This window comes from Bubalus kerabau, chromosome 3, assembly GCF_029407905.1.
Source record: "Bubalus kerabau isolate K-KA32 ecotype Philippines breed swamp buffalo chromosome 3, PCC_UOA_SB_1v2, whole genome shotgun sequence".
Lineage (NCBI taxonomy): Eukaryota > Metazoa > Chordata > Mammalia > Artiodactyla > Bovidae > Bubalus > Bubalus kerabau.
The window spans coordinates 132,407,029-132,551,207 of NC_073626.1; the positions used below are offsets into that span (position 1 = coordinate 132,407,029).

Here is a 144,179-nt window from a genome sequence, read left to right on the forward strand (position 1 = left end):
TATCAGGTAGAGAGTGATGAAAAAAATAATTTGGAATGTGTGTTAGTTACATTTAAGACAGCAAAATGCATGTGACTCTAGGTGTTTCAAACAAGGAATTTAATACAGAAAATTACCTACTGAGGGATGGTAGAATTGTAAAGATAAATAGAAAACACTGAGGCAACCTTGGATTTAGAAATAGGAAGTACCTTCTACCTAACATTCTAGGGCTGGAGGGACTTAGGGAAAAAAATAGCATTGGCAGGATTAAAAAGCCAAGATTGCTCACAGGAGTTAAAATCATAATAGGGGATTATAAGTGGAGTTGGAACCCTCCTGTAAACATACTTCTGGGGCTGCTGGTGGAAGGAAAGAAAAATTTACAAAGAAATACCCTCCCTTGGTCTGTCTCAAAGTGAATTGGGTGAGAAAACGTATGGTCCAATATAAACTTGGTTATCTCTTAAAGTCAGTTCTATTTTAGCTATTGGGAAATCTTGCCTTTGTTTATTTTTCCAGTACCAGTGTTTCCTGCTAATGCTTTGCTTTGTTGGCATCTGAGTTTCCTTACTTGTATGCCATATGTGGTTTATTTCTTCCTTAAACACATCTTCCTTAAATTCTAATTATTATACTTGACTTCTAGCTAGGAGGGTCCATCTCTTCTCACCTCTTTCCTAGTCAGTATATACAGTAAACATTTACTGAGCTCTTAGTATGCCCAAAAAGGTGTATTGGGTAATTGGGGAGAAAAATAAATAAACCTCACTTATTCAATAAATATCTACTGACCACAATCTAGTGAATCATTACAGTGTGGCTTCATTGTCCTGTTTGAGGTATATTATAACAATAGTTTACACCATTTATATCCTATGTAATTATAAAATCCAATATACTATCAAAGACAAGCAATTTTATAGTTATTTGCCACTTAAAAATATCCAGCATTTGTTTGTATCCCATTAATACAAATAATGAAAAAATGATTTGTTTTAATCTGTAATAAACTGATTTATTGTGCATAACTGTAATATACTAGCTGCTGCTGCTGCTGCTAAGTCGCTCCAGTCGTGTCCGACTCTGTGCGACCCCATAGACGGCAGCCCACAAAGGCCCCGCCATCCCTGGGATTCTCCAGGCAAGAACATTGGAGTGGGTTGCCATTTCCTTCTCCAATGCATGAAAGTGAAAAGTGAAAGTGAAAGTGAAGTCGCTCAGTCGTGTCTGACTCTTAGCAACCCCATGGACTGCAGCCTACCAGGCTCCTCCGTCCATGGGATTTTCCAGGCAAGAGTACTGGAGTGGGGTGCCATTGCCTTTAGAGTTACATTTAATTGTTAACTCTGCCTACTCAAACACATATTAGGCAACAATCCCCAAAATGAGTATTTAACTTTGCATCAGATGTAAAGGAGACCCTGGGCATTATAATTAAAATTATTTTGAGGCAGACAGAGAGCTGTTAATTCCCAACAGATTTAGCATGTTTTATAATTGAGAAAATGTACTTTTTATTGATTTACATGTACATTTTATAGGACACATGTTCTGTGTATAGTGAATAAATAACTTCTGTAGTATCAAAATTAAAAAAAAAAATATATAGAAATGCCCCCTCTTCACTTCCTCTGTTTTCAAACCTTCTGTTAGGGTCTTCTATTGAATGAATGTAGCAGAAAGCGGGAGGGCAAGCAATTCTAGAAAATGAAAGTTACAGTAATAGAAGGATGAGGAAATAACATGAGAGAAAACAGGCAAATGATGGTATCAGCAAGCAAGGGCTGTGAAAAGAAGGCCCAGAGGAAAGTCTTAGATATGGAAAATGGTAACGATAACCTTGTATGCGAGACAGAAAAAGAGACACAGATGTATAGAACAGTCTTTTGGACTCTGTGGGAGAGGGCGAGGGTGGGATGATTTGGGAGAATGGCATTGAAACATTTGTATTATCATATGTGAAATGAATCGCCAGTCCAGGTTCGATGCATGATACAGGGTGCTCGGGTCTGGTATACTGGGATGACCCAGAGGGATGGGATGGGAGGGAAGAGGGAGGGGGATTCAGGATGGGGAACACATGTACACCCATGGCTGATCCATGTCAATGGATGGCAAAACCACTACAATATTGTAAAGTAATTAGCCTCCAATTAAAATAAATAAATTTGTTTAAAAAAAAAAGAAGAAGACTGTGGTCTTGCCTCACTTGTCTTCTCTGCTGCCTACTATTCTGTTTGCATTTCGCAGCTGCTAAGGCTACAAATGGCCAAAGACAAGCTATAATATGATTTTTAAAAAATGGATTCAAAGATCCATATTATTATATACCTAGATATTGATATATAATATATTCAAAATATAAATGATTTTTAATAAATAAAATGAAGTTTCAATTACAATGTCAATGCTATGTAGAGACTGAGACGGAATAAAAGTACTTAAAAGATTATATGAAAGTATCAAGTCTTGAGAATAAATGAGGTCATCTTGAATTTTTTTAAATTTTGAATTGCTGGGACTACATAGCCTGGAATTATGGAGCTGAGGATTAGCCTCAGAATACACAAATAGATCAAAATGTAGGAAAGAATAAGGTAGCAGACCACCTTGTATGTAAGAACGTGATAAATGGCCATGATGGCATTTTAACTCAGCGGTAAAAGGATGGATTGTTTAGTAAATGGTACAGACACAGCTGGCTATCCATCTGGAGGAATATAAAACTGGACTCCTTTTTTACATCATATTAAAAATAAATTCCAAAAGGATTAAAAACTTAAATGTGAAAAATGCAAGAAAATCTGGGAAAGTCTATGGACACCCTCAGGGCAAAGTGGGTATGAACCTACTTGATTTATTAAAAAGTTAAAATCATCTATAATGAGATAAATCAAAACACAAAAGAAAACAGAAATTCTTGGACAGGTATTTGCAATGAGGAAAAAATATGGATGACCATTATGAATAAAATACAAAGATCTTTTTCAAATTTATTAGAAGAAAGCAAATAATGTCAGTGGGGAAAAAATGGTCAAAGGATTAGAAGAGGCAATTCACACAGAAGCAATCCCAATGGCCTGAATATATGAGAAAAGATGCTCAACACAGTAACTATGAGTGAAATGCAAATTAAAGTGACAATGAAATTTCTTTACATTTATCAATCTAGCATTTTTTTTTCTTTTTACAAAGAATGATTATACCTTCTGAAGGTAGACATGTGAAAAATAGGGAACCCTCACATTGCTAGAGTGATATTAACCTCTTTTAAGAAATGGTTCATAACACTAAAAATTGAAAGCACATATTCAAAGGAAGCCCCTGGTTGTCTAGTGGTTAGAACTCAGAACTTTCATTGCCATGGCCCAGGTGCAGTCTCTGGTTGGGGAAGTAAGATCCCCCAAGCCATGTGGACTGGGCAAAAAAATAAAAACAAAATTAAAAATGTGTATTCCTTCTGACCCAGAAAATATGGCTCTGGGAATCTTTCCTATGAAAATCAAAGCTAGAGTTCATAAAAGGACTACCTATAAGTAGAGAATGTTTGAATAAAATACTATTCATCTATAGCAAGGAGTATTAAGGAACCATCTTGGAATAATACCAATTGACTTGGAAGGGTTTTTATAAGATTAAGAATAATAGTATACATGAGATGTCACTTGTAGAAGAAATGATATTGAGCAGCAAAAAATCATGTATACAGCTATAGAAGCTTATACAAGTTACATGGAAAACATGAAAGAACTATAAATTTGATTATATACAAGCTATGAATTTGGTTTTCTGGTAAAGATGGGCTTTTGGTAGAGACAGCAAGGCGGTAAGCATAAAGTATGAGGAAGACAAACTTATGCAAATCCCATCTCTATGTATGATTATGCTAATATAGTTACATGAAATTATCTGTGTATATGTACATGTGAATGCACATATATGTATGTGTACATACATATATGATTGTTCATAAAAACAAAAAATGATGAATAACCAGTTCAGTTCAAGGGCTTTCTTTCCTGCTGAGTATCTGAAGGTCTGAACATAACCCTTGCCTTGTGGCTGGTGCCAACAGTGGCTTTTTTGCTGTGCATGTGGCAAGAGTTTTGCTGGAGAGCCTATTTCTGCAGTTCACATGGCTTTTTCTAAACAAGCTATGGGATTAATTAGGATATATGACACTATTTATATTTATCATTTATTTTAGTATGTGGTTTTCTTACGTGATTACTCTAAGGCTTAGTCAATTACTTTTCTCTTTCCTGTGGGTTTCCCTGGTGGTAGAATTTTTATTTGTGTCCATTTCAGAAGCATCAAGAAAGTAGAAATCGTTTCACCTGCCTCAGCCTTAGTTTTTTCACGTGTGAAATGAGGATAATGATAGCTTCTCTGTCCCTGTCTCAAAGGATTTTGGTGAAAATTAAGAAGATAATTAACTATGTATTAGCTCCTAGTAAAGATGTACAGTGTAACTACAGCTTCTTAGTGTTCAGTTTTTTACCTCTGCTATTTCATATGATTTTCACTTTTGTATGAACTGCTTGGAAGGAAACATAGAGCAGCAGGTCTGCTATAATTAAGCAGAAGGTGAAACACTGGAAAATTAGGCAAAATCAAAGTAAAATCACTTATTTACAGACAATCAGCCATTTTGCAACAGGGTATTTAGGACTTGGAAAAAGTGACCCAAACCCCAAGACTGATTTTAGTAGTCTTCCAAAAACAAAAACAAAATCCCTTCTCAAAACCAACTCTTCCCCATCCTTACAGCTGTAAGTTGTAATTCCAGGACCTTACTTTCTGTCTCATGAACTGCTGACCTAAGTCTCTACCCTCTGCCTCTCCTGAATACAGCCTGATCTCTGAGCTGTCATTAAAGCAAGGTTTATTATTTATTTTTTATTTATTTTATTGAAGTATAACTTATTTACAATATTGTATTTGTTTATGGTGTACAGCAAAGTGATTTTATACATACTTTCACATACATGTATATATTATTTTTCATATTCCTTTACATTATGATTTATTATAGGATATTGAACATAGCTCCCTGTGTTATACAGTAGGACCTTGTGGTTAGAAAGATCACTCAGAATTTTTAAAAGGTTTGCTTTGTTGCTTTTCCATTCTATATATAATAGTTGTTTACACATGATCTTTCTAAAACACACATCTAGTCCCTTATAGTCTAGGCTGAACATTGTTAATTGGCACTTCTTTACTTTGCAGACACAATCCATTTGCTTTCCACACAGTATCAGGTTGCCCTGTGGGACTGGACTCTTCCCCATATCGCCAACCTCATTTTCATGTCATATTGACCACTCCTTTTGTTTAAGGCCAACTCCAGAAAGGCTGTGGAAATGTAGCCTGTTACCAGCAGCGCCCAGCTAGTACCAGCCTGGTCCTGTAGGAGGTACCCTTCCCCCAACATTACTTAATCACTCATCAGTGATAATGGCTTGGGGCCCTGGTCAGCCTCAGGAGCTAGGATTTGGACTCTAGGGCTGTGGGCTGTACTGCCACAAGCCCATTGAAAAAGGCAGGAAGGTGTACCCACATGGGTGGAAGTTATAAACCGTGGCTAAACTAAGAGCCTAAAGCACTGGTGTGCTGGCAAAGGTAAACAATAGCTATCAGAGAGTGGGAACTCTGATGTTGTAGCATCAGAAGATTTCTGTGGTGTAAATATTCCTATTATGCAAATTTCAAGATTTAATTTTTTTTCATGGCTCTAAGAATTCCTGACAATTTAAAACTCAGGTCTTTCAAGTAGGAACCGGCAACAAAATAACCATACTGCAAAACAAGCCGCTCCTGGAACACATACAACAGTCTTCTGATAATCTTACCTGGGAACTGTGTGATTAAATGGAGAAGGCAATGGCACCCCACTCCAGTACTCTTGCCTGGAAAGTCCCATAGATGGAGGAGTCTGGTGGGCTGCAGTCCATGGGGTCGCTAGGAGTCGGACACGACTGAGCGACTTCACTTTCATTCCTCACGTTCATGCATTGGAGAAGGCAATGGCAACCCACTCCAGTGTTCTTTCCTGGAGAATCCCAGGGACGGAGGAGCCTGGTGGGCTACCGTCTATGGGGCCGCACAGAGTCGGACACGACTGAAGCGACTTAGCGGCAGCAGTGCGATTAAATAAGCAAAGAAATTAGCACAGACCAACCAAGACTAGAGCCCAAACCAACCCAATATGTGAGAAGCATGGGAGGAGTGTACCTGAGAGGAGGGGTGAGAGGAGATCTTTTATGAGACAAAGTCCAGGCATATGAAGCCATTCCCTGCAGATGCCTTACATGTAGCTGGGAGGTGCCATGAGCTCTCCCCGGGCACTCTCAGGCCACAGGCTACAGGTGGTGCCTCTCTGGCGGGTTTCTAATATGGGTGTATTGAATATTTCATCTCTGCAAATTCCCATGAAAACACTGGAATATAGGAATTATTCTTCCCACTTCATAGGTAATGGAACTGAGGCTCAGGGAATTTGAGTAACTTTCTGTAGCCCCCATAGTTACCAACTCCTTATGTTAGGGTGTCTGGATCCCTGTGCATCTTTCATGGGACTGTTTTGATCTACATGTTATATGCAATTTGATTAACACTCAGATCTTGAAATCAGAGACTGTTGTTGATTGTATGCTAACCTATATTCAACCTAAAGTTTCCAAATGGATTGTTTGATAATAGTTTCAATAGCATAATAAAAAATACCATCTGACAACAAAAATCAACCCCCACTTTCCTCCTGAGTAGTCAACTGAGGGAGGCAAGATGACCATCACTCTTCCTTTTTTAAATCTTTTTATTAAAATATGGTTTATTGAAAATGTGTTCTTTTCAGGAGTAAAGCAAAGTGATATATATATGCATATTCTTTTTAGAGTCTTTTCCATTGTAGATTATTACACAATACTGAATACAGTTCCTTGTGTTATATGGTAGATCCTTGTTGTTTATCTATTCTATATATAGTGGTGTGTACATGTTAATCCCAAACTTCTAATTTATACCTCTATATCCCCTACCTTTCCACTTTGGTAACCATAAGTTTATTTTCTATATCTGAGAGTCTATTACTGTTTTATAAATAGTAAGTAAACTTGTGTCATTTTTTTTTAATCCCACATGTAAGTGATACCATATGATATTTGTCTTGCTCTGTCTGACTTCACTTAGTATGATGATCTCTAAGCTCATTCATGTTGCTGCAAAAGTTGTTGCAAAAGACATTATTTAATTATTTTTTATGACTGAGTAATATTCCATTGTATATATGTATCACATCCTCTTTCCAGGGTTTCCCAGATGGCACAGTAGTAAAGAATCCACTTGCTGATGCAAGTGGAGATACAGGAGATGGAGGTTTGTTCCTGAGTCTCCCACAGGAGATGAGGGAAGATTCCCTGGAAAAGAAAATGGCAACCCACTCAGTATTCTTGCCTGGAAAATCCCACGGACAGAAGAGCATGGCGGACTACAGTTCATGGGGTCGCAAAGAGCTGGACATGACAGCATGCACACATACACACCACATTTTCATTATTCATTCATCCATAGATGAAGGTTGCTTCCATGTCTTGGCTAATCACTGTCCCTTTTAATGCTGAAAGTATAAATTCCTATGTCTGTGGGTTATTAAGCCCCTTCCATGTACAAGTTATTTTACATATGTCATCTCATTTCATCTGCAGGAGAATATAAAAGAAACCTATTCTCATGCTCACCACATGGCTGAGAAAGAGAAGCTCAAACATGTGAAATGACTTGCCCAAATCTATACAACTCATAGGTGACAGAGTCAATATTCATACCTGGGTCTGCCCAATGTCCGACTCTATGTTCACCCTTTTTGATGACATAGCCTCTTCTGTCACCGCCACCCAGGAGACAAACAGCACTGTGAGCAAAGCCATTTCTTCCACATGAACTTGCTGCTTTCAACTCATTTAAATCCAAAGCCGCAAATCTAAATGTGTGCTATTCAGCACACAGTCACCTCTGTTCAATAAAGGCTGATTAGAAACTTCAGGGAGTTATGATATGTCAAGACCCACCGGACCCCTTGCTGCAGCTTTAATCATAATTGGAGCTTGTCTAAGATCCCTCTGTTCATCTGTACTAACATATAGGATTTTAATCACAAATTTGCAGCTCTATGTCATTATGAAGGAGAAAAAGTCCCTTGCAATGTTGCTAATTGACCTTAATCCAATGTGATGTGTAATACACTCAGCTGGATCCTCAGGCACTCTAGAAACAGGACAGTAAAACACCTCTTAAATCCAAATTATATTTGAAATAGCGGATCAGATTATTTCTAGCATCCTCAAATAAACCATGGCCTATTGAAATTTATCTTATGCTTTCCAAACAAGGCAGACTCCAGCCTGACATGCCAGTTGTGTTATGAGTTCATCTACCTTGAAAGTCACACAAGCATCTTCTTAATGGGCTGCATGGCTGATGCCTTTGAGAAGATGAGTGGTCTGGCATAAGGGCGCTGATTCCACATCTGTGCTGGCTCTGAGGTCAGGCTGAGCTGGGAGGATCAGATGATACATCTCAGAGTCAGACACACCAGTGCTCATTATCAAACTGTGACCTTGGGTAAGTAACTCAGTGCTGCTGAGGCATGGACCCTTCATTTATACAGAGCTAATAATTATATGAGCCTTGCAGACTTGTGATATTTAGTGACAATGTGTGGAAATAGCCTTGTAAAAGTGAACTGAGCATTTTAGTAAAGCCTGCTCACAGCCATGTGAAATGACAACATGGCCATGTGAAGTGAACTCTATTCCTTTTCTGGTTTTAATTAACATTTTATTTTTAGATAGTATAGATAAACAGGTGTGAGAAATGATACAGAGACATCGCATTTTTTTCTTATCCAGATTTCCTCCAATAGTAATGTCTTGCAAAACCATATTCCAATACCACAACCACATTCCCTGCATTGTGACAGTCACGGTGAAGAATAATTAGGTTACCACAAGGTCTCTGTACTATTCTCATTATTTTTTCAAACTTTTTTCACTTCAGTTAAGTTCAGTTCAGTTCAGTAGCTCAGTCATGTCTGATTCTTTGCGACCCCATGAATTGCAGCACGTCAGGCCTCCCTGTCCATCACCAACTCCCAGAGTTCACTCAAACTCACATCCATCGAGTCCGTGATGCCATCCAGCCATCTCATCCTCTGTCATCACCTTTTCCTCCTGCCCCCTGTGCTGGATCTCTGTTGCTTTGTACAGGCTTCCCCTAGTTGCAGAGAGTGGAAGTCTCTTTTCATCGCAGTGTTTGGGCTTCTCTTTGACGTGGTTTCTCTCATTGCCAAACACAGGCACTAAGCACGTGGGCTTCAGTAGTTTTGGTATGCTTGCTAGTAATTGCAGCTTGCAGGCTGGAACCAAGGATTGAACTCGTGTTCCTTGCATTGGCAGGCAGATTCCTATCCACTGAGTCACCAGGGAAGTCCTGTACTATTCTTCTTTAGACACCGCTACCTACATCCTGAACTTTTTATGGTGTCCTTAACCTCTGGGAACCACTAATCTGTTCTCCATTTCTAAAATTTCATCATCCAAACATTTTATACAAATGGAACCACACAGTATGGAAGCTTTCAGGATTGGGTTTTCTCACTCATCATAATTCCCCAGAGATTCATCCAGGTTACTACATGCATCATAGTTCATTCTAACTCATTGTTGAGTGGTATTCCATGGCAAGGATGGACTACAATTTGTTTAACCATTTTCTTGTTAAAGGACAGCTGGTGGGAACTGCCTTCCAGTCCAGTGGTTAGGATTCCATGTTTCCACTGCAGTGGCATAGATTTGATCCCTGGTCAGGGGATTAAGACCCCACATGACACACAAAGTGGCCAAATGATAATAATAGTGATAATAATAAAATAAAGGCCAGCTGGGTTGTTTCCAGGTTTTTATTATTTTAAAGCTACTATTTATTTTGAAGCTACTATTAAGTAAAGTAATGCTCAAAATTCTCCAAGCCAGGCTTTAGCAATATGTGAACTGTGAACTTCCTGATGTTCAAGCTGGTTTTAGAAAAGGCAGAGGAACCAGAGATCAAATTGCCAACATCTGCTGGATCATTGAAAAAGCAAGAGAGTTCCAGAAAAACATCTATTTCTGCTTTATTGATTATGCCAAAGCCTTGGACTGTGTGGATCACAGTAAACTGTGGAAAATTCTGATGGAGATGGGAATACCAGACCACCTGACCTGCCTCTTGAGAAACCTGTATGCAGGTCAGGAAGCAATAGTTAGAACAGGACATGGAACAACAGACTGGTTCCAAATAGGAAAAGGAGTACGTCAAGGCTGTATATTGTCACCCTGCTTATTTAACTTATATGCAGAGTACATCATGAGAAATGCTGGGCTGGAAGAAGCACAAGCTGGAATCAAAATTGCTGGGAGAAATATCAATAACCTCAGATATGCAGATGACACCACCCTTATGGCAGAAAGTGAAGAGGAACTCAAAAGCCTCTTGATGAAAGTGAAAGAGGAGAGTGAAGAAGTTGGCTTAAAGCTCAACATTCAGAAAACTAATATCATGGCATCTGATCCCATCACTTCATGGCAAATAGATGGGGAAACAGTGGAAACAGTGGCTGACTTTATTTTGGGGGGCTTCATAATCACTGCAGACTATGATTGCAGCCATGAAATTAAAAAACTCTTACTCCTTGGAAGGAAAGTTATGACCAATCTAGACAGCATATTAAAAAGCAGAGACATTACTTTGTCAACAAAGGTCCGTCTAGTCAAGGTTATGGTTTTTCCAATAGTCATGTATGGATGTGAGAGTTGGACTATAAAGAAAGCTGAATACCGAAGAATTGATGCTTTTGAACTGTAGTGGTGGAGAAGACTCTTGAGAGTCCCTTGGAGTGCAAGAAGATCCAACCAGTCCATCCTGAAGGAGATCAGTCTTGGGAGTTCATTGGAAGGCCTGATGTTGAAGCTGAAACTCCAGTACTTTGGCCACCTGGTGCGAAGAGCTGACTCATTTGAAAAGATCCTGATGCTGGAAAAGATTGAGGGCAGGAGGAGAAGGGGACAACAGAGGATGAGATGGCTGGATGGCATCACTGACTCAATGGACATGGGTTTGGGTAGACTCAGGTAGTTGGTGATGGATAGGGAGTCCTGGTGTGCTGCGGTTCATGAGGTCACAAAGAGTCAGACATGAATGAGCAACTGAACTGAACTGAACTATGAACCTTTGTTTATATTTATGTATGGAAATAGTTGAATTTCTCCTGGGTAAGTCCTCTAGAGTGCAGTTGTTGGGCCATATGGCAGTTGGGGGTTCAGTTGCATAGGAAACTATCAACTTTTCCAGAGAGGCTATGCCATTTTCATTTCCATCCATATGAGTAATCTAGTTTCTCTGCATCCTCTAGGGCATTTGGTGCCATCACTATTCTTTACTGTATCCATTCTGATAAGGGCATAATGACATCTCATTTTGGCTTTATTATTCTTTTTTTTTTTTTCTAATGACTAAAATGGCTGAAAACTTTTTTATTTACTTATTTGTCATATTTATTATCTCTTTGGTGAAATGTCTGCTTATGTCTTTCATCTATTTTCTAAGTGTATTTTTACTGTTTAGTTTGAGATTTATATTCTAAAATTTGTATCAGCCCTTAGTTAGTTGTGTGACTGATAAAAATATCCCTCTAGTCTGTAACTTTTCCTTCCATCCTCATATCAGAGTTTTCACAGAGCAAAACTTTTAGCTTCATATTTACTAGTTTATTAATTTTATTTTTATGTATTATTGTTCTGTTGGTGTCAAGTCTAAGAACTCTTTGCTTTAGCCTAGATACTGAATATTTTCCCTTATGTTTTGTGTAAAAGTTACATTCTATTTCATATTATGTTTAAGTCCATATGTTTAATTTTTGAATAAAGTATGACATTTAATTTAAGGTTTACTTTTAAGTTAAGGTTACATTTAAGTTCAAGTGTACCTACAGATATCCAGTTGTTTCAGTAACCACTGAGTTACTGTGGCACCTTTTCCAAAAATTAGTTAACTCTATTTATGTGGGCCTATTTCTGCTTCTTTACTCTCTTCCATTGATCTATGTCTCTCTCTCCATCAATACCACACTATTGATCAGTGTAACTATAGGGTGAGCCTTATTATAGGATGGAGTGTTTTCTCCCACTTTATTATTGTTCTACAAACTTTTTTAGCTGTCTACTGTTCTTGTGTTTCCATATATATTTTAGGATACGCGTCTCTGTGTCTACTAAACCCTTCCTTGAATTTTGATAGGAATTGGAACATACATACATATTAATTTAGAAAGACTTGGCATCTTTACTATGTTGTCTCCCAACCAATAAACATGTATGCCTCTCCATTTAGTTAAGTCTTCCTTGATTTTTTAAAATCATTTTGTTTTCAGTATATTGATTATGCTTATGTTTTGTTAAGTGTATACCCAAGTGGTTCATCTTCACTGGAGCAATTGAAATGCTACAGTATATTTTTAATTTCAGCTTCCCCATGTTCAGTGTTAATCTCATTTAGGAGTAAAAATTTTTAATTTCCCTTTGTATTGTATCCTGTGACTTGATGAATTTACTTACTGGTTCTAGGAGCTTTTCCTAGATTCTTTAGGATTTTCTACATAGAAAATCATATCAGCTACAAATGGGGTGATACTGCAAATAAGGTGATTACTGAGAAAAATATGTTTTCTGTCTCTTTCTCACAAACAGGTCTATTTTTCATATTCTAGATTTTACTCTCTGCTATTTTCTCTAGGCTGACACATAAGCAGCAGGCAGGAACTAGCAGAAGCTTTCAAAACTCAATCTCATTAATTCCTGTACATGGAGGGGAGTAGCTCATATTTATTTTCCCACTGATATGCATTACACCACATAGAACATTTCCATCTCACGTAGGCAGAGTTATCTACAGTCAATTTGACAGCTGTTAGAGATTGTGGCCAGCCGTGAATTTGCAAATTCCCAAGCCCTTACGTTCTCCACCACAGGACACAGGAAAGTGGGGGACTTTCTTGCATGACTGGAGACAAAGGATGTTTCTCATTATCTAATCAAAGAGCATTTCTTAATATATAAGAATCTCCAAGAAGGTTTCATCATATTCCAGTTTACTTGCATATGTAGTAGTGTTTGAGGAGAGGATAAATCAACATATCAACAACAAAAACAAAGCCTGCATTGAATCAAATAAGCTTAATCTATCCCACTTTTTAGGGGCCTTTTAAGTAGATATTAAACTGGACTGAGATACTATAATGCTTATCAAAGAAGACTTGGCAAAGGTAAGTTTATTTATTGACCTTTTAAAATCTAATCGACCTACCCAAACCTTGAAATACAGAGGCAGATTCTTTTATAATCAATGGGATGTTTTCAAAAAGCAATTTCTGAAACCCCATTTGGCGCTTTTTTCTTCCCTGCTTCTATGAGACTCTGATTTGTTAGATACTGAATGTTGTCATGAGATTTTATTTAAAACTAATTCCCAGGCAACTCTGCTTCACAGGCACACCTTGGAGTGACTGACCAAGCAACTTTAGGTTTCTGAGAATCTTACAAAATAATTCAAGTATGCTTGGGGGTGGGTATCACCCTCAGGAATTTGAAGATTTGGAGATAAGTAGATGGAGGACACTGTGGTTTTGTTGGACCTTCTCAGACAGAATATGGAAGGGACTAAGAACATCCTCTCCTGCCATGTAGAACTGAGGCAGGAGGTATGTGGTCCCCATACCCAGGGCGAGCAATTAGTTTGTTCTCTGGACAGAAACTCCAAAATATCAAAAGCAGGACTGGAGAGAGAGGGCTGGGCCCTGCCCAGATAAGAGACCACCTATTTCTCATTCTTAGAGTCAAGGAGACATTCTTGACTAGAAAATTCCTTGGAGATCAAAAGGGGAGTGATGCCAAGTTAGTGATGTTCATCACTAAAGGAAGAGTCACAGGCCTCTTCACTGGAATCCACTTTGACTGAGCGATGAGTGCGCACACATGGGAGGATCATGAGATATACCAAATACAGAGTCAGAACCAGGCAAATCAAAGTGATTGGCCAGAGAAAACCCTGAAGAAATATCCCATAAAAGTGAATCAAACTACTATGAGGGCAGAACTGTCTCTCTGAGTCAACCCATGTCTATCCACACGTACCGTACTCTTTTTCCTCTTAATAAAGACTTTACTTTTTTCACTACTTTCCATTTTTATGGAAATTCTTTTCTGCAAAGCCAAATGGCCAGGGCCTTGTCACTGACCACTGGTCTATGGCTAAAATTCAGTGCTCTCATTGCAGCTACCTGACCTCAGACTCTGACTGGGACCCGAAACCCTGTTTCAAGCCACTCCAGGCTGAGACCACCCACCCAAGATCAGAATGTAATGCTCAACATCTCCTGGTCTGTCCATCACTAAAGGAAGAGCCTGTCTGTGTAGTAATTTTGGCTTTTCCATTTCCAAAATAACCTCTAAAGATGAAGCTGTAAAATGAGGGGTTTGAGGTTTGCCCCTCTGCTGAAATTAATTTTCTTGGGCAAATATTCCCTATAATAAATCACAAATAATTTATTAAGCTCAGAGGAAAATAGCTTAAGAAGATGAAGACAAAAGTTGAATGTATTATTTTGTCTATCAAAAACCTCATCTTTTTGTGAACACCATATTTTCTGTGTAAGGAAAAGACATATCACATATGCATGAAAATCAATGCATCTATATTGTATCCAAACTGTACTGATGGAACTAACAAATGCATTATCAGTCTAGTCCATTCCTTTGAAAATAAATTGATTTTTCAGCACTTTTCTCCAAACTCAGTTACTTTGAAAATAAAATAATTTTCTTTCTTTCTGACACCAGTACATTTTAAATGTGAGCATTTTCTCATCTCATGATTGTTTTCTGTGATTTTTTCCCACTGATTGGACATATCTAATTATCAAAATAGCTATTTAAATAGAATGCATTTTCAGTAATGTCTTTAAAGTGCCGCTTATGGAGATAAAGCTTTCCATGACCTTTAAACCACAGCCACCTTTCTTGGCTCAGCACTGAATGAAATATGGCATCACAGATAATCTTGACACCACTACTTACATATGGGTATCAGAATCTACATGTTTTTATTTTTTAATTGCCTAACACGGCAGCTCCACGGCCATAAAAGGTGATTGAAAGTCTTTGTACAATATGTGAAACTGGCTGTTTCCCACTTATAATAGGATATGAACAGAGTTTTATCACCAATGCTTATTTTCTGTTGACATTTTTATGAAAATAAATGTAGATTGAGTTGCCCCACTCTGTTCAGGCTTGAAGACCATACTATAGTATGTGAATCAATATTCTCTCCACTTTGAAGATCAACCTAAATGCAAGTACAATAGCTTTTCTAGAGTCATCTAGTATAACTTTGGTGTGAAGGTCTGAATCAGTTGGCTACTAAGGTACATTATATTAATTATTTTTATTTGTATATGTGTGTTTGCCTGGTGTTTTCTTGAGCACTTAAACTGCAATTATTCTTCTCATCTCTCATGTGTAATTGATTTAGCTATGCTTTTATAAGGATTGTCTTTAACATATTATCCACATAAATGTCAGAGTATGGAAATACATTACATATATGTCTATGTATAACTGGAGAAGGAAATGCAAACCACTACAGTATTCTTGCCTGGAGAATCATATGGACAGAGGATCCTGGCAGCTACAGTCATTGGGGTTGCAAGAGTTGGAAACAGCTTAGCAACTAAACCATGACCACCATATATGTATAACAATTGAGATATTATTGCACTGTTCTCAGTTTGAATCAGAAGAACTAGATTGAATTCCAATGTTTGTGTTCAGTTCAGTTAGTTCAGTCGGTCACTTGTGTCCAACGCTTTGTGAAACCATGGACTGCAGCACCCCAGGCTTCCCTGTCCATCACCAACCCCGAAAGGTTACTCAAACTCATGTCCATTAAGTTGGTGACGCCAACCAACCATCTCATCCTCTGTTGTCCCCTTCTCTTCCCACCTTTAATCTTTCCCAGCATCAAGGTCTTTTCCAATGAGTCAATTCTTCACATGACCTGGCCAAAGTATTGGAGTTTCAGCTTCAGCATCAGTCCTTCCAATGAATATTCAGGACTGATTTCCTTTAGGATTGACTGGTTGGAGCTTCTTACAGTCCAAAGGACTCTTAAGAGTCTTCTCCGACACTACAGTTGAAAAGCATCAATTCTTGGGTGTGCAGCTTTCTTTACAGTCCAACTATCACATCCATACATGACTACTGGAAAAACTATAGCTTTGACTAGAGGGACTTTTGTTGGCAAAGTAATGTCTCTGCTTTTTAAAATGTTATCTAGGTTGGTCATAGCTTTTCTTCCAAGAAGCAAGTGTCTTTTAATTTCACAGCTGCAGTCACCATCTGCAGTGACTTTGGAGCCCCCAAAATAAAAAGACTGTCCCTATTCCCATTGTTTCCCCATCTATTTGACATGAAGTGATGGGAACAGATGCCATGATCTTAGTTTTCTGGATGCTGAGTTTTAAGCCAACTTCTTCCCTCTCCTCTTTCACTTTCATCAAGAGGCTCTTTAGTTCTTTGCTTTCTGCCATATGGGAGGTGTCATCTCCATATCTGAGGTTATTGATGTTTCTCCCAGCATTCTTAATTCCAACTTGTGCTTCATCCAGCCCAGCATTTCTCATGATGTACTCTGCATATAAGTTAAATAAGCAGAGTGACAATATTCAGCCTTGAGATACTCCTTTCAAATTTGGAACCAGTCGGTTGTTCCGTGTTCAGTTCTGACTGTTGCTTCTTGGCCTGCATATAGATTTCTTGGGAGGCAGGTAAGATGGTCTGGTATTCCCATCTATTTATGAATTTTACACAGTTTGTTGTGATCCTCACAGAAAAAGGCTTTGGCATAGTCAATAAAGTAGATGTTTTTCTGGTATTCTCTCATGTTTTCGATGATCCAGCAGATGTTGGCAATTTGATCTCTGGTTCCTCTGCCTTTTCTAAATCCAGCTTGAACATCTGGAAGTTCATGGTTCACATACTGTTGAAACCTGGCTTGGAGAATTTTGAGCATTACTTTGCTAACATGTAAGATGAGGCCAATTGTGCAGTAGTTTGAGCCTTCTTTTGTATGGCTTTTCTTCAGGATTGGAATGAAAACTGACATTTTCCAGTCCTGTGGCCACTGCTGAGTTTTCCAAATTTGCTGGTATATTCAGTGCAGGATTTTCACAGCATTGCCTTTTAGGATTTGAACAGCTCAACTGGAATTCCATCACCTCTACCTGCTTTGTTTGTAGTGATGCTTCCTAAGGCCCACTTGACTTCGCATTCCAGGATGTCTGGCTCTAGGTGAGTGATCACACCATCAAGGTTACCTGGGTCATGAAGATCTTGTTTGCACACTCCTGTGTATTGTTACCACCTCTTCTTAATATCTTCTGTTTCTGTTAGATCCATACTATTTCTGTCCTTTATTGTGCCCATCTCTGCATGAAATGTTCCCTTGGTAGCTCTAATTTTCTTAAGAGATCTCTAGTCTTTTCCATTCTGTTGTTTTCCTCTATTTCTTTGCATTGATCACTGAGGAAGGCTTTCTTATTTCTCCTTGCTATTCTTTGGAACTCTGCATTCAAATGGGTTTATCTTTCCTTCTATTGTTTACCTTTAGCTTCTCTTCTTTTCTCAGCTATTTGTAAGGCCTCCTCAGACAACTATTTTGCTTTTTTGAATTTCTTTTTCTTGGGGATGGTCTTGATCACTGCCTCCTGAACAATGTTGCAAACCTCTATCCATAGTTCTTCAGGTGCTCTACCAGATCTAATTCCTTGAATCTATTTGTCACTTCCACTGTATAATCATAAGGGATTTGATTTAGGTCATACCTGATTGGTCTAGTGGTTTCCCCTACTTATTCTTCAATTTAAGTCTGACTCTGGCAATAAAGAGTAAATGATCTGAGCCACAGTCACCTTCAGTCTTGTTTTTGCTGACTATATAGAGCTTCTCCATCTTTGGCTGCAAAGAATATAATCAATCTGATTTCAGTATTGACCATCTGGTGATGTCCATGTGTAGAGTCTTCTCTTGTGTTGTTGGAAAAGGGTGTTAGCTATGACCAGTGTGTTCTCTTGGCAAAACTCTGTTAGCCTTTGACCTGTTTAATTTTGTACTCCAAGGTCAAATGTGCCTGTTGCTCCAGGTATCTCTTGACTTCCTACTTTTGCATTCCATTCCCCTATAATGAAAAAGATATTTTGGGGGGGGTGTTAGTTCTAAAAAGCCTTGTAGGTCTTCATAGAACCGTTCAACTTCAGCTTCTTCAGCGTTACTGGTTGGGGCATAGACTTGGATTATTGTGATATTGAATGGTTTGCCTTGGAAACAAACAAAAATCATTCTGTTGTTTTTGAGATTGCATCCAAGTACTGCATTTTGGACTCTTCTGTTGACTATGATGACTACTCCATTTATTCTAAAGGAATCTTGCCCACAGTAGTAGATATAATGGTCTTCTGAGTTAAATTCACCCCTTTCAGTCTATTTTAGTTCACTGATTCCCAAAATGTCGATGTTCACTCTTGCCATCTCCTGTTTGACCACTTCCAACTTGCCTTGATTCATGGACCTAACATTCCAGGTTCCTATTCAATATTGCTCTTTACAGCATCAGATTTTACTTCCATCCACCCAGTCACATCCACAGCTGGGTGTTTCTTTTGCTTTGGCTCCATCTCTTCATTCTTTCTTGAGTGATTTCTCCACTGATCTCAGTAGCATATTGGGCACCTACTGACCTGGGGAGTTCATCTTTCAGTGTCCTATCTTTTTGCCTGTTCATGAGGTTCTCAAGGTAAGAATACTGAAGTGGTTTGCCATTCCCTTCTCCAGTGGACCATGTTTTGTCAGAACTCTCCACCATGACCTGTCCATTTTGGGCTGCCTTACATGACATGGCTCATAGTTTCATTGAATTAGACAAGACTGTGGTCCATGTGATCAGATTGGTTAGTTTTCTGTGATTGTGGTTTTCATTCTGTCTGCCCTCTGATGGAGAAAGATAAGAGGCTTATGGAAACTTCCTGATGGGAGAGACTGACTGAGGGGGAAACGGGGTCTTGTTCTGATGAGTGGGGTTATGCTCAGTAAATCTTTAATCCAATTTTCTGTTGATGGGTGGGGCTGTGTTCCCTCCCTATTGTTTGATCTGAGGCCAAACTATGGTGGAGGTAATGACGATAATGGCAACCTCCTTCAAAAGGTCCCAGGCATATACTGTTGCACTTAGTGCTCCCAGTCTGCAGCAGGCCACTGCCAACCTGCGCCTCCTCCGGAGACTCCTGGACACTCACGGGCAAGTCTGGGTCAGTCTCTTCTGTGGCCATTGCTCCTTTCTCTTGGGTCCTGGTACACACAAAGTTTTGCTTGTGCCCTCCAAGAGTCTGTTTCCTGAGTCCTGTGTAAGTTCTGGCGGTTCTCTGGTGGGGTAATGGTGACCTCCTCCAAGAGGGCTTGTGCCATACCCAGGTCTACTGCACCCAGAGCCCCTGCCCCTGCAGCAGTCCACTGCTGATCCATACCTCCACAGGAGACACTCAAACACAGTTCTGGCTCAGTCTCTGTGGGGTCTCTGGGTCCTGGTGTGCACAGGGTTTTTTTGAGCCCTCCTAGAGCCTCTGGCCGGTATGGGGTTTGATTCTAAACATGCTTTTACCTCTCTTACCATCTTGCTGGGGCTTTTCCTTTGCCCTTGGATGTGGGTTATCTTTCCTTGATGGGATCCAACATTCTCCTGTCAATGGTTGTTTAGCAGTGAGCTGTAATTTTTGAGTTCTCACAGGAGAAGATGAGCACACATCCTTCTACTCCACTATGAATGGAATAGTGTGGTGATTTCTTTTTTTCATGAGTTGGAATGTATAACAACAATAACAGGCTTCTGAGTTTTTAAGCAGCTTTCTCCAATGCCTTCTTTTTTTATTTTATCCTAGTCACACCAGTCTTCCCACGGTTCTTTGGAAAAGCCAAACTCCCTTCTGCATAGGATCTTTGCATATGTTTCTCTTTATTCAGAATGCCATCTCACTTTTCATGCCATTTTCTATACTTTCCTTAATAACTTCTACTCACCCCACAGATGTAAACTCAGATGTGATATTTGTTTCAGCAAATCCTTCTTTACTGTCCATCACTGAATAGTCCACAGCATTAAAAATCTCTTCATAAACAGTGTTTGTCTCAGCCACACTGAGTTATTCATCAGATCATGATGCAGGTGTAGAAACAGAATGAGTAGGAGGGCCTTGAACACATAGAGTTTTATCTCTTGTTATAGATTTTTACCAGGGAGTGAGGAAGTACATAATGTGATCAGATTTGTGTTTTAAATAAATAACACTGTTAGCAAAATAGTTGATAAAATAACATGGATTTTAGGAATATTCATGAGTAAAACTGGTGATTAAGATTGGATGATTGTCTTGATATGGATGACAGAGGAAAGAGTCTGAGGCACCCCATGGGTTTCTGGCTGGTGACTGGCTGGCACTGGCTGGGTAAGTTGTGAGATGTTGAGACAAGAGACGTAGATGAGGATGGATGGAAGCAAGAGGAAGGACAGTTCTGTCCAAAACATGTTGAGGCTGAATTACTGCAAAGTAGTCAACTGGAGCGTGACAATTGCATAGAGACAAGTGTAATATAACTGATAGTTTACAGCACAGTGACTTCAGAACTCGATCAGAAAATGAAAATATGAGCATTAAGATGGGCCAAGAAAATAGATAACTGACCAGTAACAGAGATAAAGACAGGGAAAAGGCTCAAAAACCTCCAAAGTAAACATTGCCAAATCTATTAAAGGATGTTTAAGAGACATTAAGATCAGGGGCAAAATGTAGCTCAAGGAGAAGAATGATTTAGTGAAACAATGCAATGTAATCTTCAGATCAGGAATATATTGCTGAGAATAGTTTTTATGGAATGGTGAGAGACAGAAGGTTAACTGTGTAGAAAATAAAATTATTTTGTTGTGAGTGCCCCATGTACCAGTATAGCATATAGTAGAGGTTGTGACAAAGATTCCTTGCTTGCCCAAACTTTAGCCAGGCTCTTCAACTTCTCCCATGTCCATATATGCATTCCCTTATAAAATTCATTTTTAGCAAGAACCCTGATAAATCAGTGTAACCAGACCCACTCCCTTCAATTTCTAGTAAGGTTCTTCATCCCCCAAGATGATGCCTGATCATCTTAACTTGTTCATAGTAAAAAGCGTGTTAGGTCATTTTAGCCAGAACCTCCACTACCACTCTCATGTTTTTGCTCATTAATTTTCCATCCACTGACCCCAACTCTGCTTCTTGGCTATAAACTCCCACTTGCCCTACCTCTCTTTCCCAGTGTAATATTTTATTGCGCTGGTCTCTATAACTAACACAATGATCATGAATAAAGCTACTTTACCATCTTTAACAAGTGTTGTTGAATAATTTCTTAACAGTTGTCCTATGTTTATCAGAAGTCCTAATTGTCATTGTATTGATATACACCTGTGTAATATAACAAGAATACCATGATAGAAACAGCAATATATCACCTTATATCAGTCAGAATGCCCATCAACAAAAAGTCTACAAATAATAAATGCTAGAGAGGGTGTGGAGGAAAGGGAACCCTCCTATACTGTTGGTGGGAATATAAATTGGTGCAGCCACTATGGAGAACAGTATGGAGGTTCTCTGAAAAGTGAAAATAGAGTTACCATATGATCCAGCAATCCTACTAGATTTTTTCTGGGCATATATCCAGAAAACACAAAACTCTAATTCAAAAAGATACATGCACACCAATGTTAACAGCAGTGCTATTTACAATAGCCAAGACACGGAAACAACCCAAATGCCCATCAACAGACAATTAACTTAAGAAGACCTGGTACATATATATAACAGATTACTCAGCCACAAAAAAAGGATGAAATAATGTCACCTGTAGCAACATGAATAGAAGTAGAGAACAATATATTTAGAGAATTCAGACAGAGAAAGACAAATATATGGTATCACTTACATGTAGAATGTTAAAAAAAAAATACAAATAAATTTGCATATGAAATAGAAACACATTCAGTTATAGGAAAAAAAACTTATGGTTGCCAAAGCAGAGAGGTAATGGGGGAAGGATAAATTAGAAGTATAGTGTTGACAGATAGAAAATACTATACATAAAATAGATAAAACACAAGGATTCACTGTATAGCACAGGGAACTATATTCAATATCTTATATAACTGAAAATAATCTGAAAAAAAAATATATATATATACACATAAAGCTGAGCCACTTTATTGTACACCTGAAACTAACACAATATTATGTTAGCAATAGTTCAATTAAAAAAATAAATAAAATATAATAAAAAAAAAATTTGAGACTTGGCCACACAGTCTTTAAGCAAATAAGGAAGCTGAGGTCCAGGGACATGCAAGCACAAGCTTCAGGATCATGTGGTTGTCTCTGTCATGCAGCTTCAATGACCATCGGGTTCCCTGGCCCCATTCATGACACAGTCCTTTAGTAACCCCATGGAACTCTGAGGGCAACACTTTGTCTTTCAGATCTCAGCAGCTTTTTCTGATCTCTTAACAACCTTGATACCTGAAAGATGACTAGATACAAAAATCAAATCATAAATAAATAGAAAATCATTCAGTAAGATGTTTTGAATATCATTACAATGCTGTCCCAAATATTCTCCACATTAAATGTACATCAACATTGCAAATCCTATGCTATGGTGAATACCTTGTGTTATTATCAAAAAGAGATAGCATTTTTATGACTGCATATGGAAGGTTCAGTTCAAAACTAAACAATTTCATTAAGATACATGACTTTTCGAGACAATGTTCAAAGTCCTCTGATGATTTGATCTCCCAGTTTTAGGGCCATGCATGCTATTTCTCTCACATCCAGCATTTTACATAAAATATTTGATCTCACATAAAGTAAAAGAATAACGTAGACAATATTATGTTAAAAATCACATTGGGAGAGAAACAATTCCAAAATGGTGGAGTAAGGACCTCCAACAGCCTGATCATTCATAAGAGCAAAGAGAAGAGTGGCAAAAAATGTCAAAGTTAAGATTCTTTTAGAACTTTAGAAATTAAAAAAGGTTTTAAACAACATGCTGCTGCTGCTGCTAAGTCACTTCAGTCGTGTCCAACTCTGTGAGACCGCATAGACAGCAGCCACCAGGTTCCTCAGTCCACAGGATTCTCTAAGCAAGAGTACTGAGGAATGTTTATTCAAGAAAAGTGACTGAATCTCAGAACAGCAAGCTTTATGATGATGATTCCTTTCTATTCCCAGCTCCATGACCACCTGGAAAACCAACAGACTCCCAATCACAGTAGTTCTGAAAACTAGCAGCCTAGGAGCAACTGGAATAGGCAGAGGAGATTCAGAGTTCCAAAGGGTTTATTTCCCAGAAAACTGTTATTTAACCTTTCTGGGTACTCCCCATTCACAAAGTTGGTTTTCATCTGACTTGACTCAGAACTTGCTCAGTTAGAACAGCTATTTCCCAGATGACATTTTCTGAAAAATGCATGCTGAAGTTGTTTAACATTAGAATTGCCTAGATGGGGACTTCCCTGGTGGTCCAGAGACTAACATTCTGCATTACAATTCAGGGGCTCTGGGTTCAATCCCTGGTCAGGGGACTAAATCCCACATGCCACAGCTAAGAATGTTCATGCCACAACTAAATATCCCACATGTCGCAAGGAAGACTGAAGATACCATGTGCCACAATGAAGAGTTGGCACAGCCAAATAAATACAAAAATAAATAAATAAATAAATAAAATAATTGCATGGGTGATGATAAAAGTTGGGCAAACAAAAGGATGATAAAAAAACATAAAAAGAAAGCTATGGAATGAGATGCCCATGGTGGACTTTGAAAAGCTTTGAAAAAGTCCTGAAAATCTAGAAGGCCAGGCACTTTCATAGGACTGGATGCATGCCCAGGGCTGTGTCATGCATGGGAGAAGCCCCAGCTCTCACCATTGAGTGATAGTGTGGTTCTATATGAACAAGAATTGAAAATCAAGGAAGAGTTGTAAACCACTAGAGTGTTGAAGGATCTTCCCAGGTGACGCTAGTGGCAAAGAATCTGCTTGCCAATGCAGGATACAAAAGAGATGCAGTTTCAAACTCTGGGTTGAGAAGACTCCCCTAGAGGAGGGCAGGGCAATCCACTCCAGTATTCTTGCCTAGAGAATCTGATGGACAGAGGAGCCTGGCAGACTGCAGTCCATAGGGTCATAAAGAGCTGGACACGATTGAAGTGACTTGGCACACACACACAGAGCGCTGAAGATGTGTCTTAATATATGCAAAAAGGCCCTTAGCAAAGACTAGGGAGCATTTAATGAAATCTCTGTGCAACAATTTACCGACCCTAAGTTAAACAAATAAAGACTAGTGTGGTTACACATGAAAAATAATACAAACCTTACAGGATTAATTCAAAGTCACTAAACAAAAAACAGCAGCAGCAACACCAAATTCTGGAGGAAAGAAGAAGATATAATCTCTAGACTCACCAAACTGTATTATTTAAATGTCCATTTTTCAACAAAATTAGGAGACATGAAAACAAATAAATACTGCCCCATATGCTAAAACAAACACCAGGCAAAACCAGGCAGGCTGTCACTCTTACCACTTCTATTCAGCATTATACTGAAAATTATTGGCAGAATAATTAGATTAAATTAAAAAAAACAAAAGGGATATAACTTGAAAAGGAATATTAAAACTATCCTTACCTGTAGATATGCCTATGTATAGAAATGACTTTTTATGCAGAAAATGTACATGAGTTCTCAAAACAAACTATTAGAACTAATATACAAGGGGGCAAGGTTGTAGGATACAAGATAAAATCACAAAAAAAGCAATTGTGTTTCTCTTCCCAAGCAAGGAATGATCCAAAAAAGGAAAAAAAAAAAAAAATTAAGGAGAAAATTAGATTTATAAGCTATCCAAAAGGAAAAAATACTAAGGGATGCATTGAACAAGAGAAGTATAAGACTTTCAAAATGAAAACAATAAAGTATTGTTAAAATAAATTTAAAAGAATGTAAATAAATGTATAGATATCCATGTTTTCTGGATGAGAAGAATTAACATTGTAATATAAGTTCACCAAAACAGATTCAACACATTTCTTATCGAAGTCTTATTTGATGATCTTGCAGAGATCATAATACATATATACATACATAACACATTCATATGGAAATGTAATAGACACAAAATAGTAAGAACTATTTTGTAAAAGCTATGGTTTTCCAGTAGTCATGGATGGATGTGAGAGTTGGACTGTAATGAAAGCTGAGCACTAAAGAATTGATCCTTTTGAATTATGGTGCTGGAGAAGACTCTTGAGAGTCTCTTGGACAGCAAGTAGATTAAACCAGTCAATCCTAAAGGAAATCAACCCTGAATATTCATTGAAAGGGCTGATGCTGAAGCTGAAGCTCCAAAATTTGGCTGCCTGATATGAAGAGCTGACCCATTGAAAAAGACCCTGATGCTGGGAAACATTGAAGGTGAAAGGAGAAAAGGGCAAAAGAGGATGAGATGGTTAGATAGCATCACTGACTCAATGGGCATCAATTTGAGCAAACTCTGGAAGATACTGAAGGACAGGGAAGCCTAGTGTGCTTCAGTCCATGGCGTCACAGAGAGTTGGACACAATTTATTGTTGAACAATAAAACAACAATCTTGAAAAAGAAAGACAAAATCTGAATGACCCATACTTCCCAATCTAAAAAATTACAAAGCTACAGTAACAAAAGCACTGTGGTCTGGCATAGGACTAAATATATAGGCTAATAAAATATAATTGAGAGGCTAACAAAAAATAATCTCAAGTTTGTGGCAAATGATTTCAGTAAGTTTACCAAGGCAAATGTCTTTTTTAGAAATGGTATTGAGACAGCTTGATATCTTAGTGTAACAAATAAAGCTATACTTCTACATTATTTCAGATGCAAAAAATGAATCAACATGATTCACAGACATAAAAGTAAGTGCAAAACTAAAAACATTAAAAAAAAATTACATTGGATTAAGCTATGGGCAAGCTATGGGATCTTAAGCCCATAGCTTTTTAATATTTTAACATTTCATTAATGTGTGGAAGAAACAGAATAGAGTTTTAAAAATATTCCTTAGAGGTTTTAATCAACATCCATATCATGCTTACCAAGGAAAATACAGATAAATTGGATTTTGTTAAAACTTAAAAAACTTTGTAATATTCCATCTACGAAGTCAAATCAAAAAGTCAGTCTACAGAAAGGGAGAAAACAGTTGCAAATTATACAACTAGTAAGGGATAGCATCTAGACTAAAGAGATTTCACAAATAATTGAATTATTATATGGGCAAAAGACTTGAGATATTTTTCCAAAGAAGATGTACAAATGATCAATGATCCCAAGAAAATGCTTAATATCATTAGTCATTAGAAAATGCAAATCTTAAGTCACAATATGGTATTTCTTCACATTCACCAAATACAAGACGAACAATGCCATGTCACACTGAAGATGTGGAAAAATTGAATCCTTATACATTCCTGTTGGAATTGTGAACCACTTTGGAAAAGTTTGGCAATTTCTGCAGATGTGAAACTTAGAGTTACCAAGGTAGGTAGGTAGATTTAGTCACTAAGTTGTGTCCAACTCTTGGGATCCCATGGACTGTAGCCCACCAGGTTCTTCTGTCCATGGGATTTCCCAGGCAAGAATATTGGGGTGGGGTTGCCATTTCCTTCTCCAGGGGACCTTCCCTACCCACGGATCTAACTGGGTCTCCTGCACTGCAGGCAGACTCTTTACCAACTGAGCCACCAGGAAAGCCCAATAGAGTTATCAAATGACCCAGCGATTTTACCCCTAGATGTGCACCTGTGAGAACTGAAAATATATGTCTACACAAAGCATTATGTACAAATACTCATAGTAGCATTATCCACAATAGTCAAAAGTGGAAATGACCCAAATATCCACCAACTAATGAGTGGACAAATAAAATGTGTTCTATTCATACAATATAATATCATTTGTCCTTAAAAAGAAATTAAAAAAATGACACATGTGACAACATAGATGAACTTTGAAAACATTTTGCAAAAAGAAAGAAGTCACATACAAAACAACAGGTATTGTATTATTCCATTTATATTAAATGGCCAGCTTTGGTAAATGCATAAAGACAAAGTAGGTTAGTGGTTTTGAAGGGATGGGTTGGAAGGGGCAAATTGGAATTGATTTCTGATGTGCAAAGAGTATTTTTTGGTGTGATGAGGACATTCTTAGATAATGGTGATCGTTGCACAATTCTATAAATATACTGAAAACACTGAATTGTGCACTTTACAGGGGGAATTTCATAGCATATGAATTACATTTTAATAAAGCTGTTATTGAGGGGAAATGAAGGAGAAAGAGGAATTCTCTGCATCAGGGAAGAAGATGCAGGCATTGGGCCTTGCAATGTCCTGATCTGACACAGTGAGCTGAGACTGATGTAGTGTTAGGTGTATCCTTCAGGGGTATCACGTCAAACCTATTCAACATTAGGAATTACCACAGTCATCACTAGGCTTAAAAACAGATACTGACCAATGAAATATCTATATCCTCACTCTTCAGAGTTTTTGAGATTATAAATTTTTACAATGATCTATAGGGCCCTCTTTTTATTTTGTTCTCTCACATTACTCCCCAAGTCATATTTGGGATCTGTAAAACACAAGCACTGAACATAAAAGTTGTTCTCAAGCATATTTTTGAGATTACACTTTTACATTAATTGAAAATTCAGCATAAATCTCTACTTTATCACACTTCAAGATTATTATAATTTCCTTTTAAACCCAATTGTTTTTTCAATTAGAAATTCAAATGATTTTTAAAGTTTATATCTTCACCTTTAAGGGACAGAGAAACTCCACATAGATTATTTCAATTACTTTTAAAAATATTCTGCAATGAGTACATTTTTAAATGTTAATTAAAATATTGTGATAAGAAAACCAACTATGGTAATGAAATATAAGATGATAAATATCTAATTATTTTTGAAGAAAATCTCCATTAGAAGCTTTTAATATTTCATTAATGTGTGGAAGAAACAAAATAGAGTTTTAAAAATATTCCTCAGAGGTTTTAATCAACCGTTTTTACTCTCTTAGAGCTGCATGTCATTTTTAATTTGCTTGTACCTGATCTCTAGCAGGTGAAGCAGGGAAAGGACTTTGAGACAGTAGGCATTCATTACAGGGTTGAGGACAAGTAAGGAGAGCATGTTATCTTCAGATAACTTGATTGGTTTAAGATCACTGAAACCCAACCCATATAAGGAGAAAAGCAACAAGAACCTTTTCATTTATCTCATTTAATCCTCTAAAATAGATCTGTAAAGTTAATACCATACACAAAAGGAAATCACTCAGCTTCTGTAGGTGTCTTGCATCAACTTGCCAAGTCCTGAAAAAGCAGAACTGAGCCTCAAACTCACTTATGTATCTCTATAAATGTTTGTTTTTATCATAACTGCCATCCTTCAAGTTTCTGCAGTGGAGAAAACGTTGTGGAGTTGAGTGAGGTGGAAAATGAATAATGACTTGAGAAAAGAAGGAACATTGAAGGGATTTGCATCTCATTTATCCCCAATAATTATGCCCAAGCCCACTGAGCTTGGTTCACAAAACCCATTCCTGTGAAACCTTACTGAGGTAAGAGTGAAATTCCAGGTTATGTTTCTGTAAAGACAGACAATCCCAGCAAATGAACTCCTTAGTCAAAAGATGATTCCTGGCAACAATTGATGACTATACTATGCTAACTAGCTATTTGATAGATAATCAAACTCTATCGCCAACCAGATTTGAGATGGATATTTCATGCACATGTAGCCCCAGAATTTCAAATTGAGCCATCACTTTAGTAATAGTGTTTCTATCAAGAGTATGGCAGCGGAAGAGAAGTATATCAAAGTGTGAACATGACACAATTTCTTTCACTGACCAACCTTTCAAAATAGAAATTGAAATGAACATTTCCTCAACATATGTTGCGTGTTCAGCTATGAATTGGATTATTTTTTAAATAGATACATTAAAGGTTCAGCTCACCCCTACAATCCATTTATAATATAACCAGTTAGCATAATTCAGCATATATATATGATAACAGATCAATTCCAAGTAAGTAAATAAGGAAGTCATGAAGTTTTAAGGAAAGTGGAAAAGGGATTTATCATTTAATCATAGGATTTCAGACACATTAATTAGCATCTGTCTCAGTTTTCTTGTCTATAAAATGGTGATATATTTTATTGGTTATATTGTTATTATGATAAATGACATACATGGAAATGCCTTACACAGCTCTTGACAAATATTCAATGTTCAATAAAAGCCAATTATTATGTAGTAATTAACAAATTGCAATTACAGCTAAATCATTTATGATCTGAAACATGTCACTCATCTTTGGTTAGAGTCTAGTCACCATAAATGTGGGAATAAATCTAAGCAAGGAATCCTAAAGATTCCTTCCAGGCAGAAATCTTCTGGCCCCAGTTAGAATGATCCTAAAGATCATGTAATATCCAATTTGTCAAACATCTGCCCTTGTGTGTTGATAAATGTAACTTAAGCTAGGACACAAATTACCTTGAAACCCTAGCATAGCAATTGGAAATGCTGTTTTCATGTATTTACTAATAGCTGTCCCACTCAATAGTGCCCATGTGACCTTTAAATATCACAGAAACTGAGTGGCAAAGGAGAATAATAGTGGCATTTTAATTGATTGGTAAATTATTGAGCAGCATTAGCTAATACACCATAACACCTTTTCTCTCTCTCTGCCCCAGTCCATCTCACTGGAACAAATCATTCTGCTCTCTGGAGGGTTCCTGTTTTTCTTACATGTGGATCTATGATCCATTTGACCCTTTCTTCTGCGGTATAACATATACATCATTTAAAAAATGTATGTAAATAAATGTGAGGGAAAATAACTATATGAAAATTGTATGCTTAAAAGCAAATGTCATTGTGGACTACATTTCACTGCAGTTCTGACCATTCAGAGTAAAATATAAACAGAAAGCACCTTGAACTTATTCTTGCTATTTTTTAATATAATTTTTAAATGAATTTAGCAATGAATTTAAAGTTCCTTTGGGCATGATTCTCTGAGGTTTCTAAATTTCTGACCTTGATAGGAATTACCAAACTTTGATACTAACATCAAAGGAGTTACTAAATGATTTCTATCCCATAATATGCCGTTACCACTTCTGGAATCATTTCATTTATAAAAATCCAAATACAATCTTCCCAACCCATGCTGAGGTCACTGCTTCTTGGGAAGAGAATGTTCGATACTCCAGATATCAAGACTAAAGACTCTTTAGCACTGTTTTGTATTTTTTAATTTTTTCCTCCCAATTAGATCTCAATTTTCAGAAAAGCCTTACAGGTCTCCAGCACTTAGTAGGGGACACAGATGCATCAGGAGCAGCCTGTGTGACCATGAGATGGATTCTCTGAATCACAATCTCTTAATTTATAAAGTTTCATGAGTCATTGTAAGGAAGAAATACGAAGCCTTGTTGTTCCCTATTCAATGTATTCTGAGTGGCTCAGAACTGTGCAGACCAGAGCCCTTCAGAGAAAGCCTTGTTGCCCCAGCTACTGAGAATGTGGTCAGCAGACAGTTCCCTGCCCCTGTGGGGTTTGCCCCAGCTGCAAAGAATTGCCCGGCAAAGGATACATCTGTCCCAGAGTAGCCCGTATTTAATGACTAACGGCCAATCGATTTTAATCCAAAGCAATAAAGCTCTGATTATCCTTTCAGGATTTCCTTGTGCCCAATCTTAGCTGCTCACCCTCTTTTTCACTGATGTTAATCCCTGAATTGTACCCTGCCTGTAGTGCCAGAGAATAAAACCTGCAATATAGCTTGATACATGCCTGCATAGTGGCTTGTCATGTCCGAGTATTTGTGACCCCATGGACTGCAGCCCACCAGGCTTCTCTGTCCATGGGATTCTCCAGCAAGAATACTGGATTGGGTTACCATTTCTTCCTCCAGGGGAGAATTTTAATATGCTGTCTAGGTTTGTCATAACTTATCCCCACCCCCACCCCCCCCACCCCCCCGCAAGGAGCTGCTGCTGCTAAGTCGCTTCAGTCGTGTCCAATTCTGTGCGACCCCATAGATGGCAGCCCACCAGGCTCGCCCGTCCCTGGGATTCTCCAGGCAAGAACACTGGAGTGGGTTGCCATTTCCTTCTCCAATGCATGAAAGTGAAAAGTGAAAGTGAAGTTGCTCAGTCGTGTCTGACTCTTGGCGACCCCATGGACTGCAGCCTACCAGGCTCCTCCGCCCATGGGATTTTCCAGGCAGGAGTACTGGAGTGAGTTGCCATTGCCTTCTCCCCACAAGGAGCAAGCGTCTTTTAATGTCATGGCTGCAGTCACCATCTGCAGTGATTTTGGAGCCCAAGAAAATAAAGTCTGTCACTGTTTCCATTGTTTCCCCATCTATTTGCCATGAAGTGATGGAACTGGATGCCATGAGCTTTGTCTTTTGAATGTTGAGTTTTAAGACAGCTTTTTCACTCTCCTTTTTTCACTTTCATCAAGAGGCTCTTTAGTTCCTCTTCACTTTCTGCCACAGGCTACAGTCCATGGGGTCGCAAAGTCAGAAATGACTAAAGAGACTGAGCACTGGGGAAGTCCCTGGAGCTTTACGCATACTAATCTTATCATTGAATCTTTATCTCATCCTCCAAGGATAGAAAACCCAACCATCTTAGTTCTCTGATCATCTCTCTTTCTGTATTATCCACTGTTGTTCCTCTGATAAGATCCTTTATGCTAATATCACTTCAAAACTCCCTGGCCTTATTCTTCTCCATTACCCAAACACTCACTCCAACACATATACCAACATTATCACCAAACTCATAAGCATGGAATAACTTAAGTCATCTCCAACGGTATCTCACATTTCTTTGCTTTATGAGACATGTTTTCCTCTCTCAAAATGCCAGAATATGGCTGAGAATAGGAAAGCCTAGAGATCTTTTAAGAAAATGAGAGATACCAAGGGAACATTTCATGTAAAGACGGGCTCAATAAAGGACAGAAATGGTAAGGACCCAACAGAAGGAGAAGATATTAAGAAGAGGTGGAAGAACTGTACAGAAGAACTGTACAAAAAAAATTTTAATGACCCAGATAGTTACGATGGTGTGATCACTCACCTAGAGCCAGACATCCTGGAATGTGAAGTCAAGTGGGCCTTCGGAAGCATCACTATGAACAAAGCTAGTGGAGGTGATGGAATTCCAGTTGAGCTATTTCAAATCCTGAAGGATGATGCTGTAAAAGTGCTGTACTCAATATGCCAGCAAATTTGGAAAACTCAGCAGTGGCCACAGGACTGGAAAAGGACAGTTTTCATTCCAATCCCAAAGAAAGGCAATACCAAAGGATGCTCAAACTACTGCATAATTGCACTCATCTCACACACTAGTAAAGTAATGCTTAAAGTTCTCTAAGCTAGGCTTCAGCAATACATGAACTGTGAACTTTCAGATGTTCAAGCTGGATTTAGAAAAGGCGGAGGAACCAGAGATCAAATTGCCAATATCCACTGGATCATCGAAAAAGCAAGAGAGTTCCAGAAAAACTACTATTTCTGCTTTATTGATTATGCCAAAGCCTTTGACTGTGTGCATCACAATAGCCTGTGAGAAATTCTGAAAGAGATTGTAATACCAGACCACCTGACTTGCCTCTTGAGAATCAACAGTTAGGAATCAACAGTTAGAACTGGACATGGAACAACAGACTGATTCCAAATAGGAAAAGGAGTACGTCAAGGCTGTATATTGTCACCCTGCTTGTTTAATTTCTATGCAGAGTACATCATGAGAAACTGGGCTGGAAGAAGCACAAGCTGGAATCAAGATTGCTGGGAGAAATATCAATAACCTCAGATATGTAGATGACACCACTCTTATGGCATAAAGTGAAGAAGAACTAAAGAGCCTTTTGATTAAAGTGAAAGAGGAGAGTGAAGAAGTTGACTTAAAGCTTAAAATTCAGAAAACTAAGATCATGGCACCCAGTCCTATCACTTCATGGCAAATAGATGGGGAAACAGGGGAAACAGTGGAAACAGTGGCTGACTTTAGACGGTTTGCAGCCATGAAATTAAAAGATGCTTTCCTTGGAAGGAAAGTTATGACCAACCTAGATAGCATATTCAAAAGCAGAGACATTACTTTGCCAACAAAGATCCGTCTAGTCAAGGCTGTGGTTTATCCAATAGATATGTATGGATGTGAGAGTTGGACTATAAAGAAAGCTGAGCACCAAAGAATTGATGCTTTGAACTGTGGTGTTGGAGAAGACTCTTGAGACTCCCTTGGATTGCAAGGAGATCCAACCAGTCAATTCTAAAGGAGATCAGTCTTGGGTTTTCATTGGAAGGACTGATGTTGAAGCTGAAACTCCAATACTCTGGCCACCTGATGCAAAGAGCTGATTCATTTGAAAAGACCCTGATGCTGGGAAAGATTGAGGGCAGGAGAAGTGGCCAACAGAAGATGAGATGGTTGGATGGCATCACCAACTCAATGGACATAAGTTTGGGTGAACTCCAGGAGTTGGTGACGGACAGGGAGGCCTGGCATTCTGCGGTACATGGGGTCGCAAAGAATCTGACACAACTGAGTGACTGAACTGAACTGAATATTCCATTGATTATATGTACCATATTTTCTTTATCCATTCCTCTGTTGGTAGACATTTAGGTTGCCTCCATAAAAAAACAATAATAATGCCATCTGCAGCAACATGTGTACCTAGAGGTTGTCATATCGAGTGAAATAAGTCAGACAGAGAAAGACAAATATTGTATAATATCACTTACATGTGGAATCTTACAAAAAAAAAAAAAAAAAACTACAAACAAACTTATCCATAAAACAGAAATACAGTTACCGATGTAGAAAATAAATTACCAGGGAATAGGGAGTGAGGAGGCAATGGCACCCCACTCCAGTACTCTTGCCTGGAAAATCTCATGGACAGAGGAGCCTGGTAGGCTGCAGTCCATAGGGTCGCAAAGAGTTGGACATGACTGAGCGACTTCTCTTTCACTTTTCACTTTCATGCATTGGAGAAGGAAATGACAACCCACTCCAGTGTTCTTGCCTGGAGAATCCCAGGGATGGGCGAGCCTGGTGGGCTGCTGTCTATGGGGTCGCACAGAGTTGGACATGACTGAAGTGACTTAGCAGCAGCAGCAACAGGGAGTGAGGAATAAATTGGGAGATAGGAATTGACACATAAAGGTTACTGTACATAAAATAGGTAACAAATAAGGATATACTGTATAGCACAGGGAATTCTGCTCAATACTCTTTAATGGCCCATATGGGAAAGCAATCTTAAAAAATAGTGGATATATGTGTAACTGTTTCACTTTGCTGTATACCTGATATAAAACTAACACAATGTCGTAAATCAACTATAAAAGAAAAAAGTGAAAATGTTACTGGCTCAGTCATGTCTGACTTTGTAACCCCAAGGACTGTAGCCTGTCAGGCTCCTCTGTCCCCAGAATTCCCCAGGCAAGTATACTGCTGCTGCTGCTGCTGCTAAGTCGCTTCAGTCGTGTCTGACTCTGTGCGACCCCATAGATGGAAGCCAACCAGGCTCCCCCGTCCCTGGGATTCTCCAGGCACGAACACTGGAGTGGGTTGCCATTTCCTTCTCCAATGCATGAAAGTGAAAAGTGAAAGGGAAGTCGCTCAGTCGTGTCCGACTCTTAGTGACCCCATGAACTACAGCCTACCAGGCTCCTCCATCCATGGGATTCTCCAGGCAAGAGTACTGGAGTGGGCAGTGGGTTGCTATTCCCTTCTTCAAGGAATCTTCCTGACCCAGGGATTGAACCCACTTCTCCCACATTGCAGGCAAATTCTTTACCATCTGAGCCACCAGAGAAGCCCCACACCAATATATTTTTTTTAATTCTATAATAATTCTTCTCTCCTTGAATATTTAGCTTTCTCAATATCTCTGAGACGTCTTCCTGGGTCCCTTAATTTGTGTTTAATGTGGCACTCTGGCTTCCTCATGAATGCAACCATTGGGCTATGATGTACATTTTTAGGTTTATTTTCCTCTAGTCTGAAAACTTATAATGATGATGGGGGACAGTGAAAAGCACACTCATCTCCATAGCTGTAATTCATAGCAGAAGGTTCTGGGTTTGTTAAGCAATCAGAATCATTTGTGTAAATACTGTATGAATGAGCAAGTGAATTAATGAGCAGATGAAATGATGTTTTTTCAGTGTGTCAGGTTAGTCATATTTCTAGATTTTCCCCAGTGATTCAGAAGTGAAAAGGCTTTGACATGATACCAAACCAAGATGAGTTGGACTAGTTTTCTGTATATCTGTCTAATAATCTTACAATCCATGTCCCAAGAAAGGAGGAAGACAGGGACCTTGCCAAGGTGTTCAAAAATATGTGTCCATGATTAAAACTACTTTCCCCTCACATATACTTATGGTGGCAGTATGTGTATAACCTTCTCCCTGGATGGATACTAAAATTAGCTCATTTAAATAATTATTCAAATTTCACTTCCTATACAACTTCAATATGAAGATGCAGTTGGGATTGAGACAGTATTGGGGCATGACACACAAGCGATGACTTGTATGGGTACATTCAGAGGATGAGCATATGATCATAAGTGGTCATAAAGCAAAGAAGGGGAGAACATCAATACAATGGGTTAGAGATGACAATTCAGAAACAGAAGTGGAATAAGGAAAAAGTAGTCTCTCCATAGTCAGGTGATGGAGTTTTTAGGCTCATTATGCTCATCTTAAATTGGGGATGATAATACTTAATTTATAGTAATATAATGAAGATTTTGTATCCTCTGTGGTGAAGGTTGGAAATATGTTGGGAATGTGGGCACAGGCAATATGACCATCACTGAATGCCTTCTATCTGTCTAATGACAGATGGTAGAAGACTAAGACTAATTTCTTCCCAGTCCTGCTTAGGAACAGTTTTGCTCTATGATCACTCATGTTTACATAAGTATTCCTGGCCTTGATAAGTTTAAACTCTTGCAGTCCAGGCATCATCAATAAAATGCCCATTCTAAGATTGGGTGGGGGGTGGGGGGCGGGTCGTGGAATGACCTTCCCCAATCACAATCACTCACATTTAAGAAATGATATATTCCCCTTGAAAACCCACCAATTTATGTGTCTTGAATCTTTGTGGTTTTCCTCGATTATTGATCTCTGGATAAAAAGAGAACGATAGCAACAACCTAGAGGACAAAACCTCTAGAAAGATCAGGCTGCTCTCTTACTTCACTGCTGACCCTTCAAGTTGTAAGAGGTCTGGGTTCCCCTAATTTCCATGGCCTACACATGGAGGATAGGAAATAGTTCCAATGCATCTTAACAAACACACATGGAAGAAATGTAAGTGCTATCCTGCTTTGTCACAGGGTCAGTCAGAAGACAAAATAAGTAAAAGAATAATAACAAAAATCTCATTTAGCTCTTGCTTCTTTTCAGCCACATCAACAAATTAGAATGATGATGGATGATGAACAACTCAGGTAATCCATAGGTTGTAGATGAGCCTGTCTATTCTGCCTTAGCAATTGACTCACAGGCCAGCAATCAAGATGGCAGTGGATTTTGTTCCCCTTCCAGACTTACAGCACAGGGGTTTGGAGAGGGAAAGAGAATGTATGGAAAGGAATTGAAATGAGCCTTGAGTAATTAGTAAAATTTCCAGGTTCACAGCAACTAAATTCTGGCCCACTGTGATGTCAGAGGCAACTGACCCTAAACATTTGTGTAGTTCAAGACACTGGTTCTGACAATGGGATATAGAGAAGTAATGCAATGGTTTCCTTAAGACTGGGACTTCAGAGCCAGTCTGCCTGGGGATGAGCACATTGTAAGACTTTGGCTGTCACCTCCTGCTCTTGGTTTGCTTTATATGACACCAGTTTCATGAAGATAGGAATACTTGCCCACAGGATTGTTGTACGGATACAACAATCATGTCAGTTCATTTCAGTCGCTCAGTCGTGTTCAACTCTTTGTGACCCCATTAATCACAGTACGCCAGGCCTCCCTCTCCATCACCAACTCCCGGAGTTCACTCAGACTCACGTCCATCAAGTCGTGATGCCATCCAGCCATATCATCCTCTGTCATCCCCTTCTCCTCCTGCCCCCAATCCCTCCCAGCATCAGAGTCTTTTCCAATGAGTCAACTCTTAGATGAGGTGGCCAAAGTACTGGAGTTTCAGCTTTAGCATCATTCCTTCCAAAGAAATCCCAGGGCTGATCTCCTTCAGGATGGACTGGTTGGATCTCCTTGCAGTCCAAGAGACTCTCAAGAGTCTTCTCCAACACCACAGTTCAAAAGCATCAATTCTTCAGCTCTCAGCCTTCTTCACAGTCCAACTCTCACATCCATACATGACCACAGGAAAAACCATAGCCTTGACTAGATGGACCTTTGTTGGCAAAGTAATGTCTCTGCTTTTGAATATGCTATCTAGGTTGGTCATAGCTTTCCTTCCAAGGAGTAAGCGTCTTTTAATTTCATGGCTGCAGTCACCATCTTCAGTGATTTTGGAGCCCAAAAAAATAAAGTCTGACACTGTTTCCACTGTTTCCCCATCTATTTCCCATGAAGTGATGGGACCAGATGCCATAATCTTCATTTTCTGAATGTTGAGCTTTAAGCCAACTTTTTCACTTTCCACTTTCACTTTCATCAAGAGGCTTTTTAGTTCCTCTTCACTTTCTGTCATACAACAATACATCAATACAAATTAGATTGATAAGTTAACACAAATTAGAGGTTTAGAACAATGTTTCAGTTATTCCCCAATAAGTGGTAGCAATTAGAAACATTAATGAGAAGAAAGACAGAGTCATTCTACTCCTTCCAACCTTCAACAGAACTCCAGATACTGCCTCCTGCTGCCCTGATGTCAATCCTTGCAATCATCAATGACCTTGCATTATATGCTGCTGTACCTGGCTCCATGTCCTGCATCATCATGCTCCTCCTTGGCACTTTATCTTGGAACTGTCCTCCCAAATTCACAGGTGAGTTCCTATACCTCAATCTGCTCAGATGCAGCATCTTCAGGTTTTAATTTTGAAAACGCCTCGCTTCCTGTCTATGAAATCAGACACATCCTTTAATATAATTTGGCCTCAATCATCTTCCTTTTATAAAAAAAAAATTAAGAATACATTATCTGTGAGGTCATTTTCTATTTTAATCTCCTGTGATTTTAAGACTACATTCTGTGATTTATTAAAAAAAAAATAATCCAGTTACACCTTATGAATCTAACACAGATACAATAGATGGTCCACAAGATGGATGTGGAGTTCAGTATTATCCACGTAAAGCACTCCGGACCCAGGTCATAATGCAAGAGGTGTTTATCCCTGGTAAACTGAAGTATTGCTAGTAAGGGATAAACTTTACTCATCGTCAAAGGAAAGCCAAGGATATACTGAGGAAAGTGGCCAAAGAGGGCATGACCCAATCCTCTTTTTGGAGGGTAAAAGTAAATAACGAACCAGAGGCTAAGATAGTCAGCAACAGAAGAAATTACATAGAAGCAAATGCTCTAAGAAAAAGCCTGAGATCAGGCAAAGAAAGGGGAATAAAAAGAAAGACTAAAAACATCTGGGAATTAGTAGTTTTTCTTTGGCAGAGATTGTATTTTCAGAGGACTGAAAGGAGATGGACAATGCCACTTCCTTTTAGAGGCCAAACAAAAGCACAGTTCTCTGTGACATGAAAAAAGGAAATAATTCAATATCTCCTTCTGGATTTGAGCAGCACCAAGGGGTGTGTGTGTGTGTGTGTGTGTTTGCACAAACTCCTAAACTGAAGTCAAATAAGATATAAAAAATATCCAAGACAAAAACCATGAGGAAAACATTAAAGAATTAAGCCTGAATTAGGAGTCCTGAGGTATTACTATTTCTCTTTCCTCTTAGCCTCCATATGGTCATTCTGAAGATTTCCACAGTGTTGGATCCTTTAATTTTCTTCCCTATGTATAAGATAATTTGTTTCCAGTTGAAGTAACATCTGTTTCTGTAGATAATTAAGTTATTAGATGCTGATCAATTTAATAAAGCTACAAGGCTTTCCTGACCTCTTTATGCAAAATCAATGAATTTAGATGCAAAATGTGAAAATTTTACATTTTAAAAAATGATCTAAATATTTCATTAAAAAACATTTTGTAATTATGTGGTGCTGGCAATCAAAGGTTTATGCAAACATGGCACTATGAAAACAAAAGTTGTTTAGTCATTACAGAGTAGCAAGAGAGAGGCCAGGGAAGTTGTGATTCTCCTCTTTGCCCTTGAATGAGTTTCTGCTCTTTATTATCTGACATACTTATATTTTATACCTCCTATAGTTAATGCTTCTATTCAACCAGTTATAATAGATATCATTTCTAGAGTATTCTAGACATTTTGTGTACATTTTGCACATAATCTTTCCAGTAGTTCTGGAAATAATATAAATAATTATTAATATTAGCTATTTTACAGATGGCTGAGAAAGCTGGGAAACCCATGGGGTCTCCACAGGTAGAATTAGAATTCAAACTTCAGCCTCCCGACTTTGAAGTTCAGTCTTTATCTTAAACCTCCCCTTTTTCCTCTTCATTGCACCCCTAATTGGATACATGTTTCCAGGGGTTACAAAGCCCAGAATTATTTGTTTCTGGAATTTGGGTAATTAATAGATAGACCACCTTCACTATGAATACTGGGGGTAAATTTTCAATTTGTTAAGAGGTCAGTGAAAGAATGAATCAGGAATGAGGCTAAACAGTGCAGATAAAACTTGCATCTTGATGACCTTCTAGTCATAGAGAATATGTTGTTATTGTTTAGTCGCTAAGTCTTGTTCAACACTCTTGTGACTCTATGGACTGTACCTCGCAAGGCTCCTCTGTCCATGGGATTTCCCAGGCAAGAAAACTGGAGTGAGCTGCCATTTTCTTCTCTAGGGAATCTTCCCGACCCAGGGGAACTCACGTCTCTTGCATTGCAAGTTGATTATTTACTGCTGAGCCACTGGGGAAGCCCATCATAGAGAATATACAGATTCTTTTTTTAAAGCCAAAATGCAGTTTATGCCTTTCAACTTAACCTTGTGTGCTATACAAACATGAGAATACAAATTAGCAAAAGAGCTTATTTATGCTTTTGCTGTCAAATCTAATCATTTTTGTTTCAAATAATACATTCTTTTTGTTATTCATCAAGGCAACAACAATGAAGTCAGCCATGTAGTATAATTGACAAGGTAGTAGCCACCTGGATGTGAACCTTGTTAACAGTCCTTCCAGGCTCAGTCTTGGTTCTTTGCCTCAGGTTTTCCTCCAGCATGTGGAGATGAGAGTGCTCTCTTGTCTCTCACATAGCTATGTTGAGGATTCATGAAAGAGTGTAAAGTGCAGACACTCTGAAAAGTTTGAAGAGCTAGATCAATCTAAAGTACTCTTTGGTAATAAATGATTGTGTTAGTTTCCACGTAACATTAGATTTCCGTCTCATGGGTGTCATTATTTTCATGTGCTCATTCCAAAATGAACTGATCATGATTTTATCAAAGTTCAGTGCAGACAACATAACACTTTTATTCATAAATTATTTTATTTCAAAATGGAAATGAAACACTCATTCTTAAGTTTCCTAGTTGCTCTTCCCTGCTTTTGTCACATGCCACATCTTGGGGAGGCAAGAGGAGTGAGCATGATCACAGTGCAGTCTTAAATTCCTTTAATGATTTTCCAACAGCTGGGGCATTAGAGTATACACGTCTTTGGAATTAGTAAATGGTACTTCAAATTTGACATGTAAATATATCTGATTTTAGGCATTAAATATATAATGGAAAATATACTGGGATTGTTGAGATTAACATACACACATTACTATACAAAAGATAGATAACGAACAACAACCTACTACATAGCACAGGGAACTATACTTACTATTTTGTAATAACCTGTAAGGGAAAAAAATATGAAAAAGAAGAGATGTATTTATATGTATAACTGAAATCACTTTGCTGTACACATGACACTAACACAAAATTGAAAATCAACTATATATATATACACATATATATGTATGTGCGTATACATATATATGTATGTGTGTGTGTGTATATATATATACACATATATATATAACTAAATATTAAATGCAGTTTTAAAAATCAAGGATCTTGGCTGTGGACTCCTATGCTTATGTTGTGCTACTGGTACATCCCTCATTGTTCCTAAAATTCTTGCTTTGAAAATTTGTTACTTTATTTTTGCATTTTGGCCAGTCCCAAGGTTTCAATTTACAAGTTTTTGTATACATAAAGTTTTATTGCCATGTGTTTGGTTATAATTACGTTTTTTTTTTTACATGTGAAATGACAGAAATCTCTATTTTGGGAGAGAGTTCTGAGGAATTGAAAAATATCTTTAAGAAAAAACAATTTTTATAGCTCTCTGACTCTTGGCTTATAGGAAAAATGAGAATAAATCCTGGCTTAGTCTTTATTTGAAACAGTCTGGATTTGTGTCTGTTGTCCTGGGGTTCCATCGGGCTTAGCACTTCTCAATTGACTTTCCATATTTAGTTCAGTATTACTTTTTCATTGTATTATATTTTTTGATTAGGATGTAACTTGCATAAAGTTGAAAAGCCTTTAAGGTTCAGCATAACACCTTTTGCATACATATACACCTGTGTAACTGTTGTCCAATTTAAGACACAGAAAACACTTCCAGCAACCTAGACTCTCCTGGCACATTTTGGTTGATGCCTCCCCAGAGGAAATCAATGTTCTGACCTTTAACATTATAGATTAATTTTGCCTGATTTTGAACTTGATGGAAATGGAGTCATTACCAAATGTTATTGTTAAAATCAGGAGGGATTTGTTACATTTCTGCTTTGTACTTTAAGCTTCTTCCATGGTCTCTTCTAATCATGTATGAGGAGCATGCAGAAAATAGTTCTGACTTTATGTGTTGTTTAATATGAAAGATGATCAGACACAATGCGTCTTTCTTTTCCATATCCTCACCAGACACAAGGAAGCATCTGCCTACAATGCGGGAGACCTGGGTTCAATCCCTGGGTTGGGAAGATCTCCTGGAGAAGGAAATGGCAACCCACTCCAGTATTCTTGCCTGGAAAATCCCATGGACGGAGGAGCCTGGTAGACTACAGTCTGTGGGGTCTCAAAGAGTTGGACACGACTGAGCGACTTCACTCACATTCAAGTAAAGTGCGCTTAGGCCAGAGCAGCTGGCCATGTCCCAGCCTTTTGGTTCTAGGGTTGTAGGTGAGGAATATTCTTTTCTGTTGTCCCTGATGACCACCATCTGAAGTGATTTGCCATTCTTTTCTCCAGTGGACCCCATTCTGTTAGACCTCTCCACTATGACCCATCTGTCTTAGGTGGCCCCACAGGGCATGGCTTAGTTTCATTGAGTTAGACAAGGCTGTGGTCCATGTGATCAGATTGGCTAGTTGTCTGTGATTGTGGTTTCAGTCTATCTGCCCCCTGATGCCCTCTCTCAGTGCCTACCGTCTTACTTGGGTTGATAACATATGGCTTAAAAGAGTTTTCATTTACCTCATTAATTATTTATTCCATTTCTATTACTTATTTGTGGTTTTCTGAATATTTGAGATATCTGCCCTCATGAAGCTCAGAAAAGTAGAAAAACTTTCTGTGAGATACAATTAGACCACAAATTGTATTTCTCATTTTACTGAGAAAGGGAAAAGCAGAAAAGCCTTCATGAAAAAATGAATTGAAATCTGAAGTTGTATTTTTTATGAAAGTCTTGATTGCTGTCAGCAATTCATATTGTGTTTCTTTTCAATTGAATCCACTCACCTGGGTGTTTTATAAGATATGATCCACTGATCCACTTATCATATTTTCTCTGACTCATGAGGTTTTTTAAAGTGTATTTTTTAATATAGATTTCAAGCCTGATTTCACTCTGGTTAGAGAACGTACTCTGTATGACTTCAGTCAGTTGTTACTGACCAGCATATGGTCACCTTTTAAAAATGATCATGGTAGTTTTCAAAGAACATAATATTCTGTAATTGGGTGCAGTGTTTCATACATATGCAGTGAATTAAGGCCATTAAAATTGTCTATATCTTCATTAATTTTTTTGCTTATTAGTTACTGATAAAATTATATTGAAATATCTCCACTTGTATTTAAGTGCCACCCTACTATTTCTTCTCATAATTACTTCTACATTTCATATATGTAAGTGCATAAATTACAGTTACCCCAGTTACCCCACCAGGAATGAAACTCAGGCCCCCTGCACTGAGAGCATGGAGTCCTAACCACTGGACTCCCAGGGAAGTTCCCTCTACATTTTCTTTATTTGCATTATTGGAGAAGTTTATACCAGTATATCCACTTTGGAAATCAGTTTGACATTATTCATAATAGATGATTGTTCACATGCCCTATGACTTAGTCATTCCAGACTTTGATATATTTAAAAAAGAAATATTAAAAAAAATTTAAAAAGATAATTTAGAACAGCAGTATTCATAACACCCAAACTTGAGATAATACATGTGTCAGTCCATAAGAGAATGAGTAAATAAATTGTGGCATATTCTTCTATCAGCAGAATATTTGTAAAGCAATGAAAATAACAATTGATATATAAATTTAATAGCATACATAAATATCACAGACAAGGTTGAGGCAAAGAACACAAATACAAAATAATGCATACTATGCTACTGCTAATTCACTTCAGACATGTCCGACTCTGTGTGACCCCACAGACTGCAGCCCACCAGGCTCTCCCGTCCCTGGGATTCTCCAGGCAAGAACATGGGAGTGGGTTGCCATTTCTTTCTCTAATGCATGAAAGTGACAAGTGAAAGTGAAGTCGCTCAGTTGTGTCTGACTCTTTTCGACCACATGGACTGAAGCCTACCAGGCTCCTCCATCCATGGGGTTTTCCAGGCAAGAGTACAGGAGTGGGGTGCCATTGCCTTCTCCAATGCATACTATATGACTCTATAGTACACTAAAGAATCATGACTTTAGAGCGATGGATGGAAATTGAGAGGGAATGGATGTGAGGTGGCTATTTGAGAGATTTAAGTGATCATTTAATTTATTAAATTGATGATTATTAAAAAGGGGTTTGCCTTCTGCTAATTCTTGAATTGAACATTTATGTGTTGTGCACTTTTCTGTATATTTGATATATCAATTTCAAATATATATAAAAACCAGGGGAGTGGCCAAGTTGACAATGTATGAAGACCTTGAGCTCACTTTCTCCCACAGGCACCCCAAAATTACAACTATGTGTAGAGATATTATTTTATGAGAAAAATCAGAAGACTAGAAGAAAATATCTTCAACAACTAAAGATAAAAAGAAGGAACCACAATAAGATGGGTAGGAAGAGCAAAGATGATATACAGTTAAGACAAGGTGGGTGACTCACCAATGGGAGGATAATTACAATTGCAGAGCTTCTTGCCTAAGAGTGATTGGCCCAAGCCCAGCATCAGGTTCCCTAGCCCAGAGATCCTGCACAAGGAAAATGAGCCCCCAGAACACATAGCTTTAAAGACCAACAAAGTTTACTCTCAGAGGAGCTAAAGAGCTATGGAACGGAGACTCCACCCTCAAAGAGCACACACAAAATCTTCAGAACCCAGGGCAGAGTGGTAGTTTCAAAGGAGCCTGGGTTAGATACATCCGCTGATCTGGAAGAACCTCTTAGAGGAGCAGAAGGCAGCTGGGGCTCACCCTGGGAACACAGACACTAGCCATAGCCGTTGGGAAAGCTGGATCTACCATGTGGACTCTGATGCTTGTAAGTGCCACTGTAGACTCCTCCTTCAAGCTTTTTAACTCTGGGACCTGGACCCACGCACCTGCTTGTCAGCACCAGTACTGAGACACCTAAGCCCAAGAAACTTACCTGGCAGAGACAGAGCCCCACCCCTAGTCCTGCCTTAAAGGCTTCTGTGCCCACAGTCACCCCAGGACCCCTGTATTCTTTAATAATAGGGATCTTAAAATTTATGAAACTCTTTGGCCCATTTTTTGATTGGGTCGTTTATTTTTCTGGAATTGAGCTGCAGGAGTTGCTTGTATATTTTTGAGATTAGTTGTTTGTCAGTTGCTTCATTTGCTATTATTTTCTCCCATTCTGAAGGCTGTCTTTTCACCTTGCTTATAGTTTCTTTTGTTGTGCAGAAGCTTTTAATTTTAATTAGATCCCATTTGTTTATTTTTGCTTTTATTTCCAATATTCTGGGAGGTGGGTCATAGACATTTCTCCAAAGAAGACATACAGATGGCTAACAAACACATGAAAAGATGCTCAACATCACTCATTATCAGAGAAATGCAAATCAAAACCACAATGAGGTACCATTTCACACCAGTCAGAATGGCTGCGATCCAAAAGTCTACAAGCAATAAATGCTGGAGAGGGTGTGGAGAAAAGGGAACCCTCTTACACTGTTGGTGGGAATGCAAACTAGTACAGCCACTATGGAGAACAGTGTGGAGATTCCTTAAAAAAATTGGAACTGCCATACAACCCAGCAATCCCACTGCTGGGCATACACACCAAGGAAACCAGAATTGAAAGAGACATGTGTACCCCAATGTTCATGGCAGCACTGTTTATAATAGCCAGGACATGGAAGCAACCTACATGTCCACCAGCAGATGAATGGATAAGAAAGCTGTGGTACATATACATAATGGAGTATTACTCAGCCATTAAAAAGAATACATTTGAATCAGTTCTAATGAGGTGGTTGAAACTGGAGCCGATTACACAGAGTGAAGTAAGCCAGAAAGAAAAACACCAATACAGTATACTAATGCATATATATGGAATTTAGAAAGATGGTAACGATAACCCTGTATGCGAGACAGCAAAAGAGACACAGATGTATAGAACAGTCTTTTGGACTCTGTAGGAGAGGGTGGGGGGGGATTATTGGGGAGAATGGCATTGAAACATGTGTAATATCATATAAGAAACTAATCACCAGTCCAGGTTTGATGCAGGATACAGGATGCTTGGGACTGGTGCGCTGGGATGACCCAGAGGGATGGTATGGGGAGGGAGGTAGGAGGGGTGTTCAGGATTGGGAACACGTGTACACCCGTGGTGGATTCATGTTGATGTATGGCAAAACCAATACAATATTGTAAAGTAATTAGCCTCTAATTAAAATAAATAAATTAAAAAAATTTTATGAAACTCAAAAAAATATGGTAACACCAAATAATAGATATTAGTGTTCTCCAAAGTTTTAATTACAAAAATATTCTGTACATGTGTCCTTCATACATAATGTTGTGGGGTCCATAAATCCTATACATAAATCCTAGTGCTATTTCACAATATAAAGTGTATATTATATACAAAAATAGAAAGTTATAAGGTTTTATATGAACAGAAATTTTATCATTTTCTTTCAGCACCTCAGTAGATCAGCTTGAGATGCTCTTTTGAGAGTAGACTGTGAATTTCACCTGAAATAGACCACTTCTCTGTTACTGAGGAGTTTACAAAAGAGTTGATGGTAATGTGTTAATATTCAGAATATTGAGATAGCCTGTGTCTTTCATCCTTAACAAAAAGATTTTCATGATTTTTAGAAATTAAGAGCAAGACCTTCATATAAGAACTGACGTTGACATAACTCAGAGAAAGACAGCTTGAGTCTTTGACATCCAGTCATTTACATTCTGGGAAGCTTTTCCTCCTCTGGGCTTACTTTTTGGTGGAGAGTTCATGGAGAAATTGAATTGAATCTTGAGACAATCATTAAATTGTTAAAGGAACAATCTCCATAATTGACATCTCTCGAGTAATAGGAATTTGATGTGATAAGGGGAATTTTGAGTGATTATTGTTTTTTTTTTAATTTTATTTTATTTTTAAACTTTACATAACTGTATTAGTTTTGCCAAATATCAAAATGAATCCGCCACAGGTATACATGTGTTATTTAACTTTATTTCTTTACCTGGATCATAGTCATAATTAAAAAGGGATTAGCTTTATGTTAATTCATTTAGTGGGATATTTGTGTTTCGTACACTTGCCTATATATTTGAATATCAAAAGAGGAATTAAGAATGAAAAAGTCCTATTGTATGGCACTATATTCATTCAGGGAACTATATTAAATATTCTGTAACCAAAATGGAAAAGAATATATATATATATATATATATATACACACACACACACACACTCAGATGTATACATATACATCTGAATCACTTTGCTGTATAGCAGAAATTAGCACAACACTTTAAATCAACTATACTTCAATAAAAATCAATATTTTTTTCAAAAAAAGAATGGAAATGCTTACAACAACTCAAGTCATAGCCTCTAGGGAGTATCTCTATTAAGAATTTAAAACAAAGCAAAATAAAACAAAACAACAAAAACAAATTTCCATGTGTATTTTCCTAAAAAGACCAGCAGGCATGAAAGTTATTTCTTGAAGAGTTGGTTATAGAGCAAATAAGCAAGTTTACAAGTTAGGATTTCTGTTTAACTAAAACAGGCAGGAGGCTCACCTCATGATACTTACTATATAAATACTCTTCTCAGAGAATGTGTAAGAGGCTAAATGAATCTCTTGAATTGGAGATTCTGTATCATTGGAGGCTGAATTATACATGAATTGATGATAACTGAAATTAAGATTTCAACAGCTTGTTCAGTGAGAAGAAGAAGGAAAATACAGATTACAGATCTGTTTTTACTTAAAAGACACATTTACATTTGAGTAAAGAGTATATGAATCAGAAAGTTGAAAAAAGTACCCCATATTTTGTTTGTTATGATATACAGAGTATAGATGTCACTCTTACAAGTCACTCACATCCTTACAGCCAGAAAAAAGCTGAACAAACTGAAAATCAATGCCTATTTTTGGACCCATTGAAGAAAAAAGATTTGAGTACCAACTGCCTTCCTGTAATCAGGAGAGACAGGTGAATCCAGAGAATCACAGCTGAGATATTCCTACCTGGAGTAGACAATGTTGGAGCTATAAATTGGGAGGAACTCTGAAGTGGTAACTTTGACACAATGCCAGAGATGGTGTGTGAACTAACATGAGAAACTCTTGGAGGCCTCAGTTCTTGGGTGCCTCTAACAGTTGTGTGGCTTTTACCTACAGTAATCCTACCAGGTTCTGATAGCATTGATCAAGAAACATTCACTCATGTCTCTTACTAAGGATGGAAAAGGGTAACAATTGTGAAATTTTCCCAGAGTGGTCCATATAATAAAAGCCTATACTCTGAGGGGAAAGACTTTTACCAGAGTTTTATTCCAGCTGATAGAAAGTCATTCTGCCCACTCTAGTCCTTTCTAGCTTTTTGTCTCATCTAAGGTACAATAACAGCGCAATAAAAACATTGTGTCAAGTCCACAGCCCATAGACACAGGAGGAAGGGAAGGAAGACATAAATATTACGTGATAAAAGACTTACATCTTAGACTATGGAATTTTAGTCTAATGTGATTTTAATGTTTTGGGCAGATCACAGAAAAACTTACTAGTGAGTGATTTATGAAACAAACCTTATCCCTCATTTTAAATATTGACAGAATTTTCCCTATTCAGTCTTTTAGAAACTCTTTGGCCCTTACATGAATGCTAAAGATCAATGATTCAGTTCAGTTCAGTTCAGTCTCTCAGTAGTGTCTGACTATTTGTGACCCCATGTACTGCAGAACGCCAGGCCTCCCTGTCCATCACCAATACCCACAGTTCACCCAAACTCATGTCCATTGAGTCAGTGATGCCATCCAACCATCTCATCCTCTGTCATCCCCTTCTCCTCCTGCCCTCAATCTTTCCCAGCATCAGGGTCTTTTCAAATAAATCAGCTCTTCGCATCAGGTGGCCAAAGTATTGGAATTTCAGCTTCAACACCAGTCCTTCCAATGAACACCCAGGACTGATCTCATTTAGGATGGACTGGTTGGATCTCTTTGCAGTCCAAGGGACTCTCAAGAGTCTTCTCCAACACCACAGTTCAAAAGCATCAATTCTTTGGCGCTCAACTTTCTTTACAGTCCAACTCTCACATCCATACATGACTACTGGAAAAACCATAGCCTTGACTAGATGGACTTTGTTGGCAAAGTAATGTCTCTGCTTTTGAATATGCTGTCTAGGTTGGTCATAACTTTCCTTCCAAGGAGCAAGCGTCTTTTAATTTCATGGTTGCAGTCATCATATGCAGTGATTTTGGAGCCCCCAAAAATAAAGTCAGCCACTGTTTCCCCATCTATTTTCCAAGAAGTGATGGGACCAGATGCCATGATCTTAGTTCTCTGAATGTTGAGCTTTAAGCCAACTTTTTCACTCTCCTCTTTCACTTTCATCAAGAGGCTCTTTAATTCTTCTTCATTTTCTGCCATAAGGGTGGCATCATCTGCATATCTGAGGTTATTGATATTTCTCCCATCTCATTTAGAAATTCTCTTGAGATACTGGTGTGTTATTTAGATGGGTCAGAAAGTTTGAATGCATGTAAAGAAATTTGGTGTACTCCGGGCTTCCCTGGTGGCACAGAGGTTAAAGCATCTGCCTGCAATGTGGGAGACCTGGGTTCGATCCCTAGGTGGGGAAAATCCCCTGGAGAAGGAAATGGCAACCCACTCCGGTATTCTTGCCTGGAGAATCCCATGGACAGAGGAGCTTGGTGGGCTACAGTCCAAGGGTCTCAAAGAGTCGGACACGACTGAGCGACTTCCCTTTCACTTTTCACTTTAATGCATTGGAGAAGGAAATGGCAACCCACTCCAGTGTTCTTGCCTGGAGAATCCCAGGGACGGGGAAGCCTGGTGGCCTGCCATCTATGGGGTCGCACAGAGTCGGACACGACTGAAGCAACTTAGCAGCAGCAGCATATAACCTTATTACCTTCATTTAGCCCCTGAGAGGTTCTGTAACTTCTTCTTAAAGTACTCTGCACACGCACACACATATATATGATGTATATAGATATGAATTTGGGTTATCACCCTACCACTGTGAATAGCAAACAACATATTGAAATGATCCAGTGAGCATTAAGAATGAAGGAGAAAGTATAATAGAATAAGTAGTGGCTCTTAATGCAGGATCAGGAAGGGAGAAAATCTCCATTCTGATCACTCTGCCCTCAGGGATTCAGATCTGATAGCTCTACTGGATCCCAGGGACCTGTGCTCTCTGATCCTCCATCATTATTCTGAGGTACGTTTGTGCTTATAAACACAGTGGAAAGTGGGAGAAAGAGGACAGATACCCCACTTCCTGATGTTTGATTTTGGTATTCCTATTCAACTCACCATGAAGATCTGTGAGTCCTTAGGCAAATTAATTTCTTAAACCTTGTTTTCTTTGTCTGTAGAAAGGACTGGGGGGAATTCCTTAGAGGAATATTGTAAGGAATAATGCCTTGTATGTACAGACTGCTCTGCATGGTATCTGGCTCATGCGAAGTATTAACTGAGAAAAATACAGAATCTCAGCTTTACAGATTCTGAAGGAAGATTATGTTGGAAGTACAGGTGAGCAGGAAGGCTTCCCAGAGGAGGAAATATAGGAAACAAAACCTAAGGTATATTTTAATAGAAAGAGGTAGCACAAGGCTATGCTCAAAGAAAGCTGGGATCACAACAACCAAGTTATGACTCAGATTTCCTGCTCACAGGTGTGTCCTGCAAACATCTCATTAATCCCACATGATGGTTGCTGGGGAAGAAATACAGGGAGGAATGCTGATCCAGCTCTCTCTCTCTTTCTCTTCCTCTCTCTGTCATACACACAGACATAAATACACACACATACACACAAGGAGAGGGAAAGGGTGCTATGCAGTCTCCTTCAAGGCTAGGTCCTGATGGGGGCCATGGCATCATGGTGCATGGGCTTCAGGGTCATGGCAACAATAATCAGAGAGTAGAGTTTAAGAGTCACACATCATTAAGTGTAAAGGAAAAGGCAAAAGGGCAAAGGACATCTACAAAGGATACTGATGTGAGATGGAGGCTGCTGATGTTAGCAAAGCTGCTAGGGGCAAGCAAGGAAAGAGAGGTCCTGAGGAAATTCCACAGCCAGAAAGTAAATATGCGTTTTCTCCAGTGGTAGAATCTGTAGCCCGTGATGCAAGGATACCTCTCAAAAGGGGATTTCTGAATCTGATCATTAGTAGCCAATAACCTCAGTACTGGGCTTCCCTCATGGCTCAGAGGTAGAGACACCACCTGCAATGATGGAGATGCAGGTTCAATCCCTGGGTTGGGAAGATCCCTTGGAGAAGGAAATGGCAACCCATTCCGGTATTCTTGCCTGGGAAATCCCATGGACAGTGGAGTCTGGCAGGCTACAGTCCCATGGGGTTGCAAAAAAGCAGACATGACTCAGTGACTAAACAACAACAATAACAAACCTCAGTGCCAGAGTAGGGAATGACGGATACGGACAGCAGAACACAGACCCATTCTCTCTCCCAGAGGCCAGCTGGCATAATCACACATGCTAGAAGTCCCCCAGGTGACCTCATTCACCCGGAAGCAGAGAGACTTAAACCACGTGACTCAGCAGTTCAGGAGTGTCCTCCTGGGAGCAGCAGGACTTTTAGTATTCCACTGTCAGTCTGGAGAAATACTATAAATATGGGGGTGTCAACACTTCTCTGTGGTTAGTTTAATATGTCACTGTCCTACAGCTTTAGGGCACAAACTTAAGGCCCACAGTGGTGAACGCACTGAGAGCAATGCAGAAGAATTAGGGCTTTCAGACAAGGAAAGCCAGATTAGAACCGTAAACAAAACATGTTTCATGCAAGATAACTCTCTGAATCATTCTCATAGAGGATAGAGACAAAAACATTTAAGAATTTATACCTTTTTTCTTGTCCCCAGATCTGAATTTTCCATCATAGTCCCATTGCCATTTTATGATAAAGTTCTGACACCAAGATATGGGATCATTTATGAGGCTGCAGGAACATAGGACAAAATGGCTAAAAAAAAAATAAAATAATCGCTTATTTTGATTTAGTCTTCTCCTCTGCCCAGTAATGACTTTGGATGCCATCCTATTGACCTTCCCTGCTTTTGTTCCCATCCAAATCGATACAGTATGCAATATCATAAATTTGCCTGGCTCTCTTTCAGCTCATTGCTGGACCAAACACTCCGCCTGCAAACTGGGTGATAATGAAGCTGTGGGCGAGGTGGCCTCCTGTAATCAGCGATCATCACAGTGGGGCCTGACTTTAAAGTAAATGATGAATAGGCAGTCAGATCCAATAGAGCTGGGGAGATATTGATCAAGAATCAGCCTTGTAAAGTTAAAAACTTGACGTGGAGTTCTACAGGCAATGAGCATTAGCTGCAAATAGCAGGTTCAAAAAGTTTTCTCAATAAGGTTTGTTACCAGCTGGACCAGAGAGAATGTTAATAATTTATGTGCATGGAATATGTTTCCTCATGGAAGTGGCCACCATCCAGTTGCAAAATATATACTATAAGATCATATAAAGCACACATATAAATTTTAGAGAATAAGCCTAAACATCTATTTACCTTCCACCAGCTTAAGAAACAGAATATTTCCTGTATCTCAAAGCACCCGCCCTCTCTTTCCATGCCTGGTTTCCACTGAAGCCCCTTCACTCATTCTCAGATGTAACTCCAAGACATTTGTGTGACAAATAATTTCCTTTATTTTCATTATATTATGTCGCTTGTCAATGGGTACATTAAGAATGTATTGAGGGATAAATTAGAAGCCTGTGATTAATATAGGGCTGCATATAAAATGACAATCAATAAGGACCTACTGTATAGCATAGGCAACTTTACTAAATACTCTGTAATAACTACATGGGAAAAGAATCTGGAAAGGAACGGATATATGTATATGTATAACTGAATTATTTTGCTGTACACCTGAAACTAACACAACATTGTAAATCAACTATAATAAATGTTTTAAAACAATATGTTGCGTTGTTTCGTGTTTTCTAGTGTTTTATAAACAAGCTCAATGTTGTTTGTCTTCTCTGAGTTTCTCCTTTGTTTCAAAATCTTATCTTTGAGATCCACTCACATTGTGCATGTGACCGTGGCTCACTCAGGTTTAGTGTTTCACAGCTTCCACTGTTGGAAAAACCACATTCATGTGTTTTTTCCTACTCTCGAAAGATATTTGTGGGCACTGTGTCTATTTATTTTATTATTATTTAAAAGCTGTCCAAACTTGCTACATATCTTGTTTTGCTCATTATAACACATTTTAAAATCAGTTTATCAAGTTCTAAGAAAAAGTACTTTGGAAATTTGATTGTAATTCCACTCAATCTGAGTCAATTTAGAAGTAGAATTGTTATGATAGTATGAATTCCCATTTATTTATGCCTCCTTTATGTATTTCAATATCATATTATATTTTCTGCATAGATATTAAGCATAACATCTGCTAGATTACCTCAAGTAATTTTTTTATGATTACTATAAACGGTATCTGTATTCATTTTCTAAGGCTGCCATAACAAAGTGCAACAAATTGGGTGATTTTTAAAAAAACAGAAATTTATTCACTCACAGTTTTGGAGGCTAGAGGTCCAAATTCAAGCTGTCAGCAGGGCCATACTCCTCCGAGACTCTGGGCAGAAACTCTGTTGTGTCTCCCTTCCTTCTGTGGTGGCTGTGAACCGTTTGTAGTCCTTGGCTTAGAGCTCCATGTCTCCATTCTCTGTGTTTATCATCATGTGGGGTTCTCCCTGTGCCTGTTCTTGTGTTTCTTCTCTGCTTCTTATAAAGACACGAGTCATATTGGATTAGAGTATATCCTAATAACCTTATCTAATTTGATTATATTGGTAAGGACCCTATGTCCAAACAATGTCATATACATTGTTACCCAGGATTGGGATTTCAACACTTCTAAAGGGAGACACAACCCACAACAGTGTCTTCATTCGTTTCTTACATCTTTCTAATTGATTTCTCACTGATATATATAATGCAAGTGACTTCTACACATCAATTTTAAACTCAGGTTACTATAATCCAAGAACACCTCACTGACACACTATGATGAGAAAATAGCCATTCTGAGTTGCTGCCTAAGCATTGACCTGTACAACAATCCTGCTTACACCCAGAATCTGGACATTAAAATAAGACCGAAGTTTAGGATTCCAGGAATTAGGATTCCCAGTGTTGCAGTAAAAAGGAAAAAAAAGGACTGAGTTTTTCTCTTTCCCTTTCTTGAGAACAAAAAAAATAAAGAGAGCAGTGAGCAGGCCTAAATATTCTTAATTTTTTTTTTACTTTAACTGCTCCTAACTCTGCATGTCTGTAACTAAGTTTGCTTTTCTGCCCTCTAATTCTGCAGGAGCTACAACTCACATTTTCTCCTTTGACTCTATGCTAAACACATCCCTTATCTAGTGTTTACCCTTACAACACCCTCTGAGCCATCCGGGAAGCCCAAAAATACTAGAGTGGACTGCCATTCCCTTCTCCAGGAGACCTTCCTGACCCAGGAATCGAACTGAGGTTTCCTGTATTGCAGGCAGATTCTTTACCAGCTGAGCTACCAGCAAAGCCTAGATACGTATCAGAGCTACCAAACTGCCAGACTCAATTACTGGGTTACTGATGCCAGTTTATGACTGGCTTCGAAACAATCCAAGAGGAAGAAACCAAGATCCTATCACCCTTGTTCTTCATCACCAACTCCTGACTGCAAGTCCTTGCCTTATATAAGCCCCTAGACTTCTCATGGGGTGGTGAGAGGCACAGATTTTGAGGCATGAGTCTATTGTGTTCCCCTCTCCACTGGCTGAGAATAAAAACCAGCTTTCTATCCCCTCCAAACTCTGTATTTTTCATTCTGCTTCAGGGGGCTGAGAAGGCCAAGATTTTGGTGGGCAACAGCAGCACAAGCTCCTACCTCGCTTTTCCTGGGGCACTTTAAAAAATAACCACTTAGAGTTGAGCCTGAACAAAGGTGGCACCCCACCACCACCACCACCACCACCTTATATAAGTAATAGATGCTTGCAGCCCTGTTCCCAGGGATCTGGAACAGAGGACTGCTCTCCCATGGCTCACATTTTTTTTTTTTAATCTGGAATATAAGTGTTTTATTGCATGTATGAGGTCAATAGAGGCAGAAACCACCCTCATAAGGGATTTCCCCAGTGTTATACTGACCAATAATTTATCCCTGCACAACTTTTTTTCCTGAACTTTGTGGTATTCAATGAAACAAGATTGAAAACTGTGAACTCTCCAGTATGTAATGAGACTGGAGTTTTGGCTAAAAAAAAAAAAAGGTTTCCTACATTACTCACATCCATAAGGCCATTATCCAGTGTGAACATTATGGTGTTCTATAAGACTTTGGCTTTATTGACTATGCCAAAACCTTTGACTATGTGAATCACAATAAACTGTGGAAAATTTTGAAGGAGATGGGAATACCAGACCACCTGACCTGCCTCTTGAGAAACCTGTATGCAGGTCAGGAAGCAACAGTTAGAAGTGGGCATGGAATAACAGACTGGTTCCTATTAGGAAAAGGAGTATGTCAAGGCTGTATATTGTCACCCTGCTTATTTAACTTATATGCAGAGTACATCATGAGAAACACAAGCTGGAATCAAAATTGCCGGGAGAAATATCAATAACCTCAGATATGCAGATGACACCACCTTTATGGCAGAAAGTGAAGAAGAACTAAAGAGCCTCTTGATGAAAGTGAAAGAGGAGAGTGAAGAGTTGGCTTAAAGCTCAACATTCAGAAAACTAAGATCATGGCATCCGATCCCATCACTTCATGGCAAACAGATGGGGAAACAGTGGAAACAGTGGCTGACTTTATTTTGGGGGGGCTCCAAAATCACTGCAGATGGTGATTGCAGCCATGAAATTAAAAGACGCTTACTCCTTAGAAGGAAAGTTATGACCAACCTAGACAGCATATTGAAAAGCAGAGACATTACTTTGTCAACAAAGGTCCATCTAGTCAAGGCGATGGTTTTTCCAGTGGTCATGTATGGATGTGACAGTTGGACTATAAAGAAAGCTGAGCACCAAAGAAATGATGCTTTTAAACTGTGGTGTTGGGGAAGACTCTTGAGAGTCCCTTGGACTGCAAGGAGATCCAACCAGTCCATCCTAAATGAGATCAGTCCTGGGTGTCCATTGGAAGGACTGATGTTGAAGCTGAAACTCCAATACTTTGGCCACCTGATGCAAAGAGCTGACTCATTTGAAAAGACCCTTATGCTGGGAAAGATTGAGGGCAGGAGGAGAGGGGATGACAGAGGATGAGATAGTTGGATGGCATCTCCATTTCATTGGACATGGGTTTGGGTAGACTCCAGGAGTTGGTGATGGATAGGAAGCTCTGGCATGCTGCAGTTCATGGGGTCGCAAAGAGTCAGACATGACTGAGCAACTGAACTGAACTGAACGAGACTAGAGTTGTAGGTAAAGGAATTCAAATATTTCCTACAATATGTACCCCACCCCTTCTGGGATCCATTGGTAGTAAACTTTGGGAATGCCTTTGTGTGGATGTACTGAAAATGTACCTCTGTACTTTCAATCACAATGGTCCCTGGAGTTTTCACTTCCCCAAAGCAGGATCTTGGATGCTGAAAGAGCACCCTGCCTACCCACTGTGGTAGGTGTCCGTCTCTTCATTTAGCAGGTCTTCATCTGCTGTCCTTAACATCTTCTATTCTTAACCACCTCTGTGTTCTCCAACACACACATCCAGAATAATATGTTACCAAAATTTGGGGCACACTATCACTCAGTCAAGTTGGCACGTGAAAGTAAGCATCACAACTCCTTTACATTTTTTTTATAACTTTGATTGTTTTTCTTTGATTTACTGTATGTCTGGGAACTTTATTACAAAGAAGAAATAAAAGTGATAAATAATAATCTATGTCTTTTTCTTGTCCATTGATTAGGAAAATATTTCCAACATTTCACTATTAAGTATATCATTTGCTGTAAGTTTTTGTTTCTTTCACAGTGTTGATCAGTAACTATGTAAAGAAGCTTTATTTTTTTATCCCTAGTTTGTTAGATGATTATTTTTTGAAAATCATGAATAACAATTATGTTTTATAAAACATCTTTTCTATATTTGTTGAAATGATCATTTGATTTTCTCCTTTAGTTACTATATTAAGTTATTCAACAACCTGAAAGTTGAGAGTTGTGTTTTATGCAGCAGACAAAGCTGAGGATTTAAGCTGGGGACACAGCCTCTTAGATGCTCTAAGGGATTGCTCCAAAGAGACAAAGGAGGAGCCGGGATATATAGGAGTTTTGCAACAAAGGCCAGGTGCTGCCGTGTTCGACTCTGGGCGACCCCATAGACGGCAGCCCACTAGGTTCCCCTGTCCCTGGGATTCTCCAGGCAAGAACACTGGAGTGGGTTGCCATTTCCTTCTCCAATGCAGTGAAAAGTGAAAAGTAAAAGTGAAAAGTGAAAGTGAAGTCGCTCAGTCGTGTCCAACTCTTAGCGACCCCATGGACTGCAGCCTACCAGGCTCCTCCATCCATGGGATTTTCCAGGCAAGAGTACTGGAGTGGGGTGCCATTTCCTTCTCCAAAGGCCAGGTAGTAAGAACATTAAAATAGTACTGTTTATAATTAAAGAAAACCAGTTACCTTAAAGACTTTAGTGCTTTTCTATGTACGGGAAGATGCAAGAATCTGGGCTCACTGAAATCATTCCTTTGGTATGCACCTCAGTTCTCTTAGCCAGTATTCTGTGTTTTCTTATCCTGAGTTCCCCCAGGGCTCACCTATGGGGCATCTATTGTGTGATAGCTTGATGGCTTCAGCATCCTTTGTTTACTGATACGGCAGGTGGCATTTTAATTCACATGACAATCATTTTTCTAATAGTAATTTAAGATTTTCTGGATACATCCAGCTGTTTAGTTGTCTGCTAATATTCCTTGTGACTTTTTCTTGCATATGTACTTTTAAGTGGATTGGCTTTAATTTTCTTCATGGGTTTGAGATCAACATAGTGTACACTCTATATGAATTAGAAATGTTTTCTCTTTTCTCATTCTTTAGAGGAATTTATATAAGATTGAAATCATTCTGTTACCAAATCCAAGTTCACTCTGTTCACTGCACAATAGGGCAATTAATCTGATAGAAGAGGGGTTGAGAAAAGGAAGGGACTTTATTCTGGGAGCCAACTGACCAAGAAGACAGCAGGCTAGCATCTCAAAATAATCATCTTGTCAGGGCCTGGATGGCAGTTTCTTTTATGGATCAGAGATGAGGGGGAGGTGAGGAGACAAACTAAAAAGACTTCTATCCTTACAAATATCTCCTAGAATGAAATCCCCAGGTAGGGGGATGTATTATTTTACTTCCTTATAATCCTTCATGTGAGGGGGTTATCTTAGATTATCTCCCAGAAGCAGGCCATTATGTATGCCTACAATGATAAAAGTGGCAAGGTGAGGGTTAAAGTCGCAGAAGAAGATCCAGTATGAATTCAAAATTAACACTTCCTGGTTACAATTCTTTTATAAATGTTCTATAGAACTTATCAGTAAATTATAAAATGAATTCCTAGAATGAATTCCTTTGTGGGAAGGTTTAACTTGTAAATTCAAATTTAAAAGTGTTTTAAAAACGTATTTACTATTTAGTGTTACTTCTGATAGACTGCATTTCTAGGAGTTTATTGCATTAAGTTTTCAGGTTTATGGCCATATCCTCTGACACTCTTTTTAACAATTGATCTTTAGTACTCTCCCTCTTTTCATTCCTGATACTTGAAGTTTGTGCTTCAGTCATTTCTTCCTTGTTAAATCTTGCCACAGATTTAAACCTCTTATTAGTCTTTTCAAAAGGCCAATTTTTTCCTTTGTTAATTCTCTTCTTGTAATTTTTTCCATATTAATTTCACTCTTCTTTTACTTTGTCAGAATTGATTTAGCTTTTAATTTTCAACATTTCCATTTTATAATGAAAACTATTAATTTCCTCAAAGCAGGGCTTCTGAATTTTGTCACAAGTTTTGCTTAAAGTATTTTCATTTTCTCTTTGTTCAGAATAGTTTTTAATTTCTCATTGATCCATAAGTTTTTTAGAAGTTGACATTTAAATTTCCAAACATATGGCTTATTCTTTTTCCAGTCATTTATTTATAACTTATCATTTAATAGTAAGAGAATATAGCTCATGTGAAACCAATCTTTGAAATGTATTGAAAGTCAGTAAATTCTATGTAGCATATGAAAAATTTACAAAAAAATGTTTATCATATATTTATTCAAAATTGCATTTCCCTATTTCTGTGTGCAGTTTTTATACACATTTCATCAAGGTTATTATTCAATTAAAAAAAAAACTCAAAATTATTTTTGTCCATTTTTTTCTTTTACTTTTTTGGGATGTCTTTCAAGAGAAACTTACTGATAGACATGCTTTAAAATCTGCTGAGTTTGTAAATTTTAGAATTATTTCTTGTAGTTCAACCAGTTATTTCTCTTTATATCCCAATCCTTTTTCTTAGGATATAAAGGTTAGAATGGTATATTTTCCTGATAAATGCAATATGCATAATTATAGAAATATTTTTATTTTTTTCCTCAAATCTAGCTGCACCAGTTTTCTTCTGATTAGTATTTCCTAAGATAGGTTTTTCCTATTCTTTACCTTTTTTTTGTTTTTGTTTCATCTCTTGTAAACAACAAAATGCTTGTTTTGCTTTTTAACTCAAAATCTTTATCTTAAACTTTTTTTTTTCACTTTTACTGATGTGTTTGTATTTTCCTCCAATGTCTTAAGTGCTTTGTATGCACCTGGTTTTCATTGCAAACTTCTTTTTCTTCAACCTTAATCTCATTATTATTCTTCAACCTTAATCACATTATTTTTATTTTCTCTACTTGTTTGGATGTTACATCTTATTCATTACTCTTTAAGCATATAATCTGAATTTTTAATATTACATATATGATAAATAAAATGTTAATTTAATCAAATCCTTATAGTTTTCCTTAGTCATAAAATATTTTACCTTTCATTATCCCTTTCATTTGAAGTTATATTGCTTCCCAGTTTTTTATTTTTTTTAACTTTTACAGTGCCTCACCCTTAACACATACACACAAACTAGGTATTACTATTTTTATATATCAGTGAATATCTAGATTACATATTAACTATATATTAATGTATGTTAAGAAAATATTAACCAATATGAATTATTATAATTCATTTCAAATTCCATTTCAAAATGTTTGCATGTAATTCTTTTATTTCTGCTTAAAAAACATCCTTTAGCATTTTCTTATAAAAATCTGTTGAAAGTCCCTCTGCCCCAAATCATTCTGATTCATCCTCATTCTTGAAAACTACGCATGAAATAGAATTCTTGGGAAAGATGTATTGAATTTCAGCACATTAGAGACAATATTTCAATATTTTTCAGTTTTAATAGTTTCCTTTAATAAGTAAGAACACTTTTACTAATGTTTCACTAATACTAATGTTCTTTAGAGGCTGATCTATCTTTACTCTATAGGTGCCTTTACATTTTCAGCTAATTTGGTATTCTGTAATTTTACCATGATATGTCTAGGAGTAATATTTTTAATTTTATTTTGAGGTTAGTTACTCACAGATGTTCCTGAATCAGAGGTTCATGGAGTGAATAAAGTGAAATATAGACCAAAATGAAATATCATGAAAAGAAAGAGATTAAATCTACACAAAGAAACATCAATGAAACTTGAAACCACATAGCTGAAAGTTTTAAAAAATATATATGTATATATATATAATATATAATATTATAATGGACTTCCTTGGTAGCTCAGCTAATAAAGAATCTGCTTGCAATTCAGGAGACAAAAGTTCGCTTCCTGGGTCACGAAGATCCCCTGAAGAAGGGATGGGCTACCCACTCCAGTATTCTTGGGATTCCCTAGTGGCTCAGATGGTAAACAATCGGCCTGAAATGCAGGAGACCTGGGTTTGATCCCTGGGTTGGGACATCCCTTGAGAATCTTTAGAACCCAGCATTGTTAAGGGAACAATGCAAAGAAACAGAGGAAAATAATAGAATGGGAAAGACTAGAGATCTCTTCAAGAAAATTAGAGATACCAATGGAACATTTCACACAAAGATGGAAACAATAAAGGACAGAAACTGTATGAACCTAACAGAAGCAGAAAATATTAAGATGAGGTGGCAAGACTACACAGAAGAACTATATTAAAAAGATCATAATGACCCAGATAACCATGATGAGTTATCATCCACACCAACTTGGAGTGCAAAATCAAGTGGATCTTAGGAAGCATCACTACAAGGTGATGGAATTCTAGCTGAGTTATTTCAAATCCTAAAAGATGATGCTATTAAAGTGCTACACTTAATATGCCAGCAGATTTGGAACACTCAGCAATGGCCACAGGACTGGAAAAGATCAGTTTTCATTCCAATCCAAAAGACAGGCAATGCCAAAGAATGTTCAAACTACTGCACAATTTCCCTCATTTCACATGCTAAGAAAGTAATGATAAAAACTCTACAAGCTATGCTTCAACAGTTCGTGAACTGAGAATTTCCAGATGTTCAAGTTGGATTTAGAAAAGGCAGAGGAACCAGAGATGAAATTGCCAACATTTGTTGGATCATAGAAAAAGCAAGAGAATTCTATATATGCATCTACTTCTGTTTCAGTGACTACACTAAAGTCTTTGACTGTGTGGATCACAACAAACTGTGGAAAATTCTTAAAGAGATGGGAATACCAGACCACCTCACCTCCCTCCTGCAAAATCTGTATGCACGTCAAGGAACAACAGTTAGAATGGAATATGGAACAATGAACTGGTTCAAAATTGGGAAAGGAGTACATCAAGACTGTATACTGTCACCCTGCTTCTTTAACTTATAGGCAGAGTTTACCATGCAAAATGCTAGACTGGATGAAGCACAAATGGACTCAAGATTTCCAGGAGAAATATCAATAGCCTTAGATATGCAGATGACACCACCCTTTTGGAAGAAAGTGAAAGGAATTAAAGAGCCTCTTGATGAAGTTGAAAGAGGACAGTGAAAAGGCTGGCTTAAAACTCAATATTCAAAAGCTAAGATCATGGCATCTGATCCCATCACTTCACAGCAAATAGATGGGAAAACAATGAAACAGTGACAGACTTTATTTTCTTGGGCTCCAAAATCACTGCAGATGGTGACTGCAGCCATAAAATTAAAAGATGCTTACCTCTTGGGGGAAAAAACAATGATAAACCTAGACTGTATTAAAAAGCAGAGACATTACTATGCCAACAAAGTTCTGTATAATCAAAGATGCAGTTTTTCTAGTAATCATGTACAGATGTGAGAGTTGGACCATAAAGAAGGCTGAGCACTGAAGAACCGATGCTTTCGAATCGTGGTGCTTGAGAAGACTTTTGAGAGTCCCTTGAAATGCAAGGAGATCAAACCAGTCAATCCTAAAGGAAATCAACCCTGAATATTCATTGGACGGACTGATGCTGAAGCTGAAGCTCCAATACTTTGGCCACTGGATGGCAGAACTGACTCATTGCAAAAGACCCTGATGCTGGGAAAGATTGAAGACAGGAGGAGAAAGGGATTGCAGAGGACGAGATGGTTGGATGGCTTGACCGACTCAATGGACATGAGTTTGAACAAGCTCTGGGAGTTGGTGAAGGGCAGGGACGCCTGGCATGCTGTAGTCCATGGGGTCTCAAAATGTTGGACATGACTGAGGGACTGAACTACAACATTATAACATTTAAATATAATTTTAAGAATTTTTAGAAAACTGTATCAAATTCTGTACAGTTATTCACAAAGCATACACACCAACACTTTAGAATGGTTGTTTATTTTTTAGTTAATTTCTATTAGAGCATAGTTGCTTTACAATGTTTTGTTAGTTTCTACTATACAACAGGGTGAATCAGCTATACATATACATATATCCCCTCTTTTTTTTTTGATTTCCTTCCCATTTAAGTCAGCACAGAGCACTGAGTAAGTTTCCCTGACCTATCCCTAATAGTTTCTTATTAGTTATCTATTTTATATATAATATCAATAATGTATATATGTCAATTTAATATCCCAATTCATCTCATCCCCTCGTTCCCCACCTTGTTGTCCATACATTTGTTCTCTATGTCTGTGTCTCTTTTTCTGATTTTCAAATAAAATCATCTATACCATTTTTATAGATTCCACACAAATGCATTAGTATACATTATCCGCTTTTCTCCTTCTGACTTAACTCTGTATGATAGGTCCATCTCCATATCTACATATGACCCAATTCTGTTGTTTTATATGGTTGAGTAATATTTCATTTTATATATATACCACATCTTCATTCATTTCTCTATTGATAGACATTTAGGTTGCTTTCATGTCCTGTCTACTGGAAATAGTGCTACAATGAAAAGTGGGGTGTATGTGTCTTTTTGATTTATGTTTTTTCCTGGGTATATGTACAGAATTCGGATTGCTAGATCATTTGCCTTGCCTTGCATGTGTGCACAGTCATGTCCAACTCCGTAGTCTGTCCAAGCTCTGCTGTTCATGAAATTTTCCAAACAAGAATACTGAAGTGGGTTGCCATTTGCTGCACCAGAGGATCTTGCTGACTCAAGAATCGAACTTTCATCTCCTAGATCTGCTGCATTAGCAGGCAGACTCTTTACCACTGTACCACCTGGGAAGCCCAGGGATTGCTGGGTCATATAGTAGCTCTATTTTTAGTTTTTAAGCAACCTCTTTACTGTTTTCCATAGTGGCTATACCAATTTACACTCCTTACAACAGTGTTAAGAGCATTCCCTTTTCTCTACACCTTCTCTAGAATTTATTCTTTGTGGATTACTTGATGATAGCCATTCTGAACAGTGTGAGATGATATCTTATTGGAATTTTGATGTGCACTTCTCAAATAATAAGTAATCTTGAGCATCTTTTCATGTGTCTATTGGCCATATGTATATCATCCTTGGAAAAAATGTATTTAGGTCTTCCACTCAAGTTCATAAAGTTGGAGGGAAGATAAGAAACAAATGAGGATGTTGTTGTTCAGTTGCTAAGTCATGTCTGACTCTTTGGAGCTGCATAAACTATAGAACCCCAAGTTCTTCTGTCCTCCACTATCTCCTGGACTTTGCTCACATTCATGTCCATTGAGTTCATGATGCTATTTAACCATCTCACGCTCTGCTGTCCTCTTCTTCTTTTGCCTTCACTCTTTCCCAGCATCAGGGTCTTTTCCAATGAATCAGCTCTTCATATTAGGTGGCCAAATTATTGAAGCTTCAACTCCAGCATCAGTCCTTCCAATGAATATTCAGGGCTGATTTCCTTTAGGATCGACTGGTTTGATCTCCATGCTGTCCAGGGGACTCTCAAGAGTCTTCTCCAGCACCACAGTTGGAAAGCATCAATTCTTAGGTACTCAGCCTTCTTTATGTTCCAACTCTCAAATCTACTGGAAAAAAAACATAGTTTTCACTATATGGATCTTTGTCTGCAAAGTGATATTTCTGCTTTTTAGTACACTGTCTAGGTTTTTCACAGCTTTCTTTCCAAGGAGCAAGGGTCTTTTACCATGCAGCCACCATCTACAGTGCAGTCACCATCTATAGTGATTTTGCAGCCCCAAAAAATATAATCTGTCACTGCTTCCACTTTTTCCCCTTCCATTTGCCATGAAGTGATGGCACTGGATGCCATGAATATAGTTTTTTGAGTGTTGAGTTTCAAGTCAGCTTTTCACTCTTCTCTTTCACCTTCATCAAGAGGTTCTTTAGTTTTTCTTCACTTTCTGCCATTAGAGTGATATCATATGTGTATCTGAGGTGATTGATATATCTCCTGGCAGTCTTAATTCCAGCTTGTGATTCATCCAGCCTGGCATTTCGCATGAAATAAAGGATAAAGTGTAGAAAACTCTTACACTGTTGGTAGGAATGTAAATTGGTACAGTAACTATAAAAAACTATAGAGAGCAATTCTCCATAGTTGCTGCACCAATTTACATTTCCACCAACAGTGTAAGAACCTTTAAATGAGAAAATGAAAATCTAGACTTTATCAGAGGCCATATTCATCTGGCATGGAAAATACCTCTCTGTAGAACACAGCCACACAGAACCAAACAGAAGTAGGAAAAACGTTGAGAAGTTTGCAGAAGACTTTAGGAATATGATTTCAAACCCTGAGGTTCTGTTTTGGGCAATTCATCCTTGACCCTAATAGATCCTGAAAAGGCTGAAAGACTGAAAGTCAAGTTGCTCAGTCGTGTCCAATTCTTTGTGACCCCATGGACTGTAGCCTACCATGCTCCTCCATCCATGGGATTTTCCAGGCAAGAGTACTGGAGTAGTTTGCTATTTCCTTCTCTAGGGGATCTTCCCAAACCAGGTCCAAACCCAGGTCTCCCACATTGTAGACAGACACTTTACTGTCTGAGCCAACAGAGAAGTCAAATGAAAGTGTGAAAGTGAAAGTCGCTCAGTCGTGGCTGACTCTTAGTAACCCCAAGGATTCTCCAGGCCAGAACACTGGAGTAGGTAGCCTTTCCCTTCTCCAGGGGATCTTTCTAACCCAGGGATCAAACCCAATAGATCCTAGAACTAGCAATTTTCTTTTTTGCTTATTTTAATTAGCAGATCTTTATTTCCACTATATACAACAATGCATTTCTTCTCACTTGAAACTATTACATATCTCTTCCTACCTCCAGACTTAAAATTTCCCATTTCTAGTAGTTACTTAACTCAGTGTAGAGATGATAGATGCATAAATACAGATGGGGCCATTCATGAAGTCCAATTTGCCAAGGCTTAAGTAACGGAGACATGAGTATATTACCAGGCAAATAATGTCACTTTTCTTTTTTAATTATGACTGGCAGTTTTGGTGAAGTTTAGAGTGCTTTGATAACAGACTATTTCAATTCTGTCATAGGAAGATTTGTTATCAATTGTCTCCTTTTCTTTATTCCAAGCAACTTTTTATATGTTCAAAAACAGGACCCACTAGTATGGTCTATTAAGCAAAATATTATTCTGTTTTTCTTCATATCTATGTAAACATAAAATTGGATACTAATTCCTAATTCAACATTTATTGAGCTCCTAGTAATACCATACATGTTACATACGTACCTACTACACTACATACATACCAGGTGTAATACAAGGCACTGCAGACATAAAGATAAATGAAGGCCCTGCACCTTCTTTAAGGGGCTCACAGTAAAATAGGGAAGACATATGAGTAAGTTAAAATGTGTATGAAAGTGTGATAGAACAAGATAATGTAGACACATTCCTCTTTGCTTCTTCCAACTAAGAACAATGAGAAAGCAACATGAAAATAACAAAAGAAACAATCAAGAGGAGATAGGAGGGCATGAAAGATGAAGGCAAATTGGTTTGAGACCCCAGAACTAGAAGAACAGTACAGGAGCAGGTTGTCTTGGTTCCCTTACCCAAAAAAAGAAGACACCCTGGAACATTCACTACGATAGAACATATTTTTAGTTATAAAACAAACTTGAATTTAAAAGGATTGATACCATACAAAGTATGTTCTTGGACCAAAATGGAATTAGACTGGAAATCAATAACAAGATAATTTTCAAAAATTTTCAAATCTTTAAATATTAAACAGCATACTTCTAAACAACCAAATGACTGAAGAAGAAATCACATTGGACACTATATAATAAAATTTTATGTTAAATGAAAATACTGCATATCAAAAATTCCAGAGTAAAACTAAAGCATGCTTAAATGGAAATTTATAGCACAAATGCTTATATTGGAAAAGAAGAGATGTCTTGAATCAATTAGTCTTCAGACTTGAAGAACTATGAAAAAAAGAATAAAGTAAACATAAAGCAAGCAAAGGAAAGGAAATAATAAGGTTTAAGGAAGAAACCAACAGGATATATGCTTGTGGGGTATGAACCAGGACCCAAAAGATTCTAAAGAGTCACCATTATATGCTCCAGGGACTCAAGTCCTAATTAAAATCTGGAAAGATGGGTCCCCAAAGGCTCAACTCCAGCCCACATGGAAGGGCCCCTACCCTGTAATACTTTCTACCCCCACAGCAGTCAAGGTACCAGGACATGACTCCTGGATTCACTACTCATGAGTCAAGCCATGGAAGAAAACAGAAGAGGACACTCGATACACCTGTGAGCCCCTGGGAGATCTCAGATACCTATTCAGGACTACAAATGAGTACCATTCTAATGAACACCCCCAAAATCTGGTTTCTGGTGATAAGATTTCTCAGGATAACTCTAAGGAGCCAACACAGCTTGACAGAGACTGTACTCCAAAACAGACAGGAGATAGATCTTCTGATCCCTGAACAAGGAAGGACTTGAGCCATCCTGGCCATGTGAATTTAAAATTGACTAATGTCCCTACTAGTCCTTGTTATGCTATATTGATGATGCCTATGATTATTCCATGTACTGTCAATTGTCTAACCTGTTTTGTCTCTGCCCAGGTCAACCAGCTACAACATGCAGTGCCAGTTCAACAAAGATATAAAACTACAGCTGACCATGGAAAATATCACACACCCTTGGACACCGCTATAAGGACTCTGAGGAGTGAGACTAGCAAGAGGGGGAGGCCCAATACCCCTCGCCGCCCCAGTTCAGCAGGAAGTAGCCAGAAAGACCTCGACACCCCTATTCCCAAAGAATTGGGCCTCCCATCTCTTAAGGGGGGAATGTTAGGTAGGTAGAATAGGGAAAAGGAGTCCAAAATGGCGGTAGCTAAAAGACAAGGAAGGTCAAAGGAAGGTCCGAGGACCAGAGTGAAAACTTCAGGCAGAACAAACAGCACTCCTGGCTAAGCCCAATTTGCATAGGGCAGGCCCAGGTGGAGGAAAAAACATATAAAAGAAGGAGCCAAAGCTCTTTCTCTCGGACTCTCTCTCCTGCGTGTGTGCGCTCTTCTCTCTCTCTCTCACTCTCCATCTTCTAAATAAAATAGAGCTGTAAAACTAAAAAAAAAAAAAGAAACCAATAAAATAGGAAAAAGAAAAACCCGTAAAGAAAGTAAATGAGACAAAAAAAGGTGGTTCTTTAAATTCAGTAAAACTGATACACAAGTGGGTAAAGAACAAGCAAAATAGATTTGGCAGTATCATACACATTCTACAAGCTATACAATGATAACAAAGAAATGTTAAGAACACTACTGTGCAAATAAATTTGATAACCTACCACTCAATACCACAGTAATCTAAGTCTAAACTCCAACCGGTAATACTGAAGAAGCTGAACAGTTCTATGAAGACCTACAAGACCTACTGGAACTAACACCCCAAAAAGATGTCCTCTTCATTACAAGGGACTGGAATGCAAAAGAAGGAAGTCAAGAGATACTTGGAGTAACAGGAAGATTTGGCCTTGGAGTACAAAAAAAGCAGGTTAAAGGCTAACAGAGGTTTGCCAAGAGAATGCACTGGTCATAGCAAACATTGTCTTCCAACAACACAAGAGAAAACTCTACACATGGACATAACCAGATGGCCAATATTGAAATCAGATTGATTATATTATTTGCAGCCAAAGATGGAGAAGCTGTATACAGTCAGCAAAAACTAGACCTGGAACTAACTGTGACTCAGATCATGAACTCTTTATTGCCAAATTCATACTTAAATTGAAGAAAGTAGGGAAAACCACTAGACCATTCAGGTATGACCTAAACCAAATCCCTTAAAATTATACAGTGGAAGTGAGAAATAGATTTAAGGGACTAGATCTGATAGACAGAGTGCCTAGTGAACTATGGACAGAGGTTTGTGACATTGTTTAAGAGGCAGTGATCAAGAAAAAGAAATTCAAAAAGGTGAAATGGTTGTCTGAGGAGGCCTTACAAGTAGCTGAGAAAAGAAGAGATGTTAAAGGCAAAGGAGAAAAGGAAAGATATACTCATTTGAATGCAGAGTTCCAAAGAATAGAAAGGAGAGATAAGAAAGCCTTCCTCAGTGATCAAAGAAATAGAGGAAAACAATAGAATGGGAAAGACCAGAGATCTCTTCAAGAAAATTAGAGATACCAAGGGAATATTTCATGCAAAGATGGGCACAATAAAGGACAGATATGATATGAACCTAACAGGAGCAGATGATATTAAAAAGAGGTGGTAACAATACACAGAAGAACTATACAAAAAAGGTCGTTATGACCCAGATAACCATGATAGTGTGATCACTCACCTAGAGCCAGACATCCTGGAATACAAAGTCAAGTGGGCCTTAGGAAGCATCACTACCAACAAATATAGTGGAGGTGATGGAATTTCAGTTGAGCTATGTCAAATCCTAAAAGATGATGCTATGAAAGTGCTGCACTCTATGCCAGCAAATCTGGAAAAATTAGCAGTGGCCACAGGACTGGAAAATTTCAGTTTTCATCCCAATCCAAAATAAAAGCAATGCCAAAGAATGTTGAAACTACAACAAAAATTGCACTCATCTCACACACTAGCAAAGTAACGCTCAAAATTCTCCAAGACCGGCTTCAACGGTACATAAACTGTGAAATTCCAGATGTTCAAGCTGGACTTAGAAAAGCCAGAGGAACCAGAGATCAAATTGCCAGCATCCGTTGGATCATTGAAAAAGCAAGGGAGTTTCAGAAAAACATCTCCTTTTGTTTTATTGATTATGTCAAAGCCTTTGACTGTGTGGATCACCACAGATGTGGAAAATTCTGAAAGAGATGGGAATACCAGACCAGCTGACCTGCCTCCTGAGAAATCTGCATTCAGGTCAAGAAGCAACAATTAGAACCCGATATGGAACAACAGACTGATTCCAAATCGGGAAAGGAGTACGTTAAGGCTGTATATTTTCTATTGTCACCCTGCTTATTTAGCTTATATGCAAAGTACATTGTGCAAAATGCCAGGCTGGATGAAGCACAAGCTGGAAGGAAAGATTGCTGGAAGAAATATCAATAAACTTAGATACACAGATGACACCACTCTTATGGCAGAAAGCAAAGGAAAACTAAAGAGCATCTTGATGAAAGTGAAAGAGGGAGTGAAAACCTTGGCTTAAAGCTCAACATTCAGAAAACTAAGATTATGGCCTCTGTTCTCATCACCTCATGACAAATAGATGGGAAATAATGGAAAGAGAGAGACTTTATTTTAGGGGGCTCCAAAATCACTGTGCCGGGAGAAATATCAATAACCTCACATATGCAGATCACACCACCCTTAATGCAGAAAGTGAAGAGGAACTAAAAAGCCTCTTGATGAAAGTGAAAGAGGAGAGTGAAAAAGTTGGCTTAAAGCTCAACATTCAGAAAACAAAGATCATGGCATCCGGTCCCATCACTTCATGGCAAACAGATGGGGAAACAGTGGAAACAGTGTCAGACTTTATTCTTTGGGGCTCCAAAATCACTGCAGATGGTGATTGCAGCCATGAAATTAAAAGACGCTTACTCCTTGGAAGAAAAGTTATGACCAACCTAGATAGCATATTCAAAAGCAGAGACATTACTTTGTCAACAAAGGTCCGTCTAGTCAAGGCTATGGCTTTTCCAGTGGTCATGTATGGATGTGAGAGTTGGACTGTGAAGAAAGCTGAGTGCCGAAGAATTGATGCTTTTGAACTGTAGTGTTGGATAAGACTCTAGAGAGTCTCTTGGACTGCAAGGAGATCCAACCAGTCAATCCTAAAGGAGATCAGTCCTGGGTGTTCATTGGAAGGACTGATGCTAAAGCTGAAACTCCAGTACTTTGGCCACCTCATGTGAAGAGTTGACTCATTGGAAAAGACCCCGATGCTGAGAAAGCTTTGAGACAGGAGGAGTAGGGGATGACAGAGGATGAGATGGCTGGATGGCATCACCAACTCCATGGACATGAGTTTGAGTAATCTCCAGGAGTTGGTGATGAACAGGGAGTCCAGGCGTGCTGTGATTCATGGGGTCTCAAAAAGTCGGACACGACTGAGCGATTGAACTGAACTGAACTGAAAATCACTGCAGATTGTGACTGCAGCAATGAAATTAAAAGACCCTTGCTCCATGGAAGGAAAGTTATGACCAACCTAGATAGGACATTAAAAAGCAGAGACATTACTTTACCAACAAATGTCCGTCTAATCAAAGCTATGGTTTTTCCAGTAGTCATGTATGGATGTGAGAGTTGGACTATAAAGGAAAGCCTAGCACGGAAGAATTGATGTTTTTGAACTGTGGTGTTGGAGAAGACTCTTGAGAGTCCCTTGGACCACAAGGAGAGCCAACCAGTCCATCCTAAAGGAAATCAGTCCTGAACATTCATTGGAAGGAATGATGCTGAAGCTGAAACACCAATACTTTGGCTACCTGATGCAAAGAACTGACTCATTGGAAAAGACCCCAATGCTGGGAAAGATTGAAGGTGGGAGGAGAAGGGGATGACAGAGTATGAGATGGTTTGATGGGATCACCGATGCAATCGATATGAGTTTAAGTAGGCTCCGGGAGTTGATGATGGACAGGGAAGCCTGGCATGCTACTGTCTATGGGGTCACAAAGGGTTGGATATGACTGACAGACTGAACTGAATTGAGCTGAAAAGAAATGGACAGATTCTTGAAAGCCACAAGACATCAAAATTCAATCAAGAATTACATTCTTATTCAACATCCTTTCCAGAAGAAAAAAATCCAGGTTACATAAGTTCCCTGGTGAAATCTACCTATTACTTAGTAAGAAAGTTATATAAAATTATAAAAAAAAATTCCAGAAAAAAAGTAGAATAAGTGGGAAGACATTCCAATTTATTTTATGATGCCAACATCATACTGATACTATTATGAGACAAAGAAAGTACAGGAAATGAAAAGTAGAGATCAATACTCTTATGAATATAAACATCCTTAGCAAATGGCTAGCAAATGGACTCCAGCAATAAAAAAAAAAAAAAAAAAAAGGTATGGATAATAAGTGAGGTTTATCATAGGAATGCAAGGTTGGTTCTATATGGAAAAGACAATCAATGTGGCCAATAAAAGTCCTTACCCAAAAGAAAACTAAGGAAAGAAGAGTAAAATCCAGATTAGATGGACAGTGAAGGCATTTCTTAAAAAATATCTTCTTATTTGAAGTAATACAACTTTTTATTTGAAGAACAGAAATTAATAAAGTTGATACTTAAAAAACAATGGAGAAAGTCCATGAAATCAGAAGTGATTTGGGACTTCCCTGGTGGTCCAATGATAAAGATTCCACCTACCACATGAATTCAATCCCTGACCAGGGAAAATTCCACATGCCTCAGAGCAACTATGCTGGAGCAACTAAGCCCAAGCACCAGAAGTACCAAGCAGACTCTAGAGCCTGCAAGCCACAACTACTGAAGCCTGGGCATGTGCTGAGAGCCTGGCAAGAGAAGCCACTGCAATGAAAAGCCTGCATACCACAACAAAGAGTAGCCCCCACTCACTGCAACTAGAGAAAGCCCATGTGCAGCAAGGAAGACCCAGCACAGCCAAAAATACATAAATAAATAATTTTTCCAAAGCATTGACTTGTTCTAAAAAATTAATAATATTGATAAACTACTAGCAAGACTGAAAAAACAAAAGGAGAATTGAATGACCAATATTAGGAATGTAACAGAGAATAACACTAGAGATTCCACAGCAATAAGAAACATCATGCAACTTCATGCTCATAAATTTGACAATTTAGGATAAATGAATGAATTCCTTGAAAGACTTAAGCAAGATGACAATCTGAATGGTCCTATAGCCATTAAGAAAAAGAATCAATAAGTTAAAATCTCCAGAAAAAGAAATGTCAAACCATAAAGGGTTTCACTTGAAAATTCTACCAAACATTTGAAAAAATTTGCACATAACCTCTTCTAGAAACATAGTTAAACAAAATCTTTCCAATCCATGTCATGAAGCCAGCATTACCCTGATACCAAAAGCCTAAAAAAGCGATACACAAAGGGAAATTATAGACCAACATCTCTAATGAACTTAAACCTCCAAAATCTTTACAAAATATTAATAATTGAACCTGTCAATGTATAAAAAAAATAATTACATTGTAGAATTAAGTAGGCTTTTTATTTCCATGTATACAAGGCTTTAACATTTGATAGTCAATTAATGTAATATTACTATATCAACAAGTTAAGGAAGAAAAGTCCTATCACCTTATAAGGGACACATAAAACTATTTGACAGACTTCAACTGCCATGCATGTTAAAAACTCCCAAAAAATTAAGCATAGAAGAGAATTATCTCAACTTGATGATGAGCTTTTCAACTTGGTCCAGTTAGGCTTATCTATACAATATTGTTTCCATTACTGCTACAATGTCTCCTTTTCTTCTTGGACACCTCTTAAAGGCCTTACTCAAACAGAGCCTCGTCCAGGAAGCCTTCCACGACTGAAACAATTCTCATTTATTAGCCAGTTCAACATAAAAAATAATGGATTATATGTGTTACAAAATATAATAGAATAATATTGTTCATTGTTACTACATGTCGCATTAGCTTTCATCTATCAGTGACACCAGAAGATACTCTTATTCTTTTAGATTCTTTTTCATATTCTTTTCCATTAGGGTTTTTAACAGAATACTGAATATAGTTCTCTGTGCTATATGGTAGGAGCTTGTTGTTTATTCATTCCTTCTAAAATGGTTTGCATCTGCTAGTCTCAAATTCCCAATCCAATCCTCCACCAACTTCTTTGGCAACCATAAATCTGTTCTCCAGATATGTGAGTCTGGACACCAGAAGATTCTTAAGGACAGGAATTGAGAATATAGTCTCTGTATTAGCCACAGGGATTTCTAATTTAATAAACTAACTGTAAGTTCTGAGTAAGCATAACTAAAGAAACAGGAAGAGAAAGTAAATTAAGTTAAAAATGAGAGGGGGATTGAGAGAAAAAGAGCACTAGTGTGTAAGAAAATGTATGTTCTATTTTATATTGCATTATTTTAGTAAATAAAATCATTTTCACGCTTCATTTACATCATACTTAAAATGGAGAGAAAAGTACTGGCCCTAATTATATTAAAAGCTATTGGGCTAAACTAGAAATGGGGATGGCTCTCAGAGAAGGGTACCTGGGAGGACATGAGAAGTCTCTCCTAGGCTGATGAGAAGCAATCACCACTATGGTGTCCAGGTGTAGAAAGAGGGCACGGGGGTGGGGGTGAATAGGTGGAGGGAGTTGGGACAGAGTGCTTCCTCAAGAAGGGTGACTTTGGAGGTATAAACCACTTGGAGGAGCAGCAAGTCTTTAGGTAGGAAGCTCCAGAGAGCGAATCACTTTATAAACAAAGTGGAAAAGGAGGTAGTGCTCGGAACATGTCCATAAAAGATAAGAAAAAACAGTCAGAGCACCCAGATCTGACTTGAGGGTCAAAGAAGGTTTTCCTGAGAAAGCATAGGATACTGTGAATCTTCAAAAGTGACAAAGACTCTACTAAAACTAGCATAGGTGAAAAGAGAAAATGACTGATTCATGTAACTAAAAGGCTAAGGAGACAACTGTTCTCAACCTTTATGCAGTTGCTCTGGGAGATATCTCTGTTTCTTCCATTCTTGCTGGTCACATGTTCTCCTACTATAAGCACATTTTCTCCTTGTGGTGGTGAGTATTGAGGGGAGCTTAGGGTGGATGGGGTTGGCTGGGCAATCATAAAACCCAAGCTTACCTCATTTCATATTGAAAGTATCTGTAGGAACTATCAGCCCTCTATCCGAGAGTCCCTATACAAACTTCAGAAAATAATTCTGATTAACTCAGCTTGGTGGATATGTTCATTCCTGATATAAACTCTGTAGCTAAAGAAATAAGAGTGTTATGTAGGAGAAAGGTCAAACATAGGTCCTCTGCCCAACAGTGGAGGAGGAATGAGACTGCAATATCAGTAGATCCATCAGAACAACATGAAGTAAAGGAGTTCCTCAAAGCGTTTTATTTTTATTGAAATCACAGGGGAACGAGGCAGGACAGAATAATAGTCTATTCCATAGGCAAAGACTTCTAAATACAGTTTACTAAATAATTAGTAAATTATTGCTTTGAACTATAAACACTCTAAGAATGCATGACAAACCTCTCTACAAACTCTACTGCTGATGATGCTTCCTTACCACTAAAACACATTTCCTTTGGTTTCTAAGAAATGTACATGTGGCTTATGGTCCTCCTGCCTTTTATCAGTTGTCCCTGAAGGTCTTCTTCCCTTCTCTTCATCCTTTGTTTATGGGTTGGATTCCCCCAGGCTTCCAGTCTATACTCTCTTCTAGACAGTCTCCATCACTGTTGCAGTTTCAATTTTCATTTCCCACAACATAAATCCCAGAACTACACATTTCCTAATGCCCAACTGCTACTGAATATCTCTTGTAATTTATTTTATAGATATCTCAAATCTAGAATGTCTAATATCAAATTCACTACCTTCCCTTTTCAGCTTATCCTTCTTCATATATTCTATACCTCAGTTAATGGTACCCATTGTTCAAGCATAGGTTGCAAAACGGTTTTTCTCCTTCTGATCCCCAAAAATGGTACCAGGACAAATTCAGTTTACTTCCTAAATGTTTCTTGAATCTTTCTTATTATCTCCAATTTCACATCATGTTCAGGTACTCTATATCACTCCCCATTGCTTAAAACCACTATTTATTGAGAATTCACTTTACTTTATATTAACCCTAGAAATTATACTTTTGGGAGGAAGAAAATGACCAGTTGCTTTCTTTTCTGTTCATTCTTTTTCTGCTTATTTGCAAGGCAAAAGTCGCTGCTAATATGATTTAGTTCTCAAAATACAACAGCATTACTCTTAACAAGCATATGTAAGTATTTGGAGACATTTAGAAATAATTAAGGGAAGAGTATTACTGGAAATTTGGGGCAAGGCCAAGAATGTTAAAACTCCAACAATACACAAAATAGCCCCACTCAATGAAAGATTGCCTCAAAAACACCTTTTTGTCTCTGTTGGGAAATCAATTTAGAATATAAATTGTGCTGTGTTTCTAAGCCAGAACTCGCTCACCAGATGTTTAAAAGAAACGTATTGATGTGTGGTTCTCCCTTCCACTTTTATAGCTGTGAGGACCTCTGGAGTCTGGCCATTTTGGGGGGTTCATTCATCCATTCACTCATTCAGTGTTTTTCACCAATTGTTGAGCAATTACTGTGCCAGGTACTTGGCTAATTGCTGGATAATGAGCAACGCTGACCATTTTTGCCTACAAGGAGCTTAGAATAAAGTTAGAGAGAGAAAAGGCAACTACCAGTCACATAAATAAATGCAATTATAGCTTACACAAAAGCAATGAAAGTAAGGTACATGGACCTAAGAAGTAGAAATTAAAGGAGCAGGAACTCTTGACCTGGGCTGGGCAGAGGAGATTCTCTTGCCAAACTGAGATATCAATATAAAGAAAAGGTAAGAATTAACTAAGCAAAGATGAGTGGAGAGTGCAGAGAGAGAAAAGAAATTTCCCAAAGGAGTAAGCAACAACTTCAAGTATCATGTTAGAAAGAATACATTGCATTTAGAGACCCAAAGGGGGACCAGAGCAGTTGGCACAGCCAGTCAAACTGGGTGTGTGGACAGGATGAGCTGGAGAGACAGGCAGGGCCCAAACAATATATAAATTCACAGCCCACACTGAAAACAGAAAGCCACAATCCAAGTGATACAGGAAGCCAATTAAATCTTTCCAAACGGGTTGATGTGCTCATACTTGCATTTTGTGACAGGTCACTCTGGCCCCATCATAAAAAAATAGATTGGGGTGAAGCAAGAAAGGGTGCAGGCCTGCTCAGTCACATCTGACTCTTTGCTACCCCATGAACTGCATCCTGCCAGGCTCCTCAGTCCATGGGATTTTCCAGGCAAGATACTGGAGTGTGTTGCCATTTCCTTCTCCAGAATGAAACTATACAATACACCAAGTAGGCTGCAATGGCATCAACCCTGTGAGCAGGGTGATTCTGATAAGTGGTGGCAGGACATATGGGAAAAACAAATAGAATAGTCTGAGAATAACTTTAAAAAGAGAAGAGAAATACCTATTTTAGAATTAATTTGAAATGCTGTACTTCAACTATGGTTTCCAGAATTATTGCCTAGGATATCAGGCTCCACCCAGACATTAAGATTGATAACTATTTTCCTACTTAACATATGCCATCTATCACCTCAATAGTATTCTGTTTGTTTCTAAGAAGCTTCATTTAAGGGGCTTGTATAAAAGCAAATCTTAGTTTTGTTTTTTTTTAAAAAATGGAGCTAACTTTAAATTTCAGTTCTGTTCCGTTCAGTCATTCAGTTGTGTCTAACTCTGTGACACCGTGGACTGCAGTATACCATGGACTGCAGGCCTTCCTGTCCATTGCCACTTCCCGGAGCTTACTCAAACTCACGTCCATTGAGTTGGTGATGCCATGCAACCATCTCATACTCTGTCATCCCCTTCTCCTCCTGCCTTCAGTCTTTCCCAGCATCAGTGTCTTTTCAAATGAGTCAGTTCTTCGTATCAGGTGAAAGTATTGGAGTTCAGCTTCAGCATCAGTCCTTCCAGTGAATATTCAGGACTGATTTCCTTTAGGATTGACTGGTTGGGTCTCCTTGCAGTCCAAGAAACTCTCAAGAGTCTTCTCCAAACTACAGTTCAAAAGCATCAATTCTTTTGTGCTCAGCTTTCTTTATAGTTCAACTCTCACATCCATACATGACTACTGGAAAAATCATAGCTTTGACTAGACCGACCTTGTTGGTAAAGTAACATCTCTGTTTTTTAATATGCTGTCTAGGTTGGTCATAACTTTTTTTCAAAGGAGCAAGCATCTTTTAATTTCATGGCTGCAGTCACCATCTGCAGTGACTTTGGAGTACATCAAGGCTGTATATTGTCACCCTGCTTATTTAACTTATATGCAGAGTACATCATGAGAAACACTGGGCTGGAGGAAGCACAAGGTTGAATCAAGATTGCCAGGAGAAATATCAACCTCAGATATGCAGATGACACCACCCTTATGTCAGAAAGTGAAGAAGAACTAAAGAGCCTCTTGATGAATGGGAAAGAGGAGAGTGAAAAAGTTGGCTTAAAGCTCAACATTCAGAAAATTAAGATCATGGCATCTGGTCCCATCACTTCATAACAAATAGATGAGGAAACAGTGGAAACTTCAAATCTAGTTCTGTAAAAGTCTTGACTCTTCTGAAATAATATCATACTTTTTGTCTTTATGCAATGGCACAGAATCTAACTGTGATTCTGGCCTCAAATTCTACCATACAGCTCAGTGATTCTCAAATAGTGACCTCAGACCAGTAGCATCAGCATCACTTGTGAATTTGTTAGATGTGCAGCTTTCTGCAGCCCCATCTCAGTCCTACTGAGTCAGCCATGTTTCGTGTTAAGACTCTCAGGGATATCTGATGCACGAATACATTTGAAATCTGGTGACTTAATTCATTTCTACACTGCTTCTGTAAGAAATGCCTTGAACATTCCTCAACCAAGAGTCATAAATAGTGAATGAACTCTGAAAAACAGTTCCCTTCCCTACAACTTATCCAATCCTCTCAAAGACAATCATAGTCATGAAGGTTAGTGACTTAATGATTCTTTTTTTTACTATTACTCCAATCTCCTAGGATAGTGTTTGGAACATAAAAGGCACACAGCACTTGCTGACTGAATAAATATGATGACTGTCTCCTCTGACTGTCACTTTTCTACTTTGCCCTTCACTTCTCATAATCAGTCTTACAATTTAACTTCAGTTAAGCCTATTTTCTTACAATTATTTTAAGGGTAAATTACTGATACCTAAAGGAGTATAAACATCATTGTTTCTATTGCTCAATACCCACACATCTTCCCAAACTCTTTGCTTAGGAGAAGGAGTCATTGTGGTTAAAGTGAGCTATTCCCAGTGCATTTTTAAAAGCCTCATCCTCTCTTCCAGCAAAATGTCAGGAGCTATTTGACTAGGAACACATAATCTGGTAGGTAATAAAATAAGCATAGGTTTGATAATCATATCTTTAAAACTAAAGCACTCAAAGGAATTTTAAATAAATGATTTCCCTAAATGAGTAATTGTATTAATTGCTATAACCAGAATTTAGCTTATCAATTAATATGCCCTGGTGAATTCAGTGATATGGCTCATTCCCAAGGGGCTTGTGGCCATCAGGAGGCCATTCAGACAGGATGGCATGCCCACAGAAAAGCTAAGTGAGAAACATTATCTCAGCAAAGCTGTAGTCTGGACTGGAAACACATGGGCAGAGGAAGTTCATGGACACTGCAGAGGCAATAGACATATGACACTAATCACTAAGAAAATCCATTAGATATTTAAATTACATACTCTAGTGTCGACCTATTTAAATGGACCTATTGATCTTTCAGTCTCAATAAAATTGCCTTCATCTTGATTACATGCTAAACCTTGTAGATCTTGAGAAAACATCTCCTTCCCAGAAATCTGTTTCTCTATATATATTATATTTTAAGCATTTCTTCCTTTCCCTCTTTCTTATTCTCTTTCTCCCTTCTCCACAATCCTAAAATTTACAGAGTTATATAATGTGTATTGCAGATCCACTATATTATATACAAAGGGAAAAAGTATAAAGGAGAGAAAAAAAGGAAACAAACACAATATTCATTCTTTCCTCCAGGAACTATCTACCTTGCCTTTGAGATTAGATTGTCTCCAGTGATTGCATCTGCTGTTAAGTCACGGGATAATACAGTGGTTAAAGGCACAACTATTGCAGGCACACTGTCTGGATTCAAATTTAACACCATCTAGCTGTGTAATCTCAGCAAGTTGATCAATTTTCCAACCTATGGGATGGGGAAAATAATAATATTTTATTTTATATTTATACATGATTATTATGAAGAATAAAAGAGCATATTTTAAGAAGAATTTAGGGCATATAACACACTTAATATAAATATTATTTGTTATTTAAGTGCAGTAATAAAAATATGAAGCAGATATCACCTCCAGGATGGAGAAACTTCTGCTGCTGCTGCTGCTAAGTCGCTTCAGTCGTGTCCAACTCCGTGCGACCCCATAGACGGCAGCCCACCAGGCTTCCCTGTCCCTGGGATTCTCCAGGCAAGAACACTGGAGTGGGTTGCCATTTCCTTCTCCAATGCATGAAAGTGAAAAGTGAAAGTGAAGTCGCTCAGTCGTGTCAGACTCTAGAGACCCCATGGACTGCAGCCTACCAGGCTCCTCCATCCATGGGATTTTCCAGGCAAAAGTACTGGAGTGGGGTGCCTTCTTCGTGATGGAGAAAAGATGCACTAAAAAGACTATACCTAAAACAACAGTATTTGAGATAAAAATTTAAGAATTGAAGTACCATTTTATTCATTTGTTAAATATATATTGACTTTTTAAATATTATATTCTGCGTATGTATATATTTCATGTGATAGGTACATGAAATAAACTGATTGTGTGTGTGTGTGTGTGCGTGTGTGTGTGTGCGTGTGCTCTAACCCATGAGTGTAAAGACAGACAGGCTATTTCAACTCAACATGGGACTAAGAGAGATGATCATTTTAACCAGAGTCTTCACTTGGAGTTGTCCAGGACTGTCATCAGGCATAGCACCTTGACTTTGGCCTCTTCCAAACCTTGCACTTTTTTCCCTCACCGACAGTCTTTCCTAATAAATATTCTGCAAACTCCATCTCAGAATTGGCCTCTAAGAAAACCCAATCTAGAATAACTGGTCACCTGGGTTTACACAACTAGATTTTTCAAAGAAGGGGGCAAGTATGTCTTTTACAGTATCCCCACTTTCACATAAGAAAAAAATCTGAGTTTAGCTATGAGAAGAGGCTTTCCTCTATGATGAAACGAAAAGTAGTAAACCCATGGCTCAAATTTCAATTGCCTCATATAAGCCCTACACTCACTTCAATATTCATGGAGAATAATCTGAATCTTCCAAGACTGTTTTGGTTTAATATAGCTCAAACTTCTGCAATAACTATATGATATTTTATGTTTTCATACCTGCAATCATCTAGGTTAAAATGCATTTTAAATTGAGATAAAGCTTTTTTAATTACCAGTGTCTGAAAGTTTCCTTCAGAAAATATAATAATCATCACTTTCTGTAGAACCCAAAATTTATATTTTCAACCAATTCTATACTAACTTTTACTTTTCTTTTTGTGATTTCCTGTAGAGTTTTTTAAAAAATCAATACTTGTGTTACTCATCCATTACTGTCTAGTATTGCTTATGTGGGGAACAGTTTAGGTCAATACTTTTGAAACATGGAAACACTTTTAAGTCTCTTTGGAAGCTTTTCAAAAATACAAATTCTAGACATCTCTCCTATCAAGCTAAGTAAATTAGAATCTCTGGGGAAGGACTGTAGACATTTTATATTTTGAAGTCTGACCAAAAGATTTTAAAGTAAAGCTAGTATTACAAACCACTGGTTTAGTGTGATTGGCTTCATTTACATAGACTGGCTTCTTTTAAAGCTATGTAACAACTGATAAGATTGTAGCATTCATTCATTCATTCATTCTTTATTTATTTAAAAGTTTATTTCTTAAACAAGCATTTTCAAAGCACTTATCCTGTGTCAAGCATTGAACTAAGCCATAGGTATCCATAATTGAAAAACATGCAGTCTTCCACTTTGAATAATTTCTAGTGGGAAGTGGAAAAGGATAGAAACATTTTAAAAATTTAAATGCAAGGCTTGATAGTTTGTGCAATGAATTAGAGAGTCAGAAGAATGGCAACTATGTTTTTAATTAAAATTTTCAATTAATTTAAAATAATTTTTAAATATAATTTTCATTTTATATTATAGTTGATTTACAATGTTGTTAGTTTCAGGTATACAGCAAAGTGATTCCATTATACATATACATATAGTCATTCTTTTCCAGATTCTTTTCCCATATATGTTATTACAGAATATTGAATAGAGTTCCCTGTGCTATACAGTATATTCTTAATGATTTTTTATTTTATATATAGTAGTGTGTATGCATCACTCACAATTAACATATAATTTGTCTCTCACCCCTGTCTTCCACTTTGGTAGCCGTTTGTTTGTTTTCTAAGTCTGTGAGTCTACTTCTATTTTGAAAATAAGCTCATTTGTATCATTGTTTAGATTCCACATCTATGTGATATCACGTGGTATTTGTCTTTGTCTGACTTACTTCTATCGGTGTGATAATCTCTACATCCATCCATATTGCTGCAAATGGCATTATTTCATTTTTTTATAACTGGAAAGAGATGTGAATACCAGACCATCTTACCTGCCCCTGAGAAATCTGTAATCAGGTCAAAAAGCAACAGTTAGAAATAGACATGGAAAAATCAACTGGTTCCAAATTGGGAAAGGAGTATGTCAAGGCTGTATATTGTCAAGTTGCTTATTTGACTTATATGCAGAGTACTTCATGTGAAATGCCAGGCTGGATGAAGCACGAGCTGGAATCAAGATTGCCAGGAGAAATACCAGCAACCTCAGATATTCAGATGACACCACCATTATGGCAGAGTGTGAAGAGGAGCTAAAGTGACTCTTGATGAAGGTAGAAGAGGAGAGGGGGAAAGCTGGCTTAAAACTCAACATTCAAAAAATGAAGATGATGGCATCTGGCCCCATCACTTCATGGCAAATAGATGGGGAAACAATGGAAACAGTGAGAGACTTTATTTTGGTGAGCTCCAAAAGCATTCCAGATGGTGACTGTAGCCACGAAATTAAAAGATGCTTCCTCCTTGGAAGAAAAGCTATGACCAACCTAGATAACATATTAAAAACCAGAGACATTATTTTGCCAATAAAAATCCACAGTCAAAGCTTTGGTTTTTCCAGAAGTCATCTATGGATGTAAGAGTTGGTCCTTGAAGAAGGGTGAGCACTGAAGAAAGATGCTTTCCAACTGTGGTGTTGGAGAAGACTCTTGAGAGTCCCATGGGCAGCAAGGGGGTCAAACCACTCAACCTTAAAGGAGATCAGTCCTGAATATTCATTGGAAGGACTGATGCTGAAGCTGAAGCTCCAATGCTTTGGCCACCTTATGCAAAGAGTCAACTCATTAGAAAAGACCTTGATTCTGGGAAAGACTGGAGGCAGGAGGATAAGGGGATGACAGAGGATGAGATGGTTGAATGGCATCACCAACTAATGTATATGAGTTAGGGCAAGCTCCAGGAGATGGTGAAGTGCCGGGGTCCAATCCCAGCTGATCCAGGGTATTCGAAGGAGAGATGGCGTGGGCGACCTATTTATTTAAATATTCATCAAAGATATAAAGAGTAATAGAATGAGGATAGCTCAGTGAGGAAATTCAGTGGAGAAAAGCGGCTGAAACAAGGATAGCTCAGTGAGGAAATTCAGTGGAGAAAAGAGGCTGAAATAAGGATAGCTCAGTAGGAAAATTCAGTGAAGAAAAGAGGCTGAATAAAATTCCAAAACAGGGAATTTACGTCACCTACGAAGGGCGCAAGCGTCCTCTTGTTCTCCCGAAGGAGAGGAGACACTAAGGCCTCCCCAGTCAGATCTTAGAAGCCCAGGCAAAATTAGTAGGCTTGACGAGCTTCCCCGCCTCAGAGGAAAAATTCAGCCAGAAGGTGAAAGAAAGAAGACATGGGGAGACCAAGTTTCAGTGAACAAGGCCCGCACTTTATTTTCCAAAGTAGTTTTTATACCTTAACTTATGCATAGAGGATAATGGGGGAAGGGGTGGAGTCATGCAAGGACAGCAGTTCCTGATCCTAATCGAAGCCAGGCTTTCAAACTTATCATATGCAAAAGTTTAGGTGATTTACATCATCCTCTGGCCCGGAGGCCTGTTAACATTTTAAGAAACTTATTTTTCTCTAAAGGTGATTATTCTAAAGTCAGGCACCAGCCTCCAAAAAGCATTGGATAAAGTTGCATTCCTATAGGGCAAAGGTGAGGTGGGCTCAATCAAGAAAAGAATTAACTCAAGGGTCCAAGGTTACGAACATTGAGGCTACTACTTACATTTCTATACACCCATTTTATCAATCAATACACTGCCAAGGACACAGTAGGTAAGGGATATGGAGACTTAGCAGCAAACATTGGCCCAATAAGTGAAAAACCCTTCACCAATACAATTTCTAATCAATCTTTTAACTACTCAAAGGAATCTGTGTTTAGACAGTTTAGAACATCTCCTGCCTCTCACAGTTGGGAGGCTCTGAACAATCACATGTGGCCGGAAAAACCTATTCAGGTAGGCTAGAGGACTTCCAAAGGAGTTTGTAGGTTGAAACACTGTCACACCCAGGAACTATTAACTGGAGCTGTAAGCTAACTCTTTTTTCAGAGAGAGGTAGTGGGGGACAGCCCCCCGTAAAGTCAAAGCAGAAAGTAGGCAGACTCTGGTTTTGGAGGTAGATGCTTGAGAATTTCCAGGGGGACTCCTGAGGCTCGATCCCACCTTTGTGTATGCCAAGCCTCCTTCCTCATGACCTTTGCCACGGGCGGAGCTCGCTCCCAGCAGTGAAGAACCTGGAAGTCTGGCGTGCTGCACTCTATGGCGTCTCAGAGAGTAGGAAATTATTGCACTACTGAATAACAGCAACAATATTCCACGTACCATACTTCTTTATCCATTCCTCTGTTGATGGACATTGAGGTCCATGTCACTGGTATTATAAATAGTGCTGTAATTAACATCAGGGTGCATATTTGTTTTCAAATTATAGTTTTCTTGTTAAGTTTTTAAACTCATACTCATGGGTTATGGAGAGCTTTCTTGAGCAGGTTATTGTAAAATTGCCCCAAAGGACTCATAATTTTTATTCCAAAAGATCAAAAGGATAAAATATTTGCAGCAGAGAAAATAGATTCAGAGAATAAAATATGATGTTTTATTGAAGTACTACAAGGAGAATAAATTCATATTCAAAAATCATGTCACAAATTTAAAAGTATTCTTATTAACTTATGTTAAAAAATTCTACAGAATTCTAAAAATAAAATATTTGCTTTTTGTGTGTTCAGTTGCTCAGTTTGTTCAACTCATTGTGACCCCAAGGACTGTGGCCCACCAGTCTTCTCACTCCATGAAATTTTCCAGGCAAGAATACTGGAGTGGGTCATCATTTCCTACTCCAGAGGATCTTCCCAAACTAGAGATCAAACCCACTTCTCCTGTGTCTCCTGCATTGGCAGACAGGTTCTTTACAGCTGTGCCACCTGGGAAGCCTTAAAATACTTGCTATTCTATTGGAATTCAAATGTTTATATAAAATCAAACACTAGACATAGGCTACAATTCTGAATCACATCTATACCTCAAGCATGATGTTAGGCGTCAGCGGCTACGTCGCTTCAGTCCTGTCCGAGTCTGTGCGACCCCATAAACAGCAGCCTACCAGGATCCTCCGTCCCTGGGATTCTCCAGGCAAGAATACGGAGTGGGTTGCCATTGCCTTCTCCAAAGCATGAAAGTGAAAAGTGAAAGTGAAGTCACTCAGTCGTGTCAGACTCAGCGATCCCATGGTCTGCAGCCTACCAGGCCCCTCTGTCCATGGAATTTTCCAGGCAAGAGTACTGGAGTGGGTTGCCATTGCCTTCTCCAATGATGTTAGGAAGATTTTCATATATTATTTTATTCAGTAATCTTGTAATGAATGCAGTATCATCTTTATTCTTCAGGTTAGATAAATTAGGCTCAGAGAGATAAAGTACTTATACAAGGTCATATCTTTCAAGAGTTCAAAGTAAAAAATAAGAATTTTTAAAGTGGAAGCATCTGTATTTTTTTCTACTCTCAGCCTTATTTTTTAAATAATGAGCTAAGAATTATGAACTATGTGCAGACAAATACATTTAAAATAAAAAGGTTACATTCAATGGTTTCATAATAGAAATATAAATATACATATTTCTTGAGTAGTCAAAATAATGCAAATAAAAACATGGTACTTGACATGTAATTTAATTATATGCAATAGTTTGCAGCCATTATTGTTGTTTTAATAGTAATTTATTATTATTGTTATTGCAAGCAATATTATACATAACTTGCAATTATGTTTTATAGAAACTTTTAGCTTTCTTGGTATTTTCAAAAAAATTATCTTACATGATATTTACACCAGTTCTACAAAGTAGGCTATCTCTATCTTAAAGATAAGGAAAAGGCATCTTCAGGTTTAGTAACTTTGAAGAAATTATAGACTTAGTGGGTAAGAAAGATAAAATTCGAAACAGTATCATGGTCCTCTACTTGCAGTTGTGATGCAATAGTTTTTATCAAGCCAATCCTCCAACCAGGAACAAGTAGGAAAACTGTAACACACATACACCCACATTCATTGCATCAGTGAATAATACAGAAGTGAGCTCAATACATTATTCCCTGAAGGCATTTGCCACTGATTTTTAAGCATAGAATAATGAGATAAAGAAAAATAAAGCAGTTTCTAAGAAGCTGAGAAGCTAAACACAGTTTTTGAGAGCCTCACACTACTGTGTACATTAAGAAATATCATTTAACAGAGGTGATGCTAAGTGGTAATTATGGCAACATACTATATCAGAACAAGAAAAAAATTGAGAAATTTCCTTCTTATATACCAACATTTTACAAATGGGGAAACTCATGCCCAGACTGGGGACTTACCTGTCCAAAACTTCACAGCCTCGTAGTGGCAGAGACAAGTCCAAAATCTACCCACCTAATTGCAGCCCATATGTTCTCTTACCACCAAATCAAACTTCTGATGTTGACTTACAGTGTGAAGTTTGTAGTAGAGTCTTTATAAATATATATATGCATTTCCAACTGCAAGGCATTTCCTCAGAGACTTATTCCTGAGTCCCTGTATCCTCCCTTGCTTTCTCAGCTACACTCTGAAAACCAGGGTGTTTGTTTACAGACTGAGTGCAGAGAACCTCATACAGATTAAGGAGTTTAAACACAGCAAGGAATAGTATCTACTGGTGAACATTTTCTGAATTTCTTTTATTGCTGTTTTAGTAGTTAAAACAAGAATTGTAAATAAATGTATCCACTCACCCAAGCAATCTGTAATGATGTAGAATAATTAATGCTACCTTTCTTTGATATTGGTTTTAATTAATTCATCTGCCTGCTAATTTCTTCATCCTGCTTAAGGATTTTTTTTTTTCCTTCTCATTCTGTTACTGATTTTGTTCAATAAGATTTTAACCAAAATATAATCAAATGATAACCAAAACTAGTAGGAATCACATTTAGTAATTACAGCGAAAAGGCATCATCACTTCATGTCTGTCAGTGAAGTAAACATATATAAGGTATATGTGAGTGAGACAAGATAGGCTTCTTTTTTAAAGTTATCTTCTCTATACTAACCCTAGGACACCATAACTGTCTCAGACTTGCCTTAAAGCTGATAAACTTAGTTCTCACTTGATACTTTTTCTAAATGTATCTTCACTGAAGCATGAAGTTCTGCTCTTCCTCAAGACTATTCCTCACTTCAACATGCACGTTGTCTGGGAGATGGGTGAGAAAATCTTTCTGGAGTCATCTAGCATAATCATTATTTCTCCTTTGCTTATGAAACCTTTCTCTAATCTGTTCATCCCTGGATACCAGGACCAACTCCCTACTGAGTAAATATGGCCCTTTTCAGGGCTGTGTGAATAGAGACCAGGGTTGCCAAACATGTACTCAGATGACCTGGACGTTATTTTAAAATGCAGTTTCTAATTCAGTAGATCTAGAGTGAAGCCTGCATTTCTAACAAACCCTGGGTAATGACATTGATAAAGATTCTTAAGACCACGATTTGAGGAGCAAGGGTTTAGAGAACACAGATATTAATCTGGATGACAGATATTTATGATATTTTTGAGGTTATAATATCTACCAAATCAGACGTCTGCATCTCAATTTAAAAGCATGTATTTTTTATCAAGACTTTCAAAAGTTTCAAAAAGCTCTTCTATCACAAAGTTTCATAATAATCCTCCTCTCATGGGTCTTATTTCTGTGTACAGAGTATCATATGACTAAAAAAAGTAGTGGATGTATTATCCAGAAAGAAATCTAATTTCTGTCCTAGTTTAACCAACAAGGTTTCACCATATATATTTTTATCTAAGTTCTCAGTAGCTATAGGCTACTATCTATGGTATGATATACCAATGGTATGATCATACATAAATATATATTCTACATTATATATAAGGGCCAGTTTTCTTTCTGTATCCTATACGAGGATAATCATTGAATTACACCCTAAATCCACTCTCAGTGAATCAGAGGAATAACAAAAGTCCATAGTATTGCAAAATACCTGGATGAAAAGAGAAATTGAAAGTTTCAAAGCAAAGTGCTATCTTCAGATGGCTCTTTTTTAATGCTAAGCCAATGCACAATCACATAGGCTTATATTTGTACCTAATTCTAAAGAACAGAGAAAAATACTGGCCAGTAAACTTTAACCCCAAAGTCTCATCATTTCAATGGTGAATCCCTAAAGGTCACCTTTATTCTAATTGAAGTTAGGTCAACAAAATCCCTGCCTGGCCCTTTTTCCTTCCATTATCTCTTATCACTATCCCCCACCCCCCCCCCACTTTGAATTCTACAAAGGTAAAGAGATGGTGAGATCCATGTGCACCAGCACAGGTTCAAACTGTGATTCTCCCCTTGTGACAAGACCCGGTGGGCACTACTGAAAGGTTGTTGTTGAATCACGCGAATGCACCGGGATTCTTGGCCCCCGGAGGAGAAGAATTCAATCCGGGGCCAGAGACGAGGCTTGATCGCTCAGAGCTTTTGTGTAATAAAGTTTTATTAAAGTATAAAGGAGATAGAGAAAGCTTCTGACATAGGCATCAGAAGGGGGCAGAAAGAGTACCCCCCTGCTAGTCTTCAGCTGGATGTTATATAGTCACTAGCAGTCTGTTAATGAAAGAAAGGAATGTCTTAAAATTTAGAATGGCACCAAATGGTTTATCTTGGGCCATAAAATAATTAACTTGAATCTTAAAGAAGGACAGACCACCATACAAATAGTTTCATTTACATAGATTAGGGGAACAATATCTGAGTATAACATACTGGTTTGTCAAGTAGGTTTTGGGCCAAGAGGCGGAACTGACTTGGAGACAGAGTTTGGGGTAAAGGCGTAGTACATTAGCATAGCTTAAGACAAACATTTCCATAAGAAAAAGGCATTGGTTATCTCTAGGCTCAAGAATAGCTAACTTCAGGTCAAACCAGGTGTCATTATGGCAACACAGTATTTTAAGAGAAACCTCTCTTTAAATTTGTATAGAGAAGGAAAAAAATATTGTTAGTTTGTTTCCTCCTGCTGCTTAAGAGAGATAAAAATGTCTGACACTTGCAGGCTATTTCCTCCATTTGGAGACCCCTGGCCTTCCTGCCTGTTACCCTCTCACTATCACACTTCTTAGTTATTGTGTTTGCTTTTTAATCTGCTTTCTCCATTCCCTTTCCCCTGTGATCCATTCTCTTGCTTTTATTTCATGAAACAGCAACCTATATGCTGTATACAATCTGTTAGATGAGCAGCAATCACTATATTATTGTCAGAATCTTAATTATGATCCTAACTCCCCTCTCCTTTCCTAGGGAAACTGCCTTGATTTCTCAGCTCAAGTACTTGCCTATTGTTTTGCAGTCTCTTTATTTGTCAAACCGAAATAACTAGAAGAAATTTTAATTCTCTTTCAAAGCATGCTGAAGAATAGAGATGATGGTTAAAAGTTATTTGAAATGTTGAAAATCTTGAATTAAACTAGAATAGTTATTTTAAGTCATGGTTTATTATGTAATTGAACAACAATGTAGTAGGTTTCCAGCATATTGAAAATAGTAGTTTTGTTTCACAAAAAAAATTTCTACACATTTTTTCCTTCAAGAAAAATGTAGTTTTTATTACTCTTCAAAATCTCCTAGTCTCAGACTTTTTTAAAAGAAACTTCACTCAAGAGTGTTTGCATTTACAAGAAGATATAATAATCATGGTTTCTTTTATTTTTTCAGAAGATGGTTTGGGGAAGGCTCCACATTATTGCTACATCCCTTGACAGTCTAGTTTCTAGAAAAACAGAGGTTCATCTTCCACTGTCCAATTCTAGCCTAATAAGGAAGTTATTTCACTGTTGACAGCCTTGTACTTTCTTAATAAATCCAGAGATTTCTCCTATAAGAAATGTTCATTTTCTTACAGACATGAAATGACCATTAAAAGCTGCTAGTAAAGAATCCATGGCTTTTAGTGCCTGGCTCTATTTCTTCTAGTTTAAAGATTTTAAGGAAGAACTATTACAATAAAAGAGTATATTTTTTATTATCAACAAGGCAGATGTATTTCTCATTTCCTAGTAAATGAGAGTTGTAAAAACTGTTCAAATAGCCAGGATTTTTATTTTGTTAAGTTGAAAATTTAAATAAAAGACACATGTTTAAGAATAAAAGATAAATTACAATTTACTTGTAGAAATTATCTCTCCAAGTGGAAACCGTTTTGCAGATTATAATCAAGACTGGTTGGGAGCAATGGGATCTACATGCAGAGAGTGGTGCCATAAAATGGGGAGTGATTCAGGACAAAAGAGGAGCTGGGTCATCAAAGGAACCATAATGGCTGAAAATATGAGGAGATCCACAGTGAGGTCTAATCTTACTCTCTTTAAGTAAAGAAATTGATCAGTTAGTAAAGGTGACCGTCTATTGATCTCTGAGGATTGTTGACTTTGTGTGATATTTTCTCTTAACAATGCCCGCTTTCATGGAAAGAAATTAACATTCCATGCTATCAGGAATTAAAAAAAAAAAATGCCTTTACAAGTATTCCAAGAGGAAATAAGGTTGGTAAGGGTGTGCATACATGGAGAGCAATGAGGCATCATTTATTGCGTACATACCATGTGCTGAAATCCAGGCTAAGATGCTTTCATATGCATTTTCTTGAATAAACAATCATATTCTCTACTGTTTAAATATTCTTAGTACTGAAAAATTAGCTTACTTGTTTTAGTAAGATAAAAAGAGATAGTTGGTAAGTATTAAACCAATTTCAATCCCTTATTTTGATGTTCCAATCACAGCACATCATACTTCACAGACATTTTACTATGATGGAAATAATATATCTGCACTGTTTAAAATGGCAGCAGCTAACATTGTGTGACTACTAAACCCTGGTATTTGCTATTGTGAATGAGAACATGAATATTACATTTTATTTAATTTTAATTACTTTAAATTTAAATAGACACAATTGGCTAGTTGCTCTTCTATGGGCTGCAAAATCCTATGCTTCTATGGACTGCTACTTAATAGGAGTGCAGCACACTTTCTTTAGTGAAAACTGTAAAGTATTTTCATTAAACTACCATTTTCTTCCTCTGTCTGGTATCATTATTTCTCCCCCAATCCTGTTTATTTTTCAAAAATTCAGACATCAGTATAAACAGTAAAATAAAGACCTCTGACAGCTATCTTTTTCATTAAATCAATAAGATAACAAACAAAAATTGTGAGAATCAACTTGCTCAAAATTCTGGAAATTAATCAAATTGGTTGTAGCAATGTGGTTTATTCCAGAAAAATAGCTAAATTCAGTACAAATTCAGTAATAACAGTGAATTTTGAGGTGTTTTCACTTGTCCTATCTCCACTCATACCTCTCCAGCTTCACAGTATCCTTGAAAATCTATCGCCTGAAATCACAGTGAAAATAAGCAGCTTGGCAGGCACCCTAGGAAGAAGAATGGTGTTGAAACTCCTTTGAAGCCTAATTCCTAGAGTACTGTCATTAATTTTCCTGTCTGCTAGGTCACTAGAAGATCCCTCTTTCAAGGCTGTCTTTATTTGACCTGACTCAGAGCTTGCCCAGTGTGCAAAACCTTTCCCAAGGGTATTTATCAAAAACAATCAGAGGAAATTTAACTTTGCAGCTTGCTGAGGCAGTGGATAATAGTTGGAGCATATAATAGGCTAATTGAAAAAAGCTCAAAAGGAAAATCTAGGGAATGGGATGTCCATAAGTGCTTGGAAAAATTCTGCAATATTTCTGGAAATACAGAAATTTCATGATACTGAGAGGTTAACTTACTTATTCAAGATGAAACATCTGGTAAAAGTTAAAACCAGTATTAATCTTATGTATTCAGTTCACATTACATTATGATGCTTCAAAAATACACAAGACGAGCACCAATCATAGGGTTGTGTGCATGATCAAGACTGTGTACATATTAAGAAAAGACTTGAAATGTTCTAAGCTCCAAACTTGGGCTAACACCAAGGATCTATCCAAGCTTGAAGGATAAATCGGTGTACTCAGATGCCAGACTGAGTATTGAAGCTGTGCTTCAAAAGGTACATACAGTTCCTTGGGAAATACTTTAAAAACTATTGATTCCATGTATTTATAAATTATTAGCCAACCACAAGGGTAACAGAAACCTCAGTGAACACACACACAGATAATAGCACAGAAATTAAACAAAGAACAATAATAAAAACAAACAATAACAACAAGTCCTGAGGAAAAGGATTGAATGTGATTTCCAGAATATTGACTATGCCAATGCCTTTGACTGTGTGGATCACAATAAACTGTGGAAAATTCTTCAAGAGATGGGAATACCAGACCACCTGATCTACCTCTTGAGAAATTTGTATGCAGGTCAGGAAGCAACAGTTAGAACTGGACATGGAACAACAGACTGGTTCCAAATAGGAAAAGGAGTTCATCAAGGCTGTATATTGTCACCCTGTTTATTTAATATACATGCAGAGTACATCATGAGAAATGCTGGACTGGAAGAAACACGAGCTGGAATCAAGATTGCCAGGAGAAATATCAATAACCTCAGATATGCAGATGACACCACCCTTATGGCAGAAAGTGAAGAGAAACTAAAAAGCCTCTTGATGAAAGTGAAAGTGGAGAGTGAAAAAGTTGTCTTAAAGCTCAACATTCAGAAAACGAAGATCATGGCATCCGGTCCCACCACTTCACGGGAAATAGATGAGGAAACAGTGTCAGATTTTCTTTTTCTGGGCTCCAGAATCACTGCAGATAGTGACTGCAGCCATGAAATTAAAAGACGCTTACTCCTTGGAAGGAAAGTTATGACCAACCTAGATAGCATATTCAAAAGCAGAGACATAACTTTGCCAACAAAGGTCCGTCTAGTCAAGGCTATGGTTTTTCCTGTGGTCATGGATGGATGTGAGAGTTGGACTGTGAAGAAGGCTGAGTGCCGAAGAACTGATGCTTTTGAACTGTGGTGTTGGAGAAGACTCTTGAGAGTCCCTTGGACTGCAAGGAGATCCAACCAGTCCATTCTTAAGGAGATCAGCCCTGATATTTCCTTGGAAGGAATGATGCTAAAGCTGAAACTCCAGTACTTTGGCCACCTCATGCGAAGAGTTGACTCATTGGAAAAGACTCTGATGCTGGGAGGGATTGGGGGCAGGAGGAGAAGAGGATGACAGAGGATGAGATGGCTGGATGGCATCACTGACTAGATGGACGTGAGTCTGGGTGAACTCCGGGAGTTGGTGATGGACAGGGAGGCCTGGCGTGCTGCGATTCATGGGGTCGCAAAGAGTCGGACATGACTGAGCGACTGATCTGATCTGATCTGAACATATCCAGTTTTTAACAAAAGGAAATAGAAGACATACAAAAAGCAAAATGTTGGTTTATGTTGGTATAAACCAAATGTTGGCAGCAAAAACTAATAGCCAGTATAAACTATCCCTGAGGAAGCCCTTGCACTGGACTTAATAAATAAATATTAATATTAGAAGTATGTGCAAGGGACTAAAAAAATCCACAGCTAAGGAACTAAAATAAAGTATGAGAAATATGTCTCACAAAATAGAGAATATCAATGAAGAGAGCAAAAGTATAAAAAGAATCAAAAGAACTTTTATATCAAAAGTTTATACTGAAATGAAACTCTCACAAGCAGGATTTGACAGTGTAGGTGAGCAGGAATGAGAAAAAAAAATCCATGAACTTGAAGATAGATGAAATGAGATTATCTAGTCTGAGGAACAGAACAAAAAAAGAGAAATGAACAGAACCTCAGAGGCCAGTAGAATATCATTAAGTATAGGAATATATGCATAATGGGAATCACAGAAAAAAAAGGGGAAGGGAGAAGAAAATATGTGAAGAAATAATAACTAAAAACTTCCTAAATGTTATGAAAAATATTAAAATATAGAGTCAAGAAATTCAACAAAGTGCACATAGGATCAATTCAAAGAGTTTCACAGCTAGTTTTGAAAGTCAACAAAGCTTATGTCCATGAGACACACAAAACTACAGCAAACAAAGAAACAATCTATAATAGGCTGTGAGAACTCACTGTGTTTTTCCCCTTAAGTCTCAACACAAAGAGACAAGACAGAAATATCCATATCCCAAACTGTCTCTGAAAGGTGTCTATCTGCATGCTTTAGAAACTGCTACCAGAGAGTCAGCCTTATAATTTATCATACATCTAGAGGCTGACTGTAATTCCTTATGAATTCTAGGAAAGTCAGTTTATACTGCTAATGACAACCCATTCAAACATGGTACAAAATGCCAACATCTCCCTGGAAGAAATTTGTATATACATCTGCTGTCAACAAATTTTTGGCTGCTGACCAAGAGTCAGGCCCCTAGATAACTAGGCTCTAATATCCAGTGGAGTTTTCATCCACAAATACTGTAGGACAGTAACAAATAAAACCAGCTATTAACAGGTGCAAGAACAATGCCTTCCCCAGCCATATCTATACAAATGGGCCAAGTGCAGAGGGAGAGGGCAAAAATGTCCATCTCCCAGCCGCTGACTGAGATCCTCCCATTTGGGATACTGACAGATCTTGGCACACCCTGAATGACTGGTAGTTGCTAAAAAATAAAAAAGGCAACTTGGACAATCACAAATGTTTCAGAGATAACCAAGAGTTCAGGACAGGCTAAAAAATAATAGTTTACTCCTACATGAGATCACTCCATCAATATTCACAGAAGTGATTGTTTTAACTCAGAGAGGTGATTGTTAATGTGCAAAAACCAACACAGAGAATCAAGAAAAATGAAGAAATAGGGGGATATGTTTTAAACAAATAATAAAATAAAATTCCAGAATCAGACCAGGGTTAAATGGAGATAAGCGATTTACACAATAAAAAGTTAAAAACACTTCTCATAAAAATGCTCACAGAGGTCAGGGAAACAACATGAGAAAAGTGACAATTTCAACAAAGATTGAAAATATAACAAGGTACCAGAGATCACAAGACATGAACCCAATAACTCAACTAAAAACTTCAATATAGGGATTCAACATCAGACTAGAGCAAGCAGAAGAAAGGATCAGCAAACTTGAAGACATGGAAGCAGGATTATCCCATCAGAAGAGCAAAATTGAAAAAGGGAATATAGCCTAAGGGACTTATGGGACATCATTAAGCAGATGAAAACATGCATTTCAGGGGTCTGAGAAATAGAAGACAGATAGAAAGGAGCAAAAACTTATTTGAAGAAATGATGGCTGAAAACTTCCCTAACCTGGACAATGAAACAGATATTTAGATCAAGGAGGCCAGAAAGCATCAAATTATATGAATTAAAGAGATCTATACTAAGACACATTATAACTAACTGTCAAAAGTTAAAGAAACTCAAAAGTAGCAAGAGAAAAACAACTTGCTGCATGCAAGAGAACTCCTATGAGCAGACTTTGTAGCTGAAACTTTACAGACCAGAAGGGAAAAAAAAATGCTATGTTAAAGTGCTGAAAGAAGAAAGAAAACTACCAACCAAGAGTACTCTACCTAGCAAAGTTGTTCTTCAGAATGAAAGTACATATAAAGAATTCTCCAAATAAACAAAAGCTGAAGGATGTCATAAACATCAGAACATCTTATAAGAAATTTTAAAGAGATTTCCTCTAGTTAAAAGTAAATGATAGATAATAATTTATGAAACAAAACAAATATTAACAAATTTAAGAAGATTGAAATCACATTAAGCATTTTTCATATCATAATTATTTCAATAAAAAAATCATACAAGAAGAAAAATGGAATTTTAAATATGTGGAGATTGGCAACCTGCTACTAAAAACCAGTGAATCAAAGAAGAAATCAAAAAAGAAAGCAAAAAAAAGTTTTGAGAAAAGTAAAAATTGAAATATATTAAAACATATGAAATGGAGAAAAGAGGGCTTTAAAATGAAAGTTCATAAAATAAACACCTACATTAAGAAAATAAAAAGAACTCACACAATCTAATGTGTAGCCCAAAGAACTACAAAAAGAAGAACAAAATAAGCTCAAAGTTAGGAGACAAAAAGAAATAACAAAGATCATAGCATAAATACATACAGACTAAAAGACAATAGCAAATATTAATACAACTAAGAGCTATTTTAAAAGATAAAAAGAGACAAATTATTAGCTAGACTTAACAGAAGAGAGATTCACATAAGTAAATTAGAAGTATTGAGAAAATGTAATAACTGATAGTATACAAATATAAAGGTTGCTATAAAGTACTCTGAAAAATTATATACCAACAAATTTGACAACAAAGAAAAAATAAAAATTTCTAAAAGCATACAATCTCCTAAAATTGAATAATTGAATAATGAAGAAATGGAAAATCTGACAAAGTAATTGCTGAAAAGGAAACAGTCAGTAATCAAAAACTTTCCAACAAAGAATATCTACTAGACTCCTTCACTGATGAATCCTACCAAATACTAAAAAAAAAATAATTATTATTATTATCAAACTCTTCCAAAATGTTAAAAAGAGGAGAGAGCACTTCCAAACTCATTATAAGAGGCCAACATTACCCTGACACTAAAACCAGATAAGAAGAAAGATATAGGCTGTCTTCAGTGAACATAGGTACAAAAATTTCAACCCAATATTAGCAAACCAAATTCAACAATATCTAAAAGGATCATACACAGTAACGAAATAGAATCTATTCCAGAGATTCAAGGATCATTAAAATGCAAAAATCAATAAATGTGATGCACCGCATTAACAAAATAAAGTTTGCAAAACATATGGTCATCTAAATCTATGCAGAAAAATCATTTAACAAAAGTCAACATTCAGAATAAAACTTTCAACAAATGGAGTATAGAGGGAGATACCTTAAGAGAATACAGGTCATATATGACAAATACACTGCTAATATAAAACACATCAGTGAAAAGATGAAAGTTTTTCTTGTAAAACGGAGAACAAATCAAGGATGCACACTCTCCACTTTTTTTAAACATAGTACTGGAAGTCACATCCAGGGCAACTAAGCAAGAAAAAGTAACAAGAGGCATCCAAACCAGAAAGAAAGAAATAAGGTGTTTCTATTTGCAGTTAGCATAATAATAAATATAGAAAACCCTAAAAAACTACACAAGAAACTATTCAGTTCAGTTCAGTCCAGTCATTCAGTCGTGTTCAACTCTGCAACAGCATGAATCACAACACGCCAGGCATCCCTGTCCATCACCAACACCCGGAGTTCATCCAGACTCACGTCCATCAAGTCAGTGATGCCATCCAGCCATCTCATCCTCTGTTTTCCCCTTCTCCTCCTGCCCCCAATCCCTCCCAGCATCAGGGTCTTTTCCAATGAGTCAACTCTTCGCATGAGGTGGCCAAAGTATTGGAGTTTTAGCTTCAGCATCATTCCTTCCAAAGACAAACCAAGACTGATCTCCTTTAGGATGGACTGGTTGGATCTCCTTGCAGACCAAAGGACTCTTAAGAGTCTTCTCCAACACCACAGTTCAAAAGCATCAGTTCTTCAGCACTCAACTTTCTTCACAGTCCAACTCTCATATCCATACATGACCACTGGAAAAACCATAGCCTTGACTAGATAGACCTTTGTTGGCAAAGTAATCTCTGTTTTTCAATATACTATCTAGGTTGGTCATAACTTTCCTTCCAATAAGTAAGCATCTTTTAATTTCATGGCTGTAATCACCATCTGCAGTGATTTTGGAGCCTAAAAAATAAAGTCTGACACTGCTTCCACTGTTTTCCCATCTATTTCCCATGAAGTGATGGGACCAGATGCCATGATCTTAGTTTTCTGAATGTTGAACTTTAAGCGAACTTCTTCACTCTCCTCTTTCACTTTCATCAAGAGGCTTTTTAGTCCCTCTTCACTTTCTGCCATAAGGGTGGTGTCATCTGCATATCTGAGATTATTGATATTTCTCCCAGCAATCTTGATTCCAGCTCATTCTTCTTCCAGCCCAGCGTTTCTCATGATGTACTCTGCATAGAAGTTAAATAAGCAGGGTGACAATATACAGCCTTGATGTACTCCTTTTCCTATTTGGAACCAGTCTGTTGTTCCATGTCCAGTTCTAACTGTTGCTTCCTGACTTGCATATAGGTTTCCCAAGAGGCAGGTCAGGTGGTCTGGTATTCCCATCTCTTGAAGAATTTTCCACAGTTTATTGTGATCCACACAGTCAAAGGCTTTGGCATAATCAATAAAGCAGAAATAGATGTTTTTCTAGAACTCTGTTGCTTTTTCGATGATCCAGAGGGTGTTGGCAATTTGATCTCTGGTTCCTTTGCTTTTTCTAAAACCAGCATGAAATATCTGGAAGTTCATGGTTCACGTATTGCTGAAGCCTGGCTTGGAGAATTTTGAGCATTACTTTACTAGCATGTGAGATGAGTGCAATTGTGCAGTAGTTTGAGCTTTCTTTGGCATTGCCTTTCTTTGGGATTGGAATAAAAACTGACCTTTTCGAGTCCTGTGGCCACTGCTGAGTTTTCCAAATTTGCTGACATATTGAGTGCAGCACTTGCACAGCATCATCTTTCAGGATTTGAAACAGCTCAACTGGAATTCCATCACCTCCACTAGCTTTGTTCATAGTGGTGCTTTCTAAGGCCCACTTGACCTCACATTCTAGGATATCTGGCTCTAGATGAGTGATCACACCATCGTGATTATCTGGGTTGTGAAGCTCTTTTTTGTACAGTTCTTCTGTGTATTCTTGCCACCTCTTCTTAATATCTTCTGCTTCTGTTAGGTCCATACCATTTCTGTCCTTTATTGAGCCCATCTTTGCACGAAATGTTCCCTTGGTATCTCTAATTTTCTTGAAGAGATCTCTAGTCTTTCCCATTCTGTTGTTTTCCTCTATTTCTTTGCATTGATTGCTGAAGAAGGCTTTCTTATTTCTCCTTGCCATTCTTTGGAACTCTGCATTCAGATGCTTATATCTTTCCTTTCCTCCTTTGCTTTTCACTTCTCTTCTTTTCACAGCTATTTGTAAGTCCTACTCAGACAGTCATTTTGCTTTTTTGCATTTCTTTTCTATGGGGATGGTCTTGATCCCTGTTTCCTGTACAATGTCACAAAACTCCATCCATAGTTCATCAGGCATTCTAGCTATCATATCTAGTCCCTTAAATCTATTTCTCACTTCCACTATATAATCATAAGGGATTTGATTTAGGTCATACCTGAATGGTCTAGTGGTTTTCTTACTTTCTTCAATTTAAGTCTGAATTTGGCAATAAGGAGTTCATGATCTAATGCACAGTAAGCTCCTGGTCTTGTTTTTGCTGACTGTATAGAGCTTCTCCATCTTTGGCTGCAAATACTATAATCAATCTGATTTCGGTGTTGACCATCTGGTGATGCCCATGTGTAGAGTCTTCTTTTGTGTTGTTGGAAGAGAGTGTTTGTTATGACCAGTGTGTTCTCTTGGCAAAACTCTATTAGCCATTGCCCTGTTTCATTCCATACTCCAAGGCCAAATTTGCCTGTTACTCCAGGTGTTTCTTGACTTCCTACTTTTGCATTCCAGTCCCCTATAATGAAAAGGACATCTTTTTTGGGTGTTAGTTCCAAAGGTCTTGTAGGTCTTCATAGAACCATTCAACTTCAGCTTTTTCAGTGTTATTGGTTGGGGCATAGGCTTGGATTACCGTGATATTGAATGGTTGCCTTGGAAACAAACAGAGATCATTCTGCCATTTTTGAGATTGCATCCAAGTACTGCATTTCAGACTCTTTTTTTGACCATGATGGCTACTCCATTTCTTCTAAGGGATTCCTGCCCACAGTAGTAGATATAATGGTCATCTGAGTTAAATTCACCCATTCCAGTCCATTTTAGTTCTCTGATTCCAAGAATGTCGACATTCACTCTTGCCATCTCCTGTTTGACCACTTCCAATTTGCCTTGATTCATGGACCTGACATTCCAGGTTCCTATGCAATATTGCTCTTTATAGCATTGGACCTTGCTTCTATCACCAGTCATATCCACAGCTGGGTATTCTTTTTGCTTTGGCTCCATCCCTTCATTCTTCCTAGAGTTATTTCTCCACTGATCTCCAGTGGCATATTGGACACATACTGACACGGGGAGTTCCCCTTTCAGTATCCTATCATTTTGCCTTTTCATACTTTAGAACTAATAAATAAATTCAGTAAATAATATAGTACAAAATCAACATACAAATATAAACTCTGTTTCTATATACTAACACTGATCTATCAGATGAGAAATTTAGTAAGCAATCCTATTTACAACTGCATCACACACAAAAAAAATTAAAAATAAATTTAAACCAAGAGGTGAAAGAAAACTGCAAAACACTAATGAAGAAAATTGAAGAAATTGTCTTCGTATCTTGAAAAATATTCTTTTTTCATAGATCAGAACAGTTAATACTGTTAAAATGTCGATATATCAAAATATCCAAATATTAATAAATCTACAGATTAAATGTAATTCTTAATCAAAATTCACATGGCATTTTTACAGAAATAGAAAAGAATCCAAAAATTTTTATGGACCATTAAATAACAAAAGCATATCTGTGAAAATAAATGATTCTGGAGGTATCACACTTGCTGATTTCAGAGTATATTAAAAAGGCATAATAGTAAATATAGTATTGTTGGTTTTTTTCAGTTGCTAGGTTGTGTTGACTCTTTGCCTTCCCAAGCACTGCAGCATGCCAGTCTCCTCTGTCCTCCAATGTCTCCTAGATTTGCTCCAGCTCATTTCCAAGCTCACTAGGTGATGCTATCTTATCCTCTTTCACCCGCTCCTCATTTTGCCCTCCATTTTTCCCAGGGTTAGGGTATTTTCCAATGAGTCGGCTCTTCCAATCAGGGGACCAAAGCATTAGAGCTTCAGCATCAGTCTTTTCAATGAATACTGAGGGTTGATTTCTTTAGGATTGATTGGCTTAATCCCCTTGTAGTTCAAGGAACTTTCGAGAGTCTTCTCCAGCACCACAATTCAAAAGTAACAATTCTTCAGTGCTCAGTATTCTTTATGTTCCAACTCTCACATCCATACATGACTACTGAAAAAACCATAGTTTTGACTATATGGACCATTGTTGGGAAAGTGATGTCTCTGATTTTTAGTATGCTATCTAGGATTGCCATTAATTGTCTTTCAAGAAGGAAGTGCCTTTTAATTTTGTGACTGAAGTCACCATCAACAGTGATTTTGGAGCCCAAGAAAATAAAATCTATCACTGTTTCCACGTTTTCTCTTTGTATTTGCCGTGAAGTGATGGGACCATATGTCATGAAATTTTTTTTAATAGTGAGTATTAAGCCAGCTTTTTCGCTCACTATTGCACTCACATCAAGAGGCTCTTTAGTTTCTCTTCACTTTCTACATTAAAGTATTATCATCTGCATATCTGAGGTTATTGATATTTCTCCCAGCAATCTTGATTCCAGCTTGTGATTCAAGCCTGGCATTTCGCATGATGTATTCTGCATATAAGCAGGGTGACAATATATAGTTTTTTTTTTTTACTCCTTTCCCAATTTTGGACCAGTCCATTGTTCCGTATCTGTATTCTAACTGATGCTTCTTGAAATGCATACAGGTATCTCAGAAGATAGGTAGGTTTGTCTGGGGTTCCCATCTCTTGAAGTCAAAGGCTTTAGTGCCATCAATGAAGCATACATAGATGATTTTCTGGAATCTCCTTGCTTTCTCCATGATCCAACAAATGTTAGCAGTTTGATCTCTGGTTCCTCTGCCTTTTCTAATCCCAGCTTTTACATCTGGAATTTCTCAGTTTACTCCCTGCTGAAGCCTAGCTTGAAGCTTTTTGAGCATAACTTTGCTAGCATGTGAAATAAAGGCAATTTTATAGTTCAAAAAAATTGAACATTTTTTGGCATTGTCCTTCTTTGGGAATGGAATGAAACCTGATCTTTTCAAGTCCTGTAGCCAACTCTGAATTTTCCAATTTCCTGACATATTGAGTGCAGCACTTTAACAGCATCATCTTTTATGAATTTAAAAAGCTCAGGTGGAATTTTATCATGTCCACTAGCCTTTTTCTTAGTGATACTTCCTAAAGCCCACTTAAAACAATCCAGGAGGTCTGGCTCTAATTGAGTGATCACACCATTATGGTTATCACGGTCATTAGAATCATTTTTGTATAGTTCTTCTATGTCTTCTTGCCACTTCTTAATATCTTCTGCCTCTATTAGGTCCTTGCCATTTTTGCCTTTTATCATGCCTATTTTTGCATGAAATTTTCCCTTAATATCTCTAATTTTCTTGAAGAGATAGCTAGTCTTTCCCATTTCATTATTTCCCTCTATTTCTTTGCATTGGTCAAATAAGATGGCCTTCTTATGACTACTTGCCATTCTCTGGAACTCTGCATTCAGTTGGGTATATCTTTCCTTTTTTCCCTTTCTTTTCATTTCTCTTCTTCTGTCAGCTATTTGTAAGGCATCTCTTTGCCTTCTTGCATTTCTTTTTCCACTACTTTCTGTACAAAGCTATGAACTTCTGTCCGTTGTTCTTTAAGCACTCTGTCTACCAGATCTAATCCCTTGAATCTATTTATCACCTCCACTGCATCATCATAAGGGATTTGATTTAGGTCATACCTGAATGGCTTAATGATTTTCCTTACTTTCTTCAATTTAAGCCTGCATTTTGCAGAAATTTTGAGTAAGAGGCTCATGATCTGAGCCAAATTAGCTCCCAATCTTGTTTTTGCTGATTATATAGAGCTTCTCCATCTTAAGCTGCAAAGAATATAATCAATCTGATTTTGGTATTCACCATATGGTGATGTCCATTTGTAGACTCATTTCTTGTGTCGTTGGAAGAGGGTGTCTGCTATAGCCAGTGTGTTCTCTTCACAAAACTCTGTTAGGCTGTGCCCAGATTTATTGTGTATTCCATGGCCAAACTTGTCTGTTACTCCAGGTCTTCTGACTCTCTACTCTTATATTCAAGCCTCTATGATGAAAAGGACAACTTCTTTGCTGTTAGTTCTAGAAGGTCTTGTACATTTTCACAGAACCAGTCAACTTCAGCTTTTTCAGTATCAGTGGTTGGGGCATAAACTTGGATTACTCTGATATCAAATGGTTTGTCTTGGAAAGGAACTGAAATCATTCTGTCGTTTATGAGTTTGCAACCAAGTACTGCATATCAGATTCCTGCTGACTGTGAGAGCTACTCCATTTCTTCTGAGAAATTCTTCCTACAGTAGTAGATATAATGGTCATCTGAATTAAATTCACCCATTCAGGTCCATTTTTATTTCACTAAGATATTCCCAGATGTTCATATCCACTCTTGCCATCTCCTGCTTGATCAGTCTAATTTACCTTGATTCATGGACCAAATATTCCAGGTTCCTATGCAGTATTGTTTTTTCCAGCATCAGAATTTACTTTCACAACCAGACACATCCACAAATGAATGCCTTTTCCTCTTTGGCCCAGCCACTTCATTCTTTGTAGATCTATTAGTAATCACCCTCTGCTCTTCCCCACTAGCATACTGGGCACCTTCTGACATAGGGAGTTCATCTTCCAATGTCATATCTTTTTGCCTTTTCCTACTGTTCACTGGATTCTCACAGCAAGAATACTGAGTGGGATGCCATTTTCTCCTCCAGTTGACCATGTTTTGTCAGAATTCTCCACCATGATTCATCTGTTTTGGGTGGTCCTGAACCCATGGGTCAAAGCTTCATTGAGTTACACAAGCCCTTTTGTCATGACATGTGATCCATAAAGGGGAGTCAAATATTTAGAGAAAATTAATGCCAGTTCAACACTCTCTATTGAAATGCTTAATGCTTTTTAATTAATTTTACAAAGTCAGTATTACTATCATATCAAAACCAGACAAAGAAATCACAGGAAAATAAAACTACAGACTAACATAATTTATCATTGCACATGCAAAAATTCTTAAAAATAATGCCCCAAATACTGCAACATATGAAAGGATTATACAGTATAAGCAAGTGAGATTCATTCCAGAAATGCCTTATTTCAACAGGTAAAATTCAAGCAAAGTAATACATCTTATTTACAGAATAAGAGACAGAAACTACTTGATTGTCTCCACAGGTATAGAAAATAGTTGACAAAAACCAACACTCTTTCATGATTAAACTCTACATTAGGAAATAAATAAAACTACTCATTCTAGTAAGTTCAGTTCAGTAATGCAGGCAACGTCTTACTCTTTGTGACTCCATGGACTGCAGCACACCAGGCTTCCCTGAATATCAGCAACACCCAGAGCTTGCTCAAATTCATGTCCATAGAGTTGGTGATGCCATCCAACAATCTCATCCTCTGTCATCCCCTTCTCTTCCCACCCTCAATCTTTCCCAATATCATGGTCTTTTTGAATGAGTCAATTCTTCCCATCAGGTGGACAAAGTATTGGAGTTTTAGCTTCAGCATCAGTTCTTCCAATGAATATATTCAGGACTGATTTCCTTTAGGATTGACTGGTTGGATCTCCTTGCAGTCCAAGGGACTCTCAAGAGTCTTCTCCAACACCACAGTTCAAAAGCATCACTTTTTCAGTGCTCAGATTTCTTTGTAGTCCAACACTCACATCCATACATGACAACTGGAAAAACCATAGCTTTGACTAGATGAACCTTTGCTGGTAAAATAATGTCTCTGCTTTTTAATATGCTTTCTAGGTTTGTCATAGATTTTCTTCCAAGGAACAAGCATCTTTTAATTTCATGGCTGCATTCACCATCTACAGTAATTTTGGAGCTCCCTAAAATAAAGTCTGTCACTGTTTCTGTTGTTTCCCCATCTATTTGCCATGAAGTGATGGAATCAGATGCCATGATCTTAGTTTTCTCAATGTTGAGTTTTAAGCCACACTTTCATTCTCCTCTTTCACTTTCATCAAGAGGCTCTTTAGCTCTTCACTTTTTGTCATTAGAGTCATGTCATGTGCATAACTGAGGTTATTAGTATTTCTCCCGGCAATCTTGATTCCAGCTTGTGCTTCATCCAGCCCAACATTTTGCATGATGTACTCTGCATATAAGTCCAATAAGCAGAGTGACAATATACAGCCTTGACGTACTCCTTTCCTAATTTGGAACCTGTCTTTTGTTCCATGTCCTGTTGCTTCTTGACCTGCATACAGATTTCTCAAGAGGCAGGTCAGGTGGTCTGGTATTCCCATCTCTTTCAGAATTTGCCACAGTTTGTTGTGATCCTCACAGACAAAGGCTTTGGTGTAGTCAAAAAAGCAGAAATAGATTTTTTTTTTTCTGGAATTCTTTTTCTTTTTTGATGATCCAACAGATGTTGGGAATTTGATCTCTGGTTCCTCTGAGAATCAGAGGAACAAGTAGTTTTTGTTCTTTTTCTAAATCCAGCTTGGCTATCTGGAAGTTCACAGTTCATATACTGTTGAAGCCTGGCTTAGAGAATTTTGAGCATTGCTTTGCTAACGTGTGAGATGAGTGCAATTGTGTGGTAGTCTGAGTCCTCCTTGGCCTTGCCTTTTTTTGGTATTGGAATGAAAACTGACCTTTTCCAGTCCTGTGACCACTGCTGAGTTTTCCAGTTTTGTTGGCATATTGAGTGCAGCACTTTCATAGCATTATATTTTAGGATTTGAAATAGCTCATCTAGAATTCCATCACCCCCACTAGCTATGTTCGTAGTGATGCTTCCTAAGGCCCACTTGACTTTGCATTCCAGGATGCCTGAGCTGAATGATCACACCATCATGGGTATCTGGGTCATAAAGATTTTTTGTGTAGTTCTTTTGTGTGTTCTTGCCACCTCTTCTTAATATCTTCTGCTAGTAAAGGGCCTGGGGACAACACATAGCTAACCTTATACATAATGGTGAAAGACTGACTGTTTTAATCACAACATGAGGAAAAAGACAAGATTTCCATTGTCTCTACTTCAACATTGCACTTAGGGGTTTTGCCAGGGGATTTGGAAAAATAAATTAAAGGTGTCCACATTATAAAGAATTAAAACTATTTGTAGATGATATGATCTTGTTATGCTAGTTTTCTGTGGCTGCCATAACAAAGTACTACAGATGTGATGGCATTAAAAACAGAAATGTATTGTCTCTTAGTTTCAGAAACTGAAAGTTCAAACTGAAGCTGTCAGCGTGGTTGACTCTTGCTGAGGGCTGTGAGGGAAAAATCCATCCCAGGCCTGTCTCCTGGCTGTCTTTTCCTGTATCCCTTTACATATCTTCCTTTTATGTGTGTCTCTGTACCTAAATTTCCCTCTTTATGTAAGAACACTGATTATATCTGGTCAGATTAGATGCCACTCTAATGAGTTGATTTAACTAGATTACATCTGTAAAGAACTTTTCTCCAAATAAAGTCAGATACTGAGGCATAGGATTCTGGAATATCCTGGAATATTCTAAGTCATACTCTAGAATTTAGGACTGCAATATATAAATATAGAGGGGGCAAAATTCAACTCATAACACTTGTATATAGAAAATCCTAAGAAACCCACTAAAATATTTTATAAGAAATGAATGAATTCATAATAATTATAAGATATGATTAGTATGCAAAAATTCACTGTGAAACTAGTGTAAAAAACAATAAGAAACCAAAATGAAATTAATAAAAGAATCAATTTAAATAATATGAAATTATGAAAAAATTTAACAAAATAAATACAAGATTTGTACAATGAACAGCATAAAACTTCATTGAAAGATGTTAAAGAACACTTAAACTAATGGAAAGACTTCACATATACAAGAAACATCCAACTTGTTCTACAGATTCAATGCAATACTTATAAAAACCAAAGCTAGTTTCTTTACAAAAACTGACAAGCTCATCCTAAAATTTACAGGGAAATTCAAAGGACTTAAAAGAGCCAAAATGTAAGCATAAAATTGGAGGACTCACGTTTACAGATTTCAAAGCTTACTGCAAAACTACAGTCGTTGGAGGTAGGAATATACAACTGAGAAAAAGTGGTGCAGGGAAAACTGGAAAAATACATGTAAAAGAATGAAATTAGAACATTGTCTAATATCATATATAAAAAAATAAGCTAGCATGGATTAAACACTATAAAATTCCTAGAAGAGAACATAAGCAGAACACTTTTACATAAATAGCAGCAAAATTTATTGGATCTCTTACAGCAAAGGAAACAAAAGCAAAAGTAAATTAATGGAACATAGTTAAAAGCATTCGCACAGTAAAGGAAACTGTTGACAAAATGAAAAGACAACCTACTGAATGGGAGAAGATATTTGCAAAGAATTTGACCAATAGGTGGCTAATATACAACATAGTCCTACAATTCAACATCAAAAAAAAAAAAAATCAGATTAAAAAATGGGCAGAAGAACCGAATGGACATTTTTCCAAAAGAGAAATTCAGATGGCCAATAGGCACATGTAAAGATACTCAACATTGCTAATCATCAGGGAAATAAAAATCAAAACCACAATGAAATATCACCTCACACCTGTCAAAATGGTTATCATCAAAAAGAACACAAATAACAAATGCTAATGAGGATGTGGATAAAAGAGAACCCTCACACAGTTGATAGGAAAATAAATTTTGATGCCACTTTGGAAAACAATATGGAGCTTTTGCACAAAATTTAATAGAACTACCAAATAACCTAGCAACTCCACCCTGAGCATATATCCAAAAAACAAAAACAATAATTTGCAAAAATATGTGCACCCCGATGTTCATTGCAGCATTATTTACAGTTGCCAAGATACAGAAGCAAACTGTGTCCATCAACAGATGAATGAATAAAGATGTGTTTTATATATATATATATATGTGTGTGTGTGTGTGTGTGTGTGTGTGTGTGTATGCACACACACCATAGAATACTACTCAGCCACACAGAAGAATTAAATTTTGTCATTTGCAACAACACGTTTGTACTTGGAGAGCATTATACTATGTGAAATAAGTCAGACAGCAAAAAACAATTATTCAGTTATATCCCTTATAATGTGAAATCTAAAAAATACAACTATTAAATAGAACAGAAAAGAGTCAGACTCACAGATATAGAGAAAAAACTAGTGATTACCAGTGGGGAGAGATAGGGAGGAGGAGCGATATAAAGGTAAGGGGAACACAGTGGGGTTATTACAGTACTGTATGAAAACTGAAAGTCTATTTTTAAAAATTCCTCACATATATGGTCACTTAATTTTTGGCAAATATCTCAAGACAATTCAGTGAAAAAATGAATAGGTTTTTTTCAACAAACAGTGCTAATATAGCTGGATATTTTCATGTAAAAGAAAAGTTGCACTTCCTCCTCACACCATACACAAAAATAAACTCAAAATGAATTTAAGAGGTAAAAATAAGATCCTAAATATAACAGCTGAAACTATGAGACTCTTAGAAGAAGTTATAGCTGTAAATCTTCAAACCTTATATTAGGCAATAATTTCTAAGCTATGGCACCAAGAGCACAACAGCAAAAGAGAAAAAGTAGATAAATTGTACTTAATCAAAATTTAAAACATTTGTTTTTCCAAAGATACCATTAAGAAAATGAAAGACAACCTACAAGTCGGAAGAAAACATTTTCAAATCAATATCTGACAAGAGACTTCTATCCAGAATATATAAATAATTTTCACAAGTCAATAACAAAATGACAAACAGTGAAAAATGGACAGAGGACTTACAAAGACAGTTCCTCAATGAGGATATACAAATGTCCAATAAGTGCATGCACTATCTAGACACTAGAAAACTGCAAATAAAAACCCCTGAGATATCACTTCACACTTCCTAGGATGGCTGTTGTTGAAAGAAAATAACAAGTGCTGACAAAGATAAAGATAAATTGGAATCTTCATACACCGTGGAAATGGACAACAGTGCAACCACCTCGGAAAACCTTCTGGACATTCTCAAACGTATAAACATAGGTTTGTCATATGATTAAGGAATTTCACTCCTAGGTATATACACAATACAAAAGCAACCATATACCTATATTACAACTAGCATATGAATTTTCATATCATTATTTATAATAGATGAAAATTGGATAAAAAACATATTTCTGTCAATTGAATGGATGAATAAATGTATCTATCCAATGAAATATTACTCAGCAATTAAAAGAAATACTTATACATGCAATAATTTGGATAAACTTGGAAATAAATGTTAAGTGAAAAATGCCAGATACAAAGGGCCACATGTTATATGATTCTATTTCTATGTAATGCCCTAAATAGACAAATCTATAAAGAGAAAGTAAATTAGACTGCCAGGGGCTGGGGAGAAGAAGAAATGGGGAATAAATACTACTGGTTTAAATTTGGGGGTGATAAAAATGTTCTAAAATTGATTGTACTGATGGCTCCATAACTCTGTGAATGTACTAAATACCACTAAGTAGTATAATATAATCATACATATATAGTATCTAGTATAATTTAAATTGCATAAATTTGTAGTATGTGTAATATATATATAATATGTAAATTAAGCTGTTATTAAGGAAGGAAAGAAAAAAGAAAGAAAGAGGGAGGAAAGAAAGGAAGAAAGAAACTTTCAAAGCTCTAGGGAAAGTATATCACATGAGTGTCTGTGATATTAATGACAGTTTTAAAGTTTGCCTTCCATCCAGTCAGTATCAACCTATTGAAGACTAGAAGAAAAAGATCTGAAATGTGGTTGGGGTACGTTATCATTCAAGAAGATGATGTGATCTCATGAGTGGGATGGACCACTAGAAATAAGGGCTGAGTAGAAAGTGATATGTGGGCAAATAAGTGAGGTACTACTTGATTTAAGGGAACTGCAGGCAAAAGATTTGAGAAATATCTGAAGAACCTCTGAAACACCACACAAGAACAGTAGACAGCTGTAGATGCCCTCCAAAGCCAGAGAGCACCAGTGGAAATTCATGGCCAACTCACCCCATGCCTCAGACGTCCTTCTCCCTCCTACCCACAAGCTCTTCTTTCTATATCCTGGAGGAGTTGAGAAACAAAGGGACTGGTACTCTTCTTTATTGCAGAGTCCCAGTTTCCAAAAGACCTGAACTGAGGAAGGAATAGGGTTCAAATTTAGATGAAGTTCACAATTCTGATTATTTTATTAGACTGAATATTTTAATTAGCTATGAAGCCACCTGACTCTGTTTCTTTAATGTGATTAAATTATTATAAGAACTGTCAAAAAATATCATTCAAGGGATGAAAAAAAGAGAATATATTTAATACCTTTAAATATGTAGCAGAGAAAAAAAATACTATTTTTCCTGCTTCATCCTGCATCAGTGTCTCAATTGTTCAATGTAATAGACCTGCACTTAGACTAGATAGATACATAGATAGATAGATAAATAGATGGATAGGTAGATAGATTAGCATTAAGCACAGAGCATGGCATGCAGTAGAGGTCAGTAAAAGCTAGTTCTCTCCCCTTCAACTTTTCCTCCTCTATGTGCTCCAGAGTGGAGGCTGAAGGTAGCTAGTTTTAACTTGAGTCCTGGAGCTATAATGAGGATAGATTTTTTTCCTGAGAATTTCACATTTAGAGAAGACTGAAAAACATGAAACTTGAGCATCTACAATGGCCAGTAGAGGGAGGGGCAGTTGAGCTGCTAAAACACTAGTCTCATAAATCACTGAGATTTATTTGGCTACGCTGCTTGACTGAGCAGAAATTGGAGAAAATTGAGTCTGTAAGTTCCCCCTGATCAGTTGATGCTGTCACTTAAGTGTTTCCATGTGTGAAAGGAGAGTCAAAAAGGAGTTGGTATTGCTAAGGGAGTCTCTAAAATGCAGCACTAGGGTCATTCAGGAAAAGTGTGACTTATGCATATCTCAGCCTGGATGGAATCTGACCTTTCCACCACTCATTGTCATAATGAAGTCATTCATAACATTTGACAGAAATCAAAATATGTATTGGATCCTTACTCTAAAAAACTCCTGACAGCCTATCTACTTATCAGGCCCCGACCCCAATAACTCATGATTCCTTAAGGACAAATATTTCCTGGTTTACATCAGTCAACCACAACTCTTATCCGTCAGCTTCTAACGACCTTGTGACTTTTTTGTCTTTATAAGCCCCTGACTCCTTTTTTCTCAGAACACTTTTTTGGTTTTACTTGAATCTGTGTTTCCTGAATTGCAATTCTTAAGACCGCAAATAAACTCTTCTTAATTGCAGCTTTCTGCCTTGTTTTTGGCCAACACATGTCATCTGACCCAGGAAGCAAAATGGGGTTAGGATTAGGGTTAGGGTTAGTACCTTAGTACTCACCCTAGGTTAGTACTCAACTTTGGGTTAGTGAGTACTATTTATCACCCTAAGTACTAATACTGAGTACCTAGGTGAGTACTAACTCACAGTATACTAGAGAGCCCTGGGTACAGAGCAAGGAGAATGTGGTTTTATGGAATATTTCAGACCACATCTGAGGAATTGATGCTAATGGGAACCCAAGGGACATTCTGCCAGGTATACAGAAAAATGCTCATGAAAAGGACCATCCCACTAATTTCTGATCTGGCAGCTCACCTGGATTAACAGGAGTAGAGGAATAGTTAGCCCAAGATCATACCTTTCAAAGGTGTGGATTAGATAAACTGTGTCTTGCCCCACCCGGATCCTGAGTGAGTGATCCTTTCCTAGAAGGGGCTGAATACCTGAGAAAATGTGTGCCTAGACTCCAGAGTGTATCCTGGCTCAGGTGACTCAGGTCACATGACTCTTGTTTTCCCCCATTCTTTACACCATCCTGTGCTCAGATAGGCAGATTTCTGCTGTCACCTGATGGTGCTAACTTTGTCAATGCAGACAAAAGGAATCTATTACTTTATTCCCCAAGATGTTCTGGATTCAGGTTAGAAAATCCCAGTCAGGTTTGCTTCCTGCTGAGCATGATGACCTCAGTATCTGGCCTTATCTATCAGAAATTCCCCATTCTAGGCCATTTTTTTTCCTGTTTGTTTTTTCCTCTATTTTATTTCTTAATCTTAGAGCTGGAGGGGCCATTTAAAGTTCCCTGATTCATACCTCTCCTCTGTGTGGGTCTCTAAATATATCCACCAGACCTCAGGCAAATCACAGGTCTTCTGTCTCAGTGTCAGTGATGAGAACACTGGTCTTAGCATTAGAAGCATGTGTGGTTTTGAGGTGAGTAATCCATATACATAATTAGTCACACATGCTGCTGCTGCTGCTGCTGCTGCTGCTAAGTCGATTCAGTCGTGTCCGACTCTGTGCGACCCCATAGACGGCAGCCCACCAGGCTCCCCCAGTCCCTGGGATTCTCCAGGCAAGAACACTGGAGTGGGTTGCCATTTCATTCTCCAATGCATGAAAGTGAAAAGTGAAAGTGAAGTCATTCAGTCGTGTCCGACTCTTAGCAACCCCATGGACTGCAGCCTACCAGGCTCCTCCGTCCATGGGATTTTCCAGGCAAGAGTACTGGAGTGGGGTGCCACTGCCTTCTCTGAGTCACACATGAGTTGATCTAAATTTCCTTATCCCCCAAATGAAGAGATGATTTATGTTAATTCCATTTAGTGTTGAAGTAAACACAATGTGCCTTAAATCACTTCAGGACACATAAAAGAGCTGCATCATTGTCTTTGCAACTTGTTCTATTGTCTTACCCTCTTGGGACTAGAACCACAGCCCAGAATGTTGATTTTACTCAAATTAGCCATGTGTTCCATACTTTTCTCTTTAATATGAACTTCATCCTTTCTCCATCCTATCCTCCCAGTTTGTCTAATTCGGGCACGTATTTTCTGTCGTGGTCCAGTGCTTTTCATCCATTTAGTTTTCATATATTTTGTGGTTGTTTGTTTCTTTGCTATGATTTAGTGCTTTGTTTTAACTATACCCAAGTGTTAGGTTTTACACTCAGTACTAGAATAATTATACTACAGAGCTTACCTATTGGGGCCTGCACTATCCTTTATCCCACATCCCTTTTCAGACATTGATAAGCAATCTATATAACATGATTACAACCAGGTGGCAAATCTCTAAGAAAGAGGTAGAAGCAGTTTAGCATGTTAAAATCTACCTCAGCAAGTCCACCGGAACTCAGTGATTCTTGGCAAAAGAATGAAAGAGTCAGACATCATCAATGCCAAATGGAGACAAAAACATGCTGAACAAAACCTAAATGGGCTGTTTTATACTTAACTATTTTCTATGCCAACCTACCAGAAGCATTTAGGTGTCAGGTCTCATTTTCAGTTTTAAGCAAGGAGGTGTACAAACAGTCTGACAATAGCTGATGAAACACAGGAAGAAACTCAGAGCAGATATTCATCACAGAAACAATAGTGAGTGGCCATTAATTCTAGCAACTCTCTCTTTAGACTGTAGTAGTAATTGAGTAACCAGAGATGAATGGATACTCTAGCCAGCAAACTTTGAATCCCACAATGCCACTTGACCATAGAATTTTCTGTAAATATATGATTGTTTACCTCAGATTATGGGTGCTTCTTGTGAACAGAGGCTATGATTTAATTCTGTAGCACACCACAGCTCTTTTCATTCTACCCAACACAGACCAGAACCCTGCAATTGCTTACTGGGTTTATTATCTGAATTAATGTAAGGTTGATGATGAGAAGCAATTGTTTTCAAATTGCAATTGCTATAACAACTGTAACTAAACTCACAATAGTTTTAGTTGTTTTACTTTTATAAAAAAAAAAGAGTAATATAAAAAATGCAATATCCAGAGTTATTTTGGTTTTCTACCCTTTTTTTATAAATTGGGGCAAAAGTCAATTTTATAAAGCATACTATTTTAACCACATTTAACTGTATTTCTGTGTGGCACTTAGTACATTCACATTGTTGTGCACATCTCAAAATCATCCAATTCCTGAATTTTTCACTTTCCTAAATTGAATGCAGAGTACGTCATGAGAAATGCTGGACTGGTAGAAAAACAAGCTGGAATCAAGATTGCTGGGAGAAATATCAATAACCTCAGATATGCAAATGACACCACCCTTATGGCAGAAAGTGAAGAGGAACTAAAAAGCCTCTTGATGAAAGTGAAAGTGGAGAGTGAAAAAGTTGGATTAAAGCTCAACATTCAGAAAACAAAGATCATGGCATCCGGTCCCATCACTTCATGGGAAATAGATGGGAAAACAGTGGAAAGAGTGTCAGACTTTATTTTTTGGGCTCCAAAATCACTGCAGATGGTGATTGCAGCCATGAAATTAAAAGACGCTTACTCCTTGGAAGGAAAGTTATGACCAACCTAGATAGCATATTCAAAAGCAGAGACATTACTTTGCCAACAAAGATCTCTCTAGTCAAGGCTATGGTTTTTCCTGTGGTCATGTATGGATGTGAGAGTTGGACTGTGAAGAAGGCTGAGCGCCAAAGAATTGATGCTTTTGAACTGTGGTGTTGGAGAAGACTCTTGAGAGTCCCTTGGACTGCAAGGAGATCCAACCAGTCCATTCTTAAGGAGATCAGCCCTGGGATTTCTTTGGAGGGAATGATGCTGAAGCTGAAACTCCAGTACTTTGGCCACCTCATGCGAAGAGTTGACTCATTGGAAAAGACTCTGATGCTGGGAGGGATTGGGGGCAGGAGGAGAAGGGGAAGACAGAGGATGAGATGGCTGGATGGCATCACTGACTCGATGGACGTGAGTCTGAGTGAACTCCGGGAGTTGGTGATGGACAGGGAGGCCTGGCGTGCTGCAATTCATGGGGTCGCAGAGTTGGATACAACTGAGCAACTGAACTGAACTGAAACTGAAATTCTGTCCTCATTAAACACTAATGCCCATTGTCCCTCCTCACCCTTCTGCCAAGATCCTGGCATCTACCAGTGTACTTTCTGACTCTATGAATGTGACTATTCTAGGTGAATCATATAAGTGGAATCAAACAGTATTTGTCTGCACTGACTGTATATTGGAATGCAATAATAATGTTAATTTAATATACATACATAAAAAATTCCAAGATTGTTGCATGTGTAAAAAATGCTTAGTACACATACTTGAAGAAGCACAGTAGCACAGAATTTGCTATTGGCAGATGAACCTGGATAGCTTCATTGTGTGATGCCCAGTAAGATCACTAGTCTTTCATGTTAGCATTAGCTGTTGGCTGACAGAATAATGGTTGTGTGATTAGGGACCGTTTTGAATGAGACTTTCAGTTTTGCAAAAATTATAAATCTGACTCAAGAAATGACATTTTGAAGTAGCAGAGAACAACAAAAACAATATGAGTGTCATCTTATCTCAAAAAATCATCCTTAGAATTCCTTTTAAGATATAGCATTCTGAAAGTTTTAGGCAGGCACCACAGTGATCATGCATTTAATGGCAAAGAAAAGAAGAGATGAGAGAGCTGAATTCACTACAAATAGGGACCAGTCCCGCCAAAATATGTGGTGTTCTTGCCTTTGATTATGAACACATTTTTTTCCCTACAAACCGGTAAAAAGAAATCAAAAATCCATCAAGATCTAGAAAGGAGATCAAGTATGACATAGATTTGAAGTTAGTATTCATTAATATTAGTATGTTGAAATTGTTCCTTGAAAGAATTTTGGCTAAGGAGAGAGAATGATCATTTTTAGTTGATAATACTGTTCTTGCACAATTCACAAAAGCCAAGACATAGAAATAACCTAAATGTCCATCAACAGATGAATGAATAAAAAAAATATGGCATATAAGCACAATGAAATGTCCCTTGACCATAAAAAGAATGAAATAATGTAATGAGTGAACCTAGAGTTCATTGCACTAAGTGAAGTAAGTCAGCAAAAGAAAGACAAATAACATATGACATTACTTATATGTCAAAACTAAAATATGACACAAATGAATATATCCATGAAACAGAAACAGACTCACAGACATAGAGAATGGACTTGTGGTTGTCAAGGGGGATGGGAGTGGGAAAGATGTACATGGAAGTTTGGGGATAGCAGATACAAGCTATTTTATATATAATGGATAAACATGCTACTGTATAGCAGAGGGAACTATATTCAATATTCTATGATAAACTGGAAAAGAATATTTAAAAAGAATGTATATGTATGTATAACTGAATCACTTTATATATATATATATATATTATTTATATACGAATCAGTTTACTGTACAGCAGAAATTAACACATCACTAAATCAACTATATTGTAATAAAAATATATATTGATAATAAAATACTAGTCAATACAAACAAGTACAACATTCTGATAGAAAAAGAGATCTCTGCATTAAGTATTATTGAATTCGAATTACAAAATAAATACAAAACAGAATCTCAGGCAACATCTTTTCACTTTTAAAGCCTACACTGGCAGTTTTGTTTTAGTAAAACATAATCCATAAGACATTACAGTGTATATGTGTCTATGACTCTGCAACCCCATGGACTGTAGCCCGCCAGGCTCCTCTGCCCATGGATTTCCCAGGCAAGAATACTGGAGTGGGTTGCCATTTCCTTCTCCAGGGGATCTTCCCTATACAGGCACTGAACCCACATCTCCTGTGTTTCCTGCATTGGCAGGCAGTTTCTTTACCACCTGGGAAGCCCCAGTTCTTATATTTATATTAGCTATATAATTCTACAAAGACTGCAAATATGCAAAGATTGAATCTCTATTTTGTGCATACTTAAGCAACATAAAAAAGTGATTTCTGTCAACAGATAATGTCAGAATTTCATTACTCTTTAGAATTATATTTCTCAACCATGCTGGCATATTACAATTATTGGGGACGATGCATTTCTGGTGATTATTTAACTGGTGTAAGTTGAGGCACTGAACTCCAAGTCACTGTCAGTACCCATCTCCCTGTAAACAGTATAAAAAAATGGAAAAATAATAATAATGTAGAAAACTTGAGCATCATTAACCAGATTGGCATAATTTGCCTTTATAGATCATTACTCCTAACAAAAGTAAATTTATTTCAATTGCAGTTGGAATCCTCATGAAGACAGATTACTTGTTAGGCCATTAAAAGAAATTTAAGCAAATCAGGAAACAATTGGAATATTTTATAATATAACTTCTGATTACAGCATAATTAGAATTCCGTGTCAGTGGGTTTCCCTGGCCGCTCAGTGGTAAAGAACCAATGCAGAAGATGTGGGTTCCATCCCTGGGATGGGAAGATCCCCTGGAGAAGGAAATGGTCACCCACTCCAGTATTCTTGCCTAGGAAATACCATAAACAGAGGATCCTGACAGGATACAGTCCATAGGGTTGTAGAAGAGTTAGACACAACTTAGTGAATAAACAACAAAAAAAGTCAATAGCATATTATAAAAAATACAAAAAAGTTTGGAAATTAAGATACTTCAAAATAATAATTGGACAAAAATGAATTGCAAGATATATTAGAAAATATTTTGAACTGAATAATAATGAAATTACAGATTATCAGAACTTGACGAATGCAGGCAAATAGCATTTTGAGGAAGTGTAATAACTTTAGTTATTTTAGAAAAGAAAAAATGTTTAAAATCAATTATCTACATTCCTACCCTCAAAAGTTAAAAATGAAAAGCAAATTAAACCCAAAGTAAGTAGAAAAAAGATGATAATAAAGCATTATTCAGTGTATTAGAAAAAAAAATCAGAAAAGTTAATAGACTCCAAATTGGTTACTTTAAAATATTAATAAGATTGAAAATTCTTAGATAAGAATGACTAGAATACTTATTAAAAGAAAAAGTGCTGCAATCAGAAAGAAAACCAAAAATATCCCTATATAGCCAATGTTTATGACCAATTATCTATAATTAAATTTGACAATTCATATGATGGAGAAATTATATGAGAAATTCAGACTACCAAACTGACTCCAAATTAAACAGAAAATATAAAACAGTCTTATATTTAGTAAAGAACATGAATCCACATTTGAAAAATCTTATTTTAAAAAAACACAAAATAATGGCACTGGTTCTTGCTATTAAGCATTTATAAGTGGAACTAGTACTTTGCCTAAAGAAGCTCTATACATTCTTTTTTTTCTCGTAAAAGGATATTGAGTCACCACAATCCTGATACCAAAACTTGCGAAAGTCATTATAAGAAAAGCAAATTACAGGTAATCACTTGTGGTCCAATGTTAGGACTTTGTGCTTTCACTGCCGAGAGTGCAGGCTCAATCCCCAGTCAGGGAACTAAGATCCCACAAGATGAGTGATGCAGCCAAAACAACAACAACAACAACAAATACAACAGAAAAGAAAAGTAACAGACTAACACACCTCCTGAATAAACAGCAAAGATTTTTTTTACTAAATATTATCAAACAAATTCAGCAATGTATAAAAAATAATAATGCATTATATGTCCTTGTAGGGTTTATCCTGGGCTCCTCTGGTGACTCAGCAGTAAAGAATCCACCTGCCAATGCAAGAGATACAGGTTGGATCCCTGGTTCAGGAAGATCCCCTGGAGAAGAAAATGGTAACTCCCTGCAGTATCCTTGCCTGGGAAATCCCATGGACACGGGAGTCTGAGGGCTACAGTCTTTATGGTCACAAAAAGAGTGGGACAGTTCTTAGTGACTAAAAAACAACAACAGGGTTTATCATAGGTAATCCTTTGATTTAACCTTCAGAAAAATGTATCCGTGTTATTTATAACATTAACTGAGTTAAAGGAGAAAATTATTAATAGTTACAGAAAAAGCCTTTGTTGAAAGTCAACATCAACTCATGATTAAAAACGGAAAACTAGGAATAAAAGGGAACATTCTCAATACAGTGTAGGACATCCACAGAAAACCTACAGCAAACATTACATTTATTACTAAAATGTTGAACCCTTTTCCAAAAGATCAAGGAAAACAAGGATATCTTTTCTTACCATTTTAAATCAGCATTGAGCATCCAAACAAGTCCAATAAAGTAATAAATATTGAAAAAGAGGTAGTACTGTAATTATGCACAGAGGGCATCACTGTGAAGCTAGAAAAGCTTGTGTAACATAAAACACAAAACAAAAAAAAAATTGAAACTAATAACCAAACTTCTTTAAATTGCAAAATACAGCATTTAATAGCTGTTAACATTTGGAAATGTCAATATAAAATTGTTTCATTTGAAATAATATCAGAAAAAGGTAACATACTTTTACCTCCTATTTGCTAGAATGGGTAATTTTTTGGTTGACAGAAATGTTTTATAATGGATTGTTGTATGGTAATTATATAGGTGTAGATTTTTACCAACTTAAGACTTGTGCATTTCTCTGTATGTCAATTATATTTCAATTTTACTCTGTGGGAGAAGGCGAGGGTGGGATGATCTGAGAGAATAGCATTGAAACATGTATATTATCATATATGAAACAGATTGCCAGTTCAGGTTCGATGCATGAGACAGGGTGCTCAGGGCTGGTGCACTGTGATGACCCAGAGGGATGGGATGGGGAGGGAGGTGGTGGGGGTGGTTCAGGATGGGGAACACATGTAAACACATGGCTGATTCATATCAATGTATGGCAAAAACCACTACAATATTGTAAAGTAATTAGCCTCCAACTAAAATAATTTTTTAAAAAATTAAATAAATATGGTTATGTTATTTTTTTAAAGCTATTTAAATCTTTTGTGTCTTTCTGTTTTGTTTATTGATCTTCAGGATACACTACTGTACTGGGTTGTTCCATGGGGAAGAGGTTTTACTATTTTTTGTTTATGCAACACTTCAGTGGAGAAATGAATAAATGTTTATAATGAGGATATAGGAAGAGGAGAACAAACCAAAGCAGATGATGTATTATAATTAAGACAGATCACATAAACTAAATTTTGCATTAAATATCTTTTCATCATTCTAAGGGCAGAAACTTCTATAAGCCAACCAAGTGTTTTGTCTGGAATTTGACTGAAAATCTAGTTGTATTAATTTCTGCTGTATTTTTAAATTTGAATAAAAACAGCTGTATGAGTGGCAAGTATAAAAATATACTTTCTGTATTAATAGCAATAAGTTTGTTCTTGTTGTTCAGTCTCTAAGTTGTATTTGATTCTTTGTAATCTTATGGACTAGAGCACACCAGGAGCCTTGGTCCTCCACCATCTCCTGGAGTTTGCTAAAATTCATGTCCAAAGAGTTGCTGATGCTATCTAATCATCTCATCCGCTACCACCTGCTTCTTTTGCCTTCAGTCTTTCCCAGCACCAAGGTATTTTCCAAAATGAGTTGACTCTTCGAATCAGGGGACAGATGTTGGAGATTCAGCTTTAGCGTCAATCTTTCCAATGAATATTCAGGATTGATTTCCTTTAGGATTGATTGATTTCATCTCTTTGCAGTCCAAGCAACTCTCAAGAGTCTTTTCCAGCGTCACAGTTTGAAAGCATCAATTCTCTGATGCTCAGTCGTCTTTATGGTCCAACTCTCACATCCCTACATGACTACTGGAAAAACCACAATTTTGACTATCCGAATCTTTGTCAGCAAAGTGATGTCTCTGCTTTCTAATATGCTGCCTATATTTGTCATAACCTTCTTAAAAAAGCAAACATCTTTTAATTTCATGGCACAGTCATAGTCCAGAGTGATTTTGGAGTCCAAGTAAGTAAAATCTGTCACTGTTTCCACATTTTCCCCATCTATTTCTCATGAAATGATGTAATCAGAAGCCATGATCTTAGTTTTTTGAATGTTGAGTTTCAAGCCAACTCTTCTTTCACTCTGATCAAGAGGCTCTTTAGGTCCTCTTCACTTTCTGCCATTAGATTACTATCATCCACATATCTGAGGTTGGCGATACTTCTCCCTCCTATCTGGATTCCAGTTGGTGATTCATTTAGCTCATCATTTCACATGATGTACTCTGCATAGAAGTTAAATAAGCAGGATGACAATATACAGCCTTCACATAGTCTTTTCCCAATTTTAAACCAGTCCATTGTTCTATGTCTGGTTTTAACTGTTTCGTCTTGACTGCATACAGGTTTCTCAGAATGCAGGTAAGGTGTTTTGGTATCCCCCAACTCTTTAAGAATTTTCCACAATTTGTTGTCATCCACACAGTGAATGGCACCCCACTCCAGTACTCTTGCCTGGAAAATCCCATGGGCGGAGGAGCCTGGTAGGCTGTAGTCCATGGGGTCGCTAAGAGTCGGACATGACTGAGTGACTTCACTTTCACTTTTCACTTTCATGCATTGGAGAAGGAAATGGCAACCTACTCCATGTTCTTACCTGGAGAATCCCAGGGACAGGGGAGCCTGGTGGGCTGCCATCAATGGGGTCACACAGAGTCTGACACGACTGAAGCGACTTAGCAGCAGCAGCAGCAGCACACAGTGAAAGGATTTAGTTAAGTCCATGAAGCAGAAATAGATGTGTGTGTGTGTGTGTGTGTGTGTGTGTGTGTGTGTTTTTCCTTCTGGAATTCCCTTACTTTCTCCATGATCCAGTGAATGTTGGCAATTTGATTTCTAGTTCCTCTGACTCTTCAAAACCAGCTTGCACAGCTGGAAGTTCTTAGCTCTCGTTGTACTGAGGCCTACCTTGAAGAATTTTGAGCATTACCTCGCTGGCATGTGAAATGAGCACAATTATATGGTAGTTTGAACACTCTTTCATAGTGCCCTTCTTTGGGATTGGAATGATAATTGAACTTTTTCAGTCCCATGGCCACCTCTGAGTTTTCCAAATTTGCTGACATATTGAACACAGCACTTCAGCAGCATATCGTATTTTAGAATTTTAAATAGTTCAGCTGGAATTCCATCACCTCCACTAGCTTTGTTTGTAGTAGTAATGTTTCCTAAGGCCCACTTGACCTCACACTCCAGGATGTCTGGTTTTAGGTGAGTGAGCACACCAGTGTGGTTATCCAGGTCATTAAAACCTTTTTTGTATAGTTTTTCTGTGTATCCTTGCCACCTCCTCTTGATATCTGCTGCTTCTGTTAAGTCCTTACCATTTCCAACTTTTATCACACCCATCCTTGCATGAAGTATTCCCTTGGTAGTTCCAGTTTTCTTGAAGAGGTCTTTAGTCTTTCTGATAATAATACATACCTATTTTTGGCTGGTCTTTCCATTCATGATAAAAGCATTGACCAGTAGAGATAGACATCAGTCCAACAAACAGAAACTGCTAAACACATTTTGTTGTTGTTGTTGTTCAGTCACTCAGTCATGTCAGACTCTTTGTGACCCCATGTACTGCAGGCTTCTCCGTCCATCACCAACTCCTGGAGCTTGCTCAAACTCATATTCATGGAGTCAGTGATGCCATCCAACCATCTCATCCCTTGTTGTCCCCTTCTCCTCCTACCTTCAATCTTTCCCATCGTCAGGGTCTTTTATAATGAGTTTGCTCTTCACATCTGCTGGCCAAATTACTGGTGCTTCAGCTTTAGCACTTTTGCCTATTCTTAATTTCTTCCATTTAATCACATTTCTTCAGACACTAATGTCTGATTATTTTTGAATCTCATGTCAGCTTGTTTCAGAGAAATAGGAGGTGATAGCAATGGTTGCTAAGTGACACTTGAATGGGATTTGACCAAAAAATCGAATATACTTGGTCTGGGTTTGAAACCTAGATTTCTCTGGGTCATCCCAGTGCACCAGAATATGAAAATGTAAAACTTTCAATAAATGTATCATTATCATAATCAAAATTTTTTTTAAAAAAAGTTTAAAAGAAAGTGATTGAAAGCAAAAAGAAAAAGAAACCTAGGTTTCTCATTCATGCTGTTGTACTATAATCTGAAGTTTTAAATTCCTTAGGCAATACATTTAACCTTAAAACACTGCTATGCTTCAGGGATCTCCATGAGTTGTAGTATCTCTTCTTTTATCTAGCCCAGCTTTGTTACTTCGAAAGCATTTGCAAATGAGCTTCTGTATAGGAGGGTACTAGTATGTTTATAGCCATAAATTAATGGGTATTTGAGAGAGATTTTCTATGACAACTATTTTAGGTTATTTGAAGATCATTTTTGTTTTAAGATTGCTTTACTTGAATTTGAAACCTTGAAAATAGCAAGTAATTCAAACAGTCTAAGCAGCAAGTATGATGCAGCTATAATTATCTGAATATGTTAACATTTAAGGGAACAGTCAGGAGCATTACTGGCCTTTAGAAAAATAGAACACTTCATGTAGACACTAATTAATCAATAAAATCCTAACTGGATTCTATTAAGTATTGAAAACGACATTTCAACTTAAATATTCCATGTACAACTCTGACCCATTCCCAAGCAACAATAAAAGCCAATTAGGGTGGTATTCATATTATAATTATGAGTGCTATGACCACCCTCATCTACATTAATATTATAACAATTAAAGAGAACACAGTAAGGAAAGAATCAGGTAAGTACTCCTATATGGATGCTTCAATTTTTTGCTATTGTTGAGGGATTCAATATTACACAAAAGTGGATTTTAAAGAATAGAAGTTTTGGAATTAGAAAGCCTAAGAAAGTATCCATGTTTTACTAACTAACTATCTGAGATCAGTGTCTCCCTCTGTAAAATGAGAATAAGAGCGGCTGTTTTCAGGACTATGTTGAAGATTAGAATTGATGTATATCAGTGATCCAGCCAAGGACTGGATAAGATAAAGTCATGCAGAAAGTGGCAGATCCAGTGTAGAATACTGAGGTCTGTGCTCCAGGAATTTTAGGAAGAAACCCAGGATTCATCAAATCCCACCTGCCATTTTCACTGCAGAAACCCTTTTGACTGTAGTCCCCAAAGATTATATTGCAACCTGTGCTTGAACACTTGAATCTATTCCCTCATTGGGTACCACAGTTTCATTGCTAATATTGTTAAAGCATACATAAATTAACCACTTTATTGATTCTCATCAGACCTAGTATTACCATCAACAATAACATAAACCATACTGAAATTATTTTCTAGATGAACTGTTCAGGAAATATAGCCATATGTTTAGCTGACTTTGAACATAAGCTGCCTCAGGTCAAATTCTAGCCCTATCATTGACTTGCTCTGTTACCTTGGACTGGTTAACCTCCCCATGCTTTGCTTTTCTCATCATTAAATGTGAATAGTAATTCCTGTCTCTTCTATGCACTGTGGATATTAGCTATTATTCCATTCCTTTCCTTTACGTTTTTCATATTCTCAAACATTCTTTGTAGAATATGATGTACAAGCCTTTGTCCAGCCCAATAAGACTTCACTGGATGTCAGTTTAACACCAAAACCCATGTTGCATTGGCCATTTTGATTCTCATCTTTGTGGGATGAGCTACGTATATCCAGATATGCTTGACAACAAAATTTTTTTTCTTTTTACAGTGCAAGGTAAGGAGACAGAAGCTTAGAGAAGTGAGGTCAGGAAACTTGTCCACACTTCCCAACTTTGTATGTGGAAGGTCAAGATCAGAGCAGTTGCAGGTGCCACAGACTTGACACTTAAGGGCTTTGGGGTCTCTCTAGCATCACTATTTCCTTCTCCATAGCATCAGCCACCAGTAGGCAAAGAAAGGAAACCAGAAAAGATGATCCCACAGTTGTGAGAAACTGAGATCCTGGCTTTGTAACTGGCCACCATGAAGAGGAGCAATGCAAACCAGGGCTAATGGACATCACAAAACTACTTGATCCGATAGCAGCCAGAAAGTTTACCAGTGATACTCAGCAGTCAGGTAGGAGAATCAGGCTGATTCCTCCTGGGAAAGGCAGATTGTGGTACTGTGGTACAAACACTCAGCTAAAAATGGTCTATTCCCTGCACACAAAGTGTAAGAGCACCTTAGCAATGAGAAGAGATGTGTGCAGTTCATCAGTGACCTTCTGAAAACAACATTTTGTTCACAGGATGAGTTTAATAGTCAAATGGGAAATCTGACTAAGACTATACTTGGGGTGGTGCCAAGAGTGATGATAACTTTAAAATCATATTATGTAATTAGTCATTTCTTTATTTTTATATTGAATATTCTTTATAGAAATAGGCCTGATTCTTAGGACAATAAGGACAGCACTATCCAAATGCTGCTGAGTTAAGACTTGTTCCTAAGACACAGCCTGAAAGGGAGGAACATTCCTAGACTGTATCTCAAGGTGGTGTAGACTGACTGCTCTATAGACCCAGAATGTTATCTTGAATTAATTTCCGAGCACTACAAAGTCAGAAAGTCATTGAGATAGGTCCTAGATCAAACCTCTTTACAATAAACCCTGAAATTCTTTTTTGGAAATAATTCCTATGATATAAATTAAGCAAAGATCTCAAGATCAAAATGATTTTTTTAAGATCAAAAGTTATTATGTGAATTGTTTTATTAATTAATCAATAAACTTTCCCATTATAAGCTGAAGTTTTGATAATTTGGTTTTACATACTTTCTATATTTTAAATTAATTCTAATTTAAAGGGCCATTAAATAATCATGTGATTCCATTTATATGAAATATCCAGTACAGGACCATTCATAGTAACAGAAGGAAGATAGTGGTTATCAGTGGTGGCAGGGAGGGGAAAAGGGGAGAGGCTGCTCAATGAGTATCTGGTTTCCTTCTGAGGTGATGAAAATATTCTTGAACTAGATGTGGTTATGGTTTACAACAGAGTAAATGTCACTAATGGTAAGATTTTTTTGTGATGTGTATTTTACCACAAAAAAAAATCACAAAAAATAACTTTAGGAATATTTTGTCCTTTGGAAGTTATTGAAGTTTCATGCAGGGGGGGAAAAAAACAAAAAACTGGAAACAAAAATAGACTCTTGTTCTAATCCTGACTCTACCACTATGAGCTATGTGACCTTGGATGACTGGCTTGATTCCCCTGAACCTCATGAACCACATAAGCTTTTTGGAGGAATGGCTAATGCAGATCAAAACCTTGCAAAGTATTTGATGTATAGCATGTGCTTAGTAATAGTAATAGCCACATAGTCATGGATTCTCTAAGGTGATATAATAGGTAAAAAGACAATGATTTAGAGGTTGGTTTTATTGTAAAGAAATTTGCTGAAAATGTGCAGCAGTGATTCCAATGAGACTGACGATGGTGTATTCATATTAGTCCACTAAGTTATCATCTTTTATTTCTCCCTGAGCTGGAATTAAGTGCAAAGAATATTTTTGACATTTAAATAAGATAAAAAAGAAAAACATTGTCTACCCAAATTATTGAGTTTCTGGGGTTGATAGAAATACTATTTCTTGAAAAACTTAAACTGTGAGGCAAAAGATCAAGTTAGTAGGTATAAAATATAAAGAATTAGACTGATACAGAGTTCTATATTTCTGGAATGTAAGAACTTTACTGACATTTCTTGAAGGGTCTAATCTTGGTTTGATGAATTGGGCAAAAGATATGTGGGCCTCTCAGATGGTGCCAGTGGTAAAGAATCCACCTGTCAATTAAGAAGACATAAAAGATGCAGGTCTGATCCCTGGGTAGGGAAGATCCCCTGGAGCAGGGCATGGCAACCCACTCTAGTATTCTTGCTGAAGAATCTCATGGACAGAGGAGCCTAGCAGGCTACAGTCCATAGGGTTGCAAAGAGTTGGACATGACTGAAGTAACTTACCATGTATATACATATATATGACAATAAGTAATACAGGTACTATTGTTATCCTCCAATTTGAAATGAGAAATTTGAGGTAATTTGATTTGTTCCTTCCCCTTATTATACATATAGTAACATGCTAAACCAGTATTATAAATTGTGGTACTATACCTCCAGGAACCTTGGTTTTAACCACCATACAGTAGCTATGTCTCTATTCCATACATCTAATTTTACTTTTGACTTGAGGCATTTTTAACTTGCATCTTTATGAAGACAAGGAATTTATTTACTTTTTGTCCATAATGTGCAGCATTCAGGATCTTAGTTCCCTGACCAGGCATTGAACTTGCACCCCTGCAGTGAAAGCATGGAGTCTTAACAACTGGACCACCATGGAAGTCCTAAGAAAAGTGTTTATTGATGCTTATTAAACATGAAGTATAATGAGAACTTTATATAGCATGATTGTTGTTGTTTAAACACCAAGTTATATCTGACCCTTTAGTGACCCCATGGACTGTAGCCCACCAGACTCTTCTTTCCATGTGATTTTCCAGACAAGAATACTGGAGTGGGTTGCCATTTCCTTCAGGGATCTTCCTGACCCAGGGATTAAACCCATGTTTCCTGTCTTGGCAAATGGATTCTTTACTACTGAGTCACCTAGGAAGTCCATATGGTTGATGCAGCTAGCTATATAGTCATCTACAATAAGCCATATATGTTTTTCTTTGTATTCTCTTAAAATGTCTATTTCTTTCTAAGCAAGAAACTTCTGGGAAGTTTTGTTGTGGACAGCTAAATATTTGTATTAGGTGTTCAGTGTCCTTTTTGTAGCTTTTCCCTTCTAGACATTTTGAGGTTCTATTTCATGGGAAAAAGCCCAGAAAGATTAAAAGCTGAGTAAGAAATAAATACTATTTTAATGATCTTGAGGAGACCTGTGTAATCATCCAGAAAGCAGATGTTACCATTTAGGATGTCACGGTACAAGTTGTAGAACACACTATGAAACTGACTTAAATGGTAGAGAACTTACTGTTTCGCATAAAAGTCTTCTAGAGCCAGGCTATATTTGGTACAAATGCATAAAGGCTCAATACTGACTTCTGGGACACACACACTTTCCTTCCTGCCTCCAGCACCATCTTCAAGGTGCTGGCTTTCATTTGGAGATGTATTGCTTCCTGGTTGCAGGAGGAGAGCTTCACCTCCAAGCATCACATCCTAACACAACTGTGCACAGCACAGAAAACTGTATTCAGTATCTTGTAATAACCTATGGTGGAAAAGAATATACACATCTGAATATACACATCACTTTGCTGTACACCTGAGAGCAAGACAATATTGTAAATCGAGTATACTTCAGTTAAAAGATCATATGATCCTCTCGATCTGTAGAGGAAATTCATTTAACAAAATTCAGCACTCTTACATAACAAAAGTTCTGAATTAAATGGATATAGAAGGGAAAAAAATCTCAGCAAAATAAAGGCCATATATGACAAACCCACAATTAATATCATACTAAGCAATGAAAAGCTGAACAGTGAAAAGTTTACCTAAGATCAAGAACAAGACACAGATTTTCACTTTCATGACTCCTATTCAACATGTTACTAGAAGTCTTCAGTTCAGTTCAGTTGCTCAGTCCTGTCCGACTCTGCAACCCCATGAATAACAGCACTCCAGGCTTCCCTGTCCATCACCAACTCCCAGAATTTACCCAAACTCATGTCCATCAAGCTGGTGATGCCATCCAGCCATCCCATCCTCTGTCGTCCCCTTCTTCTCCTGCCCCCAATCTCTCCCAGCATCAGAGTCTTTTCCAATGAGTCAACTCTTAGCATGAGGTAGCCAAAGTATTGGAGTTTCAGTTTCAACATCAGTCATTCCAATGAACACCCAGGACTGATCTCCTTTAGGATGGACTGGTTCGATCTCCTTGCAGTCCAAGAGACTCTAAAGAGTCTTCTCCATCACCACAGTTCAAAAGCATCAATGTTTTGGTGCTCAGCTTTCTTCACAGTCCAACTCTCACATCCATACATGACCACTGGAAAAACCATAACCTTGGCTAGATGGACCTTTATTGGCAAAGTAATGTCTCTGCTTTTTAATATGCTATCTAGGTTGGTCATAACTTTCCTTCCAAGGAGTAAGCATCTTTTAATTTTATGGCTGCAATCACCATCTGCAGTGATTTTGGAGCCCCCCAAAAATAAAATCTGACACTGTTTCCACTGTTTCCCCAGCTATTTCCCATGACGTGATGGGACCAGATGCCATGATCTTCGTTTTCTGAATGTTGAGCTTTAAGCCAACTTTTTCACTCTCCTCTTTCACTTTCTTCAAGTGGTTTTTTAGTTCCTCTTCACTTTCGGCCATAAGGGTGGTGTCATCTGCGTATCTGAGGTCATTGATGTTTCTCCCAGCAATCTTGATTCCAAACTGTGCTTCTTAGCCAGAGAAATTATGCATTAACAAGAAATAAAAGGCAACCAAATTGGAAAGAAAAAAGTAAACCTGTCTCTGCGCATGACATGACCTAATATATAGAAAACACTAAAGACTTCACCAAAAAATGTTAAAACCAATTAATGAATTCAGTTAAGTTGCAGGATATAAAGCCAACATGTAAATAAGTTGTGTTTCAATACACTAACAATTAAAACTCTGAAAGACACATAACAATACGCTGCTAACAATAGCATCAAAATGAATAAAACATTTAGGAATAAATTTAACAAGGAAGTGAAAGATCTGTATACTGAAAACTAGAAGACTTTGAGGAAATAAATTTAAAGAGACACAAGTAAATGAAAAGATATTATGTGTTCATGGCTCAGAAGAAGTAAGATTGTTAAAATATCCATTCTACCCAAAAACATCTACATATTCAGTGCAGTCCTTACTAAAACTTCAAGGGTATTTTTCCTCAGGGTACAAAAAAAAAATCCTAAAATTAGTATGGAACCACATAATAATATCTAAAGCAATTCTGAGACTAAAATAAAATTGGAGGCCTCACACCTGATTTCAATCTATATTACAAAGCTATAATAATCAAAACACAGCTATATAAACACAAACACAGACCAGTGGAATGGAATAGAGAGCCCAGAAATAAATCCATGCATATACAGTCAACTGGGCTTCTCTAGTATCTCAGTGGTAAAGAATCCACCTGGCAATGAGGGAGTTTAGTTCAGTTCAGTCACTCAGTCATGTCCAACTCTGCAATCCCATGGACAGTAGCACGCCTGGCTTCTCTGTTCATCACCAACTCCTGGAGCTTGTTCAAACTCATGTTCATTGAGTCGGTGATGCCATCCAAGCACCTCATTCTCTGTCCTACCATCCCCTTCTCTGCCTGCCTTCAATCTTTCCCTGCATCAGGATCTTTTCCAATGAGTCAGTTCTTCATATCAGATGGCCAAATTACTGGAGCTTCAGCATCAGTCCTTCCAATTAATATTCAGGACTGACTTCCTTTCAGATTGATTGGTTGGATCTTCTTGCTCTCCAAGGGACTCTCAAGAGCCTTCTACAACACCACAGTTCAAAAGCATTAATTCTTTGGTGCTCAGCTTTCTTTATGGTCCAGGTCTCACATCCATACATGATTCCCGGAAAAAAACCAGAGTGCTGACTATATGAAACTTCATAGGAAAAGTAATGTCTCTGCTTTTTAATATGCTGTCTAGGTTGGTCATAGCTTGTCTTCCAAAGATCAAGCATCCTTTAATTTCATGGCTGCATTCGCCATCTGCAGTAATTTTGGAGTCCCCCAAAATAAAGTCTGTCACTTTTTCCATTGTTTTCCCCATCTCTTTGCCATGAAGTGATGGGACAGGATGCCACGATCTTAGTTTTCTGAATGTTGAGTTTTAAGCCAGCTTTTTTACTCTCCGCTTTCACTTTCATCAAGAGGTTCTTTAGTTCCTCTTCACTTTCTGCCACTAAGGAGGTGTCATCTGCATATCTGAGGTTATTGGTATTTCTCCCACAATCTTGATTCCAGCATGTGTGTCATCCAATCAGGCATTTCACAAGATGTACTCTGCAGATAAGTTAAATATGCAAGGTGATATTATACAGCCTTGAAATACTCCTTTCCCAATTTGGAACCAGTCCATTGTCCCATGTCAAGACCTAACTGTTGTTTCTTGACCTGCATACAGATTTCTCAGGAGGCAGGTAAGATGGTCTGGTGTTCCCATTTCTTGAAGAATTTTCCATAGTTTGTTGTCATCCACACACTCAAAGGCTTTAGCATACTCAATGAGTAGAAGTAGATATTTTTCTGGAATTCTCTTGCTTTTTCTATGATCCAACAGATGTTGACAATTTGCTCTCTGGTTCCTCTGCATGAAGCTAGACCCCATTTTATACCACTCTCAAAAGTTAAGTAAAAATGGATTAAAGACTTAAATATAAGACCCAAAATTATAATGTTCCTAGAGGAAAATACAATGGAAAGTCTCTTTGATATTGATCTTGGCAAGAAACAAAAATGTAAAAATAAACAACTACAATCACATCACACCAAAAAATATCTGGACAGCAACAAAAGCATCAGTGTATGGAATGGGAAAATATTTGAAATCATGTATAAGATAAGGGGTTAATATTAGAAATATATAAGAAACTCATGCAAGTCAAAAGCAAATTAATAACATTGGGAGTACAACCTGAACAGACATTGTTCTAAAGAAGATATAGATGGTCAACAAGTACATGAAAGAGTGTTCAACATCACGAATAATCAGAGAAATGAAAATCAAAACCACAGTGAGATATCACCTCATACCTGTTAGAATGGTTATTATGAAAAAGAGAAGAGATTAAAAAGGATTGGAGAAAGGGAACCATTTTGTTCCATTGGTGGAAATGTAAATTGGTCAAACATTATGGAAAACAGTATAGCATCCTCAAAAAATGAAAAATAGAGCTGCCATATAATCCAACAACTCCACTTCTGAGTATATATCTAAAAAAAATCAAACCACTATTTTGAAAACATATACACATCCCATATTCATTGAAGCATTATTCACATGGAAACCACCTAAATGCCCATTTATGGAGGAATGAAAAAAGAAAATGTGATATAAAGAATTCCCTGGTAGCCAAGTGGTTAGGATTCTGGGCTTTCACCACCATGCCCTGGGTTCAGTCCCTGGTCAGGAAACTGAGATCCAGCAAGCCACCTGGCATGGTGAAAAAAGAGAGAAAAAAAGTGTATATATACACATATATATGTGTATATATAATGGAATATGACTCAACTTCATAAAAAGGAAATCCTGCCATCTGCAACATGGATATTAGATCTGGGTAATCTAATAGTTAGCACAGTGACCTCAGTTGGCAATATTTATTATATAATTGAAATTTGCTATGAGTAGATCTTAAATGTTCTCACAACACACATATACACACACACTGTAAAAACGTGAGGTGATGAATGTTATCAAAGTAATACTTTTGTAACACATACATATTTCAAATCACCGCATTGTATACCTTGAGCTTCCCTGGTGGCTCAGATAGCAAAGAATAAGCCTTAATCCATATCTGTATGCCTGAATCCATATACCTTAAACTTACACAATGTTGTGTGTCAATTATATCTCAACAAAGCTGGGGAAAATATAGAAGATATCATTAATATAGAGGAAAATGGCTTTTGGTAGTCTAGGAAACCATCAAATGTTGTAGGTCTTAGGTTCATGTAGCCCTTTCTACTTCCTCCTCAAATCTAAATCTAGAAGCCAGAATTCCCATGAATACAGAGGCAGACTGTGAAAACCATAACAAATTAACAGGTTATTGCCTAAAGAGAGGGCCTCACCAGCTTGGTTTTACCTATAAATTGCAGGCAGATTAAAGATGTAGCAGGAGGGTCTTCTCTTGTCATTTTGAAGACCTTTCCTTTGTACTTTTGAAGAAGCAACAGTGCAAGAGTGCCTTTTATACCTAAGCAATGGATGTGAAAATAAAAAGTTTAGGACTTGTCAGAAGGGCACAGACCCTCAGTGGGGTCCAATTAATTGTCTGGATTCTGATCAATCAGAATATTTAACGTCTTTTTCCAGGAGAGATTTTGATCAAGGGATAAAGAGTCTAGCAAGTTGGCGGGAAAAAGAGAAGCAAGCATTCCCCTGCCCCCATATTAGTATTCTTGGCTGGAATTACTTTTTGATTGATTGGTGTCAAGTGTTTGTGAGTTCTCCTGATCCTCCTCTGTGTGCACCTACCTATTTTGCCTCACCTCATTTAATTTAGGAAAAAAGGCATTCATGAATTAGAACAGTTACTTCTCTCTGAAGATTGTGCCTGTTCTTTGCACATGCAAATGCTCAAAATTCATTTTCAAATCAAGTCTCTATACATTGATACTTCTGAGGCCTTGAACCTTTCATCATGCTCTAAAAATTGTTGACTTCATTTTTTTATGGTGCTGGAGCTGTCTTAGGACTGCCCGCCTGGCTCTTTAACATCTCTCTTGCATCTGAGTATAATCGAAAGTTGGACCATAAAGAAGGCTGAACACTGAAGAATTGATGCTTTTGAACTGTGGTGTTGGAGAAGATTCTTGAGAGTCCCTTGGACTGCAAGGAGATTAAACCAGTCAATTCTAAACAAAATCAATCTTGAATACTCATTCGAATGACTGATGTTGAAACTGAAGCGCCAATACTTTCACCACCTAATGGGAAGAACTGACTCATTAGAAAAGACCCTGATGCTGGGAACAACTGAAGACAGGAGTAGGGGATGACAGAGGATGAGATGGTTGGATGTCATCATTAACTCAATGGACATGAGTTGGAGCAAGCTCTGGGAGATGGTGAAGGACAGGGAAGCCTGGCATGCTGCAGTCCATGGAGTCGCAGTGTCAGACATGACTGAGCAACTGAACAGTAAGTCTGAGTTTTGGGTCTGTGTGTTTCAGTGAAGAATATTTGATTTTAGGGATGCAAATTACAAAGAACATCTTTGTTTTGAAAAAATACTTCTGATTGAGATCTGAGCAGAAATTTAACTGTACACTCCTTGAGTAGAGTCATAACATCCTGTGTGACACTATTTAGCATCATCTCCCAAACCCCCAAAAGCAAAGGGGGCATTAATGTTTAATCACTGCAGGTCACTCTGATCTTTAGGCACTGATAATACAAAGCTAGAAATGAATTTCAATTGCTTTTCCAAGATCTTAATCTAAAGAGAGTCACACACAGGTAAGGGTGATACAATATGAATTTAGAAATTTGAACAAAATAGCACAGAGGCTACAGAAGAGATAGATCCTAAGTATTTAGGGCAGCCATCAGATTTCTGTAATTACTGTACCTTGGATAGATGTTAGTGATTGGTCATCTACCTAGCCTTATTTGTGTATATAAAAAATAGAAAATTATTTGAAACCCATTTATAAGTCTCCAATCTAAATTTCACCAAAGCTGTTGTCTTGGAAAATATGTGATAGGCCACTGAGTGGACAAGTGAGACTGTCTGTCTTAATGCCCATAGAAATAAAAGTAACACACACACACACACAAAGATCCCTCTTTTAAGAAGGCTCAGATTTTCCTTCTTCAATAAAACTGCTCATTTTCTCTTTGCTCCTCTGTACTTTGTCTTTGCCACACAAATGTGAAACATTTTAATGAAGTCCTACTGTTGAGAATAAAGAGCATTTTGGAGCCCTAGGAAAGCCTCACTGAGAGTTTCTGAAAGCTGTCTGAACTCACTGGGCCATCCTGGATTGGTTCTTGCGTTGCTACAAGATATTATTACTGAACTGGAAAATTTTTAATGTATCGATATTTGACAAAAGACTAATAAAAAAGACAAAGTCATTTGGAGGAACAGTTCATAAAGTAAAAAAACAAAACAAACAACAACAACAAAGAAAATAAAAATTTAACTGTACCTGCTGCTGCTACTAAGTCACTTCAGTCGTGTCTGACTCTGTGTGACCCCATAGACGGTGGCCCGCCAGGCTCCCCTGTCCCTGGGATTCTCCAGGCAAGAACACTGGAATGGGTTGCCATTTCCTTCTCCAATGCATGAAAGAGAAAAGTGAAAGTGAAGTCATTCAGTTGTGTCCAACTCTTAGCGACCCCATGGACTGCAGCCTACCAGGCTCCTCCATCCATGGGATTTTCCAGGCAAGAGTACTGGAGTGGGGTGCCATTGCCTTCTCCGTAACTGTACCTAGTGTTATACAATTAACATGCAATTAATTTTAGGAAACACTAAAAGTGTCTATAGTTGTTCTCTTCTGCATGTTCTCAAACAAGATGGAGAAGAAGAATGAGGTTGTTTAAAAAGTTAATATTGTCAGACTAAAAACTGTCCATCTAGAGGAAAAAAAGATTAACCCAGTTAAATTTGTCAATGTTAAGAGCAGAACTAATAATAATTTTGAGCTCTATAATTTCCTTTTTTGGGGAAAACACGTAAAATAACATTTCAAAAAATATATTATTTCACCATGTATGTATCAAGTTAATGCTACAAAGAAATTGCTAAATGAAAAATATGCCTGGATTCTTTTAGCTCACAAAAATACCTGGTGTTTTATGAAACTGTGTAATATTTCTTAAATGTATTTTACAGACCAACAGCATCACAATAACCAAGGTGCTTAATGAAAACTAAGATTTCCGAATGACTTATTCAGAATCTCTGGAGATGCTATTTTACAGTTTCTATTTTACCTGGCTCTGCATGTGTATTAGTTTCCTATTGCTACTGTAACAAGTTGCTGCAAATTTATGCTTGTGGGTGCACACGTGCTAAGTTGCTTCTGTTGTGTCCGACTCTTTGCAACCCCATGTACTGTAACCTCCAGACCCCTCTGTCCATGCTCAAATGTCATCTCTTACTGTTCTGGAAATGAGTTTCAATGGGCTGAAGTCAAGATTTCAGAGGCTTTCGTGAGCTCAATCAGAAAATAAGTTTTCTTCTAGCTTCTGGAGATCACCTCTATTTCCTCATTCACTGTTCCTTCCTTCCATCACTTCAACTCCTTCCTTTTCTTGTCCCATTTTCTACTCCTTCTCTGATCTCTAGTTCCCCTCTTACAAAAACTCTATGATTATAAGGAAAGCACCTGGTGAATGCAAAATAATCTCCTCATCTCAAGATTCTGACTTCAATTACATTTGCAAAGTCCCTTTTATCATATAGGTCTTCCCTCGCGGCTCAGACGGTAATGAATCTGCCTGCAATGCAGGAGACCAGGGTTTAATCCCTGGGTTGGGAAATCCCCTGGAGAAGAGAATGGCTACCCACTCCAGTATTCTTGCCTGGAGAATTCCATAGACAGAGAAGCCTTGTGGGCTACTCCTGGTGAGTCTATGGAGTCACAAAGAGTTAGACACAACTGAGCAACTAACACTTTTCACTTTTACCATATAAGGTGACATTTCCAGATTCCAGGGATAAGGATATGGACATCTTTGGAGGGGGGCTATTATTCGGTCTACCAAGGGGTGCTGTTTAGCAAATATAAATTTAAGAATCATTGTCGCAGAGTAGACCAGGTATCTTAGAGTAACAGGATGTTTAAATTTGTAAAACTTCAGTAATGATCTAGATCATTGGCCAGATACACATGATATTCTAAGAAATTAAAATACTAACTCAACTATTATTAGATCAATATCCCATCAAGTGTATAAAATAGTTCAACGGAAAAGTCGAGAATGGGATAAGTTTTTAGAGATTGCTTTGTTGTCCCTTATGGAGACAGAGAGGGTGGAAAGGGCATGTAATTTCTTTTAAATCATATTCCCTGCTATATTTATGAACTTTTAACATATTGGGGCATCTCTAGTGGGCTCAGATGGTAAAGACTCTGCCTGCAATGTGAGAGACCTGGGTTCAGTCCCTGGGTTGAGAAAATCCCCTGGAGAAGGGAATGGCTACCCACTCAAGTATTCTTATATGGAGAATTCCATGGACAGAGGAGCCTGGTGGGCTACAGTCCATGGGGTCACAAAGAGTTGGACTTGACTGGCCAACACTTTCATTTTAACATATTAATCATAGCTATTTAAAATTCCTTCTTTGGGCACTTCTGAGTCTGGTGTATTTAATGCTTTGTCTCTTGAGAGCAAATTATTTTTCCTTGATCTTTCTTGGTTTTATGGCTTCTCTCTCTTTGCTGAGCATCATGTGTAGAACAGAGGGGCTTGGGACAAATAGCACAGAGGTCTAGAAATGAGCATGCCTCCTCTACTAGGTTGTTAACATGGAGAATGTCAAGCTGGTTAGCCATTGATCTAAGATTGGCATTTGGTTTTGCTCTTATTAGCTTCAGTTTACCACCAACTCCAGACTCCTCTAGAGTCACCTGTGCTTCAAGGTGAAGTTGGGTTGCCAGATATTTTTCTTTTACCATCCTCAAGTCAGCTTCCCCACACACCTGCTACAGTGACTTTAAAAAAAATTGGTAATATGCTTTCTGCTGTATTAAGTACGATAATTTTCTGTGACTAAAAATTACATAAATCTGTCAGATTGCGAACTGTTTTCTGTTCCTTCAGGTCACCCTTGAATCCTTATTCCATAGCCCACCCTTGGTCAGCAACATCCTTGATCAGAGCCTCTCTTATTTGGAAGAAATTTGTCTTTTTAAAGGGTTCATGTGATTAGGTTGAGCTGACTCAGATAATGTTCTTATTTTAATTTTAACTGATTAGTAACCTTAATTACATATGCAAACTCCCTTTGCCATGTGATATAATCCTGAGAGAAACACCAAGGGACAAGAATCATGACAGCACCATGGAATTCTTTCTACCACATTCTGCCTTGTAGTCTCCATAAAGCCAGCCTATATAATATGAAAAATATATCTACAACTCCCAATGTTCCCAAGGATCTCATGTCATTAAAGCTTTAAAATTCAAAATCTCATCTATACCTCATCAGCTCAAAAGTTCAAAAATGCATCACCTTAATTAGGTATGGATGAGGCTTCTAAATTTAACCTATTAAGTGTCATTCCTCACTATCTATGGGCCTGTGAAACTAAGAAGACAAGTTACCATTTCTAAATACTCCTAACATACAATGGTTAAGATAATAGATATGTACATTCCTGTCCAAATGCAGGAATAATAGAAGGAATTGAAAATATAACCAGTTTTGAAATCCAGCCTGGAAAAATCAGACGGAACCTTGATTACATTCCAGCGTGGAATAATCCTCCATGGTCCTAGTCACTGTCTGCGTGCTCTTGGTTTTGTCCTCTGAGCTTTCTTTTTTTGAATCGTTACACATTGTCTGCAGCTGACTAGTTTTATCAGTCTGTCTCCTAGTTTTATCAGCCTGTGGTCATTTCTTTAGGAACCTTCAAAAGTACTAAACTGACCAGAAAGGGGAAAAAACAAGGTATGGAGAAGGGAGTCAAGATAGCATCGCTTTTGGTATCAAATATTTGTAGACCCATTGGTCATGGTTGTTGTTGTTTACTGAGCTCTGCCTCTTGACAGTTGTATGACCCTGCCTAACTTATGTGACTACTTTGATCCTCACTTTCTTCATTTCCAAAATGAGGCTTTATTACCAATTTCATAACATTCTTACAAATGCTAAATAAAGTAAGGCATTATTACCTTATAAAGTACTTAGCTCAGAGGCTGAAATTTTGTCAATGCATGGAAATTACATTGTTGATATTTTTTTCTCTTCCTCTTTCTTTTCTGCTATTGTGAATTCCAAACAATAGTTTCCATTTATAGTTGACATTGGGCTTCCCAGGTGGCTCAGTGGGTAAAGAATCTGCATGAAATGCAGGAGATCCTGGAGATACGGGTTCGATTCCTAGGTCAGGAAGATCCCCTGGAGGAGGGCACAGCAGCCCACTCCAGTATTCTTGCTTAGAGAATCCCATGGATGGGGAATGGTCCTATAGGTCACAGAATTGGACATGACTGAAGCAACTGAGCACAGCACAGCACAGCATAGTTGCTACTGCAGTCTCCTCAGTTCAATTCAGTTCAGTTGCTCAGTGGTGTCGGACTCTGCACACCAGGCCTCCCTGTCCATCACTAACTCTTGGAGTCCACACAAACTCATGTTCATTGAGTCAGGAATGCCATCCAGCCATCTCATCCTCTGTTGTCCCCTTCTCCTCCTGCCCTCAATCTCTCCCAGCATCAGGGTCTTTTCAGATGAGTCAGCTCTTCACATCAGGTGGCCAAAGTATTGGAGTTTCAGCTTCAACATCAGTCCTTCCAATGAACACCCAGGACTGGTTTCCTTTAGGATGGACTGGTTGGATCTCCTTGCAGTCCAAGGGACTCTCAAGAGTCTTCTCCAACAGCATAGTTCAAAAGCATCAATTCTTTGGTGCTCAGCTTTCTCTATAGACCAACTCTCACATCCATACATGACCACTGGAAAAACCATAGCCTTGACTAGACAGACCTCTGTTGACGAGGTAATGTCTCTGCTTTTGAATATGCTATCTAGGTTGGTCATAACTTTCCTTTCAAAGGGTAAATGTAGCTTTAAATGTACTGACACTTGGGTTTTACCTTCAGAGTTTCTTACTTAATTGGCCAGGAATCTGGTGTGGGCTTTGGTATTGGTTAAATCCTCCAGCTAATTCTAATGTGAAGCTAAAGTTGAGAATCAATTCACAAAGTTAAAACTTTGTAAATTGTGACCACCACCTGAGCCTTCTCTATGACTTTCCCCTTTCAATTCACTCATAGGTGGCCCATACAGAGGCAGAGTAAGGTTGACCCAGACAGTGGACTCTGAGGAGTTCCTTAAGGCCTTTCTCCAGAACATCCCCTCCCAAACCCCCTTGCTGCTGCTGCTGCTAAGTCGCTTCAGTTATGTCAGACTCTGTGCAGCCCCATAGATGGCAGCCCACCAAGCTTCCCCATCCCTGGGATTCTCCAGGCAAGAACACTGGAGTGGGTCACCATTTCCTTCTCCAAGGCATGAAAGTGAAAAGTAAAAGTGAAATTGAAGTCGCTCAGTCGTGTCCAACTCTTAGCGACCCCATGGATTGCAGCCTACCAGGCTCCTCCATCCATGGGATTTTTGAGGCAAGAGTATTGGATTGTGGTGTCATTGCCAAACCCCCTTAGATACCTACATATTAATACCTCTAATAAAGCACATTTTTTAGGGAGGCTTTACAAGATCATCTTAAGATTTGTGTTGCTTTGTTGTATTTTGTTGTGTTGGGGTCCTCACATAATGTCAAGAGTACCATCCAGACCACCTGACCTGACTCTTGAGAAATCTGTTTGCAGGTCAGGAAGCAACAGTTAGAACTGGACATGGAACAACAGACTGGTTCTAAATAGGAAAAGGAGTATGTCAAGGCTGGATATTGTCACCCTGCTTATTTAACTTACATGCAGAGTACATCGTGAGAAACGCTGGACTGGAAGAAGCACAAGCTGGAATCAAGATTGCTGGGAGAAATATCAATAACCTCAGATATGCAGATGACACCACCCTTATGGCAGAAAGTGAAGAGGAACTCAAAAGCCTCTTGATGAAAGTGAAAGTGGAGAGTGAAAAAGTTGGCTTAAAGCTCAACATTCAGAAAACGAAGATCATGGCATCTGGTCCCATCACTTCATGGGAAATAGATGGGGAAACAGTGGAAATAGTGTCAGACTTTATTTTTCTGGGCTCCAAAATCACTTCAGATGGTGACTGCAGCCATGAAATTAAAAGATGCTTACTCCTTGGAAGGAAAGTTATGACCAACCTAGATAGCATATTCAAAAGCAGAGACATTACTTTGCTAACAAAGGTCCGTCTAGTCAAGGCTATGGTTTTTCCTGTGGTCATGTATGGATGTGAGAGTTGGACTGTGAAGAAGGCTGAGCGCCGAAGAATTGATGCTTTTGAACTGTGGTGTTGGAGAAGACTCTTGAGAGTCCCTTGGACTGCAAGGACATCCAACCAGTCCATTCTAAAGGAGATCAGCCCTGGGATTTCTTTGTAAGGAATGATGCTAAAGCTGAAACTCCAGTACTTTGGCCACCTCATGCAAAGAGTTGACTCATTGGAAAAGACTCTGATGCTGGGAGGGATTGGGGGCAGGAGGAGAAGGGGACGACAGAAGATGAGATGGTTGGATGGCATCACTGACTCGATGGACGTGAGTCTGGGTGAACTCCGGGAGTTGGTTATGGTAGGGAGGCCTGGCGTGCTGTGATTCATGGGGTCGCAAAGAGTCAGACACAACTGAGCGACTGAACTGAACTGAACTGAACCATCCAGACATACTTATTTACAGTTTGTCAATGGAAGTGAAAACCTGGGTGGAGATGAGACTAACTGAGCTGGGACAGCCTGGAGTGACTATGGTCAGAAGTGTGGAGTCAGAGAGAGTAAAAGTAGATGAATGTGACTTTGTGCAAGCTGGTATAGGAGGTGTTCTAAAGGCACTGATTTTGAAATGAAGACAGAAGGATTAAGGAAGGAAAGATATATACAGAAGAACTATACAAAACAGGTCTTAATGACTCAGGTAACCACAATGGTGTGATCACTCACCTAGAGCCAGACATACTGGAGTGTGAAGTCAAGTGGACCTTAGGAATCATTACCCTGAACAAAGCTAGGAGGTGATGGAATTCCAGCTGAGTTATTTAAAAGTTCTAAAAGGAAAGATGAGAAAGAGGGAGTTGAGAAAACAGAGTTCAGAATGTAAGGGATAAAAGATCCAAGAAAAAAAACAGTGACTTTACATTGTAGTTACATATACAGTTCATGTGTACTCTATGTAGTACATTTATACAATAGCTATAGCTATTAAAACATTTTCTTATGCCTTCTAGAGTGTACAGCATCCTTCCTATTATCAGGGGACATCGGAGTCTCAAGAGAGAGGTAGAATTTCAATAACAGCAACATATTTAATTATGTTGCTTAAATTGTTTAATTAAGTGGCTCAGTTACTCTGTTAATCTGTAGGCAATTTCTAAACATGCATTAAGTGCAAGGCATCCTGAAGAGTTTTAAACACATCCAATCTTCATAATCTGTATGTGAAGGAAGCAGTTGCTGCTCATATTTCCTGCTGGTGACACCTATGAATTAAACTTATTAGGGGTGGTGGCAGGAAGTGGAGGGAGAAACAGCTGGCTGGTCAGGGAGCCTGTGTTTAGTGCGAGTTCAGCTACCCACAGGGTAGGTGACTTAGAGGAAGTTGGGTCTCCTGTCTCTGATCTCTGGTCGCAACATTATATACATATATCAAATTAGATCCTGCCAGTGCTGACATTTCCAGACTCAATGATAATATACTCAGACATTTAGAAAGTCAAGGATATAGAAAATTTATATTGATTGACATTGTTTGGAAGATTCTCAGGAAAAATCACCAAAAAATTCCTAAAAATTCTGACAGCTATATAATAATTCCCCCCACCCACACCGCACCTTAGGAAATCAGGTTGTATTTGTCGATACAAACATTGGACAGGAAGCTATTCAACAAAGGATTCTGAACTTTTTCTCATAACAAAAGCATACAGAGGAACATAGGACAGAGCTTCTTCTTTTTTTTTTTTATAATTAGAAAATTTTTATTAGTATTTTTTTTAATTTTATTTTATTTTTAGACTTTACATAACTGTATTAGTTTTGCCAAATATCAAAATGAATCCGCCACAGGTATACATGTGTTCCCCATCCTGAACCCCCCTCCCTCCTCCCTCCCCATTCCATCCCTCTGGGTCGTCCCTGTGCACCAGCCCCAAGCATCCAGTGTCATGCATCGAACCTGGACTGGCAACTCGTTTCATACATGATATTTTACATGTTTCAATGCCATTCTCCCTAATCTTCCCACCCTCTCCCTCTCTCACAGAGTCCATAAGACTGTTCTATACATCAGAGCTTCTTACAAGCTTATAATCTGTCCTTTTATTCCAAATGCAGTCAAAGAAAGCTGTGATGAGATTGTAGACCTGATCAAGATTTATAATTAAATTTTGCATGGAAATCTTGCTTTCAGGAAAGTCGATATGAAAGATCCCTTCAACTTAGCTTCTTGAGGAAGTTTCCTGGGCTTTGAGTTACAGGCTGGTCTTGATCTCTGTCCCTATCACCAGGCAAGCCATGCCACTGTAGTGACAAAGACTATTTGGGTGATTGACACCTCCCCTCTTCAGGGCAGCATTAGCAATCTCTACCTTTTATTTTGTGCAGTGCCTTTGATGTCTCTGACACATTATGTTGTACAATGCATAAACCAGCATACATGTTGTCCCAGAAATTACAGGTCTCCTAACTGATGGTCAGATCAATGGCTGATAACAAAAGAGCTCATTCATTTAATGGTAGCAGAGGCAAGGAGTAGCCTACACAGCTCAAGTTTGGTTTCCACTTTATGTCTATAGACTGATTGCTTCATATAGTGAACTCACTCGTTTCCTGTAGCTGAACCTCTAGTCCCAGGGTTTAGAATAGTGGAATTTATGTAGCTGACCAAGAATGATTTGTCCAAACTGGTTACTCCAGAGATAAGATCACAAATACGCCTCCCTTAAGAAATAAAAATCTTTAAAAGAGTACAAAGCTATGTAATCAAAACAATATGGTACTGGCATAAAGACAGACACATAGACCAATGGAATAGAGTAAAGAACCCCAATGTAAACAATTGCACTTGTGGTCAAATGGTTTTTTATAAGGGTGCCAAGACCTTGGGAGGTCTTCAAGGGGAGAACAGTCTTT

The 144,179-nt window shown here is 37.8% G+C and overlaps 1 long non-coding RNA gene across 2 annotated transcripts; it reads right to left on the minus strand.

Moving 5' to 3' along the window:
* Positions 1 to 22,425: 22,425 nt before the first annotated feature.
* On the minus strand, positions 22,426 to 110,932 carry LOC129647785 (uncharacterized). 2 transcript variants are annotated; one of them, XR_008712501.1, is made up of 5 exons: positions 110,816 to 110,932; positions 53,983 to 54,191; positions 52,278 to 52,396; positions 24,598 to 24,653; positions 22,426 to 22,743 (listed from the first exon to the last, which is right to left on the minus strand). It is a non-coding gene; the product is annotated as an uncharacterized LOC129647785 (long non-coding RNA). The 2 variants fall into 2 exon arrangements; XR_008712502.1 differs by lacking the exons at positions 24,598 to 24,653; positions 52,278 to 52,396.
* Positions 110,933 to 144,179: the final 33,247 nt, after the last annotated feature.